This window comes from Bos mutus, chromosome 1 (genome assembly GCF_027580195.1).
Source record: "Bos mutus isolate GX-2022 chromosome 1, NWIPB_WYAK_1.1, whole genome shotgun sequence".
NCBI lineage: Eukaryota > Metazoa > Chordata > Mammalia > Artiodactyla > Bovidae > Bos > Bos mutus.
The window spans coordinates 5,763,307-5,907,485 of NC_091617.1; the positions used below are offsets into that span (position 1 = coordinate 5,763,307).

Sequence of the window (144,179 nt, forward strand, 5' to 3'; positions counted from 1 at the left end):
TTAAAAGTAAGAAACTAAAGAGCACTGAAGAATTGATGCTTTTGAACTGTGGTGTTGGAGAAGACTCTTGAGAGTCCCTTGGACTGCAAGGCAATCCAGCCAGTCCATCCTGAAGGAAATCAGTCTTGAATATTCATTGGAAGGACTGATGCTGAAGCTGAAACTCCAATACTTTGGCCACCTGATGGGAAGAACTGACTCATTTGAAAAGACCCTGATGCTGGGAAAGATTGAGGGCAGGAGGAGAAGGGGATGACAGAGGATGAGATAGTTGGATGGCATCACTGACTCAATGGACATGAATTTGAGTAAACTCTGGAGTTGGTGATTGACAGGGAGGCCTGGTGTGCTACAGTCCACGGGTTGCAAAGAGCTGGACACGACTGAGCGACTGAACTGAACTGAAGAACAACAACAAAAAAGTAAATAAGACTTAAAAGTAAGAAACTAAATCAACTTACCTTTAGAGAAAGATTACGATCATCACAGTAGTGTAAAGGAGCATAGAGTACTTAAAGAAACACAGAGAAACTACTAATAGAGAGTAACCAAAATAGGCCACTAACAAATGTACAATTGGTGTCCCAAAAGAGAAATAACAAGTGGAACGAGAAAAGAATTGCAAGGATGTATTTATTACAAGACAGTATCCCTGAAATGAAGAACTAAATCTGCACAGTGAATGAATGTGAAAATTAGGCATCAGTTCAGATCAGATCAGTCACTCAGTCGTGTCCGACTCTTTACGACCCCATGAATCACAGCATGCCAGGCCTCCCTGTCCATCACCAACTCCCAGAGTTCACCCAAACTCATGTCCATCGAGTCAGTGATGCCATCCAGCCATCTCATCCTCTGTCGTCCCCTTCTCCTCCTGCCTCCAATCCCTCCCAGCATCAGTCTTTTCCAATGAGTCAACTCTTCGCATGAGGTGGCTAAAGTACTGGAGTTTCAGCTTCAGCATCAGTCTTTCCAGTGAACACCCAGGACTAGAATTCTTTAAATTGATACATGTTGCTGTTAAGTTAATGACTTCAAGAATGAAGAAATAATTATTGTGGCATCAGAAAAAACTAATTGGGACTTTCCTGCTTGTTCATGTGTCAAAACTCCACACTACCAATACAGGGGCCTGGGTTCAATCCCTCGTCAGCGAACTAGATCCACATGCCTCAATTTAAGAGTGCTCATGCCGCAACTTAAGATCCTGCATGCTGCAAGATCGACAGTCTTTCATGCCGAAGACCCCATGTGCTGCAACTAAGACCCTGAAAGACCAAATAAATAAATTAAAAAGAAAAAGCTAATCACCCCCAAAGGGGATGGGGGGTAAGGGGAATCAGTCCTCAGACTTTGCATGTCAACATGTCATGAAAAGTGAAAGTGAAAGTCACTCAGTCGTGTCCGAATCTTTGTGACCTCATGGACAAATTCTCCAGGCCAGAATGCTGGAGTGCGTAGCTGTTCCCTTCTCCGAGGGATCTTCCCAACTCAGAGATCAAACCTGTGTCTCCTGCTTCCACCAGCAGATTCTTTACTGTGGAGCCACTAGAGAAGCCCATATAGTTCTTCAGGAAAGAATAAAATAGCCACCTAAGATATTTTAAAGTAATTTTTAACAAGCACACATTTTTTAATATAAAAAAGGAAATTCCAGATCTTATAAATCTTTAATGAAGAAACTCCTTGATGAAATTCAGAAAAGAATCAAAATAAAGGACTCAAAATTGAAAAAGTCATGGTAAAGAGGGCTATGGTGAGCTCTGTATCCATTTAAATGTAATGATACCAGAAAGCACGTGAATTATGGTTACAAAGCAGATTATAAATAGTATAAAAGTAACAATAACAGGAGTCAACAAATTTCCTGAAAGAAGGCCAAGTAGTAAATATTTTACTATTTATTGGGCTACATGGCCTCTGTCAAGACTATTTAATTTCACAGCTATAGCTCAAAAGCAAGACTACACAATACCCCAAAAAACTGAGCATAACAATTGGACAAGTTATAGTGAAATTTTATTAACAAAAGCAAGCAGAAGGCCAGATTTGGTTGCAGTTCCCTAACTCTATGACAGAAGGGAGGGAAAAGCAAAGTGGTACAATAAAATCCCCATCTTCAGAGTGGCTGTTTAAAAACTGCCATCCAGAGACTTCTCAGGTGTTCAGTGGTTAAGAAGCTGTCTTGCAATGCGGAGCACTCAGCTTCCATCCCGGCTCTGGGAACTAGGATCCCACATGCTGTGGAGCAGCTAAGCCCATGAGCCACAATTAAAGAGTCCACGCACCACAATTAGCTCCCCCATGATACAATGAAGATCCTGCATGCCAAATAAATAAATAAATATGAAAAAAATTACCATCTAAAATGGAAATATATCATGTTTTAAAATACACAAAATCCATCTTTAAATTTTATATATTTTTCTTTAAAGAGAACCTTTTATGAAAAATAACTTTTGGGGATTAAGAAATCCATCTAAAATTCATTTATTTCCTTGGTTTCACTTAAGTTTAATTTTATCTATTAGTTCAATTCAAATAATGTTGAAAAACTTTACTTTAAAAAATTACTCACGGGTTCTTTTCTGCCACAGGATTAACGCCTTTCTTCACTGTTGTTCTTTAACTTTTTTATGACCACACCCCCAAAAATGAGTATGATTCTATTTCTTTAAAATGGTCATTGAAAAATATTTGGTTTCAAAAAATATTTATCCATTGATTTCACTTGGAACTGAAAACCTTCAGAGTATAAAATAAGCAGTTGTGTTACAATTATGATGTGCCTTGCAGGCTTAACATTCTCCAGATTTGACCTGTCAGAACCCTCTCTGCCTCTTCTCTGAGCTCCCTGCTGTTTTTCTATAAAGCGTTAACTATACCTTAAAATAAGCCACTGTTTTGCTTTTTCAGCTTATTCTCATTGGTCATCCCAGGTCAACTATCCTGATACTGTGTGATCCCCTCTCATATCATCTGACCCTAAAAATACATCCTGCCAAAGTCAAAGAATGTGTTTTTCTTTTCAAGTCATTTTGACAGGTATCCAATTCCTAAAGCATTGTAACTGATGGAATTTGGGGCATGAAGACTACTTGTGTGAGAAAATCTTTCCATTAAGACCACTGTGTCTAGTCACCATTTTGCTCTAGTTTTACTCCTTTAGTTAGGAAAAAAAAAAAGAGAGTCTTTTCTCTGAAGGTAGAGTGCTGTTCATAGAACAGAGCTAAAATCAAAAGGGACTTCCCAGTTCTCTGAGAAAAGCAGCAACTGGAGCTTCATAAAAAAGTGCCAGTAACTCATAAACAACTCAGATATCTTTTACAAGGGAGATTGATTTTCAAAATGATAAATCTTTTGACTGATGCTTGTTTAAACATGAACTCAAACTGCCTGAAGCCTTTATCAGACACTGTCTTTCAGGATAATTTCTTTTTTTAAATACTTGAAAAATCTTCCTATAATTCCAGGCATAGCTAGAGCACTTTGAACCAGATTGATAGCCATTAATTACATGCCAACCATTTAAATGTTAATACTTTTAATAACTTCTACCATACATTTGAACATGAATCTAAATATAATGGTTCAGGCCTAAAAGGAAAAAAAGAAAAGTGTTTTTTCACCCAAATAATCCCCACATACCTCATGAGTAATCTCATCTCAATAATCATTCATTTCTCTGAAAATTGCTTTCACTCTAACAGAACCAGATTTTTGTAGAAAAGAAAAAATAAATTCCCCGTACCGTGCCAATTACATCTGTGGCCCTCTGATCTCATCTTGGAACCGTGAATTGTAGATTGTAAATTTTTGTGATAGGTATATTCTACTCAAGAATCATTCAAATACTTAAAAATAATTTTCTCTTGAAGAGAAAAGTCTATTCTGAACTTCAGATAGGATAATTCTCCCACACTCCTTAAATAGCAAGGTACATCATCAAACCCAAAGTGCCAAACACTCAGGGTCCCTACAGAAATAGTCATCGTGTTTGTTCAGCTGCACATAACCCCACCTATCTCAGCCCCATGCATGCCTGGTATATTTAGTAACCGTTCAAGTTGCTTATCTTTCTTTAGCATAGTCCTTAATAATCCTAAGTAAGAAACTTCTGCCACTCTAAAAACGTATGGCCGTTTTGCTTCGAGTCAGTGAATCTTGTGGTTGGAGATTCTTTCACCCACGCTCTGACTCAGAGTTTATCACTTCTCCACAAAATTCCATGAAAGGAGTTTAGATAGGATATGAGACTATATTAGCAATGTAAGAATCACTGGCTGTCTGCATGCACAAGGATAGCATTGTGGTAATTACCCAATGGCAATATGAGAGGAAGAACGCCTGGGCCCATGGAGCCCCTTGCTCTGCTGCAGGATGTCTTGATTTTTGTATTTTGACCAATGATGATATTGGTCAAGGAATGAGTAAGGCTTATGGTAAATTTGTATTAATATACCCAAAATACTGGTAGGTGCTTTCTGGATTCCAAAGTAAAAGAATGAACCACTAAATACTTTCTAATCAAGCCTCAACAAATTTTGGTTCCAGGAAGATAAGGAGAAGTTGCTGTAATTTTTTTTTTCAATTATGATTAAAGAAGGAAAATAAAAAGGAAAGTGGGTATTTAAACAGCAATATCCAAGATCTGAAAGTGAAAGTCACTCTCTCCTGTCCAACTTTTTGTGACCCCATGGACTGTATAGTCCATGGAATTCTCCAGGCAAGAATACTGGAGTGGGTAGTCTTTTCCCTTCTCCAGGGGATCTACCCAAGCTAGGGATTGAATCCAGGTCTCCTGCATAGCAGGCGGATTCTTCACCAGCTGAGCCACAAGGGAAGCCCAAGAATACTGGAGTGGGTAGCCTATTCAGCAGATCTTCCCCACCCAGGAATCAAACTGGGGTCAGCTGCATTGCAGGCAAATTCTTTACCAACTGAGCTATCAGGGAAGCCCCAGATCCAGCCAGTCCATCCTAAAGGAAATCAGTCCTGAATGTTCATTGGAAGGACTGATGTTGAAGCTGAAACTCCAATACTTCGGCCACCTGATGGGAAGAACTGACTCACTTGAAAAGACCCTGATGCTGGGAAAGATTGAAGGCAGAAGGAGAAAGGGACGACTGAGAATGAGATGGTTGGATGGCATCACCGACTCAATGGACATGAGTTTGAGTAAGCTCCTGGAATTGGTGATGGACAGGGAAGCCTGGTGTGCTACAGTCCATGGGGTTGCAAAGAGTTGGACACGACTGAGCGACTGAACTGAACTGAACTGACTGATCTGAGATCTAGATTTAATTCTGGAAGGAGTTTTAGACACATCATTAAATATAGAAATGATTTACTGGGTAAGGTTGTAAGCTTGTCACATAGCAAGGTTTTAAGAAGATCCTCAGCAGTCTTTAGAAAACAACCATTTACTCTGGACTTAAAAATAATCTTCTTCTAAAAAATAAATAAATAATAATTATAAGTCCAGAAACTTCAGCATGTCTCCTTCATTAGTATTGATAGTCTGTCTAATATTATGGTTATAAGCATGGCCTCTGAGCCAGACCACCTGAGCTCAAATCTTGGCTGTGCCATTTATGAGCTTGGTCAAGTTATTTATGAGCTTGATCAAGCTGATCTTCTGGTGACTCTACTGCCTTGTTTGTAAAAGTATCCACCTCAAAAGACTGTTGTAAAAGTTAAATGTCTCAATTTAATGTGCCTGGCACATGGCAAGAACTACCTGTGATACCCACAATTTATTGCACATCTCACATTTCACTTCTCACCAGGATCAGATATTTTGCTTAAATCCAGTTTGTTTTATGTCTTTATAGATGTAAAGGTCTATTTACCATGGAAACCTGACCTAAAGGCAAAGAGAGGTGAACGATTAAATTCTGTTATTCATTACGTGTTCATTCATTTATGCATTCATTTATTCATCTCATGTATATTGAACATCTGTTATGAACCTTGTAGTGTGCAGGACCCTGAGGACACAAAAATAAATAAAATATAATCTTCAGGGAGCTCCAATACTTTGGCCACCTGATACAAAGAGCCAACTCATTGGAAAAGACCCTGATGCTGGGAAAGTCGAGGGCAAGAGGAAAAGGGGGTGATAGAGACTGACATGGTTGGATGGCATCACTGACTCAATGGACATGAGTTTGAGCAAACTCCAGGAGATAGTAAAGGACAGGGGAGCCTGGAGCGCTGCAGTTCATGGGGTCGCAAAGAGCTGGATGTGACATAGCGACTGAACAACAATATTCAAATCCTCAGGGAACAAGAACAAGTTATGTATACTACTAAAGCACATCAGTGTCGCATGTCTTATGGTAGAAGAATGAACAGAACACAGTGGAGATATGAGTGAGGAAGGAAAAATGAATTCTACCCTGGAGAAGAGTTAGGAAAAGTGGCATTGAAGAAGGACCACTTCAGCTGAGTACTGAAAGACGAGCAAAGTTTCCCTGGGATCTGGGTCAGTTTGAGGACAGATTCTCCCATGTGCCCAGTTTGACAGAAGGAAAAAGGAACAAACCAGAGTTTCAAGACATGAGAGGGAAATCAAATGCAAAGAAGTAGGTCAAGCTGAATTGTCTGTCTCCCAAACGGTTGTCACAGGAGCCTGGTGGGCTACAGTCCATGGGTTTGCAAAACAGTTAGACACAACTTAGCAACTAAACAACAACAACAACAATGCAACATAATCCGTTTAGATAATTACTTGGAACTCAACATCTCTCGGAGAAGGCAATGGCACCCCACTCCGGTACTCTTGCCTGGAAAATCCCGTGGGCGGAGGAGCCTGGTGGGCTGCAGTCCATGGGATTGCTAGAGTCAGACACGACTGAGCGACTTAGCAGCAGCAGCAGCAACATCTCTAAAGTGGGTAGGTGGGTGGCGAGTGGAGAGGTATGCAGAGTGGAGAGATGTGGGGAGACTGTGTGTACCAGTGGGAATGTGCAGGTGGCCGTGTGTACTGGGGGGGAGGGGATGGGGAAAATGGAGGAGATGCATCAAGAGATAACCCATGAGAGGCAGACAGGATCGAGTTACACAGGGTCTTGGATGGCATCTGAAAGGTTTGATTTTATCCCTTAACCGAGAGAAGACTGAAAAGTTTTAATCAAGAAAGTAATGAATAGATTTCCTTTAGAATGTTCTCTTTGGCAGTAATTGGAGAACACTTGAAAAGAGATTAAGAGTAAAAAGATGGAAAAAACTCAGAGGCTTTTTAACACTAGATCATATGTCTTTAGTTCCAACCTACATTTACAGGCCCAAGGAACATTCATATACACTAACCAGAGCTGATGGCTCAGTTAGTAAAGAATTTGCTTGCAATCCAGGAGACCCGGGTTCAACCCCTGGATCAGGAAGATCCCCTGAAGAATGAAATGGCAACCCACTCCAGTCATGTTGACTGGGAAATTCCATGGACAGAGGAGCCTGGCAGGCTACGGTCCATTGGATCACAAGAGTTGGACACAACTTAGCAACTGGACAACCACCACAACCAGAGTTCCAGACTCAGATTGCCCTGCAAACATCAGCAGAGCTCCAGAAGCTGAAGGCTTGCTCCCAACTTTAATACACATGGAGCATTTACGCTGTCAGACTTTCCAGATATTGAGGATACAGAGAGCAATAAAACATGAGCTCTGTTATTATCCTCCAAGTGGTCACAAACTAAGAAGAGAATGAGACATGTACAAAAATAATGTAATGTATGTAAGAGAGATACAAACAAACCACTAGGAAGGCTGGGGCAGAGGGGTGTTCAGAAGGGGATTACAGAGAAGCGGGCGTTTGAATTGAACCCAAGGTTCAAGAAAAATAAGAACATTTAAGGCAGATTTGTAACTGCCAAGACTCATAAATGTGACATCACTGTGGTGTAGTTTCAGGAAGGACTTCCAGTGAACTTCATATTTTGGTGATACTTTGTCACATGAGTCATCATGTGGTATAAGTCAAGAATAAAACTTTATCCTCAGGCAGCATCTAATATAATAATACCTCTTTTTTTTTTTTTTGCTTCTTTTTAAAATTTTTTTTTTTTTTTAAATTGAAGTATAATTAATTTACAATAATACATTAGTTTCAGGTGTACAGCACAGGGATTCTGTTAATATATACACAATTTTTTTCAGATTCTTTTCCCTTATCAAAATATTTAATATGGTTCCCTGTACTATGTAGTAGGTCCTTGTTGGTCATCTATTTTATGTATAGTAATGTGTGTATATTAACTCCAACTTCCTAATGTCTTCTTCCCCACTTTCCCCTTTGGAAACCATAAGTTTGTTTTCTATGCCTATGAGTCTTTTTCTGTTCTGTAAATAAGTTCCTTTGTATCTTTTTTTTCTAGAACCTACATATAAGCAATGCCATATGATATTTGTTTTTCTCTGTCAGGCTTCCTTCTCTCAGTATGATAATTTCCATGTCCATCTATGTTGCTGCAAATGGCATTCTTTCTCTTTGTATATAGGTACTGTATCTTCTTTATGAATTCATCTGTTGATAGACATTTAGGTTGCTTCCATGTTCTCGTTATTGTAAATAGAGCTGCAGTGAACATTAGGGTGCATATATCTTTTCAAATTATAATTTTCTCCAGATATATATATGCCCAGGAGTAAGACTGCAGAAGCTTATGGTAATAATTGTTTATTTTCAGTTCAGTTCAATCGCTCAGTCATGTCTGACTCTGCAACCCCATGGACTGCAGCATGCCAGGCCTCCCTGTCCATTACCAACTGCTGGAGTTTACTCAAACTCATGTCCTTTGAGTCGGTGATGCCATCCAACCATCTCATCCTCTGTCATCCCCTTCTCCTGCCTTCAATCTTTCCCAGCATCAGGGTCTTTTCAAATGAGTCAGTTCTTCACATCAGGTGGCCAAAGTATTGGAGTTTCAGTTTCAGCATCAGTCCTTCCAATGAATATTCAGGACTGATTTCCTTCAGGATGGACTGGTTGGATCTTCTTGCAGTCCAAGGGACTCTCAAGAGTCTTCTCCAACACCACAGTTCAAAAGCATCAATTCTTCAGTGCTCAGCTTTCTTTATAGTCAAACTCTCACATCCATACATGACTGCTGGGAAAGCCATAACTTTGACTAGATGGACCTTCATTGGCAAAGTAATGTCTCTGCTTTTTTAATATGCTGTCTAAGTTGGTCATAGCTTTTCTTCAAGGAGCAAGCATCTTATAATTTCACGGCTGCAGTCACCATCTGCAGTGATTTTGGAGCCCAAGAAAATAACTTCTCTCACTGTTTCCATTATTTCCCCATCTATTTGCCATGAAGTGATGGGACCAGATGCCATGATCTTAGTTTTATGAATGTTGAGGTTTAAGCCAATTTTTTACTCTCCTCTTTCACTTTCATAAGAGGCTCTTTAGTTCTTCTTTGCTTTCTGCCATAAGTGTGGTGCCATCTGTATATCTGAGGTTATTGATATTTCTCCCAGCAATCTTGATTCCAGCTTGTGCTTCATCCAGCCTGGCATTTCACATGATTCACTCTGCATCTAAGTTAAATAAGCAGGGTGACAATATATAGCCTTGATGTACTCCTTTCCCTATTTGGAACCAGTCTGTTGCTCCATGTCCAGTTCTAATTGATGCTTCTTGACCTGCAAATAGACTTTTTAGGAGGCAGGTCAGGTGGTCTGGTATTCCCCATCTGTTTAAGAATTTTCCACAGTTTTTTGTGATCCATACTGTAAAAAGCTTTCACATAGTCCATAAATCAGAAGTAGGTGTTTTTCTGGAACTCTTTTGCTTTTTTGATGTTCCAGTGAATGTTGGCAATTTGATCTCTGGTTCCTCTACCAAAATTCTTTATTTTGGTATACTATAAACATTCTACAAGCATTGCACACATTCTGCTAGTTTATCCCTACACTAACTCTACAAGGTTGGTCTTATTCTATCCATTTTGAGGTGAAAAAATTTATTAACAGAAAAGTAATGGAAAACAAGCCAAATAATGATAGTGGGTCCACCATGGTTTCATCTCACAGAGAAATTCACAACTGTTGCAGGCGGTTCCATCTAAGCCAGGACAGCATATTTTTCTTTCACTCTTCCTGCTCTGACAAGGTGATGCTAGGGTGGCAGAAAATGCCACCCCAAAATATGCCTCTTTGGCATAAGGATTATTTTTGAGCTGCAAGTGACTGACAAGAAGCAGATCTAAGAAAAGGTCTCTACCATCCTCCTCTCTGCACAAAAGCAGGACATAAATTTACAAAGGCATCCCTTCTCCGCTCCCTACCAGGAAGGGAAAAAGTAAATTGCTGAGGCAAGTTAGGCTCCTATCAGCCTGGAGAAGGCACCAGAGAGATCCACATAACAAACTCTACTAATTAGCTTTTCTCTACCATTCGTTTCCCATGTATTTGCCTTCCCACAATTTATTGCCCAGAAGCTCAAAGTCTTTCTCCTTTGTCATGTCACTTTCCCAAAAATGTAGTTAATGTCTCTTTGCTAAGATACTTCCCTATGTGCATGTTCACTCACGTCCAACTCTTTATGACCCCATGGACTGTAGTATTCAGAGTTCCTCTGTCCATGGGATTTCCCAGGCAAGAATATTGGAGTGAGTTGCCATTTCCTCCTCCAGGGCAATCTTTCCTGATGTAGGGGTCAAACCCACATCTCTTGCATTGCAGGTAGATGCTTTACTGCTGAGTCACTGGGGAAACCCTGCTAAAATACTAAAATAAAGTGTTAGTCGGTCAGTTGTATCCAACTCTATGCAACCCCATGGATTGTAAGCCAGCCAGATTCCTCTGTCCATGGAATTCTCCAGGCAAGACTACTGCAGTGAGTTGCCATTCCCTTCTCTGGGGGATCTTCCCCACCCAGGAATTGAGCCTGGGTCTCCTACACTGTGGGTGGATTCTTACCGTCTAAGCCACAAGCCCAAATTCTACCAGCTCTCTGAGTTAAGCACCTCTGAATACTCTGAGTACTGTGTAATTGTGAAATGCATGCAAATAAACTTCTATTCCGTGTTAATTTGTGTTTTGTTTGTCCAATTTACAGAGCTCCAGCCAGAAAACCCAAGAGAATAGAACATGAAAAGAAATTTCCCCTCCCATGCAAGTACCCCAAGTCTGTTCAGAGGAGAGATCCAGAACTGTGGGATCATGAGTGGTCCATGGATAACAGGTTACTGAGGGCAAGTTGATCCTAAGAAGAGTGTAGCATTGATGCCCTCCTCATCCTAGTCCTTCCTTCCACTCTCTGGCGCCACTCTGATGATTCTACAGCCTTTATACCTTCCTCAGTTCAGTCAGTTCAGTCCAGTCCCTCTGTTGTGTCCGATTCTTTGTGACCCCATGGACTGTGGTGTGCCAGACCTCCCTGTCCATCACCAAGTCCCAGAGTTTACTCAAACTCATGTCCATTGAGTCAGTGATGCCATCCAACCATCTCATCCCCTGTTGTCCCCTTCTTCTCCTGCTTTCAATCTTTCCCAGCATCAGGATCTGTTCAAATAAGTCAGTTCTTCGAATCAGGTGGCCAAAGTACTGGAGTTTCAGCTCCAGGATCAGTCCTTCCGAAGAATATTCAGGACTGATTTACTTTAGGGTGGACTGCTTGGATCTCCTTGCAGTCCAAGGGACTCTCAAGAGTCTTCTCCAACACCACAGTTCAAAAGCATCAATTCTTCAGTGCTCAGCTTTCTTTACGGTCCAGCTCTCACACCCATACGTGGCCACTGGAAAAACCACACCAATTGCCCTTCTGCCATGTTCACCTAATGATCTCAGTCCCAGGCTTATATAGTCTTTATAAGTAAGCATAAGAAACTGCTTATGTGGGTGTTTGATTAGAGACTGGAAATGTCCCTGGGTTCAGGTAAAGGTAAGGCACAGATGGAAAGGGAAATACCCAGGTATCAGATTAATATTCAAAATAAACTTGCTACATGGGCTGTAGCCTAAAGAGGCAATTGTAGATCAGGGAAGGAAGAGCTAATTTAAACTTAGGAAATGTGTCGAAGCCAGACTGGGCTGAGATGGAAAAGAGGCATTTGGAGAGGAGCTAGAAGCTTGTGAATCTGAGGACTGGATGGGACTTTAGAGATCTTAGAGTCTGTCTTCCTGTCACCCTTGCATCTTGACCTGGTGTATAAGCAAAGATCCGGCTTGGACCACATGGAGCCCTGGAAGGAGGCCAACCTAACAAAAGATGTCCAGAAATGGTGGGAGAAGAGGAGGACTCAGAGAAATAGAAATCTGTGATTAACGAGTACTTCCTTTGATAAACAGAGCCAAAGTTAAAATTTTATTTAGTACATATTTCTTGTCCATTAAAGAGTCCATTCTCCCTCCTGTTGACCTGGGAGAGCCTAGGGAACAGATTGTTCTTAAGAATGTACTATTTTCTTGAACAGCTGATATTCCTTGCATTCCATCCACTCACAAGCACATTAGAGTTAGTGGGACTGCTCTGTCTTGCAGGGGAAGTTTCCTCTCAGTTGTAAATTACACATTTTTGGCTGACTATCATATCTGCTAGACCACTAGCAAACTATTGAGAAAATCACTGTCAACTACAAATTGGCTCTTACCAAGAGCACTGCCAATGACTGAACAACAAAGACATTTGCCATCTGCCTCCACGGAGATTGAACCCCATGCTGCTATAGCTGTTGACCTTCAACTACCCATGAGAGAGTTCAGGGTGGAGTGAGGCACCCTGTGCTCCAGGGAATCTGGTAGGATGGTTCTTTAGATAGTCGGATGTTTTTAGGAACAGATTTTATGATCTCAGTCTTTGCATCTCCTCATATCTAGAGAAGCACTAAATCCCTTCATGGTGGTATCAGATCCTCATGACCAACAAAAAACCTTTTGTAAAATGAGTGCTTCATGATATTGAACTCCCCCAACACCAAAACCTTATATATTGACTTTCCCCCACTGCCACTTTGGAGCAGTCTCTTAGAGCTATATGAGATGCTGCTTCCTGGGCTAGAGTCCTCATTTTGCCCCAAATAAAACTTAACTCACAACTCTCAAGTTGTACATGTTTTTTAGTTGACACCACTATTCCACCAGAATATACTATTAATATCGGTTAAATCTGTAAAATTACTTTTGAGTTCTGGGGAAGAATAGCCATATACAAATACACTCTTGGGGTGGAATTAAATCAGTAAACCACCCTTAGTTTATTGCTGCTGTTTTTGTTATTGTTCGGTTGCTAAGTTGTATCCAACTCTTTGTGACCCCATGGACTGTAGCCCACCAGGCTCCTCTCTCCCTGGGGCTTTCCAGGCAAAAATACTGCAGTGAGTTGCTGTTTCCTTCTCCAGTGGATCTTCCCAGACCAGGGATTGAACCCACATAACCCGAGTCTCCTGCATTAATAAGCAATTATTCACCACAGAGCTATGCAGGAGCTAGCAAACTTGAGATCCCCAAGGCCAAATCTGTGTGCCATCTGTTTTTGTAAATAAAATTGTTAGGGGAAGCACACTGACTGAAACCACCCATCCTGGCTGAAAGGTTGTTGCTGAACTGTGAAAGACACCGGGATTCTTGGCCTCCAGAGGAGAGGAGTTAAATCTGGGGCCAGATTTGATCACTCAGAGCTTTTGTGTAACAAAGGTTTATTAAAGTATAAGAGATAGAGAGAGCTCTGACATAGACATCAGAAGGGGTCAGAAAGAGTGCCCCCCTGCTAGTCTTTAGCTGGATGTTACACAGCTACTAGCAGTCTGCTAATTAGAGAAAGGAAACGTCTCAAAACTCAGAGACTGGCACCAACCCCTCACCCGCAGCATGCATTTTGGGATGACATTGGCACAAGGTGAGTTGTCCCAGGCCATAAAGTTGACACGAATCTTGAAGAAAGGCAGTTTTCCAAGTGAATACACAGTCTTATTAACATAGCTTAAGACAACATTTTCATGAGTAAAACATACTGGTTTTCAAGTCGGTTCTGAGTCTTAGGCAAACCGACTTGAAGACAGAGTCTAGAGTAAATACATAGTTTATTAGCACAGCTTAAGGAAAGCATTTCCATAAGAAAAACCGCGTTGGTTAGCTCAAGTCTTGAGTACAGTTAAGTTCAGGTGGAACCAAGTGTTGTTATGGAAACACAGAATTTTAAAAGAAACTCTTGTTAAATTTGTATAGAAAAGGGGAAAAAAAATCTAACACTTGTAGTTTGTTTCCTCCTGCTGCTTAAGAGAGAGATTAAAAATGTCTGACACTTGCAGCCTATTTCCTCCCTTTGGAGGACCCTGGCTTTCCTGCCTGTCACCCTCTCATTCCCCCCTTTTCTTTTAGGAGAATTATGTTGCTTAGGAAAAGGGGCATTGTTCTCATTCTGTAACTGCTTCTGAGCTGAGAAGGGGTGTCTTCCCTAAACTGGTGATGCAACATATTCTCCTAACCCCCGTATTGAGGGTCTCTGATCCAGGGGCCCCAAGTAGTAGTTGGAGGAAGCTGCCACAGTGGCAGGAGTTTGAGCAACCACTTGTAACTTAAAAGCCTTCATGTGACTAGAAACAAATCCAGCCACACAGCTACAGATGCAGGGAGCAAACAGCAAAAACAGAACAATCAGCAAAGTTAAAAGTCACATTATGTCCACAGTTAAGGTACAGAGTTAAGGTAAGGAAAGATTGAAGGCAGGAGGAGAAAGGGACAACAGAGGATGAGATGGTTGGATGGCATCACCGACTCAATGGACATGAGTTTGAGTAAACTCCAGGCATTGGTGATGGACAGGGAGGCCTGGTGTGCTGCAGTCCATGGGGTCACAAAGAGTCAGACATGATTGAGCTACTGAACTGAACTGAAGGTACAGGGTGTTGCACCAGTCCATCTTTGGAGTGTTAGATGTCATCAGATTAAGAAGAGGCATCACATATGATTGTGGTTGTCGAAGGTATTCACAAACCTGGAGGAAGTCCTTTCCTTGAAGTGGAGATCCCCACCATGGGAAGCCTTCCACTGATGAAGAGGGGAGCGCTCTGCAGACCCAGCAGTTAGACTGATTGTGGAATGCAGCGTAGGAATGAGCCCCAGACAGGAAGGCATTGTCTTGAGGATCAAATGGTAGACTCGGGATTTTTGGAGTCAGCAGAAGCAGGCTAACATAGATTATCAGGCCCATCTGAAAAGTACAAAGTCAGAGCATAGAAAGTAAAGACATAAAATGAAGTCACTTAGTTCTGGTCAGGGTGCCACCTCTTATCTCATGTGTGATGTACTCAAGAATCAATTCCTGGCACTTTGACAGCTGTGGGAGAACAAAGAATAACCTGATAAGGGCCTTCCCAGAGGGGCTCGAAGGATTGGCCCCCAGACCCCAGTGTTTTTAACAGGACCTTGGTTCCTGGCTCAAACAGAGGCTTGCTTGACTCAGAGGCGGGGTCAGGAGTCACATCCCGGGGTTCCTTTAGTGCCTGTTGAAAAGCTGAGAGCTGAGTTACATAATTAGTTAATTCCAAGCCTAGGGGCTATAACAACGTCCGTGCGTAAGAAGGGCCTTCCATAAATACATTCAAAGTCCCTCCTTTTGGGGGACAATTCAAGCCCTCATTAAGGCTATGGGTAGAACTTTAATCCAATTGTCCTGCGTCTCTTGAGTTAATTTGCTCAGAAGATGTCTCTTAATAATGTCATCGGCATTTTCAACCATTCCTGAGGATTGGGGTCTCCAGGAACAGTGTAAGCGACATTCTATTCCTAGAGATTTTGACACCCTCTGAGTTACAGCAGCTTTAAATGCAGAGCTATTGTCACCCTGAAGGCTACATGGCAGCCCAAAACTGAGAATAATTTCATGAACTAAAATTTTTATAACCTCCTTAGCCTTTTCACTACAACAGGGAAAAGCCTCAATCCATCCAGTAAAAGTATCCACCCAAACTTGTAAGCAAGAATATCCACTTGCCTTTGGATATGAGTAAAATCAATCTCCCAGTCCTCTCTAGGATATTTTCCATTTCATTGAAACCCAGATTTTGCTAGCTTTTCAGTCTTTGGGTTATTTTTCTGACAAACCTCACATCTTTTGATAATGTTCTTTAAAGTTTTCATTTCATTTTTACCTTCAAACAAATGAGAAGCTATCTGGTAAGTACTCTCAACACCTAAATGAAAACTCTGGTGTAAACCCTTAAGAATTTTCCATTGAGCATTTTCAGGAATTATTAATTGTCCATCCTTGGACTGTAACCACCTTTTATTAGTAATCTTTGCTCCTCTTTTCTCATATCTTTCTAATTCTTCCTCAGTATATTGTGGTCTTTCCTGTTCCACAGGACCTGTCCAGATCAAAGGCGTCTGCAGTGAAGGGGTTTCCTAAAGCTCTGCCTTTATCGCTTGACAGTTAGCCATCTGATTACCCTTGACTGCTTTACTCCAGACCCTGCTGTGCCCTTTGCAGTGCATAACAGCTATTTCTTTAGGACAATATATAGTAGTTAAAAGTCTCTCAATCACTCTGAAATGCTTAATAGGTCCTCCTGTTGCCACTTTAAACTGTCTTTCTTTCCATATTGCAGCATGAACATGTAAAGTCAAATAAGCATACTTAGAATCAGTGTAGATATTTACTAGCTGCCCTTTGCTTAACTCTAGAGCTTGGGTCAGAGCAACAAGCTCAGCTAGCTGAGCACTCATTCCCTGGGGGAGAAATTTTGCTTCTAAAACCTGTTCAGTCATCACCATGGCATAACCTACTTTGCGCTTCCCATCCTGAACAAAATAACTGCCATCTGTAAATATTTCCATGTCAGGATTGTCTAATGGGATATCCATTAGATCTTCCCGAGCTGCATAGTTTAAAGTTAGAAACTGGGAACAATCATGATCAGGTGTTTCATTTTCCTTCTCAGGAAGGAAAGCGGCAGGATTTAAATTTCCACAAACTTTAAGATTAGTTACTGGTCCTTCTAACAACAATGACTGATATTTAAGAAGCCTACTGTCTGTCATCCAAATATTAATCTTAGAGTTTAAGATTCCACTCACATCATGAGAAGTCAGTACAGTAAGATTTTGTCCATTAATAATTTTGAGGACCTCAGGTGTTAATAAAGCAGTTTCCGCAATTAACTCTTAGACAGTGTGGCCACCCACGTGACCCTACATCTAATTCTCTGCTCAGGTACGCTATAGCTTGCTGTGAGGCCCTCGGGGTTGTGTCAAAACTCCCAAGGCCATACCTGTTCTTTCAGTGACAAACAAATTAAATTCTGACACTTTGACAAGCTCAAAGTGGGAGCTTGCAGAAGAGCAGTCTGAAGAGCCTTAAAAGCCTTTTGAACATCTGGAGACCAAACCAGTTTGTTGGTTTGGGCTTGCTGGGTTTCAGTTATAAGTTTATACAAAGGCCGGTCAAGTTCCCCATAACCTGGAATCCAACGTGGCAGTAGCCTGTGATTCCCAAAAATCCTCTCAATTGTCTTAAAGTCATAGGTAGGGGGTGATTTAGTATAGGTTTAATTCTCTTGGGGCCTATGATATGATTAGGCCCAAATACTTAACAGATTGTTAACAAAGCTGAGCCTTTTTCTCTTGATGCCTTATAACTGTGGCCAGGCACAGTAGTAACCATTTGCGTGAGTTGTTTTACGACAGGAGGTCCTGGTAAGGAACAGGGAACTAATAAGCCACCACGAACCAGGAGAGTCCAGGAAACGTCAAAAACTGACACCACATGTCCAACCACCTCCCAGAATCCTTCTCTCCGGCGTCCATCTTGTCTGAACGAGGCTGCATCACCAGGAAGGACTCTGAATCAGAATGATTGGCTAAAAACAAGCTGGAAACGAATCCCGTCACCATAAAACCCGAGACTGCGAGCCATGTGGCAGAGCTGTTCTCCTGGGTTCCCTTACCCTACTGCTCTCCATCCAGGTGCCCTTTCCCAATAAAATCTCTTGCTTTGTCAGCATGTGTATCTCCTCGGAAAAGTTATTTCCAAGTGTTAGACAAAAGCCCCCTTTCAGGCCCTGGAAGGGGTCCCCCTTCCTGCAATAAAATTGCATTGGAATACAACCATGCCCAATCATATCATGTATAGCTACTTTCCTGTTACAATGGCAGAGAAACTGGATGGCCTGCAAGAGATAAAACATTTACTACCTGATCTTGTACTGAAAGACTTTTCTAGCTCCTAGTGTATTGTAGTTTTTATTGATTGCAAAATATGACTAAGAATACGTCCCAATCCTATTTTCCTCTTCCCAATAAATTTTTATTGAGCACCTATTATGTAATAGGCACTGAAATCAATAGACATTACAGAGGGAGGGGTACAAGGTTGACAGAAAGAAAGTTCCAGCAAGAACTTTCTAAAGGCTAAGAAACATGAGTAATTTTAATGACTTATCATAAACTGGAGAAGGAATTCAGGAAACCTCAGACCACAGCCAAATGACAAAGTCTGAGTAGAAGTTAGTAAATGAACGGGCTGAAAAGGAATCAGAGCTTGAGAGCCTATTGTGATCATAAAAAGTCAAAAATTGTCTTGCATTTTTGTTTAATAAGAGTATAATTGCATTATAATTTGTGTTAATTTCTGTTGTACAACAAAGTGAACTAGCTACATGCATACATATATCCCCTCCCTCTGGGGCCTCCCTCCCACCATCCCCCGCACCCCCATCCCACCCCGTGAGGTCTTCACAGAGCACCAAGTTGAGCTCCCTGTGCTACACAGGAGCTTCCCACTAGCTTTCTACTTTACACATGGTAGTGTTCATGTGTCAATGCTACTCTCTCAGCTCGTCACACCCTCTCTCTCTCCAGGTTCTCGTATCCACTCTCTACGTCTGCATCTCTATTCCCGCCCTGCAAATAGCTTCATCTGTGCCATGTTTCTAGAGTCCACATGTATGTGTTAATATATGATGTTTGTTGTCTCTTTTGGACTTACTCCTCTCTTTGCATTTCTGCTGTAACAATCTTTACTGAGAAAATGGATACCTCAAGCTGGAAGGCTGGAGGGAAGGGGGCAGTCTTGTACATTTCCGTTGCATTACAATGACTCACTTCTTAAAGACTAATGAAGAGGAACAAAAGAATGAAAAGCTGGAATATTAAACTGTATAAAAAGAAACTCTTGTCTCCACAAAACTCTAGCTTTATTTTTAAAGGACAGAACTTAATGATAAATAATTCTACTTGCAAAAATCATAAGCAGTTTACTCTTTAATGTACAGAAATCTGGACAATATCCACTATTGTACAAGGTAGGAAATAAAACTTTTTCTGCCTCATTTTTTGGCTGAGCACCCAAAACCAATTCAATAGGTGACACACAACCTGCAGAATAAATTCTTTATAAACCTGTCTACATGTTGTGAATTGAAGACAAGTTCAGTTCAGTTCAGTCACTCAGTCATGTCCAACTCTCTGCAACCCCATGAACTGCAGCACGCCATGCTTCCCTGTCCAACACCAACGCCTAGAGCTAGCTCAAACTCACATCCATTGAGTTGGTGATGCCATCCAACTATCTCATCCTCTGTTGTCCCCTTCTCCTCCTGCCCTCAATCTTTCCCAGCATCAGGGTCTTTTCAAATGAGTCAGTTCTTCTCAACAGGTGGCCAAAGTATTGGAGTTTGAGGTTCAGCATCAGTCCTTCCAATGAATATTCAGGACTGATTTCCTCTAGGATGGACTGGTTGGATCTCTTTGCAATCCAAGGGACTCTCAAGTGTCTTCTCCATCACCACAATTCAAGAGCATCAATTCTTCGGCTCTCAGCTTTCTTTATAGTCCATCTCTCACATCCATAAATGACTACTGAAAAAACCAGAGCTTTGACTAGACAGATCTTTGTTGGCAAAGTAATGTCTCTGCTTTTTAATATGCTGTCTAGGTTGGTCATAGCTTTTCTTCCAAGGAGCAAGCATCTTTTAATTCCATGGCTGCAGTTACCATCTGCAGTGATTTTGGAGTCCAAAAAAATAGTTTGTCACTGTTTCCATTGTTCCCTATCTATTTGCCCTGAAGGGATGGGACCAGATGCCATGATCTTAGTTTTCTGAATGTTGAGTTTTACACCAATTTTTTCACTCTCCTCTCTCACTTTCATCAAGAGGCTCTTTAGTTCTTCTTTGTTTTCTGCCATAAGAGTGGTGTCGTCTGCATATCTGAGGTTATTGATATTTCTCCCAGCAATCTTGATTCCAGCTTGTGCTTCATCCATTCCAGCATTTCTCATGATGTACTTTGCATGTGAATTAAATAAGCAGGGTAACAATATACAGCCTTGATGTACTCCTTTCCCGAAGACAACAAAGAAGGTCCTAAACTCCAAAACTGTCTCTTCTACCAGCTACCATAGTGCCTTAAATTCTGGGCATTAGAAGCACTCCTGTGGGTTAACATAGCAAAATTTCCAAAGACTGTTTCCAATTCAGTTGTGTATGCTTGGTACGCAAAAGTTATCACACACTAATGTCTTTTCTTTCACCAAAAACACAAGCAGGAATTATTTTTTCCTGAATAGCAAGTGGAAAGGGAAAGCCTAAGACAAAAGACACACAAATCCTGCCAGGGCTTAGAAGGCAAGAAAGATCTGTAGCTTGAGATATTGCATTGGAAGTTGTCAATGAATTACACGTTATAGAAAGAGGACCAGAGAACAAATAAGAAGTATGAAGATGGAGGACTTGTTTTTCCATGAGGAGTGTCTGTGAATATGTGTCTGTGTGTTTGTGCCTCTGTACATCTGTGTCTGGCAGGGGCCAGAGTCACCGAGGGGCCAAAAGGCAGGTAAATACATCCTAAGCCTAGCAAAGGTATTTCTGAAACAATATAGCCATTCAAGATTGAGACTTTGATCCACAATCTTCTATTAGGAATCAACCCAACTGGTGTCTGGACTTACTGAGGCTCAGGTTCTTTAGTTGAGCTTTTCATTCTGGAGGCTGCTGGATTATAGTTCTTGCTTCTTCTGTCTGCCTTCTGGTGGATGAGAATAAAAGGTTTGTGCAAGCTTCCTGATGGGAGGGACTGCATGTGGGGAAAATTGGATCTTGCTCTGGTGGGCAGGACAGTAAAACTTTAATCCAATTGTCTGCTGGTGGGTGGGGCTGTACTCCTTCCTTGTTAGTTGTTTGGCCTCAGGTGACCCAGGCTATATGGGAAGGTTAATGGCGACCTCTAAGTGGACTTACTCAAACATGCGCCTCCAAGGACTGCTGCTGCCAGTGCCCCTGCTCCTGAGGCAGGCCACTGCCAACCTACACCTCCAACATTCACAGGTAGATCTGGCCCAGTGCTCTGTGGGGTCACTGCTCCTTTCCCCTGGGTTCTGGTGCACACAAGGTTTTGTTTGTGGTCTCCAAGAGTGGAGTCTCTGTTTCCCCCAGTACTGGGGAAGTCCTGTAATCAAATCCCACTGCTGCTGCTGCTAAGTCACTTCAGTCGTGTCCGACTCTGTGTGACCCCATAGACAGCAGCCCACCAGACACTCCCGTCCCTGGCATTCTCCAGGCAAGAACACTGGAGTGGGTTTCCATTTCCTTCTCCAATGCATGAAAGTGAAAAGTGAAAGTGAAGTCGCTCAGTCATATCTGATTCCTAGACCCCACAGACTGCAGCCCACCAGGCTCCTCTGTCGATGGGATTTTCCAGGCAAGAATACCAGAGTGGGGTGCCATTGCCTTCTCCACAAATCCCACTGGCCTTCAAATTCAGATCACTGGGGATTCCCAGTCCCTTTGCCAGATCCCCAGGCTGGGAAGCCTGATGTAGGTCCAAGAACCTTCACAACAGTAGAAAAACTTCTTTGGTATTATGGTTCTCCAGATTGTGGATCACCAACCCAGCAGGTATGAGATTTGATTTTATTGTGATTGCCCCCCTCCTATCGCTCCTTGGGGCTTCTTCTTTGTCCTTGCACTTGGGGTATCATTTTTTGGTGGGTTCCAGTGGCCTCCTGACGATGGATGTTCAATAGCTAGTTATAATTTCAGTGTTCTCATGGGTGAAGATAAGCGCATATCCTTCTACTCTGCCATCTTGAACCTGTCTTTCAGTTCTTAGTCAGCTTCTCTACAGGAGGAATAAAGAGATTGCTAAGGATGCCTTTGCATGTTGGTCCTATTTCCCCATGGGATGGTGGGAAGAGTGCTTTGCTCTGTTTTTCAAGCTGTCTTAGTCAGTTTTGGCTTCTATAACAAAAACACTGTAGACTGGGTAACTTAAACAGCAGAGATTTATTTCTCACAGTTCTGGAGGCTGGAAAGTCCAAAATCAAGGTGCTGGGCAATTCAATGTCTGGCGAGAGCTCTCCTGCTAGTTATATGGTAAATGAAGAGAGAGAAACTGAACTTACTTGTGTCTCTTCTTATTCAGGCACTAATTCCATCATGAGGACCAACCTTCATGACCTAACTACTTCCCAGGGTCACACATCTTAAGCCATCATATTAAGGATTAGGGCTTCAACATAATAAATTTGTGGGGGACCTAGTGCGTAGCATACACCAAGTAAAGGTCTTTAAAAGAACCACTTATAGAGACTGGGGTGTCTTGCATGAAGATTATGACATCTCACCACCACTACACTCTCCCCACCATCCCCCACCCCCAGACAGCTGATGCCAACTAAGTTGGAGCAACTCCAGGCCTCACAGTGGCATTGGTCCTGAGTGGAGTTTCCAAAAATGAACTAGAGTTTCCTGGATTTGTGGGGAGGTGAACTCATGTAACTCAGATTGGGACTTGAACCTAAATGGCCAGGACTTGAATCTGGCCAAAACCCACAGTGTTCCACTTGAGATCACACACCTTGTCTCAGGAATTAATGAAGCTCAGGTTCTTAATCTTTCATTGCAGAAAGCATTCAGTGAGAGACAAAGTGATAGGTAAGAAGTGGATTTATTTAGAGAGAAACACACATCACAGACAGTGTATGGGCCATCTCAGAAGATGAGAGTGGCCTCAGAATATGGTGTGGTTAGATTTTAAGAGTTGGGTAATCTCATAGGCTAATGATTGGGAGAACTGTTCCAACTACTGTGGGCAAGGGGCAGAAATTTCCAGGAACTGACTTGACTCCATGTCGAGCACTTTTATCATTCATATAACAGCATCTAAAGGACCACTTACGTTATTAGTTCCAAGAAAATGTCTCTAAACAATGGTTCCCTGGTGGCTCAGATGGTAAAGAATCTGCCTGCAATGGGGGAGACCTCGGTTCATTCCCTGGGTCAGGAAGATCCCCTGGAGAAGGAAATGGCAACCTACTCCAGTATTCTCACCTGGAGAATCCCACGGACAGAGAAGCCTGGCAGGCTATACAGTCCATGGGGTCGTGAAGAGTTCATCCCAACTGAGAGTAACATACATACAAAATACTATTGAGTTTGTTCTCATTTGAGGTACAAAAGGGCTTTTTTCCTATATACATAAACTAGAAAATAACATTAAGAAATAAAAATATTGCTGTAAATTTTAAGTTAACAAAGGCAAGAACATATTCCTAAGATTTCACTGTTCAACATACTATGTATGCTATTGAAATTTATAATAAAATGTAATCTAAAGCTTAAAAAATGAAAATAAGGTAGAACGACTAAAATAAGTTAGAAAAACAAGACTGGAAGGTGACTGTGGCTCAGATCATGAACTCATTATTGCAAAATTCAGACTTAAATTGAAGAAAGTAGGAATAACCACTAGGCCATTCAGGTATGACCTAAATCAAATCCCTTACAATTATACAGTAGAAGTGACAACTAGATTCAAGGGATTAGGTCTGATAGACAGAGTGCCTGAAGAACTATGGACAGAGGTTCATGACATTTGTACAGGAGGCAGTGATCAAGACCCAAGAAAAAGAAATGCAAAAAGGCAAAATGGTTTTCTGAGAAGGCCTTACAAATCACTGAGAAAAGAAGAGAAGCAAAAGGCAAAGGAGAAAAGGAAAGATATATGCATCAGAATGCAGATTTCCAAAGACTAGAAAGGAGAGATAAGAAAGCCTTCCTCAATGATCAATGCAAAAAAATAGAGGAAAACAATAGAATGGAAAAGACTAGGGATCTCGTCAAGAAAATTAGAGATACCAAGGGAACATTTCATGCAAAGAGGAGCACAATAAAGGACAGAAATGGTGTGGACCTAACAGAAGCAGAAGATATTAAGAAGAGGTGGCAAGAATAAACAGAAGAACTATACAAAAAAAGATACTCATGACCCAGATAACCACAATGGTGTGATCACTCACCTGCAGCCAGACAACCTGGAATGTGAAGTCAAGTGGGCCTTAGGAAGCATCACTATGAACAGAGCTACTGGAGGTGATGGAATTCCAGTTGAACTATTTCAAATCCTGAAAGATGATGCTGTGAAAGCACTGCACTCAATATGCCAACAAATTTGGAAAACTCAGCAGTGGCCACAGGGCTGGAAAAGGTCAGTTTTGTTCCAGAAAGAAAGGCAATGCCAAAGAATGTTCAAATGATTGAATTGCACTCATCTCACGCCCTAGCAAAGTAACGCTTAAAATTCTCCAAGCCAGGCTTCAACAGTATGCGAACCATGGACTTCCAGATGTCCAAGCTGGATTTAGAAAAGGCAGAGGAACAAGAGATCAAATTGCCAACATCTGTTGGATCATAGAAAAAGCAAGCGAATTGGCAGAATGCAAACAACTAAAGAACCTCTTGACGAAAGTGAAAAAGTTAGCTTAAAACTCAGCATTCAGAAAAATAAGATCATGGCATTCGGTCCCATCACTTTATGGCAAATAGATGGGGAAACAATGGAAACAGTGAGAGAAGTTATTTTCTTGGGCTCCAAAATCACTGCAGATGGTGACTGCAGCCATGAAATTAAAAGACGCTTGCTCCTTGGAAGAAAAGCTACGACCAACCTAGACAGCATATTAAAAAGCTGAGACATTACTTTGCCAACAAAGGTCTGTCTACTCAAAGCTATGGTTTTTCTAGTAGTCATGTATAGATGTGAGAGCTGGACTATAAAGAAAGCTGAGGGCTGAAGAATTGATGCTTTTGAACTGTGGTGTTGGAGAAGACTCTTGAGAGTCCTCTGAACTGCAAGGAGATCCAACCAGTCCATCCTAGGGGAAATCAGTCCTGAATATTCACTGAAAGGATGGATGCTAAAGCTGAAGCTAGTTCCAATAATTTGGCCACCTGATGCAAAGAACTGACTCATTGGAAAAGACCCAGATGCTGGGAAAGATTGAAGGCAGGAGTAGAAGGGGTCGACAGAGGATGAGATGGATGGATGGCATCACCGATTCAATGGACATGAGTTTGAGCAAGCTCCGGGAGTTGATGATGGACAGGGAAGCCTGGTGTGCTGCAGTCCATGGAGTATCAGAGTTGGACATGATTGAGCTACTGAACTGACCATATGATCCAGCAATTCTAGTTCTGATCATTAATCTAAAGGAAATAAAATTACCATCTCTAAAAGATAATGCACCCTTTTGTTCATTGCAGCGTTGTTCATAGTAACCATGACATGGAAACAACCTACATACCCATCAATAAATGAATGTGTAAAGAAGGTGTGATATATATGTATATATAATGGAATATTATTCAGCAATATAAAAAAGAAAGAAATCTGCCAGTTGACACAATATGGATGGACCTTGAGGGTGTTATGCTAAGTGAAATAAGACAGAGAAAAACAAATACTATATGATATACCTTATATGTGGAATCTTAAACAAACAAACAAAAAAGGACAAACACAAAAAACCTCATAGATACAGAGAACAGATTTGTGGTTACCAAAGGCAGGGAGTGGAAGGTGTAGACAAAATGGGTGAAGGTGGTTAAAAGTTAGACTTTTGGTTTTAAGATACATAAGTCCTAGGGATGTAAGGTGCAGCATAATGGCTCTGGTGAATTATGCTGTACTGTACATCTGGCTGATACTAAGAGAGTGGATCTTGACGTTCTCATTGTATGAAAAAAATTGTAACTATGTGGTGATGGATGCTAAATCAATTTATTGTGGTAATCATTTCATAATACATACATATGTCAAGTCCTTATGCTGTACACCTAAAACAATGTTACATGTCCCTTGTATTTCAATTTAAAGAAATGCATTTTTAAAACATTAAATAGTGTCTTGGTCACATGTGGCTAGTGGCTACTACATTGGACTGTATAGTTATGGAATATTTTCATCACTTCAGAAGGTTCAGTAGGACAATGCTATTTTAGTTTCAGAGCCAACCATTTTTGACACTGAGAAAACATTCCCGTCTCCTCTGCATGATGAGATTCTTAATATTTTAATCTTCAGTGAATTTGAGCTTTTAAAAAGTATGAAGATACCTGATATCAGAAGCTTGTAAGAACAAAATATTATTTCTCATTTTAGAGGCAGGCCAAGTTCCCCTGATAACTCTATTTTTAAACAGCCTAACTAGGCCAAAAGACAGGCAGAAATCCAAAGTTGCAAAACTTTTTCCTAGAAGCCTGAATGCCTTTCAGATTGCTTACAGACCATAAAAATTCAGCACTGGGAGGTTCAAAATGTTGAGTTAGTGACCTCATGCATTCAACTTTTTCTCAGAAGTTTTCATGGCTTCTTTTCTAAGCATACAATGCACTTCTTTGTATCACATTCTTTTCCCATATTTGTAACTTTCACTTCCCTTTTACATGATACATAATGTAATGTAATGTAATAAGGTTGTATTATTTACTGATGTGGATACATATTTATGCAAATATTAAAGAAGAGAAAACTTTTAGGAACATTTTTGGAATTCCGTCATCTTAAAAGCTGATAAGGGACTTCCCTGATGATACAGTGGTTAAGAATCCACGTGCCATTGCAGGGGACATGGGTTTGATCCCTGGTCCAGGGAGATTTCACATGCCAGGGAGCAGCTAAGTCCAAGCACCACAACTCCTGAAGCTTGTGTGTCCCAGAGCCCACATACCACAGCTACTGAGTCCATGTGCTGCAACTCCTGAAGCTCACGCTCCCCAGCAAGAGAAGTCACTGCAGTGAGAAGCCCGCAGATCACAGCAAAGGGTAGCTCCCACTTACTGTGACTAGAGAAAGCCCGCATGAAGCAACTCAGTGCAACCAAAAACAAAACAAATAAATAAATCATATGTTTTTAAAAGCTGATAAAACTAGAGTTTTTTCTTTGCTTGAAACAAGAAAAATTATGAGTTTTTAAAACTTTAGAGTTCATTATACAGCTCTTCTTCTCACACCTAAGAACAAGCTGAAAAATCAGTTTAAATTTTCTCTAAATGCTTCCTCTGAAAGACTTAAGAGAACAGGATCATCAAAAAACACATTTGCTGTCTATTGAAGACATGTTCAAAACTCAGAAATTTTACCCAATATTTAGTCAGAATATGTTATCTATATCTGCCTAGAGTGGGAAAATCTGTTTAACCTAGAGAGTCTTATTATGGCTTTTTTTTTTATAAAACTGTCAGAGGATTATAGGGAGACTGAGAAGGCATAGCTTCTTTACAAGCAATATGGCCACCAATACAGAGCAACTCCTTATATCCTCTTGGAGCACTGAAGCCCACAGGGAAACAAACTCACTAGAGAATTCTATATATGTGATGTTTATTGTGGCTACCACTGTACGGCTCTGGCACCAAATTCCTGAAAATAAATTATTATGATGAAAAATGTTTTTCATATATGCAGAATTTTTTTTTAACTCTTAGGAACCTTTTTTAAATGGAAACTGATCATTCATACACGCCCCCTAACCCTTTCTTACAATTAAAGGAAGACAGAGAGACTGACTTTGGAAAACTAATGGATAATGCTCAACAATTTATGAAAAGTTTATTAACTTTCTAAAGTTTACTGCGGTCCTCTTAGAATTATCCCAGACATAGCATGGGTTTATATAAAATGAACCACCAATGATATTAGAAACCAGAGAAAGGAAAGAGTATCAAAGATTTGGATTGAAATGAACTGTCAAGATTTTGAATTTCCAGGAAGGGCAACATTGCAGTGAATTCTAGATGGAGTCGGCAGGGAGAGAAGGTGACAGAAATGAGCTAACTTCTCTCAGGGTTTTGTAAGGATGCAAAATGCTGTCTTTGGTGCTTTTTAGACTTTAGAGGGCATAAGAATCAAATCTGCCCAGAATGCAGCTTTTAATAGACTAAGTCTAGATTAGAGCCTGAGATTCTCCATTTCTAACAGACTCCCGACAAAGATCCATCTATTCAAAGATATGGTTTTTCCAATAGACATGTACAGATGTGAGACTTGGATCATAAAGAAGGTTGAGCACCGAAGAACTGATGCTTTCCAACTATGGTGCTGGAGAAGACACTTGAGAGTCCCTTGGACAGCAAGGAGATCAAACCACTCAACCCTAAAGGAAATCAACCCTAAATATTCATTGGAAAGACTGGTGTTGAAGTGGAAGCTCCAATACTTTGGCCACCTGATGCAAAGAGCCAACTCATTGGAAAAGACCCTGATGCTGAGAAAGATTGAAGGCATGAGGAGAAGGGGGTGACAGAGGAGAAGATGATTGGATGGCATCACAGACTCAATGGACATGAGTTTCAGCAAACTCCAGGAGATGGTGAAGGATAAGAAAGCCTGGTGTGCTGCAGTCCACAGGGTCTCAAAAAGAGTCCAACATGACAGAGCAACAGAACAACAGACTCCCAGGTAATCCAATGCCTCGTTTCCATGAACATCATTTTGAGTAACAAAGAAAGTTGTGATAGATTCAGCTATCACAATCAACAAAGAACTCATGTTTATATTGATGCTTTGTTGTCTAAGCCCAGTCCTCATATATTTTATGTCATTTGATTTTAAACACATAAAACAGGATTCTGTATCTGCTCTTATATATCACCTCGTATATTCTATATTGCCTTTTCCAAATTGAATCCAATTAGATATGCCAGCAATAAAAGTTTGCCACACTCAAAGAGGTTTAGAAAATGTTGAGTTAAGCAGTTAGATAAGCTCCTTAACTACTACAGGACTTTCAGAACCTTTAACCCAAATGTACATTATGCATCTTCAAGAAAGAATTGGTCACACATAATGCTTTCTTAGTAAACTTATTCGTACTTACTGGAGTACCTTCCAAATGCTGTGAATAGTGAGGTTTTGAATACAAGTTCTGAGGTTGCCTTGGTTCTTACTTTTATAGATACTACTTTGCTCAGCCCAAGAGATGACCTACACTTAACTGAAAGTTGCTGATAAGAGGGTTTTCAAAGATGACTAAGGTATCAGGTTAAAAATAATGATTATCTTTGGACCAATCAGGGCAATCTTTGCAGTCAATCAGATGAGGTTCTGCAAGGAGTGACTTTTGTATTAAACACCAGAAGACATGTTATAGAATTAGGACGTTCCCATTTCATGCATTACAACAGAGCTCCTATAACCTGTTAAGAAATGATAGGAAAACAGGACAGACCAGTCTTCTGTGTACCGCACGGAAATGGAACAACATGAGAACTACAGCGAGAAAGTGCTCAATTCAGGGGTATGGTTTACTCAGAAAGTTTTCCAATCGTGCTGCATAGCGCCTTGTAATCACTGCCTTTGCAAGTGAAGAGTAAAAGCAAATATTCTCCAGCACAAAATCTGGGAAGTCTGATCTCACTCCTGCTCACTATGATGACTGGGTAAGAAGCTTCTAGCTATATAAAGCATGTGAAATTCAAAGCTTCAAGAAATACTTCGACCTTTCCTTGGACTGGTCATGCTGAAATAAATGGTAGACTGAGAGTTTGCCTACAACAAATGGACCCAGGGAGCTGACGGGTTCCTCCCTTCTGTGAATTCTGAGTGTATAATGAACTTCCTTTTAACATAAAAAATGAAAAGAGCTTTAACCAAAATTGGCTTTATATTTTATACATATGTAGAATTTAATGCCTTCAAACTTTAGGAGGAAGTAGCAAATACACTTTCATGGCAGCTAGTGAGGCTCCTTGATAACAAAGTTTCATCTCATAGGGAACTAGAGTGTGATGATTCTCAACATTTGACTGCATTAGAATCACCCAGAAAGCTTGTCAAAACACAGATTACTGCAACTCATCCTGGACTTTCTGATTCAGCAGGACTGGGATAGTGCCTGAGGATTTACATTTATCACAAGATCTCAGATGATGCTGCTGCTTTGAAGAGGGCTACAGGAAAGGAAAAAGCCTTACTGATCAGCTGAAGCATCCCCTTTTCCTTACAGATGCAAAGTCTGAGGCACACATAAGAAGTCAACACCCAAGCTGGGGTCAGCAACAGTCCCTTCGACTAGAAGTCACGTGGGCATCCTTGCAGTACACACCCAGATCGCCACCACTGCTTCAGTCTTGTGCAGTTTCTTAGAATGTCACACACCTCCTCCCTACACACTCCTCCTCTCCATTCCTGAATCAGAAAAAATTGTGACAGACTTTGATGTGGGCAAAAAAAAAATCACTGGGTGTCCTGTCTCTCTACCCTTCTGGTCTATCTTTTCTTTGTAATGTCTTGCAGCTATTTTATGACTCTAAAAGTTGTGGGAAACTATAACAATGCAAATGATTCTTGTCTGTAGAAATGCACGTGAACTGGGACTTTTGAAATAAAACTGAGCATCGGGTTACAGGTATCAACCAGGCATGTATCTATTTGTAAAACTATTTCAGCATTCTCAATTGCCTGTGTGTATATGTATGTGTTTCTTTTAATTCTCTCTTGAATCTGTAACATCTTACTGAGTCCCACATTAAGTAATGAGTTAAATAAAATCCTTGGCATTGGTTCATTTACTATTTTGTATAATTTGTCTATCACAACTTTACATTTTTTAAAATTATCTTTTAACATCCTAAAAAAGAGTGCTTCTTGAATGACAGATTAAGGGTTTTCAAAAATCTGCTCCTTCATAAAAATCAATAAAAGAAGTGGCAAAAATTGTCCAGATTAACTTTTTCTTGGAGTTTGGAAATTAACTAAAGGATTGCAAAATTTCAAGGAGTGTTTATCAAGAAAAATTGCTGAATTTTGGTAAGAGAAGCTAGCTGCTTTGTGGCATTTTTAACTCGACCTAATCCCATCTTCCTCTTCACGTCTCCATGGTAGCTTTGAAAACAAAAGATCTTACAATTATGGTAGTTGTGCAAACGAGCAGTCTAACAACCACTGAAGGGGACAGAATGAATTTGGAACTTCCCCAAAGCCCCATAACTGCTCAGCTTTGACCACCGTGGAGGCTCATTGAAAATCCCCATTCTCAGGGTTTATCCTTATTTAACCTGACTCAGAACCTGCTCTGTGCCAACAGCCCCATCTCTAGGTAATTTGCTAGAAAAGACAAATCAGTGAGAATATTTCAACTACCTAAGATGATGTTTGGAGAAGGCAATGGCACCCCACTCCAGTACTCTTGCCTGGAAAATCCCATGGATGGAGGAGCCTGGTGGGCTGCAGTCCATGGGGTCGCTGAGGGTCAGACACGACTGAGCTTTCACTTTTCACTTTCATGCGTTGGAGAAGGAAATGGCAACCCACTCTAGTGTTTTTGCCTGGAGAATCCCAGGGACGGGGGAGCCTGGTGGGCTGCCGTCTATGGGGTTGCACAGAGTCAGACACGACTGAAGTGAGTTAGCTTAGCTAAGATGATGTTACTAGGTTGGGCTAACCAAAACACTTAAAAAGAACAACTGGAAAATGAGAGCTTCATAAAGGACCTTGAAAAACTCACACCTATTCTTTAGAATCTGTAAGACCGTGAATAGGGCTGTATGTTTGCACAGGAAAAACCTGATAAGGTTTTAACGTCTCATCACCAGATTGCCTTGACACTCTACACAAACAGAAAGTAAAGGCTAAGGCAAAGTTTTAAACTGCCTGCAAGATTGTAGAAGATAACCCCCAGCACACACACACAGCCAATCAGCAAAGGCTGAGAGAGTTATTGGTTCAAAGCATTTATGGAAATCTCTCTACTCATTCGCTGACATTAAGCTAACCAGGCAGACTTCAAAGGCCACACGTGACAAAGAATATACTTTATAAAATTGGTCCAGAAAAGTCACCAATGAATAAAAAAACAGCAACAATAATAACAAAAACAGCACAAAAACAAATCCTGGAGAGAAGAGAGTGATTTTCAGAGTCACCACAATATGTTATTTTAAACGTCTAGTTGTCAGCAACAACAACAAAAATTAAAAATAAGGGACTTCCCTGGTGGTCCATTGGCTAAGACCGCACTCCCAAAGCAGGGTACCTGGGTTTGATCCTTGGTTGGGGAACTAGACCCTACAGGCTGCAACTAAGAATTCCCATGTTCCTGAATGCCCTAAGACTTGGTACAGCCAAATAAATAAAATTAATTAATTAATTCAAAAAGCAGCGTGTACTTAAAAAAAAATGAAGCACATAAAGATATGTGAATGTATAGCTCATGGAAAAGAAAGTATCCCATCAATTCTCCCTGACGAACTCCAGATTTGGACTTACTAACCAAAGACTTTAAGAAGAACTTTTTAGTTTTTCTAATGAACTAAAGGAAACTGTGTCCAAACAATCAAAAGTATAATAATTCAAAAATGAACTCAAAAAAACAATCCCTTCAAAAGAGTATAAAGATGCAAAATATTTAGAAATAAGTCTTTGTAACCAGAAGACTTGTACTGAAACTCTGTAAAGCATTACTGAAAGAAATTAATAAATAAATAAATGCAAAGGTAGCCCACATGCAAGGATCAGAAGACACTATCAATAGGATGGCAACATTCCACAAACTGATCTATAGACTCAACTTAATTTCTATCAAAACCACATCTGACCTATTTTTGCAGAAATTGACAAATTGATTACAAATTTACAAGGAAATTCATGGAAACCAAAGCAATCTTGAAAAAGATAAAGTTGTAAGATTTAGAATTCCCAGTTTCAAAGCTTATTATGAAGTTATGGTAATTTAGACGATGTGGTACTGGCATAGGATAGACATATAGATCAATGGAGCAAAACTGAGTCCAGAAATACTCACATTGATGGTCAATTGATTTTCAGCAAAACAATTCATTGGATAAACAACAATGCTTTCAACAAATGATGCTGAAACAACTGGGTATAAAATAATAAAACCTAACTCCTACCTAACACCATACATAAAAATTAACTTAAAAATGACATTGGGCTCAGCAATGGTTTTTTAGATGACTTTAAAAGCACAAGCAACAAAAGTAAAAATAGATTAATTCAATTTCATAGAAAGTAAAAATGTTTTGTGATTCAAAACAATAAAGTAAAAAGATAGTCCATAAAGGGAAAATATATGTAAATGATATATCTGATAAAGGACTTGTACCTAGAATATATTGGGGGAAAAAAAAAAAAAAAAAAACTACAACTCAACAATAAAAAGAGCTCAAAGAAAAAGGAGGAAAATTTTTCTCCATTAAGTGATACTCATTGTTACTGTTCAGTCATTATGTGATTATGTCATGTCTGACTCTTTGAGACCCCATGGACTGCAGCATACCAGGCTTCCCAGTGCTTCAGCATCTCCCGGAGTTTGCTCAGATTTATGTCCATTGAGTTGGTGATGCTATCTAACCATCTCATCCTCCGCTGCCCACTTTCTTGCCTTCAATCTTTCCCAGCATCAGGGTCTTTTCCAATGAGTAGGCTCTTCGCATCAGGTGGCCAAGTATTGGAGCTTCAGCTTCAGCATGGTCCTTCCAATGAATATTCAGGGTTGATTTCCTTTAGGATTGACTGGTTTGATCTCCTTGCAGGCCAAGGGACTCTCAAGAGTCTTCTTCAGTCACAGTTTGAAAGCATCAATTCTTCAGTGCTCAGCCTTCTTTATGGTCCAACTCTCTCATCCACACATGACTACTGGAAAAGCCATAGCTTTCTCTATACAGACCTTTGTCAGCAAAGTGATGTCTATACTTTTTAATACACTGTCTAGGTTTGTCACATCTTTTCTTCCAAGGAGCCAGTGTCTTTTAATTTCATGACTGCAGTCACCATGCGCAGTAATTTGCGAGCACAAGAAAATAAAATCTGTCACTGCTTCTACTATTTCCCCTCCTATTTGCCATGAAGTGATGAGCCCAGATGCCATGATCGTAGTTTTTTTAATGTTAAGTTTCAAGCCAGCTATTTCACTCTCCTCTTTCACCTTCATCAAGAGGCTCTTTAGTTCCTCTTTACTTTTGCCATTAGAGTGGTATCATCTGCATATCTGAGGTTGTTAATATTTCTTCCAGTAGTCTTGTTTCCAGCTATGATTCGTTCAGCCTGGCATTGTGCATGACGTACTCTGCACAGAGTAGGGAGTAGGAAGTCAAGAAACACCTGGAGTAACAGGCAAATTTGGCCTTGGAATACGGAATGAAGCAGGGCAAAGACTAATAGAGTTTTGCCAAAAAAATGCACTGGTCATAGCAAACACCCTCTTCCAACAACACAAGAGAAGACTCTACACATGGACATCACCAGATGGTCAACACCAAAATCAGATTGATTATATTCTTTGCAGCCAAAGATGGAGAAGCTCTATACAGTCAACAAAAACAAGACCAAGAGCTGACTGTGGCTCAGATCATGAACTCCTTATTGCCAAATTCAGACTTAAATTGAAGAAAGGAGGGAAAACCACTAGACCATTCAGGTATGACCTAAATCAAATCCCTTATGATTATACAGTGGAAGTGAGAAATAGATTTAAGGAACTAGATCTGATAGATAGAGTGCCTGATGAACTGTAGACAGAGGTTCGTAACATTGTACAGGAGACAGGGATCAAGACCATCCCCATGGAAAAGAAATCCAAAAAAAGCAAAATGGCTGTCTGGGGAGGCCTTACAAATAGCTGTGAAAAGAAGAGAAGCGAAAAGCAAAGGAGAAAAGGAAAGATAGAAGCATCTGAATGCAGAGTTCCAAAGAAGAGCAAGAAGAGATAAGAAAGCCTTCCTCAGTGATCAATGCAAAGAAATAGACAAAAACAACAGAATGGGAAAGACTAGAGATCTCTTCAAGAAAATTAGAGATACCAAAGGAACATTTCATGCAAAGATGGGCTAGATAAAGGACAGAAATGGTATGGACCTAACAGAAGCAGAAGATATTAAGAAGAGGTGGCAAGAATACACAGAAGAACTGTATAGAAAAGATCTTTACGACCCAGATAATCACGATGGTGTGATCACTGACCTAGAGCCAGACATCCTGGAATGTGAAGTCAAGTGGGCCTTAGAAAGCATCACTACGAACAAAGCTAGTGGAGGTGATGGAATTCCAGTTGAGCTATTTCAAATCCTGAAAGATGATGCTGTGAAAGTGTTGCACTCAATATGCCAGCAAATTCGGAAAACTCAGCAGTGGCCACAGGACTGGAAAAGTCAGTTTTCATTCCAATCCCAAAGAAAGGCAATGCCAAAGAATGCTCAAACTACCGCACAATTGCACTCATCTCACACACTAGTAAAGTAATGCTCAAAATTCTCCAAGTCAGGCTTCAGCAGTACAGGAGCCGTGAACTTCCAGATGTTCAAGCTGGTTTTAGAAAAGGCAGAGGATCAAATTGCCAACATCCGCTGGATTATCGAAAAAGCAAGAGAGCTCCAGAAAAACATTTATTTCTGCTTTATTGACTATGCCAAAGCCTTTGACTGTGTGGATCACAATAAACTGTGGAAAATTCTGAAAGAGATGGGAATACCAGACCACCTGACCTGCCTCTTGAGAAACCTATATGCAGGTCAGGAGGCAACAGTTAGAACTGGACATGGAACAACAGACTGGTTCCAAATAGGAAAAGGAGTACGTCAAGGCTGTATATTGTCACCCTGCTTATTTAACTTCTATGCAGAGTATATCATGAGAAATGCTGGGCTGGAAGAAGCACAAGCTGGAATCAAGATTGCCGGGAGAAATATCAATAACCTCAGATATGCAGATAACACCACCCTTATGGCAGAAAGTGAAGAGGAACTAAAAAGCCTCTTGATGAAAGTGAAAGTGGAGAGTGGAAAAGTTGGCTTAAAGCTCAACATTCAGAAAACGAAGATCATGGCATCTGGTCCCATCACTTCATGGGAAATAGATGGGGAAACAGTGGAAACAGTGTTAGATTTTATTTTTCTGGGCTCCAAAATCACTGCAGATGGCGACTGCAGCCATGAAATTAAACGACGCTTACTCCTTGGAAGGAAAGTTATGACCCACCTAGATAGCATATTCAAGAGCAGAGACATTACTTTGCCAACAAAGGTCCGTCTAGTCAAGGCTATGGTTTTTCCAGTGGTCATGTATGGATGTGAGAGTTGGACTGTGAAGAATGCTGAGCGCTGAAGAATTGATGCTTTTGAACTGTGGTGTTGGAGAAGACTCTTGAGAGTCCCTTGGATTGCAAGGAGATCCAACCAGTCCATTCTGAAGGAGATCAGCCCTGGATGTTCTTTGGAAGAAATGATGCTAAAGCTGAAGCTCCAGTACTTTGGCCACCTCACGCAAAGAGTTGACTCATTGGAAAAGACTCTGATGCTGGGAGGGATTGGGGGCAGGAGGAGAAGGGGATGACAGAGGATGAGTTGGCTGGATGGCATCACTGACTCGATGGACTTGAGTCTGAGTGAACTCCGGGAGTTGGTGATGGACAGGGAGGCCTGGCGTGCTGCGATTCATAGGGTCACAAAGAGTCGGACACGACTGAGTGACTGAACTGAACTGACTCTGCAAAGAAGTTAACTGACAAAGTGACAAGATACAGCCTTGTCATACTCCTTTCCCAATTTGAACCAGTCCATTTCTCCATGTCCACATACAGGTTTCTCAGGAGACAGGTAAGCTGATCTGGTACTCATCTCTTTAAGAATTTTCCAGTAGCTGATGACCTTCATAATATCTGACAATAAATGAATCTCTGCTTTCCTTGAATTGGACAACCTTTTCAAACGGGTAGAGACCGTTCATGGAACAGCTGGCACTGAGGTATATGAAGACCTGAGGTATAAGCTGTCCCTGGAGTTCCCCAGTGGCTACCCTTACAAAACTCTCATGGTGAAGTTCCTCACACCCTGCTGCCACCCCAGCGGGGACACCAAGGGCAACATCTGCCTGGACATCCAGAAAGGCAAGTGATCCGCCCTGTGCGACATCAGAGCCACTCTGCTCTCCCGTCCAGAGTCTGCTCAGAACCCAACATCATAGCCCTTTGAACACATACGCTGCTGAGCTTGGGAAAAACACCCACAGCCCTTAAGAGCCTGCAAAAATACCACTCAAAGCACGTCTCCAGCCAAGAGTCCTGACCTGGGATGTCGAGTTGTCCTTGTGTTTTCTTTTTATTGTTTTTCCTTAGGTGGTCTGCCCTTTCCTCGATTTCTGTACAGGACTCTGTATTTTTCTCTGCAGTATCATTTTCATTTTATTTATGTTTTTAAAATTAAGTGTCAGGTTAAGCCCTTGTGATGACTATATTAAATACGTACAATTGGGTTTTTTTTTAAAGAACTATTGGGAAGGATGTGAAAAAAGTTGAAACCCCCAGACATTGCTGGAAGGAATGCAAACTGATACAGTCACATTGGAAAATAGTTCCTCAGAGTTAAGCATAAAATTGACCCAGAAATTCCTAGGTATACATCAATTTCTACTCCTACCCAAGAGAATTGAAAACATATGCTCCCCTCAGATTTATAAATTAATATCCACATTTTCATAATAGCTAAAAAGTGAAAACAACTCAAATGTCCATCAGCTACTGAATAGATAAAATTTGGTAAATCTATATAATGGATTATTATTTAGTATGAAGTACTGACACATGCAGCAACATGGACAAAACTTAAAACTTATTTTTTAAGTGAAAAACAAATTCAAAAGGCTACAGATTGTATGACTACATTTATATAAAAAATCCACAGTAGGCAAATCCATAGTAACAGAAAGCAGATTAATGGTTGCTAGGGGTTGAAAAAGGAGGAATGATTGTTAATGACTACAGTGTTTTCGGGGGGAGTAATAAAACATTCTGAAATTAAATAGTGGTGATAGTTGCACAGCTTTGTGTATTTACTGAAAATTACTGAATTGTATACTCATTTCTTTCAACTTTATTGATATATAATTAACATACAGGATTGTTAAAATTCAAGGTGTACAATGTCTTGATTTGACACCACTTCTGTATTGTAAAAAGATCACCACAGCAGGGTCAGTTAACAACTCCATTACCTCACATTATCACCATTTCTTTTTTATGATGAGAACATTTAAGATGTACTCTCTTAACAACTTACAAGCATATAATTTGTTGTTGTTGTTTAGTCGCTAAGTCGTGTCTGACTCTTTGCGACCCAGTGAACTGAAGCCCACCAGGCTCCTCTGTCCATGGGAGTTTTCAGTTAAGAGTATTGGAATGGGCTGCCATTTCCTCCTCTAAGAGATCTTCCTGACCCAAGGATTGAACCTGTGGCTCCTGTATAGAAGTTGGATTTCTTACTGCTGGGCCACAAGGAGAGCCCTTATATAATATGATACTGTTAACTGTAATCACCATGCCGTATGTTAGATTCCCCAGAACTTATTCTTCTCACAACTGAAAGTGTATACTCTTTGACCAATAACTTCTCATTTTCTCTACCCACTACCCCTGATAACCACCATTCCCTGTTTCCACGAGTTTGATTTTTTTTTTTTTTAGATTCCACATATAAATGAGATAATACAGTATTTCAAGGTCCATCCATGTTGTCACAAATGGCAAAATTTCCTGCCTACTCTGGCTAAAGAATACTATATACAAAGGAAATATATAGTATTTACGGCTTCTTTGTCCATTCACGTGTAGACAAACACTTGTTTCCTTACCTTGGCTGTTGTGAATAATGTTACAGTGACCATGGGAGTGTAGATATGTCTTCAAGATTCTGATTTCATTTCCTTTGACTATATTACGAGAAGTGGGATAGATGGGTCATATGATGGTTCTATTTTTAATTTTGAGGAACCGCCATACTGTTTTCCATAGTAACTGCACCATTTTACACTCCCCCAAACAGTGCACAGGGGTTCCCTTTTCTCCACATCCTTCCTAACACCTGTTAGGTCACGTCTTTTGATATCAGCCATTCTAACATGTGTGAAGTGATACCATGGTGGTTTTGAGTTGTAGTTCCTTGATGATTCATGATGTTGAGCATCTTTTCATGTACATGATGGCCATTTGTATATCTTCTTTGGAAAAATATCTCTTCGGTTCCTTTGCCCATTTTTTTAATCAGAATTTTTCTTTTTTTTGCTATTGAGTTGTATGAGTTTCTTACATATTTTGGATATTAACCCCTTATCAGATATACGGTTTCCACATATTCTATCCTATTTCATAGGTTTCCTTCTTATTTTGCTAAATATGTCCCTGTTAAACAAACTGGAGAGGTGAATGTGTCTTCCCCACTAAAACAATACTGCACATACTTCAGCCACTTGGCCATAGGATGTGCATGGGTGAGCTAATCCAGGAGTCCTCCTAACAACCTTAGAGGGAAACTACACGTCCGCTTGCAAATAATCCGTTTAATAAATGTTTAAATCAAATCCATTCTTCTGTTCTTCGACCAAAGTTGCTTTTTGTTTTTTGGTTTTTTTAATGTCTGTCCTTCTTTCTGTTTATAAGCAAACTGATGTTGCATTTTTACACAAAACTCCTGAATATGCGTCCTGAAAACTGTAATCCAGGACCTTGGTCAGAAAGAGCAACAGGGGGAAGGTTGAACAGGGGTTTTCCTGAGGGTGTGTCAATAGTAATGACTCATGCTACTTCCTCATTCTAACCCTTTCCATCGATGGGGTGGAGAAAGTCCAGTCAGGCCTGGGGGAAGTCGTCTTTATTTAGAGGGTGCTCTTCCTATGTGTGCTAGTTGCTCAGCTGTGTCCGACTTTTTGTGGGACTTCTCCAGGCAAGAATACTGGAATGGGTTGCCATGCCCTCCTCCAGGGGATCCTCCCAACCCAAGAAAATCGAACCCAGGTCTCCCACGTTGCAGGTAGATTCTACACCATCTGAGCCACCAGGGAAGCCCTTGCTATAATGACACCTTTTTGCTCTCCTTGTACCACAATGCAAAGCAGGGAAATTGAAATGAAGGGCTAGATAGAGTTTAAGGCAACACAAGTCACCTGTAAAATAAAGGTGGCATATACTAAAATTAATTCCTCAGTGTATGCAAAAGAGAAAGGCAAATTCAGCATATTTCTTTTTGTGTGTGTAGTCAGGTACTAAGTGACTCTTGAGTCATGCAAAGCCAGTAAAGAGAAAAGAGACAAAGAAGAAAAAAGAAGAGGAAGGAATGCGAAGAAGAGAAGTGTGAACACAAATTACCTTTCCAATGTGGGCAGTCTAGATAGTATCTCAGTTCCCCAAACAATGTTTGCTTTGTAATTTCATTGCATTACTCATTCAAATGTTTTCTCTCCAGATGATTCAAAGTCCGCAGTTCCAGACCTGAAATCTGTATGTTAAGGTAAAGCATTCAAGTCCTTTCTAGGACTCTCCACTCATAAAAAGAGGAATAATTAAGGTTTTTATACCTTGAGAGATTTCTCAAAGCACTGCACAGAGATTAAACATCAGCAATTATACAGTGCTATCCATCGCTTAAAACTGAGGAGAAAGAAGCCAAGTTGTTGAAGCCAGAGCCAGAAAAGAACTCTTGGTTGGTTTGCTGAGCCATACTGCCTTTGAAATAAAATAATGCAAATCATTCGACGAAACGTGTTTGCTGAAATTTTTTTCTTCTTTACTGAAAAGAAAGAGTAAGGAAGGCATGAATTGCTATTCCATAAAACAAGTATAATTATACCCACCTATAAAAATTAAAATTTTACAGTTATAGGTAAAACAGATTAAGAAAAATTAGAGATAAAGCACAGTACCTGGCACATGTTATCAGTAAGACTTGGCTGTCATAGTTTTTACTTTTATTGTTCTTATTCACTGGTTACTATTATAGAGGTGGATTTGTGCGTGGCAGAGAGCCTGCGGTAGCCAGATAACTGATCCAAATCATTCATCATGTTTATGTTGAAACTCATGAACCATGTACAGAAAATAGAATGACATTTCAGTTTGCATTTAAAAGTATAATTAGTTGATACCAGACCCTCAAAAGAATGCTTATTTTCACGTTATTATCCGAAATGAATTTCAGTGCCAAATTCTGTGTGTGAATCTTCGTTGCTGCTGCCTCAGTCCTGTGTGACTCTTTGTGATTGCATGGACTGTAGCCTGCCAGGCTCCACTGTCCATGGGGATTCTCCAGGCAAGGATACTGGAGCAGGTAGCCATGCCCTCTTCCAGGGGATCTTCCCAACCCAGGGATCGAACCCAGGTCTCCCACATTGCAGGCAGATTCTCTCCCCTCTGAGCCACCTGAGAAGTCCTATGTGAATCTTTAACCCCGATTAATTAACTTTATTCACTAGCTATTTCTGAATCTTGAATTATTTATAAATACAAAGATGTCAGATGCACCAAAAACACCTTTTAAATAAAAAAATACATGAGAAAAAAAAAAGTTAAAGATTTTTAAATTTACTAAGTGTCCTGTCCAGCTCTTCCATCTGGGTTATCTACGCCTTTGCTTTCCACTAACTGGGCTATTTCAGATCTTTTTAGATATAGAAGTTAACTTAGAGAAAAGTGACTGTAATGCAAGTAATTCCTGTCCATAAAAATGCAAACTGCACTCCTGTGAATATTAACCAGTTTTACCAGTTTTGCATCTATTTATAAATTCATTTCACATTTTTTATCCAACTATAAATGTGTACTTCGCTTTTGAACTGGTTGAAGAATCTATTGGTCTCTTGTTAATTCCTGAGTTAAAATATTTGATACATGTTCATTTTATATTTTATGAAAGTCATAATTTTATCATCATTGAAAATTTATCCTTTAATAAGTATAAACTTCAAATTTATATGACTCCCTGAGGACACATCCAAACAAGTTACCTTCCTTGCAAATTTTCTAGCCAAGGCCAGAATTATCTTCTTCTTATGGTTTCTGAACAGTTATTATTAGAAAATCTGTCTGTCAAATATGGCTGTGTAAGCTCACTAAGTAAAGAGCAGTGCTCTGGGCATTTTTGAATAGCTTCTTCTACACCCAGAAAAAAAATTTGCAAAGCTTCTAAGGCAACAGACAAAAAGTTTAACCAAAATGAGTTAAGCTTTGTTGAAAGGACTTCCTGAAGAGAGGATGTGGAAGCCAGATTTAAATTGAAACAGCAATATTAGCCCATCTCACAAGAGTATATTCAAGACTAACACTCTGATATTTTAAATGAAAGTTTAATTAATGTCTTGAGATAAAAAAATTGAAAAGCATTTTGTTTTCAAGTTTTATTACTACAGTTGTATTTTTTTTTTAATATAAGAATAGGACTATTCAGACGTTCTCTAGGGAATAGGTTGCTAAAATACCAGATCTTTTTTTTTTACTTATTTCAATCCTACATAACTACAGAATTGAATATTTTACAACTATAATATCATTCCAGTTATGTAAGTAAAATTTTATATAATTGAAATAATTATGTGGGAGGAATTTAATCAACTCAACTATATAACTATTCATGTAGGTTAATTGTAAAGACACTTAAAACATTTCCATGTGAAAGTATAGTGTTTCTAACAAAATTGGTACCAAACTATAATCATAAAAGTAGCTGAAGATTATAAATAATGACCATTTAATGACTATGACTAATGACATTAGTGGGTGTTTCATAGAAAAAGGGAACAAGTATGAGAATTTAACTGTGTGTCATCAATGTGACACACTTAATAGAAGATTACAGAAGCATGAGAGGTGTTTAGAATGAACTTCTATATCTGTTTTTAAAATTATTAATGCTTCTTTTACTTGTGAGTATTCTTCATACATTTCCTGTCATTAATCTCATTAGAAGGTGAAATAATTTTGTCCATTACTGCTCAAACATCACTCCCCCTGCAAAATGATCCTTGATGTCTACAAGACAGAATTAGATGCTCTCTCCTTTCTGTTCCCACACTGACTGTGCCATAAGGGTTCAGTAGTTGTTTATATATGAATCTATAAGTGTGATAGAGCACTTCCCTGGTGACTCAGACAGTAAAGAATCTGCCTGAAATGTGGGAGGCCTGGGTTTGATTCCTGGATGGGGAACATTTCCTGGAGAAGAGAATGGCTACCCACTCCGGTAGTCATGCATGGAGAAAATTCCATGGACAGAGGAGCCTGGTGGGCTACAACTCCATGCAAAGAGCTGGACATGACAGTGATTAACACTCTAAGTGTGATATAATGGAAACAATTTAGATGCTGGATTCAAATCAGATTGAATTCCAAAATAATTAATTGCTAGTTGAATGATCATGGATAAGCAAATAAACCTTATGAACCTTACCAAGATTTGCATGACAACTTGTTACAGTATTCTATGTACTTATACAGGCACGTGTGCATGCTCAGTCATTCAACCATGTCCAACTCTTGACCACAGAGACCCTGTGGACTATGGCCCACTGGGCTACTCTATCCATGGGATTTTCCTCCTCCAGGGGATCTTCCTGACCCAGGGATTGAACCCATGCCTCTTAGATCTCCTGCATTAGCAGGTGGATTCTTTACCACTGAGCCAGCTGAGAAGCCCATGAACTTATATATACAATAGTATTATAGTATTATTGTCAAGATTAAGGGAAATTACATATGTTGTTACCTGGAGCATAATAAGTACTCAATAAGATTATAAAAATAAGACTTCCTTGGTGGTCCAGTGGTTAAGACTCTATACTTCCAATGCAGGGGGCATGAGTTCAATCCCTGGTCAGGGAAATTCTGCATACCTCAGGGTACGGCCAAAAGCAAAATTCCCAAAGATTATAGAAGTATTGTATTTCCACCTCTTTCCAACATCATAAATAAGCTATTTTGGCCTGTTTCATTATATATTTGCCATATAGCATATTACTATATTTACTATATAATGCTATTATAAATAAATGTTTAATAAAAAACATTTGTTAGGTTGGAAAAACCTAACATTACAAATGCCATTGAAGTTGTTAGTATTGTTAGTATTTCCCACGTCATTCTTCTTGTTTTGATAAGTCATTATTAGTGTTCACTTCTTCCTCGCTAGAAATGCTGTTTTGACACCAGTGTTTGAAAAAAATGCAAATGGTTGAGCAATTCATGACCCTTGCAAAATGCTCCTGGTGTTTCTTCTTCATTCTTTAGAAAGAGAGACTAATGCCCAACCCTGCTCATCTGGGTAAGGCTGGAACTTTCGCCTGGGCTCCATTGTGTCTCCTCACAATCTTTGGCCGAGATGAAAGGGGTGGGAGTGCTCAGAAGAGTGGGACGTTGACTCATGTGGAGTCACCCAACCCTACTCAACCATCTAGCTGGGTTTCTCACACTGGCAAAACCAGATTCCAGCCTGTCCTGAACCTCCCCTGTCTTTTCCCCTGAGATGTTTCTGTGAGAACTGCATTCCCTCACATTTTGGCTTGCATCTTTGGCAATTCAACTCAGTTGGTATCTTTTCTAGACAATCTTTCCTGAATTATCTCTTTTTCTCGAATATACTCCCTTGCATTCCCCCCATGAAAATACAAAACTAATCCCTTATAGACCACATTCCTTTCTCATAAAGTGGATAAAATACATGAGGTCCAGTCAAATCTTAGTGTTAATCAGCAACAACTTTTAGTGGTGTTGTTGTTCAGTTGCTAAGTCCTGTCTGACTCTTTGCAACCCCTGTAGTCCTCCAGGTTCCTCTGCCCATGGGATTTTTCAGGCAAGAATACTGGAGTGGGTTGCCACTTCTCCCCCTCCTCCAGGGGATCTTCCCAACCCAGGAATGGAACCCATGTCTCCTGCATTATTGGCAGGTGGATTCTTTACCACTGAGCCACCAGGGAAGCCCAACTTTTAGTGTTAGTATGTCCCAAATGTTTCATGAGACTTATACCTATTACTTGTTGTTTATCTTGAATTCAAATTTAATTGGGCACTCTGTATATTTATTTAGTAAATTGAGCACCTCTAATCTCCTATCTTGCTTTGTCGTAGTGTATTATGTTACTTGTATTACACCATGAGTCACAGGTGTTATCCAGGCTGCAGGCTCTCAAAGGCCAGGAACAGTGTCCAATTCCTCACCACTTCTACCTCATCTTTCCTAATGCTTCACACCAAACAGTGTCTCATGCCAGTGAGAGAGCAGGAGTAGGGTCTTCATTCAACCTTTCATTCCTTCCTTCAGCTATCAAATATCCATTAAATTCCCACCAGGTGCCAAGCCCTAAAAAACATTCTGGAGATACAACTTTAAATGAGACACAGCTACTGTCCTCAAGGAGCTCCCAGCTCATTCAGAAAAACAGGCAGGTCAGGACGCTATTTCCATCGGTATGATAAGTTCTAAAAGAGGGTAAGATGAGAAGCCAAGGGAATGGCACCAAACCCAGTCTCCAGGGGTCCAAGGAGACATTTGAGCAGAAATATTATATCAGTGAGGTGGAGACCTAATCATTAATAAGAGTTCAGCAAAGAATGGCAGAGAGAGAAGGCACCCCAGGCAGAGAAAGCAGCATGAACAAACGCGTAAAGTAACAATGAATATGGCAGTAATGTCTAAGTAATTAATCAAATCTTCCTCTTAGTTCAAGCTTGCTCTGGCTCATGGATGCCACTGTATCTTGAGGCCTCAAACCTTTTGACAGTTTTTCTCAAAGAATTCAATAATGACAACTCTTCCTTCTCTCTCGCCTCATCACCTCTGTTCTCCTTTCTTTTCTCCTTGTGGTGTAAGCATCTGAGGCTGTTGTAGAGCACAGGTTGTTCAGCTCTGTGCTCTGTGATGACCGAGACAGGTGGAATGGGGTGGTGGTAGGGAGGCTCACAAGAGAGCAGATATATGTATACACATGGCTGATTCATGATGTTGTACAGCAGAAATCAACACAAAGTAAAGCAACTATATCCCAATAAAAAATAGATAAAAAAAAAAAAGAAGGTAGAACCTATCTGTGATGACCTAGAGGGGTGGGATAAGAAGGGGTGGGAGGGAGGCTCAAGAGGGAGGGGATATATGTATACATATAGCTGATTCATGTTGTTGTAAAGTAGAAACCAACACCGCATCATAAAGCAATTATCCTCCAATTAATATTAAATTTTAAAAATGTTAATACATTTAAAAAAAAAAAGAAAGAACATAGAACCAAAAATGACCATCTGTCTTGGCTTCCTGACCTTCCTCTGTCTGTCTGGCTCTCTCTGCTCCATCAAAGATTTTCTTATTTTTCCCTCTGCTTACTCCTTCCAATTCTTGTTACCCCACGGAGACTGATGCCTCTGGCCATCACTACTTTCTAGTCCTCTTTGGGTGATTCCACTCACTCCTCATTCTCTCCTTCCTACATAACCTAACCATACTCCACACAGTGGTGGCAAGACAATTGTAGGGTTCCAACATTTAAAAGTGCAATCACAGGGGAAAGGAAAAGCACACCCCTGGTAAGAGGGATAAAAAGTAAAGGAGGAAGTTCTCAAGTGAAACCCTTTTAAATAAAACTGCTTCTCCACAGTGCCTATTTGGCCTAACCAACCATTCTTAGTCATTTCCACAGCCCAAGCTTGCAGCACAAAGCAAGCATTCAGCAAACTGTTGATGCAAGAATTTACTTTTTTCTAATTTTCTCATTGACCTTGTTCTAATTAAATCTTCAGTTGTGGCAAGTGGTAGAATTGAACAAATATGACAAAGAGTAGCCAGCTCTCTGTACTAAGTGTGAAGCTAGGAATTTGAATATAGAGCTTGTGATGACAGGGTATTTGTGATGGTTAGCTTTCTGTGCCAACTTGACTGAGTCACAGGAAGCCCTGATAGTTGGTGAATCATTATGCATCTGTGAGTCTGTGGGGGGTGTTTGGGGGTAAGGGTAATAACATTTAAACTGACAGGGCTTCCCTGGCAGTCCAGTGGTAAAGAATCCACGTGCCAATGCAGGAGACATGGATTCAATCTCTGGTCCAGGAAGATCTCACGTGCTATAGAGTAACTAAGCCCGTGTGCCACAGCTACTGAGCCTGTGCTCTGGAGACCAGGACCTGCAACTGCAGAGCTCATGCGCTACAACTGTTGAAGCGCATGAACCCTAGAGCCCGTGCTCCACAACAAGAGGAGCCATGGCAGCGAGAAGCCCAGGCAATGAGAAGCCCGTGCACTGCAACCAGAGAGTATTTCCTGCCCACCCCAACTAGAGAAAAGCCCACACAGCAACGAAGACCCAGCACAGTCAGAAATAATAAATAAACAAATAAAATTATTTTTTAAAAGCTAATAAGTAAACCCATAGACTTAGTAAAGCAGATTGCTCTCCCTAAGTTGGTGGGCCTTACTCAATCAGTTGAAAGCATGAATAGAACAAAAAGGCTGACCCTCCACCCAAGTAAGAGATTCTTTCTGCCTAAAAGTTATCCAATTGGGACATCAGCTCCTCCTAGGTCTCAAATATGCTGGCCTTGGACAATAACAACACCACTGGCTCTCCTGTTTCTCAGACCTTCAGACTCAGACTGGAATATACGCAATCAACTCTCCGAGTCTACAGTTTACAGACATACCACAAAGATGTTGTAATTTGCCTGCCTTCATAATTGCATGAGTACATACACTGTTTCTCTGGAAAGTCCTAACACAGTAGCATAGGAAATAAGACAATCAGAAGCTACTTTGATTATAATATCTGCCTCTAATTTGCCTCATAAATTTTTCATGACCCAGGTATGTTTCATCTCCCCAGGTAATTAACTCACTCTTCATTACATGTGAATGATTTGATTCTTATAGGCCATTTTTCCATATTAAATGTCAAGGGCCTTTGAAGAATATTCTTAGTTTATTTGGTAGGATTCAATTCCCTACAAACAGCACCATGTATGTTCACTACTTGTGTGTCCATGACGATGAAGCTACCTAAGGTACTGCATCATGTTAGGATCAGAAGATAGGGAAGTGTCTGTGAGCTCTGATATTCAGGAATAAAAGGGGGAGAAAAGCTAGGTTAAATTCAATTAATGCTTTCTTATCAGGCAGGTCCCACAATGTTATACAAAAGTAAAGATTTCGGAAGTAAGAAAAGAGGCAAGGACATGGGATGGGGGTATGAAGTGAGTTTGGTGGGGACTTCAAGGACTAAAGGACGCTAAAGTGCTGAACATACAATGCTAATCAGGCCCAGGATCATAGATGTGCCGCCTGTTCAGATGCTCAGAAGGGTCCCACACGCTGGCGCTCTACTGTCACCATCTTGAGACTCTGAATAATTTTTGAAACAAGGGCCCCTAAATTTTCATTTTGCCCTTGGTCCTGCAAATTATACAACTGGTCCTGATGCTAAACAAGTTTTTCTTTCAGTTTGGTAACTAGTTAATTAAAACTACTTTCCACCTACTGATTGTTCTAATGGTCTTATGATAGGATCCAAGAATAACAGCAAACCAAACAGATTCCCATCATCCAGTATTCTTCCCACAGATGGAAAGAACCGGAGGCAAGAGATGACCTTGAGCAACAACCATCAGGAACTATATACAATTGGTCCTTGTGCAGAGCTTGAGAAGAGTTGCAAGCTAAGTAGCAGTGTTCCTAAGAACTTGAAAACCACTTCTAAAATCAAGGACTAGACTGCTAATAATTTGATGACACTATGGTGTAACGGTGGTCCCTCACCAGTGAAATGGCTTGAAAATCCCCAATCCAGGAACTGAGTAAAATAATTTGGCATCATTGTCAAAACCTTTCTTTGACATCCTTCACTCATAACAAACTGTACTTGGTGTAAGGAAGAAAAAACCTGCCTACGATCTGTGAGTGTATTACTTGCTGTAACGAACACTGATTTTCATTTCAAGCATGAAGACAGACAAATAACCTATAAATATGTCCAGGTTTTACAGACACACACATTCATATAAACACAAATGTGCATCAGAGTTTTCCATCTGTAGAAGTATTTGTATCTAACATATTCTGGATAGATGATAAAAGTGAAGGAATCTGTGGAAAAGGAAATGGCAACCCACATCAGTATTCTTGCCTGGAAAAGTTCAGGGACAGAGGAGCTGGCAGGCTGCAGTCCATGGGGTTACAAGACTGAGCATGCATGCATGAGGGTGGAGGGAGATGGGTTGGTAGCAGTAAACCAGTAGAACTTAAAAAAAATCAAAGCAAAGCCATCTGGATATGATTAATATCTTCCTAAAATTCCCATCTGGTGGGACAGAGGAAGACACGACCTTCCAATTTGATAAATGGAGAACTTGACCCGCTGATTTGGCAACACCCTTGATCATTTCCCCAAATAAAAAAGACCGTGCCAACATCACTGCTTACTCACAATTGCCCTGAACAGTCTGAGTTTCCCTCCTGTAGCAGAGTATCCTACTTTTACCCCACGTGTTTCACCCCATATACTTCTCTCCTTCGGTCCTAAGTTCCAGGCAATAACATTGTATTAGTCAGAGTTTGCAGAAAACAGAGCAATAGAGGCATATAGACAGATAGCTTTATTATAAAAAAAAAATTGCCTCATGTGATTATAGAGGCCGATAAGTCCCAAGATCTGTCATGTGCAAGCTGAAGACTCAGAAAAGCTAGGGGTGTAGTTCCTATCTGAAAGTCAGCAGGCTGGACACTCAGAAAGAGCCAACATTTCTCTTCTACTCTAAAAGCAGGAAAAACTGATGTCCCAGCTCAGTGCAGCCAGGCAGGAAGAGTTTTCATAGAAAAGTCAGACTTTTTGCTCCATTCAGGCCTTCAACTGATTGAGAGGGGCCCACTCACATTAGGGAGGGCAATCTGCTTTATTCAGTCTTCCTATTTACATGCAAATCTCATGGAAAAGCACTCTCACAGACTTGTCCAGAATAATGTTTGACAAAATATCTGGGCACTCTGTGGCCCAGTCAAGTTGACACATAAAATTAACCATCTCAGGAATGTCACTGGAAGCATCAGCTCCCAGGATAATCAGCTCTCTCCTAGACTGCACCCCTTCTTGTCCCTTCCTCCTCTAGCGGCCACGATCTTAGACTCTGAACACAATGGACATCCCTATATAATGACAGAAAAATTTCAGGCCCTAAAGAGTTTATTTGGCTTCCCCGATGGCACAGCAGGTAAACAATCCATCTGCAATGCAGGAGACACAGAAGACCCGGGTTTATCCCTGTTTCAGGAAGATCCTCTGGAGGAGGAAATGGCAACCCAGTCCAGCATTCTTGCCTGGAAAATCCCATGGACAGAGGAGCCTGGCAGGCTATAGTCCATGGGACCACAAAGAGTCAGACACAACTTAGAGACTCAACTACAACAACCAAATCTAAACTGCATTTCAATAGAAACTCATGGTCACTGTGGAACCAAAGGATATCGAGCTGTTATCTGTTCACTGTGATTTCTTATAAATATTTATTTATTAGGTTGCACCAGGTTAGTTGGGGCATGCAAATTCTTATTTGTAGCATGTGGGATCTACTTCCATGACCAAGGACTGAACCCAGGCCCTCTGCATTGGGAGTGTCGTCTTAGCCACTGGGCCAACAGGGAAGTCCCTGCTGTGATGGTTTTTAAATAAAGTGAGAAAATACTATTATTGGTGCCACAATGTATGTTAGTATTAAATGCTAGGAGAAATCCTAAAGCTGCAAAAACTCTTTAATTTAGCCCAGTGTTTCTCAAACTTGTATGACTATGAATCAAAGTTTTGATTTGTTTTTTTTTCTGGTTCTGTTTTTTATAAATACTTGACATTTCAAACATTAGTGTTGCAAGAGCATGCTTTCAGAAGTTCTATACCACTTTCTACTTGGAGAGTACTTTCTTTGCACTAAACACGCTGCAGTGAAGGACAAGGTTGGGGGCCAGGGGCAGGGGACAACAGATTACATGGCTACGTTTGCACGGTCTTCACCACCTTTCCCCCTAATTAGGATTGCTGCTGCTGCTAAGTTGCTTCAGTTGTGTCCGACTCTGTGTGACCCCATAGACGGCAGCCCACCAGGCTTCCCTATCCCTGGGATTCTCCAGGCAAGAACACTGGAGTGAGTTGCCATTTCCTTCTCCAATGCATGAAAGTGAAAAGTGAAAGTGAAGTCGCTCAGTCGTGTCCAACTCTTCGCGACCCCATGGACTGCAGCCTACGAGGCTCCTCCGTCCATGGGATTTTCCAGGCAAGAGTACTAGTATTATCCAATAAAAATACAGGATTCCCAGTTAAAAATTGAGCTTGAGATGAACTGCAAAAAAGAATTTTCTGTGTAAGTATGTCCCAGGTAATGCTTCCCTGGAGAAGGGAATACTAGAACCACTCTAGTATTCTTGCCTGGAGAATCCCAGTCTGTGGACTGAGGAGCCTGGTGGGCTCAGTGATGCTTGGGACACACTTATATTAAAAATCTATTTATTGTTTATCTGATTTCTGAAATCCAGCTTACCTGGACATCTTGTATTTCGTCTGGCAACCCTACTCCTGCTCCATCTCTAGGGAGGAGGAGCTTCTGGTCCTCCTGGTTTGATTTTGCAGACATTTAATGGGGCTTTATGATATGGGCTTCCCTGGTGGCTCAGACAGTAAAGAATCTGCCTACCATGTAGGAGACCCGGAGTCAGTCCCTGGGTCGGGAAGATCCCCTGGAGAAGGGAATGGCAACCCACTACAGTATGCTTGCCTGGAGAATCTAGTATGCTCCCCATGGAATTGTAGCCCACCTGGACAGAGGAGACTGGAGGGCTACAGTCCATGGGGTCACAGTGTCAAACACGACTGAGCAACTAACAATGTCACTTTCATGATATGACAAGGAAAGAACACAGGAGTCAAATCAGAAACCTCTGCCCCCAAGTTTGTAAAATAGTCCACCCATGAAGTTCTCTTCTAGCGGCCTCTTTTGGGTGTTCCTTACAAAACCCAGGGAGACTGAGATTTAAGGCAGATGGAGATGCCCTCCCTGAATTTCAATCTCAAACTCAAACCTAGATTTTCAGATAGTCTTGCTTTGGGGGGTTTTGCACCAACAATAAAGAGATTCCTTTTTAATTTCTGGGCCAGCAAGCTACACATCAATGAATGCTACTCAGCAGGCTTAATATAAGCTATTGCTAGCCCTACCACTGTCATTCTTTCAGCACCTTACATATCTGTATTGATAATATTGCAATGATTGTGTAACAGTTGGGGGTGGGGGGCTGTGTATACAAACTATCAACACTCATCTCCACTTTATAGAGAAAAGGAGAATTTGCACACAGACTACAATGACCCTGTGGTAAGTATTGGGTTTTTTTTCTTGCCTGGGGTCTGAGACCTGCTTGCTGTGTTCACTGCGTTCATTTCCAGAAATCATAAAACCCCCAAATTTGGCTGACAGACCAGATGTTCTAAGAATACCTAGTGCTGGGCACAATAACAAGTTCAATTTTCAAATTTTTTAAATTAAAAGAAAAAAATGAAAACGCCCCAACTTACCCATGGTCAATTTCTTGCTCTTTTTCTCAGCTATTTTTAAATAACCAAATCACCATAGTCTCTATGGCACTCTGGAGATTGCAGGGTTTGTGAGTCATATCCTTATTTACAGGAATGATGGGGAAAGTCAGCCACTTCAGCATTTACTCCATTTTTGAGAAGTGAGCAGGCAATTAAGAAGCTGGGGGTGGCAGGGCGGGAAGCTGTTTTCATACATGATTTTACCTCTTCCAACTATTTCTCGATCTTTTGCTTTTCAAGGTTCAAACCCTGAGAGAACAGCCACTGCCCAGACATGTCCAAAGACAGATAAAATAGATCAGTGTAGCAGATGGTAGATGCAAAGTCTTCCTCATTTGGCTGTTGAAAAATTTGATTCCTTCTAGAAAAATGAACCTATTTGCAGGGCAGGGGTAGAGACAGAGACATAGAAGATGGACTTATAGAAACAGCAGGGGATGGAGAAAATGAACAAATTGGGAGATTGTGATTGACGTGCATGCACAACCTTGTGTAAAATAGACAGTAGTGGGGAGCTGCTGTATAGTGCCGGGAGCTCAGCTCAGAGCGCTGTGATGACCTAGAGGGGTGGGGTGCGAAGTGGTGGGGGGGCAGGAGGAGGGAATATATGTATACACGTAGCGTGACAGACATACCTCTATACGTATAGCTATATGTTTATACATATATACTGCTGCTAAGTCGCTTCAGTCGTGTCCGACTCTGTGCGACCCCATAGTATAGCTATACATATATTCCTCTCAAAGAGGAGGGAATATATGCATACATATAACTGATTCACGGTGTTGAACAGCAGAAACCAACACAACATTGTGGACGAATTGTTCTCCAATTAAAAACAAATTTTAAACAATTAATGAAACGAAACATGATTCCTCCTTTGTTCACACTGGCTCAGTCCTTGTGTTCAGAATTTCTTCTCTTAAACTTCTTAGTCCAAAGGAATGAGAAGGTTTCAAAAGACAAACTCTTTGGGGAAAACTTTGTTTTCCAGCTTGTGTGACTCAGGCCATCACCTCAAGGGCGTTATCTAAGCTTGTAAAAGCTGCTGCTTTTATCAACCTGCCCCAGAGCACTCTGAGAAACATGCAAATATGAGGACTCGTCAGGAATATGCTCAGAGTTTCAGGGAGCAAATGGAAATGGATGTGATTTTGACACTAGAACTTCAAACTCTCTTAAATATAAAACACTTTTCTTTCAGGGAGTATTTGCTTCTAACCATGAGAAATACTTGGAGAAGGAAATGGCAACCCAGTCCAGTATTCTTGCCTGGAGAATACCACGTACAGAGGAGCCTGGTGGGCTACAGTACATGGGATCACAAGAGTCAGACACAACTTAGCAACTAAACCACCACCATGGGAAATAATAGATTCCCGGTAAATTGAAACATAGAATGTAAGAACTGGAAGGATGTTCAAAGAAGCTGAAGGTTAAGGCTGTCAGCTTTGTGGGTGATTTCATCTCTGCCCTGCGGACATTTCACACATGTGTGACTCGATCTACACATCCACTTTTTATCATTATCATCCTTTAAAAATAACATGGCGGGAAGGTGGGATAAACTGGGAGGGTAGCGTTGACATATATACACTGCCATGTGTAAAACACACAGCTAGTGGGAAGCTGCTATATAGCACAAGGAGCTCAGCCCAGTGCTCTGTGATGACCTAGAGGGGTGGGATTGGGGGAAGAGGTGGAAAACGCAAGACGGAGGGGATATCTGTGTATATATGGCTGATTCACTTTGCTGTACAGCAGAAACTAACATAATATCGTAAAGAAATTATACTTCAGTTAAAAAAATAATAAAAATAACACAGACAGGTGAAAAAAATTGTCTCCAAAGTTGTTATTGCTTAAGATTTCCTGGCAGCTAAGACAGTGAAAGGCAATGCCAAAGAATGCTCAAACTACCGCACAATTGCACTCATCTCACACACTAGTAAAGTAATGCTCAAAATTCTCCAAGCCAGGCTTCAGCAATACGTGAACCGTGAACTTCCAGATGTTCAAGCTGGTTTTAGAAAAGGCAGAGGAACTAGAGACCAAATTGCCAACATCCGCTGGATCATGAAAAAAGCAAGAGAGTTCCAGAAAAACATCTATTTCTGCTTTATTGACTATGCCAAAGCCTTTGACTGTGTGGATCACAATAAACTGTGGAAAATTCTGAAAGAGATGGGAATACCAGACCACCTGACCTGCCTCTTGAGAAATTTGTATGTAGGTCAGGAAGTAACAGTTAGAACTGGACATGGAACAACAGACTGGGTCAAAATAGGAAAAGGAGTACGTCAAGGCTGTATATTGTCACCCTGCTTATTTAACTTATATGCAGAGTACATCATGAGAAACGCTCGGCTGGAAGAAGCACAAGCTGGAATCAAGATTGCCGGGAGAAATATCAATAACCTCAGATATGCAGATGACACCACCCTTATGGCAGAAAGTGAAGAGGAACTAAAAAGCCTCTTGATGAAAGTGAAAGTGGAGAGTGGAAAAGTTGGCTTAAAACTCAACATTCAGAAAACGAAGATCATGGCATCTGGTCTCATCACTTCATGGGAAATAGATGGGGAAACAGTGGAAACAATGTCAGACTTTATTTTTGGGGGGCTCCAAAATCACTGCAGATGGTGACTGCAGCCATGAAATTAAAAGACACTTACTCCTTGGAAGGAAAGTTATGACCAACCTAGATAGCATATTCAAAAGCAGAGACATTACTTTGCCAACAAAGGTTTGTCTAGTCAAGGCTATGGTTTTTCCAGTGGTCATGTATAGATGTGAGAGTTGGACTGTGAAGAAAGCTGAGTGCCAAAGAATTGATGCTTCTGAACTGTGGTGTTGGAGAAGACTCTTGAGAGTCCCTTGGACTGCAACGAGATCCAACCAGTCCATTCTGAAGATCAGCCCTGGGATTACTTTGGAAGGAATGATGCTAAAGCTGAAACTCCAGTACTTTGGCCACCTCATGCGAAGAGTTGACTCATTGGAAAAGACTCTGATTCTGGGAGGGATTGAGGGCAGGAGGAGAAGGGGACGACAGAGGATGAGATGGCTGGATGGCATCACTGACTTGATGGACATGAATCTGAATGAACTCCGGGAGTTGGTGATGGACAGGTATGCCTGGCGTGCTGCAATTCATGGGGTCGCAAAGAGTCGGACACAACTGAGCAACTGAACTGAACTGAACTGAACTGAGGGCTTCCCTGGTGGCTCAGATAGTAAAGAATCTGCCTGCAGTACAGAAGGCCTGGGTTAGATCGCTGGGTTGGGAAGATTTCCTGAAGAAGGGAATTGCTACCCACTCTAGTATTCTTGCCTGGAGAATTCCATGGACAGAGGATCCTGGTGGGCTACTGTCCATGGGGTCACAAAGAGTCGGACATGACTGAGCAACTAACATATTCCAAACTTATATTTGTTTATTAGCTCTGAGTTTGGCAACTTTGAATTATGAGTGAAAGTGTTGAAATATGAAGTAAGAGCCCTCCCCCGCCAAAAAAACAGGTAGATCACAGAAATCTTCGTGAAAAGCAGGATTTTGAGTGTCATTCAATTATATTTGTTAGTGATGACAGTGGAGGTAGCCTTATTCCTGTTCTAAGCCAGGCCACGTGATACCATTAAGGGTTAACTTACTCAAGAAGGAGAAAAATGTTCTCTGAAATGACTGCTCAAGTTAGAGGTAACCCTATACGAATAATCCTATCATCTGTTTAGCAAGCTAAATCTGTATAGCAAAAATGACTCTTTAAAGTATAGCACTCTAAGCAACTTAAAATGAAGTAACTTAACAAAGAAAACTTGTAAAACATGTTTCTCTAGAAGATAATGTGTTAACATGTTACCCCTGTGCTTTAAAGTCTTCATCGTTCCCTACTGTTTTTAGGATTTCAGCCAAAATTCTTAATGTGAACGTCAAGGTCCCGCCTTATTCTGCAACATCATCTCATCCCAGACTCTGTATACTTCCCCATGCTCAGCTACACGGGCCTCCATGCAAGTCTTTGAACATGCCAGAGGGCCTTTGCTCGTGTTTCACTCCATCTGGACTCCTTCCCCATCCTGCTTTCTTTGCCTCTCCAGCTCTTACTCATCCACCAGATCTTAGCTCAGTAGTCCCAGCTTAAGGAAAGCATCCCAGACTCCTATCTCGATTAGATTCTTTTTCTTACATGAACTCATGTGTATGTGCCTTCTAAGTTGCTTCAGTTCAGTTCAGTTCAGTCTTTCAGTCATGTCCGACTCTTTGTGACCCCATGAATCGCAGCATGCCAGGCCTCCCTGTCCATCGCCAATTCCTGGAGTTCACTCAGACTCACGTCCATCGAGTCAGTGATGCCATCCAGCCATCTCATCCTCTGTCGTCCCCTTCTCCTCCTGCCCCCAATCCCTCCCAGCATCAGAGTCTTTTCCAATGAGTCAACTCTTCGCATGAGGTGGCCAAAGTACTGGAGTTTCAGTCACGGCCAACTCTTCTGTGACCCCATGGACTGTAGCCTGCCAATTTCCTCTGTCCATGGGATTCTCCAGGCAACAATACTGGAGTGGGTTGCCATGTCTTCCTCCAGGGGATCTTCCCAACCCTGGGATCGAACCCAAGTCTCATGTCTCCTGCTTTGGCAGGCAGGTTCTTTACCACCATCTGTGAAGCCCATATGAACTCATAGACTATATATTTTTTTTCTGGTTGGCACTTACCTCATTTATTTGCTGTAGTTTTTTATCCATTGCTGCATAATATATCACCCTAAGATCCCATGGCTTAAAACAACATTATCATCTCCAAGATCCTGAGATTCAAGAAACAGGAGCAACTTGGCGGCTGATTCTGGCTCAGAGTCTCTCATGAGGCTGCAGGCAAGAGGTCAGCCAGGCTGCCCCCATTTGCAGTCTCGCCGGGAACTGGAGGACCTACTTCCGTGTGGCCTGCTTTTTATCATGTGTGCCTCACCACGAGCTTCCCAAGTCTCTTCAGAACCAGGCAGCCAGCTTGCCTAGTGCTCCCGATCAAGACAGAGCAGATGAGAAGGAAGCCGTGTGTCTTCATGACCTCGAGTAGAGGACACATACTGCCACTTCTGCTTTATTCTCTTTGTTAGCAACAAGTCATTAAGTCCATCCCACACTCAGTTCAGTCGCTCAGTCATGTCCGACTCTTTGTGACCCCATGGACTGCAGCATGCCAGGCTCCCCTGTCCATCACCAACTCCCGGGGCTTACTCAAACTCATGTCCATTGCATCGGTGATGCCATCCAACCATCTCATTCTCTGTTGTCCCCTTCTCCTCCTGCCTTCAATCTTTCCCAGCATCAGGGTCTTTTCAAATGAGTCGGTTCTTTGCATCAGGTGCCCGAAGTACTGGAGTTTCAGCTTCATCATCAGTCCTTCCAATGAACACCCAGGACTGATATCCTTTAGGATGGACTGGTTGGATCTCCTTGCGGTCCACATTCAAGGGGAGGACAATTAGGTTCTACCTAATGAGGGAATTTGGGGATAGATTTAAGACTACCCAGGCTAAGTATTTTGGGGGCTTCCTAGGTGGCAGTAGAGGTAAAGAACCCACCTGCCAATGCAGGAGACTCAGATTCAATCCCTGGGTTGGCAGCCCACTCCAGCATTCTTTCCTGGAGAATCCCATGGAATGGATAGAGGAGCCTTGTGGGTGCTACAGTCCATGGAGTTACAAAGAGTCGGATGCAACAGAAGTGACTTAGGGCACACGCACGCATGAGTAGGTATTTAAGTAAATGGTTACCTCTTTTACTAGACTAAGGGTTCCTTGAGTACTGGACCCACATTTCTGTAGTTCACTGAGTATCTCTGGCACTTTTCAGAATGCCTGGCAAAGTACAAGGATTCAATGAAAGAGAGAAGGAAAGGAGGAAAGAAAGGGAGAGAAAAAGAAACAAAGAAGGAAGGAAAAGGGAAGGGAAGGAGTGAAGGAACGAGTGGCGAGAGGGAGGGAAGAAGTCAGTTTTCATTTGAATCCCAGCCCTGGTGAACACTGAACACTGTACAAATTCTGGGTCCTTATTTCTGGCTTTGGAGAATGGGGATAATTATGGCTACCTCTCAGGCTGTTCTGAGAAATAATATAGCCAATGTGATGAACCTGGATTGTCTGGCATGGAAGGGGCTCATCAAATGTCACTTCTCTTCACCTTCAGCGACACAGGCCTTCCATCCCAAGGCACCTGGATTCCCCTTCTCACCATGTCTGTCCCAATGCTCCTAGTCCGTGCTCCATCCCTGCTGTTGCCGCCACACACCCTTCCTACTGACCTCCTAACAATTCCTTGTGTCTCTAGTTCCACGCAGTCTGTGCCCTGCAACCATATTCATTATCTTCAAATCCAGCCCTGATCATTCACTCCCTTTTGAAAGTGTTTGTTTTGTCGAAACCCTCCCACAAACAGGGCCCAGTGGAACTTCCCAATTTCATTTCTCACTAACGCCCTCGATATACCCTCTGGGAAGACAGCCGCTCCTCAAGGGGTGGAAGGCTGGCATTGAGTCATTCACTTTGGGGTTCCTATTGTGGCTACTCTGCCTTGCACTTGGTAAATAAATAGTAAACTTCTGTGGAACTGAATTTCAGATCCCTCTTAGTTCCTTGTTTGTACCGAGTTAATAACACATCCCAACTCAGGCACCAGAGTGACAGAGATACCAGTACCGGTGACTAGAGATTGGACCTTCAGTCACCCGTAACCACATTCTTCTCATGTCCACACAAACTGGATGGCTCACAAACAGCAAAGTCTTTAGCAGAGCAATTACAGAGTATAATGTGGGTTACATTTTTCTTGCATTCAAGTACCTTCATTTTAATACTAACAGAACCTCTGTGCTCATTTTTAATGCTCTATAAACTTTTCATTACTGCTAATCACAAGAACATTGCAAATATATTTGAAGAGAGAAAACTCTTAAATGATTCTGTGTTATATAGATGATAAGCAATGTAAATAAGATTGGGGGGGGCGGGAATTGTCAAATGAATGAAAAAACGAAAATGACAAAGAGAAATTTTGCCTTTAGATTTCCCTGGCAACGCTACAGAAGTAGATGATGCTTGCATATTTTTTTCCTTAATTTTATCTATTTCCATTTATGGTTGTGCTGGGTCTTCGTTGCTGCATGTGGGCTTTCTCTAGTTGCGGTGAGCAGGGCCACTCTCTGGTTGTGGTACGTGGGCTTCTCACTGAGGCGGCTTCTCTTACTGCCGAGCACAGGGTCCAGAGCGTGTGGCTCAGTAGTGGTGGCTCACAGGCTCTAGGACTCACGCAGGCTCGGGAGTTACGACGCACTGGCCTAGTCGCCCTGTGGCATGTGGAATCTTCCCGGACCAGGGATCAGAGCTGTGTCCCCTGCACTGGCAGGCGGATTCTTAACCACTGGACCACCAGAGAAATCGTGTTTCCATATTCTTAAATAATAAAATCTGCTTAAAACTCACACTCCTATAACGACTCACTGTGTTGTATACCTGAAACTAACATGACACTGTTAAAAATCAACTATACTTCAATTTAAAAAATATTAAAACACATACACACAAACCTAGAGAGATGCTGGCTTTTGAGTCATGAATAGATACCTTTTGGGAATATAGTAAAATTTCAGGCTGAGACTGATATGAAAACTATTTAGATATGCAGAGATATGAAAATTATTTACTTAGTATCTCCTTAACATAATAACAAGCGTGTTCAAGTACTTTGACCCTGTAAGATTATTTTCATTCTAGTAGAGTGGAGAGATTTTGGAACTTCATTTCCCTGCTCCCCGCCTGCCGTTTTCTATAAGGTGCCATGACTGCTTGAATTCTGTAAATACGTGTAACCTTCTTCAGGTGGGCAGTGAACAAAAACTAATCCTTGTATATAAAGATCAGTAACTTACCATTGATCCATTCCATTAACCTTAGAAACATATAAATTTAGTGAACAAATCCTCCTCTATATTAGTATTTATGTCTTGAGGTTACTGAAAAAAGAAGATTCTAACAGGATAATAGGGACTTTCACCTTTGGTTAAATGTTTGTTTTGTTGCGGTTGTTTTGTTTTGCTTTTGCTATCTTTGGCATTTTATTTTTGCTGTTGTTTTAATTGGGGTATAGCTCCCTTACAACGTGGGTTTCTGCTGTACAACGAAGCAGATCAGCCATATGTATACATACATCCCCTCCTTCTTGGACCTCTCTCCCACTCTGTCCCCATCCCACCCACCTAGGTCATCACAGAGCTCCAAGCTGAGTACTCTGCACTCTACAAAGCAGCCTAAGGGTGAATAGGCTCGCATAACATTTCAAATTTGAGATCCGTCAAAAAGCTTCATCTTACAAATGAGAAGGCTGGGGCTGAGGATGCTAAGGACCTTATGAAAACACAGCACAGGACAAGAAACCCACGGCCCTGCATCATGTTTCCCCTTAGCATTTGCCCGACCGTCCAGTGATTAGTCTAAGGTACATGGACCTCAGCACCATTGGCACATTGAAAGTGAAAGTCGCTCAGTCGTGTCTGACTCTTTGCAACCCCATGGACTATACAGTCCATGGAATTCTCCAGGCCAGAATACTGGAGTGGGTAGCCTTTCCCTTCTCCAAGGGATCTTCCCAACCCAGGGATTGAACCCAGGACTCCCACATTGCAGGTGGCTTCTTTACCAGCTGAGCCACAAGGGAAGCCCAAGAATACTGGAGTGGGTAGCCTATCCCTTCTCCAGGAGATCTTCCCAACCCAGGAATCGAACCAGAGTTTCCTGCATTGCAGGCAGATTCTTTACCAACTGAGCTATGAGGGAAGCACAAGTGCAAGTGAAAGTCGCTCAGTCATGTCTGACTCTTTGTGACTCCATGGAATACAGTCCATGGAATTCTCCAGGCCAGAATACTGGAGTGGGTAGCCTTTCCCTTCTCCAGGGGATCTTCCCAACCCAGGGATCAAACCCAGGTCTCCCACATTGCAGGTGGATTCTTTACCAGTTGAGCCATAAAGGAAGCCTGGGCCAAACAATTCTTCATTGTTGTGATGTCCTGTGCATGGCGGGATGTCCAGCAGCATCCCTGGCCTCTCCTCTCTAAATGCAAGTAGCACTCCCCATTCTAGTCATGACAATAACCAGAATTTGCCAAATGTCCCTTGAGGGCATCAACCCCAGTTAATAACAACTGGTCTACCCCAGGCCATTGTAGTGCTTTAATCAGTTATTCTGTTTTATGTTTTCTGAGCAAATACTTTAAGACATTAATGCATCATTCCAGGATAGAGCTCTAAATTATTTATATAAGAAACCACAATCTTCTCAAGAAAAGAGACTTCACTGCTTTTTTGGCACTTGCAAATACAACTAAGAGCAAATTCTGACTAGGGTTAGCTTATGCCAACTTTTAGCATACATTAAGGTTAAAAAAAGGAACAAAATACAGACTGGAGAATTTTGATCCATGTTTAATGAAAAAGAAGTTACAAGAATAGAAATGGACATAAAAGAAAGAGATCAATTTGGGGAAACATTGTGATGGAACAAGGGAAGACCATATTAATCCTGAATTTACTCATGTATTCTCATTAGTCATCACTGACCCAAAACATCTCCTTAAACCCAAAACAGAGGGGTAGTTAGAATTTTACTGATGTTTACATGGGAACTCACCAAAGTAATGTCTGTTTCCCCCAGAACACACACAAGCAAAGGCAGAAATGTTTACCAGGAGGTAACGTGGCATGAAGAAAATGCACCTTTATCAGTTTTTCCTTACAACAGCAAGTTAGCACTGTGAATGTGCACTCACACAAACATGCTTGCTGCTAATATTTTCATGAGAAAGCTTTTATAATATGCAACAGTATATTCTTAGTGCAATCAATCATTGAGGGATTAAACCTAATGGTGAACATAAATATATGCAGTGAAGTTTCTGACAGTTCACACTGGAGCACAGTTGAAATATTAAAGACATGAAATTTAAAAATACTCCGATGTGAAACTACAGTGAACATCTTACTAGTCTGTTTCATGGCTGAATTCTGCTCGTGATTCTTAGTAGAAACAGTCAATGTTCTTTATCATTTTCTACCCAGATATATACAGTATGATCATACCTTGCTAAATAAGGAAAAAAAATGTTTTGAAACGAATTATGATCTCTAAAAACATCTGGTAAAGGTTTGCTTTCATTATCTTATTTAAAATAAAATAGCCCTTCTGTCCAACTAGACTGGCAAGCATGCAATTCATTAGTGTAGACCTTGGCCGTGTGTGTAATAAGGAGAAGCAACAGATTTTACTCGCTATCCCTTTAAAATAAAAAATCTTTTGGCCAGTGCACAGCAGTCACCAACCTCTTATGCTCACACTGAATCATGTCGAGTTAGGACGAGCCCTGTCTCTTCTGATACTGTATTCTCAGTTTCTCCAGTTGTTCTACACACTGGGACTGGGCCAGCTTCAGTGTCCGATTCTCCTCCGTCAGTGCCTCGAATTCCCGAGCCAGCTGAGCGGCATCCAGCTTCTCCTTTTCTGCCTGATCCAGCTTGGCAATGAGCTCCTTTCTGAAGATGCACGGGGCAGGTGAGGCAGAAGCACAAAACGTAATGAAACAAATTAAATTACACAGCAACAGCATACTGGAAGCCGAATATGTCATTCCGCTCTGCTAAATCGGACCCATCTCTGCTTCTCCAGTGACTTAGGGTCATTTTTCTAGGTTCACAAATGTTTGCTGCCTTTATTTTATCCCAGCACCTCTATTAGGTATATCCCAAATACTTAAAATACACTTTCGAAAAGCTCAATAAGTCCATCAACAGTCAGAAAGGTGATCCTTTAAAGAGTTCAATTAACTGTAAATGTTACCACTATTTTGGAGAAAAAAGCAGAAAAATTTGTTTACAACTTAAGATGCTACTGTCTTAAGGGTAGACTTAAGATGCTACTGTCTTAAGGGCAGGGGGACTATAGTTTGTCCCTTATCTATTAACAAGTTTTGTCCTCCAAGTTCAGATATTACTTCTTTTGTTTTCTGAGTTTAACAAACCTTGACTAAGTTTTTTCGAACTAAGAAATCTCAGTTGCTTCCTGCAGGTTTTATTTTCCATGTCTTTCTCTAGTCCTTACGTATATCTTGTCACTTTAACTACAAAACGATGTATCCACATTTGGTGGGAGTCTGACTTGAGAATTCAGGAAGTAGGCTAAGGTTATTGGAGGGAGCCTGTGGTGATAACGCCTTAAACAAAATCAGTTTTCAATAAATATTTGTAAGTAATTCATTGATATAAATACACATAATAAGGAGGAGAAGGCAATGGCACCCCACTCCAGTACTGTTGCCTGGAAAATCCCATGGGCAGTGGAGCCTGGTAGGCTGCAGTCCATGGGGTTGCTAAGAGTTGGACATGGCTGAGCGACTTCACTTTCACTTTTTACTTTGATGCATTGGAGAAGGAAATGGCAACCCACTCCAGTGATCTTGCCTGGAGAATCCCAAGGATGGGGGAGCCTGGTAGGCTTCCATCTATGGGATCGCACAGAGTCAGACACGACTGAAGTGACTTAGCAGCAGCAGCAGCAGCAGCAGTCCATGTTTAGATTTAATAAATTGGGGTGGGGGGCACACGATCCCATGGACTGTAGCCTGCCAGGCTCCTCCCTCCATGGGATTTCCTAGGTAAGAATCCTGGAGTGGGTTGCCATTTTCTATTGCAGGGGATCTTCCCAATCCAGAGACTGAGCCCGAATCTCTTGCATCTCCAGCATTGGCAGGCGGATTCTTTACCACTAGCGCCACCTAGGAATCCATTAATAAACATGACAACCCAAAACAGGTCCACTCCCCTTATATGTGTCGGTTAATCCTAAACTAGATTTAACTGAATTCTCCTTTACCTCCATATAAGGGTATGTCACATTTCTTCCTCCTCTGTAGGAAAAAGTGCAGAGACCTGGAACATCACTTGAACCAAGTGATCAAACTTGACATTTCTAGTAACGAGATCAGTAGATGTTGCATACATCACAAAAGACCCTACATCTTTTCTGTGGTGTGTGCATGCTGTGCTGAGTCGCTTCAGCTGTGGCTGACTCTTTGTGACACTATGGACTGCGGCCGTGCATGCTCCTCTGTCCATGGGATTCTCCAAGCAAGAATACTGGAGTGGGTTATCATGCTCCTCCAGGGGATCTTCCCCACCCAGGGACTGAACCCACATCTCATCTCCTGCATTAGCAAGCAGATTCTTTACCACTAGCACCACCTGGGTATTCCTTCCAAAAAATGCAAATACCAGACAACCTCAAATTGAGGGAAATGCTAAAAAAAATAGCTAGCCTGTACCCTTCAAAATGTTAGAAACAACTCTTTCACATGTTAAAAAACTAAAGAGAAATCAATATGCAATTCTGGACTGGGAAAAAAAAGCTCTGAAGGACATTATAGGGAAAGCGATGCAATTTGTTGTTGCTGTTGTTTAGTCGCTAAGTCATGTACAACTTTTTGTGACCCAAGGACTGTAGCCCGCCAGTCTTCTCTGTCCATGGGATTTCCCAGGCAAAAATACCAAAATGGGTAGCCATTTCCTTCTCCAGAAGATCTTCCAGACTCAAGAATCAAACCCATGTCTCCTGCATTTGCAGATGGGTTCTTTACAGTTGAGCCACTAGGGGATGCAATTTAAATACAGGCTATGAATTAGATAACAGTACTGTGTCAATGCTAAATTTCTTAATTTTAATTATGGTACTGAGGTCAAGTGACAGGATGTCCTTGTCCTTAGAAAACATCACTGAAGTATTTAGGACAAAGGAGCATAATAGAGATACAAATACTGATTGACATACACATATATATCTGTATATATATGGGATTCCTTGGTGGTTCAGACGGTAAAGCGTCTGCTCGCACTGCGGGAGGCCCAGGTTTGATCCCCAGGTCAGGAAGATCCCCTGGAGAAGGAAATGGCAACCCACTCCAATACTCTTGCCTAGAAAATTCCATGGATGGAGGAGCCTGGTGGGCTACAGTCCATGGGGTCGCAAAGAGTCGGACACGACTGATCGACTTCACTTTCACTTTTCACTATTTATCTGTATATATACATGTGATATAGATAGATGCATATCCTACCTCTCTAAGAGAGAAAGAACCCCAGCAGTGTGCAGCTTTTGGGAGAGGGAGAATAAAGCACAACTGGGGAAATTTTTAATAACTGCTGCTAAGTCACCTCAGTCGTGTCCGACTCTGTGCGACCCCATAGACGGCAGTTCACCAGGCTCCCATCCCTGGGATTCTCCAGGCAAGAACACTGGAGTGGGTTGCCATTTCCTTCTCCAATGCATACAAGTGAAAAGTAAAAGTGAAGTCGCTCAGTCATGTCTGACTCCTAGCGACCCCAGGGACTGCAACCCACCAGGCTCCTCCGCCCATGGGATTTTCCAGGCAAGAGTACTGGAGTGGGGTGCCATTGCCTTCTCCTTTAATAACTAGTGAATGCAATAAAGGAAATATGGGGGTTCTTTATATCATTTTTGCAACTTTTCTATAAATTTGAAACTGTCAAAATAAAGTTGCCTTAGAAAAAGGGCAAAAAAGCAAATAAGAATAGAAGTTCTAGTATTTTCTTCCTGCATTCAATGGACTACCTTGTGTACCCAATTTGGTGACCACTGAGCAAAATCAGGCATTGGAAAGAAACACCCCAACAGGGACAAAAGGAAGATAACCTGAACACTGATACGCATACACACAAAGTTCCTTTGGGCTCTAATTGATCTTTGAATCTTCCATGGTGTTTAGAACACAAAGGCTCCCAAAGACAAATTAGAAGTTTGGGATTAACATATACACACTACAATATATAAAATAGATAAATACCAAGGACCTACTGTAGAGCACAGGGAACCATACTCAAATCTTATAATAACCTATAATGGAAAAGAACTTGAAAAAGAATTTATATGTGTATATATACATAACTGAATAATTTTGCTGTACACCTGAAACTAACCTAGCATTGTAAATCAACTATACTTAAATGGTTTAAAATGGTTTTTAAAAATGGTTTGAAAAAAGAGTATAGGGAATTTCCCAGCAATCCAGTGATTAGGACTTCACATTTCCACTGCAGGAGGCATGGGTTTGATCCCTGATCAGATTCAGTGAGGCCAAAGAGGGGAAAAAAAATATAAAGTCTGCAAGAAAATACTTGTTGATTAAATATAATTGGAGAATAAGGTACCTCAGGGTCAACACATGTTTTAAAGATAAATAGAAACTCAAAGTACTTAATCTAATTGGGAAAAGTCACACACCTATTAAGAAACAGATGTGAATCGAACCTATTCTTCTGATTAAATGTTTGAGGTTCTTGCCTCTAAACTTAACTTAAGCAATAAACGTTAATAATTAAATGTTAGTTAAGTTTCTTATGGGCTTCCTGTTGGCTCAGCAGTAAAGAATCCACCTGCAAGGCAGGAGATGTGGGTTTGATCCCTGGGTTGGGAAGATATCCTGAAGGAGGGCATGGCAACCCACTCCAGTATTTTTGCCTGGAGAATCTCATGAACAGAGGAGTCTGGAGGGCTACAGTCCATAGCGTCACAGAGTCAGATACAACTGAAGCAACTGAGCATGCACACATAGTTTCTAATGTAACTATCTTAAAGAAAGTGAAGTGAAGTCGCTCAGTCGTGTCCAACTCTTTGCAACCCCATGGACTGTAGCTTACCAGGCTCCCCCGTCCATGGGATTTTCCAGGCAAGAATACTGGAGTGGGTTGCCATTTCCTTCTCCAGGAGATCTTCCCAACCCAGGGATTGAACCCAGGTCTCCTGCATTGTAGGTAGACGCTTTACCATCTGAGCCACCAGGGAAGTCCTGAAGAAATTTCTTAAAGAAATTGATCGGTAAAACTTATGTAAGTAAAAAGAGACATGCCTTCAAATCCCTCACCCATCAGATCTATTCCTGTTCTTTTCATCTCTTCAAATTAACTGTGTCACACAAACAGTGGCTACTGTCCAGGTTCCATATCTGATCTTGTTTAAAACTCCTGAGGACATTCATTACCAGTTTTAACTGGTAGGGAAAATAAATCACAAAATCACAGATTTTACAACTAAAAGGAATGGTCGTGATTGTCTAATCCAATCTTCTTGAGTCGGAGAAAGTCAATAATAATTTATTCCTTACTGGAATCAAGAAGACTCGATTGATAGATTTCTAAATTAGTTTCATGTATTTGATAAGCAGTTATACATCTATTTAATGAATACTGTCAAAACATCTGTTACCTCCTGTCCAAGACCTAGTTATATAGACAAGTTGATGCTCATCCATTGTGCTGTGCTGTGCTTAGTCGCTCAGTCATGTCTGACTCTTTGTGACCCCATAGACTGTAGCCCGCCAGGTTCCTCTGTCCATGGGGATTCTGCCGGTAAGAATACTGAAGTGGGTTGCCATGCCTTCTGCCAGGGGATCTTCCCAACCCAGGGATCGAACCCAGGTCTCCCATTTATATAGACAAATTGATGTTCATCCATTAGCAATTCATAATTAAATCCTGGCACATCAAGCTACAAAGATAATCATAAATAGATGATCTGAAGAACAAGTCAATATGTATAACTGACTAGATAGGGTCTTGCTTTGATTTCTTATTTATCATTTCTATCATTCCCTTCAAAAGAGTTTGATAAAGGTGCAGAAGACCATCATCACAGGAATCTTATTTCTGATGTCAAGAACCTGTAACACAGTTTTCCACATGAGGTACCTCAACAGTGAAAAGGTCATAACCTTGGCTGCACCAGAGATCACCTATTGTCTCCATCCTAAGCTGCATGCTTGGCAAAGGTTTTATTTGCTAAAACAAATAGGAAAAGGGGAAATCCTAGTGAGTTGGTAGAAAAAACTTGAAGACTTTCTGTAAAGTAATTCCAAAATGAAGGATATTCTTTATCTTATAGGAGGTTGGAAATAGATTCATCATTAGGACAAATATTTCTCTGCTTCTGTGAAGACCACTACTATGGCTCTTCGAACTTTCAAAGCTGACTAAACATTTTTATTTGGAAAAGAAAATCCTGGCAGGTTAGCCCCTAGGAGCTAAAGTATTAATTTTAGATAATAAAGTAATACAATACTATCTCTATCATGGGGAGACTTTTAGTTTAAATAAAGATTTAGACTGCACTGTTAGTGATTCTCGAAAGATATGTGCACTTTGCTGTTGAGTATCTAAGTCCAGTTGGATTCTTTTCAATCCCATGGACTGTAGCCTGCCAGGTGCCTCTGTCCATGGGATTTCCCAGGCAAGAGTACTGGAGTGGGTTGCCATTTCCTTCTCCAAGGGTGTCTTCCTGACCCAGGGATTGATCCCACATCTCCTGCATCTCCTGCGTTTGTAGGAGGATTCTTTAAAGGCCCAAATCTTTATGACTGGGGCACCAGTGGAAAGTGTAACCTTGTAGTCTGATGAAATCTGGGATACTGGGATTTCACATAAAGCTCAGTCCTAAAATGAAAGAATCCCCTTGACCACATCTCTGCCTCTCGGAGCAAAGTGAAGAGTCAAGACACTTCTTTGGCCCTTCTACTCATTCACGCAACACATATTTGTTGAAATCCTATTGCAAACCAAGCCCTGTCCTCCATTCTCGATTGCTTAGTTAGTCTCAGAAGTGTATCTCCCCTGTTGGAAAACGAACACAAATCCTACAACTTACCAAAAACCATCTTATCTGTATTAGACATCTTAGGAAAGAGGGTCAGATTTCGTTCCCTCATTACTACATACCCTGCAAACACTTGTGGAGAAATATCCTCATTCACTGTTTCTTTATAACCCTGAAAACCTACTTTCTGAGGGCTGTGTAAATACTTCAGGAAAATATGCTGGGAATGAAAAAAAGCGAGGTTTGGTTTTCAACGTTTGCTAACTGTGGTACTGTGGGAAGAAAACTTCCCTGAAGTCAAGCAAGTGAAACACATAAAACTGAACTTCCACCATCTGGCCCTTCCCTGCCCCTCACCCTCTTTGTCCCGTCTTTGAGAGTTTCCCCAGAACACAGGTTAAAAACCTCTGAGTTCCAAAATGTAACACAGGAATATCACAAAGAAATGAATGTTTCTGGTGAGATAGAAAAACCTCTTGCTGCTGGAAATTTCAAAACAAATTAAATACCATAACTAAAAACAAATCAAAATAGGGCTGTTTCTAAACTGACTTTACAAATTGCTTACACTCCATTTTCCTCCATCCCAATATATTCTCCTCAAGTGAGATATTGCTCCCTCAAGCATCATTTTAAACACTTTAAAAAGATGTGAAGGGACTTCCTTGGTGATCCAGCAGTTAAGACACTGCACTTCCAGTGCAAGGGGTGTGGGTTTGATCTTTGGTTGGGGAACTAAGATCCCACATGCCATGCAGAGCAGCAAAAAAAAAAAGACAAGAACTGCTGATCAGATGTTAATTGTGGTATTCCCCCTATGAAAACCCTTTTCTAAAGTTTTGCCATTAAAATTATATATCCTTTTTTTTTAACTCAATAATAAAAAGACAACTCAATTTAAAAGTGGGCAAAGGATCCAAATAGACATTTCTCCAAGACGTCATAGAAATGTCACAAAGCACATGAAAAGATGTTCAACATTTTTAGCTATCAGGGAAGTGTAAATCAAAACCACAAAGAAACATCATTTTATAGCCACTAGTATGACTATACGGAGAAGGCAATGGCACCCCACTCCAGTACTCTTGCCTGGAAAATCCCATGGATGGAGGAGCCTGGTAGGCTGCAGTCCATGGGATCGCTAGGAGTCGGACACGGCTGAGCAACTTCACTTTCACTTTTCACTCTCATGCATTGGAGAAAGAAATGGCAACCCACTCCAGTGTTCTTGCCTTGAGAATCCCCGGGACAGGGGAGCCTGGTGGGCTGCCGTCTATGGGGTCGCACAGAGTCGGACACGACTGAAGCGACTTAGCAGCAGCAGTAGCATGACTATAACCAAAAAGACATAATAAGCGTTGGCAAAGATGTGGAGAAATTGGATCGTTCATACGTTTCTAATGGGAATATAAAATGGTGTAGCCATTTCAGAAACAGTCTGGCAGCCCCTCAGAAGGTTATGGGGCTTCCCTTGTGGCTCAGCTGGTAAAGAATCCTCCTGCAATGCCGAAGACCTGGATTCAACCTCTGAGTTGGGAAGATCCCCTGGGGAAGGGAAAGGCTACCCACTCCAGTATTCTGGCCTGGAGAATTCCACAGACTGTATAGTCCATGGGGCCACAAAGAGTCGGACACGACTAAGTGACTTTCACTTCAGAAGGTTACACGTGGGACTATCACAGGACCCAGCAATTCTCCTCCTAGTAAAAGTGAACGGAAAAGATACATACCCACAAACACTTTTACATGAATGTTTGTAGCAGCATTATTCATAATAGCCAAAACTTCAAAGAATCCAAAGGTCCATCAACTGACCAATGGATAAATAAACGTGGTATAACCGTACAGTGGAACATTATTTGACAATAAAAAGAAATAAAACACAGTTGTATCTCATTTTATTGCACTTTGCTTTATTGTGCTTCACAGATACTGTATTTTGCTTTTCTTTTTTTTTTTAACATTTGCTCATTTTGTGTCTCTCTATTACATTTTGGAAATTCTCAAAATATTTCAAGCTTTTTCATTATTACTGTATTTGTAATGGTAACCTGTGATCCATGATCTTTGATGTTATTATGTAAAAAGACCACTATTTTATGAAGGTTAGCATTTATTAGCAATAAAGTGTTTTTATATTAAGATATGTACTTTTTTGGGTTTCCCTGGGGGCTCAGCAGTAAAGAATTCACCTGTGGTGCATAAGCTGCAAGAGATGCGAGTTCAGTGTCTGGGTCAGGAAGATCCCCTGGAGAAGGGAAAGGCAACCCACTCCAGTATTCTTGCCTGGAGAATCCCACAGACAGACTGGCAGGCTACAGTCCATAGGGTCACGAAGAGTCAGACACGACTGAAGCAACTTAGCATGCACGCATGTACTTTTTTAGACATAATGCTGCTACACATTTAATAGATTACATAGTATACTTAATAGATTAATAGTATAAACATGAAAGTGAGGTGAAAGTGAAAGTTGCTCAGCCGAGTCCGACTCTTTGAGACCCCATGTACTCTACAGTCCATGGAATTCTCCAGGCAAGATCACTGGAGTAGGTAGCCTTTCCCTCTTCCAGGGGATCTTCCCAACCCAGGGATCTAACCCAGGTCTCCCTCATTGCAGGCGGGTTCTTTCATACTCACTGGGAAACCAAAGAATTTGTGTGACTCTCTGGTGCGATGTTCACTTTACTGCCCATGGTCTAGAACCAAACCTGCAATACCTCCAAGGTCTGCCTGCACTGACACATGCCTCAACACAGATGAACTTCGAAAATATTACACTAAGTGAGAGAAGCCCGTCACAAAAGACCACATACCACGTCTCTGAATGAGAAATGCATGATTCCATTTCTCTGAAATATCCAGAATAGGCAAACACACAGAGTCAGAAAGTAGATGAGTGGTTGCCAGTGGCTGGCAGGAGGAAGAGGAATGGGGACTGACTACTCAGTGCAACAGATTTGTTTTTGGGGGTGATGAAAATATTCTAAAATTGTGATGATGGTCGCACAGCTCTGAGTCTACCAAAAACCCCTGAATTGTTTCTTTTGTTACATAACATTTTTCAACCCAAATTTTCTAAGAGTTTACCTCTTTTCCTGATATTCTAAGTCAATCTTCCCACCACCACCACCCTAGCCACACCCCACAACATGTGGGATATTAGTTCCCCAACCAGGGATCTAACCCTCACCATACCCTCCCCGCATTGAGTGGAAACTCAGAGTCTTAACCACTGCACCACCAGGGAAGCCCCTCTAAGCCAAACTTTTAAACACTACAGCACCTAACACAATTTTTCTTACATAGAGCAACAAGTGATTTCTCCTCTGAATGAGATAAAACACAAAGCAAACTTTACTATTATAAATTTAAGTTTATTATTTTTAACATATTTTAAAAATACGTATTTAATAATAGTATTATTAGTATTTAATCGGAGAAGGCAATGGCACCCCACTCCAGTGCTCTTGCCTGGAAAATCCCATGGATGGAGGAGCCTGGAAGGCTGCAGTCTATGGGGTCCCTGAGGGTTGGACATGACTGAGCAACTTCACTTTCACTTTTCACTTTCATGCATTGGAGAAAGAAATGGCATCCCACTCCAGTGTTCTTGCCTGGAGAATCCCAGGGACGGGGGAGCCTGGTGGGCTGCCGTCTATGGGGTCACACAGAGTCGGACATGAATGAAGTGACTTAGCATAGCATAGCATTAGTATTTAATAATACTAAGTTTACTACAAACTTTACTGTTATAAGTTTAAATTTTAGAACTAATTAGAGTTTAACTCTACCTTTTCTTTTTTTTTTTTTTTTTTTTTGCTGTGTTGAATGACTTGCAGAATCTTAATTTCTTGACAGGGATTGAACCCAGGCCCCCTGAAGTGGAAGTGCAGAGTCCTAACCACTGGACTGACAAGGAATTCTCAAAAACACATTTAAGACATGCAAACAATTCAGTGATAAATTTCAAATGTCATAAAATATCTATGGGAGATTTGGGTTGACATACACACATTACTATATGTAAAAATAGATAGCTAATAAGGATCTACTGTATAGCACTGCTGCTGCTAAGTCACTTCAGTCGTGTCCGACTCTGTGCAACCCCATAGATAGCAGCCCACCAGGCTCCCCCGTCCCTGGGATTCTCCAGGCAAGAACACTGGAGTGGGTTGCCATTTCCTTCTCCAATACTGTATAGCACAGTATACTACTATACAGACTTCTCAATAAGTCTGTAGTGACCTATACAGGAAAGAATCTAAAAAAGAGTGAATATATGTATGTGTGTGTATATATATATATATATGAATATATATATATGTATATGTATAACTGACTTACTTTGCTATTGTAAATCAACTATACCACAATAATAAAAAATTTTTTTAATACTAAAATAGATAAAAATGGAATCCTAAAATATGTTCAATTAACCCACAGGATGTCAAGGAAAAAAAAAGGAAATGGCAAGGAAAAAAAAAAAACAGAGGAAACAAAAAGAAAACAATAACAAAATAACCAACTCAAGTTTATAGCCCAACAAAAAAAAAAACTCATTTCTATGAGTTTCCATTAGTACACAAAATTTATATGTGTTCTATAAAAATGCTCATAATATTTATTGAAAAAAGTATATATATATTTTATGTTACTATACTTGTACTTATATAAATATATTTATTCACATACAAAAGGGTTAGAAAAAAACAGGCAAAAATGATAGTAGAGTTTTGCAAAGCTGTCAGAATTATTGGTAAATTTTTAAAGCTTTCAGTAAAATTGTCTTTTTTTTTTCAGCTGAGAAGAGAAAACTTCCCAATGAAAGTAAGAAGCAGCTGTTTGTATATCACCGGTCAATAAACCAGAAACTATTCTTTAAATTAAATTCACCCTATTGTGAGTTTGTAATCTTAGAAAATGTTTGATTCTCTTTATCCACCCAACAGACAAGATTTAAAATAATATATAATCAACTCTTCTCTCCCCTCTGTGAAGTCTCTCAAACTAGATCCAGGGAGACCCCCTCTGGAGACGAGAGTGAAGTTCAGTTTAACCTGTGCCCACATGGCTCCAACATGTAAAAACTCTCTCTTAAACACCTGGGTTAATATGGACAGTGCCCCTCTCAGTGTGGTATGGAACATTCACTGCACAGCTGAACGCAGTGGCTGTTCTTTTTTTTAACGCTTTATTTTGTACTGGTGTTATAGCCAATTAACAATGTCGTAGAGTTTCAGTGGACAGCAAAGGAACTCAGTCATATATATCCATTCTCTGGATGTATATATATCCAGTCATAGATATAGATATATCCAGAAGCAACGTAATCAGTCACATTTTATTAAATATAGGGAAGAAATGCTCATCCAAATGATTGAAAAATGAAGAGCTGATTTATTTCAGTCAAATCCATTTGGTCCACTCTATTTTGACTAAGTATCAACAACCTCAGATATGCAGATGATACTACCTCTAATGGCAGAGAGTAAAGAGGAACTAAAGAGACTTTTTTTTTTCCCCCTTTAAAGAGCCTCTTGATGAGGGTGAAATAGGAGAATGAAAAAGCTGGCTTAAAATTCAACAATCCAAAAACTAAGATCATGGCATCCGGCTCCATCACTTCATGGCAAAGAGCAGAGGGAAAAGTGGAAATAATGACAGATTTTATTTTCTCAGGCTCCAAAATCACTGCAGCCACAAAATTAAAAGACAATTGCTCCTTGGAAGAAAAGTTATGACAAACCTAGACAGTGTATTAAAAAGCAGAGATATCACTTTGCTAACAAAGGTCCATCTAGTCAAAACTATGGTTTTTCCAGTAGTCATGTATGAATGTGAGAGTTGAACTATAAAGAAGGCTGAGTGCCAAAGAATTGATGTTTTCAAATTGTGGTGTTGGAGAAGACTCTTGAGAGTCTCTTGGACTGCAAGGAGATCAAGCCAGTCAATCCTAAAGGAAATTAGAGTATTCATTGGAAGAACTGATGCTGAAGCTGAAGCTCCAATTCTCTGGCCACCTGATTCGAAGAGCCAACTCACTGGAAAAGACCCTGAAGCTGGGGAAGATTGAGGTCAGGAGGAGAAGGGGACGACAGAGAATGGGATGGTTGAATAGCATCACCAAATCAATGGACATGAGTTTGACCAAACTCCAGGAGACAGTGAAGGACAAGGAAGCCTGGCATGCTGCCGTCCATGGGGTCACAAAGAGTCGGACACAACTTGGCAACTGAACAACAATCTTGCCTAAACACAAAGACCATTTAGGAGAATATCTGTTGCAAAATGAATTTCTACTTCAGTAAAATGAAAGTGAAGTCACTCAGTCGTGTCCGCCTACCAGGCTCCTCAGTCCATGGAATTTTCGAGGCAAGAGTACTGGAGTGGTTTGCCATTTCCTTGTGGCAGATGCTTTACCATCTGAGCCACCAGGGAAGCCCACTTCAGTAAAGTGTTAAAAAAAAAACAACATGAACCGCACAAAGCCTTTGTAGGATCAAGCTCATTTTTTTACAAATATAAAACATAACCATACTTCCAGTTTTAACAATTTATCTTAGCAATTCTTTACTTCTGATACTGACTCCATATTTTAAATACAGACCATACAAATTACAAATAAAAAATGCTACATGGTGGATATAACGATCTCCTATAATCGGCCACTGTAAATCACCCCAACTCATATTTTATCCTATGCTCAACTCCCTATTCAGTGACTGGGATACAAAGAGAAGTTAAAGGGTATCGAGCTCTGCAGGGAGCTAGACAGAATCAGAAAGACAGGACATACAGTTCAGTAATAGTGATAGTCGCTCAGTCATGTCTGACTCTGTGACCCATGAACTGTAGCCGACTGTAGGCTCCTCTGTCCATGGGATTTCTCAAGCAAGAATACTGGAGTGAGTTGCCATTTCCTTCTCCAGGGGATCTTCATGATACAGGGATCAAACTCACGTCTCCTGCATTGCAGGCAGATTCTCTACCATCTGAGCCCAGTCAGTGAGTAACTACTGATAACACTAGCCTACAAAAAGTGCCCAAAGAATCATTCCAGTAAGTTTTTCTTCACCCAGGAAAAGCGGTGGGGTGGTTGGGGAGGGATACAGGCTAAGTTCTTTTCAAGGGTAGCGTTTGGACAGATGAAGAGGAATGAAGGAGACTCTAGACTGAGCCTGATGTGAGCAAGGGCACTGAGGCAGGAAAAGTGAATAGGCGAGAATGAGCTAAAACATTCTGCAGAGGTACTAAGACCATACTGAGGCAGATCTCACAATCTAGGCGGAGAACTTCATGTCCTTTTCTCTAGCAACGTGAAACCACAGGCAGGGAAACCAGTTAGAATATTACACTGACCAAGATTTGAAGTAACAAGTCCCAATCCCAAATGGCAGAAACTGGAATGAATAAAAAGGACTTTGAGAGACTTTACCAAAAAGAAAGGAAAAAAATAATCAAAGAATCTGGTCTTTGTCTAAAATCTAGTGAATTACTTAGAGAGAAAAAAAAAGATAACATCATGATTTCAAGAAAACTCCAAACCCTTCCAAATAGGCTTGAGAGAGGAAATAAGATGAGTTTTGCAGAAACAGCAAGAATATGCTTCAATAAGAGAGCAATGAATCACTCTCATATTGTATTATGAGATCTCATATTGTTGTCCTATTGTATTTTTTGATGCAGCATATAAAAATATACACTTACAAAACATATAATTTAGTGGAAAAGTCTTGTATTGCCACCCCCCCAAAAAAGCTACACATGTGGCTAATTTAAATAACACTATAACTTCAGTCTAAAATATTTATTATTTACAAATAAATACATAATTTACCTGGGGCTTTTTTTCCTATCACAACACCATAGTTAACACACACATACACACCAACTGGAAGATCGTTTATAAGCCACTGATAATACAAGTCCTCCCTTAACTTCATCACTGGTTACATTATTGATAGGCATCCTCAGTTCCTTTATGACACTTTTTGAAGGACTCAGATTGTATGCAAATGTACAATCAAAGCATTCCAACCAATTTGTGAAAACTCTTTAGACCAAAAAGTAAGTCTCAGACATACAAAGGAAAAGTTGTGTTTCTCATCTCCTCATGAGCATCTTTCAATGCCCTATAGCCAAAAGTCCAGGTATGACTTTATATTTGAAGGAAAGTAAGGAAGTAAGAGGGCTTCCCTGGTGGCTCAGAGGTTAAAGCATCTGCCTGAAATGTGGGAGACCTGGGTTCGATCCCTGGGTTGGGAAGATCCCCTGGAGAAGGAAATGGCAACCCACTCCAGTATTCTTGCCTGGAGAATCCCATGGACAGAGGAGCCTGGTGGGATACAGTCCACGGGGTTGCAAAGAGTCGGACACAACTGAGCGACTTCACTTCACTTCAAGGAAGTAAGAAGATATTTGCAACATGCCAACTGGTCTTAGCATAAATGATGTCCGACCCTAAAACCAGTGCTGCTCCCCACCATATTATCCTGTCCAACTACCATTCTGGGGAGTCTTCAAAGGGTCCCGAGAGCTTCATAAATCTCTCAAAACAAAATATGTTTCCCTTAGAGTCATTTAAAAATTATGCTTTATATAAGTATAAATAGAAATATGTTGTGATACCATGTATCACTCCAGTAGGAAGAAGAAGAGCAGAAACTTAAAGACTCACAATATGTTTGGATTATGTGTCACTCATTCACCGAAACTTGATTCAGTATCTACACGCTATGTATTGTGCTTCAGGAAAATGATGGTGGGAAACACCTGACTATCCTCCCTTTTTAGGACACTTGCCATTTAGCAGGAGATGCAAATATCCATCAAAAGATCTCCCTAATAAATGTGTAAGTACACACTGACCAAAGCTATGAAAAAAAAGTGTCTGATGCTTTGAAAGGATGAAAGAACGGGGATCACTGAGTTGATATCGGCAGAATTTAGTGCAATCAAGAAAATGGATACATGTATGGCTGAGTCCCTTTGCTGTCCACCTGAAACTCTCACAACATTGTTAATCAGCTATACTCCAATACGAAGCAAAAAGTTTAATATAAAAACAGGAGGAGAATTCAGAAGCATAAAGTTATGAGTAGGTAAAGTGAGAATGCTTTAATTAATAAACTGCCTAACTCCCTTCAGCAGAACTTTAATGATAATAGAAGCTGTGAAGATAAAAAAAAAAAAGAAAACTTACTGGACTATTGAGCTATAAAATACAGTTAATCAACTAACACATTTACCTTATCCCAAGGAGCCATCCCAGTGGCTTCTCTACCTGAGGTAGGCATGCCAGCATTCAAGCATTAATTAAAATCCACCCTAAGACAAAGTGCCCTGGGCCTTTGAGCACATTCTCAGGGAACACCACGTGGCTCCAGGCGGTATTTTAGCATCTTTGATTTCCTGAATTAAAGAATGCTCGTTAAAAGTTAAGTTTTGAGTAGGACACACTGCCCTGGTTCCTCTGGCCGGTCTCTTTCATCCAGCACAGTTCCTCTTTATCACTCCTAGAATCACAGATGAAGGCACAGAACCCTGAACCACAGAAAGTTCTCCTGCCCACCTGTCTCCTTCCCTCTCGCCCCCACGCTCAGCCTGTCCTCCCCTACCGTCCACCATCCATGAGCAGCAGTCAGCGGTCAAGGATGAGGGTAGCCGGGGGCGGCACACTACTTACTTTCTTTCCTCCAGCAGGGCGATCTCCTTTTTCACCTCGCGGTATTCTTCTGCTATCTGGCAGTGCTGCTTGTACACCTGCATGGATTCCATGGAGTCATGACAAGGCGGCAGAGGCTTCACCAAAAAAAAAAAGAAAAGAAATCAGTCCATTTCCTTGTAGCAGAATAAATTGCCAACCACTGTGCTATCCTGGTGATCTTTAGAGGAAGAGGTTTTTCAGGAGAATGGCATTGTTGATCCACACTGGACAGGGACTGGCTGATTCTATTTGACTACAAATGGAGAAGTGGCCCAATAACCACCCCCCCCAACCCCCCCACCCCCTGCCACATGCATCGTCCAGTGTTATTCCAGGGCACCCTCAGGCCCAGGCCAGAGCCCTGAGACCCATGACAGGTCAGCTACCTGCCATGCACTGAAAAATAAGTCCCCTATAATTCTAAGAATCTTAAACTCTGCTTTAGAGAATATTTCGGTTGTGTGTTTCAACCACCCCTTGATTTTATTCCTGATGCCCAGAGGCATAAATGAAACTTGTAGAGAGGAGGAGCCCTCCAAGAAAGGAGTCCAATAAACTTACTTACAAAAAAAAATAAATATATAGAGTCACAGAAATAGAAAAGAAACCTGTGGTTACCAGGGGAGAATAGGGGGAGGAATAAATTGTGAGACTGGGATGAACATACATACATCACTATACATAAAATAGATAACTAATAAGTGCTTACTGTATAGCACAGGAAACACTATTCAGTAGTCTGTAAGGACTTTTGTGAGAAAAGAATCTTAAAAAAGATGCGTGTGTATAACTGATTCACTTTGTTGTACACTTGAAACTAACACAACATTGTACATCAACTATACTCCAAGAGAAAAAAATAAAAAGAAAGAAAGGAAGCCAAACTGAAGAAATGATGCTGGCCTGGAAATAATGCTTGCAACAATTAACCAACCATATGAAAGACCAAATCCCAAATAAAACGATGCTTACAACATGTGCAGGCAAAGAGAACAAGGATTCCTGTCTGTGCTTTTCTCCCATCCTTGAGGGGGACAACAGCCAGCACACAAGTTTTTCTAACCACAACATGCTGACTTCTTTCTAGAATTTATTTTTAAAGAATTGGCTTTCCCTCAGTTTGCAATTCTAAGTTCTAATTAGCAGCATGTTATTAAACACATTACTTTGAGAAAAACTAGTTAATATTCTTTTAAAGAGGTTTGTAATCACCCTTTTCAATTATTTAATAGAAAAATGTTGCATAGTATCTGAGAAAGTGTTAGTCACTCAGTTGTGTCTGACTCTTTTGCGACCCCAAGGACTCTAGCCTGCCAGGCTCCTCTGTCCTTGAGATTCTCCAGGCAAGAATACTGGAGGGAGTTGCCATTCCCTTCTCCAGAGATCTTCCCAACCCAGGGATTGAACCCAGGTCTCCTGCATTCTTTACCATCTGAGCCACCAGGGAAGCCCAGTACCTGAGAAAGACCACTTAATCGTTATACAGGCTCTTCTGTCTAATCTTCTCTTCACAGTATTCTTAAATATGTATGCTATGTGTCTGACTAGGTTACAATCTCACTAATTTTATATTAGTAAATGAGAAATAATGAATTCCTTACTACTTGTGCCTCTCATTATATTCTTCAAGGAAACTGATTTCTTTGGGTGTCATATTTAGCAGTCTCACCCAAGATGCCAAAAAAATTCTAGAAAGTTCTACAAAATTCTATAAAATCTGACTGATAAATAAGATAACCCTTCCTATTTGTCATGAAGCCTTCTGAGTAGAGATCTTCTAAACGAAATAAAATTCAGAGTAAATGTGGATGAAATTAACCTTTATGTGGAACATCTATTGTGTTCTAATCTATGGAAATTCATCCAATAATTCTATTATGTAGTATTTTTCCTCACCGCCCTATGGACACATTCACAGCATAAACTCAGCCTGTTGGAACAATTATGCTTTTTTATAGTGAAATAAATTGCAAAGTAGTGCCCAGGAGTATTACAGTACAACTCACCCCAGGAGATAAAGCCATCGCCAAAGGCATTCAGAACTCCTGGCTCCTCTAGTCCTAGAAATCACCACCCCTCCTCAATTTTCACCTGTTATACTGGCAAATGACCAGGTGTAAGAGTAAGAGTAATGAAAGCAATTTACTCTGGGTACCCTTGCCAAGCTGCTATTAAATCACCTGTGCCCTGTTAAAGGATTTGCCTACTGAAAAGCCCTAAGACTCAACACATCCTATTTCCTGCCCTTTTGAACACTCATAAACTATATTCAGCTCAGTCCATAAGCTGCCACATGGAGGTACCCGCACGATGAATTCAGCATAGCCACCTATGTGACAGCCAGAAAATTCTAGGACTCCATGCTTGCATGCCAAAGAGGATACAGATGAGAGAAGTCATGAAAGGGAGAAATGCCCTTTGCTGCTATGGTTTAAAAGGAACACTGAAAATTACAAATAATAATTTTCTTAAGAGGTGAGAGGCCTGTTTTCCCCCTTGGCTTGCCAACATGAAATGCTTTTTATTAAAGGGGCAAGGTTTTCATGACTTCTTTTTTTATTGGCATTGTTTTTCTAAAAGCTTTTTTTAAACTAATTTATTTAACTTTGTGGCTGCAATGCCTGGCATGTAGAATCTTAGTTCCCTGACCAGGGATCGAAATTGTGCCCCCTGCATTGAAAGCGAGGAGTCTTAACTATTGGGCCACCAGAAAAGTCCCAAGATTCATTTTTAAATTGTTCAAATATATGTGTCTTCTTGGTTTATCATGACTTTAAGAAAAAAACCCAGCTAAGTCAGAACCAGGTAATCCATTGTATATTCTAAATGATTTTCTTTTATGTGAACCATTTAAAAAGCCTTTATTGAGTTTGTTGCAAGATTGCTTCTGTTTTATGTTTTGGTTTTTTGGCCACGAGGCATATGGGATCTAGTTCCCTGACCAGGGACTGAATTTGCACCCCCTCGCACTGAAAGGCGAAGTATTAACCACTGGACCACCAGGGAAGTCCCTGTTGGCAGTTTTTAACTGTGGGAAATTTGAAGATGTTTTTATGTCCTGGTAGCATGATCAATCATGCTAAAGGGACATGAGGAAAGGGAGCATTTCAAGATATATTCGATATCCTCACATGCTCTCAGCAGGCTGACCGTGCTATATATCACAATATTTTCAAGTCTGCCCACAATTAAGACGTTTTTCTTAACTTTTTAAAAAGCCAAAAATACTTAGTGTTCAGGGTTTTTAGGGAGTAAAATGATGCCAGGGTTCATGTCAATCTCCTGCGCCTAAGAGCTCTGTCTTCACCCAGCCTGACTTGTAACTCAGCACCAATACACATTCTTCCAATTTGCATAAAAGCACTGAAGAGTAAAATAGATTTTTTTTAAGCAAGGCAAGAAGTGATATTGCACAACCACCACAATATTATAAAATTATCTTTTTAAGTTGCCAGGGGCTGGTGCGTGTAAATGAGGAATTATTGGTTAATGAGAATAGAGTTTCAGTTTTGCAAGATGCAAATGTTCTGATGATTGGTTACACAACAATACAAATATACTTAACACTACTGAACTGTACCCTTAAAACTGATTAAGATGATAATATTTATGTTATGTGTTTTTACCACAATTTTTTTAACAGTTAATGGAAAAAAAAAAAGTGTCATTAGATCCTTCTGCTGCCCCCAACCCATCTTCCAAGCATTGCTTGCAGGATTCCCCATCTGAGACTCACTTTGTTCACACCCTATCTTTCTCTCCTTCCCAAATTTCTCCCCAGGGAATTAAAATTTCCTACCCCTTTATAACTTGAAACTGTGTACCACTAACCCAAATGTTGCTGGACAAACCGAAGTGCCCTCTGGTCAGCAGGACCCACTGTCTCTGGAATGGCATTTAACATCATTGGTCATTTACCCCATTTCAGGAAACTAATCCAAGAGTTTTCTAAGCACATATTGTTCTCATCCCAACAGGAATTTACCTGATATTAAACAGAACTACAGAGTAATGGGATGTGTGGCCCAGCATGACACAGCCCACTCTCACTGTTTCATGGCATAATGTGGGTGTGTGTGTGCGCATCATACCATACGGCCTTCACCAAACGTGAGTCTCTCTTCCCTTCGAATAAGCCCTCAAAATAGGAGACAATATTTACCCAACAGAGTTCACTGAATAAAGTGTTCGCCTGAGGAAATAGGTTCCTAAAATTCAAGCACAGGAATCAGGTTTCCAATTTTAAAATGGAGCTACTAGTAGGCTTACATCAGGTGACAGTTTACTGGCACTCATGAATCAATCAGTCACACGTTGGTTTAAGATACTATTTAGCATGTGCTCACACTAAAAGAAATAAAAACCTAAAAAATAATGTAAAAGAATGCCTGTAGTAACCAGATGAAAAACAGCTATTAACTTCTTGGAATAATAATTAACACTTTTTTTAAAATTTTAAGTATAGTTGATTTATAATTTTGTGTTAGTTTCAGATGTATACAGCAAAGTGATTTGGTTATATAAGTGTACATATACATATATATACATTCTTTTTCAGATTCTTTTCCATTATAGGTTATTACAATATATTGAATACGTTTCTCTGTGCTATACAGTAAATTCTCATGTATCTATAACACTTTTATTTTTTATTTCAATTCTCTTTGATTTTGACTATTCTCCGTCAAGAGATTTTCATACTTATATTCCCATGCTAGGAATGGACAAGCAATAAGTAAACTCCATGTTGACACTGAATTTCTTTTCGCTTCATGAAGAGCAATTTTCCTTGTTACTTTCTCCACAGTTACCCTAAATTCTCCCTTCGTTTGGATGCATGTATTGCACATTCTTATTTAAAGAACGAAATATTGAATTTCAAAGAAATGGAAGCCAAAGATACCCTATTTGAGTTAGGGACTTTGGGAAGGTCACGTACACACTGCTATATTCAAAATGGATAACCAACAAGGACTTACTGTATAGCACAGGGAACTCTGCTCAATGTTATGTGCTGGCCTGGATGAGAGGGGAGTTTGGGGGAGAACGGATACATGTATATGTACGGCTGAGTCCCTTCACTGTTCACCTGAAACAATCACAACACTATCAACCAGTTATACCCCAATATAAAATCAAAGATTTAAGTTTGAAAAAAATCCCAAGTATACCATCATTTGCAAAAAAGAAAAGAAAATGAAAACATAAAAATATTCTTTGGGCACTAGAGCACAAACTCTGCAAAACTGCAGAAACAACTTTTCCGATACACTGAATATGTGGTCTCTGGTCTCCTCACAACACAGCCAGTTCTAAGAAGGCTAAATTAAGACCTTCCCTTGACAGTGTCTCAAGCGAACGTTGAAACACACTTTCCCAAGACACAGATTGGGGTTTGGATGAAGTCAGAGCCCAGGAGAAGGCAGTTCCTCCTCACCCCCATCCCCTCCCTCATCCTGCCGCTGCCTAAGGATAGAGTTTGCAAGGGCTTTAAATTACACGGCAGCGTGAGTGAACCACTACGATCTCTGGTATCCACCCCAATCATCAGGACCAATTTAACAAGATGAAGTAAGAGAGAAACCACAGGCTCCTGTTCCAAGAATGCTGGCTTGAGCCACACCATCCTATCCATCGTTTTATAGCTAGCTCCTCCCGAAATGGACTCTGTCCTCTGGAAAGAGCCCCGTGGGAACGGACCAAGCCAAGCATCTCTCCGCAAGGGGCAAAGCCAGCTTAAGCATTTCCGTTTTCTACTTGGCTTCTTCAAATACTACTGGCCCCATCCACTTAAAAAACGTAAGAATTTAATTTTCCTCTCCCAGCTTCCCATACAGAAGATATATTTAGAGAAATAAATATTCTACAGTTGCTGAGCAGACTTCTTATTTATTCCTTGATTCTTGGTGTTATCTTTATTTTGGGGGTAGCACAGAAGGTGTCTGGTTTAAATTTTGTCTCATTTCAATGTCCCCAAATGAGCAAGTGTAATCTGTTATAACTAAGTGGAAAACCACAGTCAGGACTAACTGCCATATTTGAAAACTCTTTTATCTCGGAATTGTAAATATCTTTTTTACCATTTTAAGAATTGACATTTCCATAGTATCTACATCATGGTCAAAGTCATCACTAAGTAATAATTATAGCATATCTTATACATTACATAACACATTATATCATTATATATTACATATATACAATATATTAAACACATAAAATTTTATATATTGTTATACATATAAAATTTTACATTACACATAAAATTTTATATAATATAACATTATATTATATAATATTGAAATGAAGGCTATTTAGGTCAATTCTATCAACATAAGCAGTATTAAAGGGACAGATAAGTCGAGTATCCCAAATGTTTCTGAGAATGCATAGCCTAAAAACTGGGCTGCTCAAAAAATAATAATAATAAAGGTATCATTGTAAAGCTCCAAGTAATCTATATATGTTTTCTGTGTAGTCACAGCAGCCAAAAAAAAAAAAGCGGTAATATACTTTTTAATACATGTGTGAGAGAGAAAATGGCAGGACTTTTTTTAGTGCTTTATCTGGATGTTCAAGAGCACTGTAGTAGAATCCTGGAATGCTCATCCTCCATTTTATACCATCTTTGTTTCCCAGACAGCAAGTGATACACTGATGCAAGACCTAAAAGAAGTTTCAGGAGAGACTGCTAGGATAACAAGATACTATAGTACACAACCAAAGCTAAGAAATTGGTTATTTGTGGAGGTGACATCAGTTTCTGGACTTACCAAACTCTGTCTGAGAAAAAAGCAAGTTCAATGTGTACTGCAGAGACACCTGTTACTGTCTTCTCATATTAGATGGGAGGACCTTAGAAGGGACTGAAGCTATTGCTCAATTTGATTTAAAAAAAAAAAAAAAAAGTCTTTGTTTTCCAAATATCTTAAAGAAGAGGGCATCTCTATTCCTAACTCAAAAATCCAAAGAGATGCTTCTCTCATTTAATTTTACACATATGAAGATACTGGTACTTCAATAGTTCATTCAATAAACAATTTCACTAAAGCAGGAAATTAACATTAATTGAGCAATTATTTTGCCAAGTACTGTGCTATATCTATTCATCATCTCATTTAATTTGCACAATGATATGAGATATTTTCTCTACTTTGCAGGTCAAAAAAGTGAGGTTTGGGACTTCCCTGGAAGTCGAGTGTTTAACACCTCAGGGCTTCCAACGCAAGGGACGTGGGTTCGATCCCTGGTTAGGGAACTAAGATCCCACATGTCCCACGGCATGGCCAAAAAAAAAAAGAGAAAGAAATTGAAAAAAAAAAAAGTGAGGTTTACAAAAAGGAAATAACATGTTCCAAATTACAAAACTAGTAGATGGGGAGCGATGGTCCAAATTCAGGTCAGCCTGATGCCAGTGTGCATACCCCGGTGGTTGTCACTCCCCTTAACAAGTCTATTACAATCTAGGTGTTGGCATGCCCTCCACCTGATTATAAAAGCATAATCTTCCCAGGGTAAAAAAGATCACAAAGCTTAGCTTTGGATCTTCCATAGGTCAAACTACAATCTCCAAAACATAGCAACATGGTTAAATTTTACTAATAAGACAAATTTGGTTCTGAGCAGACCCTGGGACTGTTAAAGGATTGTGCCATCCTTCAGAAAAGAGAGGGAGGTCAGTCACAGCCTCTTCTTCAAATAAAAGGAAACAGAGGCCAAAAGAAAAGTCATGTTTTTCATTCATTCTTACAAGTGGACCTAGAGTTGAACCTCCTTTCTTTTGACAGTACGGTCTAAACTAGCTCTGCCCAAACACTGCCCCTAATGGACATGAAGAATTTAGAAACCAAGTTCCAGGAAAGGAATCCACACAAAATAGAATCAACCTACCATCTGCCACTGGGCTGAGGCCTATATAGAGTTGCTCATTTTAACACCTACCTTACCCCCAAGGTCTCTTGCCCAACATTTCGCATTAATAGAGACATCAAGAGAAATGTTTGTCACTGCTATTCTTGCCCAAGGCTTTTTTGGCTTCTGTGAAAATAGAAGCACCATGAATTACATGCTCAAACATGTCCAGATTCTTGGCAAAGCAACTGAAAAATCTTGGGGGTCAAATTGGTGGTAGAGTAACTACCAAATAGTTGATAGCTGCATTTTATAAACTATGAAAGAGTGTGTAATGGACATCCAAAAGTCAGAACAGATTTTACAAGTCTGTTCTACAACCACAGTATAGCAACCTCACAAATCAGACATTCTCCACCTATCCATGTAATTTAAGCAGCCCATAGGTTCTGCCACAGTTGAAAAGAAAAAAATGTTACCTAGATTCAGAATCAGAGATCTAGTCAGAAATAGCAAATTTATGTAGACCAAAATTTGACTCACATGTTTCATCCTTAAAGCAGAGACATAATAGTTTACACAAGTGTTGCAAGGATCAAATGAGATCATTTGTGGCAAAACATCCCTTGTCCAAGTAACACTCAATGTGCATGGGTGGGATTTAAATGTGAGGGTATGCAGAGAGCAGGGCTTAGCAATCATCACCTAGCATCAATTACTTTTCATATTTATAAGGCTCTAGAGAGTCCCTTGGACTGCAAGGAGATCCAACCAGTCCATTCTGAAGGAGATCAGCCCTGGGATTTCTTTGGAGGGAATGATGCTGAAGCTGAAACTCCAGTACTTTGGCCACCTCATGCAAAGAGCTGACTCATTGGAAAAGACTCTGATGCTGCGAGGGATAGGGGGCAAGAGGAGAAGGGGACGACGGAGGATGAGATGGCTGGATGGCATCACTGACTCGATGGACGTGAGTCTGAGTGAACTCTGGGAGTTGGTGATGGACAGGGAGGCCTGGTGTGCTGCGATTCATGGGGTTTCAAAGAGTCGGACACCACTGAGCAACTGAACTGAACTGAACTGAGGGCTTCCCTGGTGGCTCAGATAGTAAAGAATCTGCCTGCAGTACAGAAGGCCTGGGTTAGATCGCTGGGTTGGGAAGACTTCCTGAAGAAGGGAATTGCTACCCACTCCAGTATTCTTGCCTGGAGAATTCCACAGATGGAGGAGCCCAGCAGTTTACAGTCCACAGGGTCACAAAGAGTCAGAAACTTTCACTTACACTTTTTCAGAGACAAGTAAGAATCAGTTCATCCTCAAGCAAACAGTTACAACCACAAAGCACTCATATACCTCTGTAACCTAACTTTTATTCTTCTGTAGAGGATTATGATGGTCGGTAAAATTCCAAGAGCCATTATTATGTGATGAAAGCACAAGGAACTGACTATAAAGACAGCCTGCTCCACAGAATCGATGGTTCCTTTCATACATAAAGCATTTTCATTGCTTTCAATATAGAGACTTTCTGCTGCAGAGTGGCTTAAATTTATATGCTTATGCTAAGCATGGAAATAAGAATCTGCTTTTAGATATAGCTTTGTGTTATCTTTCCCCTCTCAATCCTTATCTTCATATGTTTTAGTCACTCATACCCTAGAATGTATAATAAAGGTAACAGACAACAGTCTTAGACAGAGGCAACGCTAACCAAATGGCTTGACTAATGGTAAATGTTTATAACAAACTCAATCAGATCCTTCACCCAAAAAACAAGCCCTCACTTAAGTGCTTTTAGTTGTACTGCTGGGAACGTTCTCTCTAGTCATGAAGTGGTAAAACAATACTATAGGGACTTCCCTGATGGTGTAGTGGTTAATTAAGACTTTGCCTTCCAATTCAGGGCATGTGGTCAGGGAGCTAAGATCTTGTGTGCCTCGTGGCCAAAGAAACAAAATATAAAACAGAAGCAATATTGTAATAAATCCAGTAAAGACTTTAAAAATGTTCCACATCAAAAACTCTTTAAAAAAGACGAAAAAGCAATGCCATATTTTAGGGTGGGAAAGTTGAGGGTGTGAAAGCTGAGGGTTTGGAAAGTTGGGGGTATCATAACCCCTGAAGCAGAAGACAGCCTCTCAACTGACTAATTCATTAAAGCTCAATAAAGATGAAATAGTCTCATTGGATTAAATAATTAAATAGACTTAATTTCTAGTATATGTCAAATGGGATTAAAGCTGTAAAATTCAAATGGATCTTGCAATACTTTAACAGAAGAATTATCTGGATAACTTCCAAGGGAGCTATGAATCCTGTGAAGAATGATCCACGAGTCAGAGAAGACCATTAATGTTCCAAAGGAAAAAAAATTGTCAATACAAAAGAGTAGAATTCATGATCCACACTATTGATGGGGGAATAAGAATCTGAACACACATTCACTCTTTTATTTTCAAAACATGTTAACTCCTTAATTTCAGCTGACTCCTATGATAATAAAATAGCTTTGAGGTAACAGTAAAATAAAGGAGAAAAGCTGTGACTGGGGAAAAAAATAGAGTTATTATTTTGCAATCCCAACTACACCACGAGTAGCACATACACAGGCCTCCGGAAGGACAGAAGCTAAGCAAGGGAGGCTGTATGTCATGTGAACGTGCCAGACTGGAAAGCAGAGGAACGGCTGAGTTGTCCTCCATGATGAGAAGAGAGGCTGGGGGGTGGGGTTATACCTCAGGAATCAGGAGAGTTGGGTGGAAGACCCCACATGGGGACGGGAGAAGAAGGAGGTACTGTAGATAATAGCTGCAGAAGACATTTTAGAGGAGAATGGAGCTGTCTTTTGACAGCTGTGTGGTCATAACCTCCCACCTCCTGGACCACCTTCAGTAATCTCTACATTATTGATATGGCTCTGTTGGCAGGCTTTCTATTGGAGGGCTGGGACGACACCCAGGACTGTGCAGAGATGAGGTAAGGGCTTCTCCAGGAGGTCTGATCACGCCTGATGTTGACCCATGTTGGGTCAGCACCACGTCTAGTCAACATATACCCATGTTGGGTACGTTTTCAGGGGACCACCCCAGCAGTGGAGCACCACTCTTCAGACCCAACCTGGGTGCTTCCAGATTACAAAAAAAGGACCCTATCTCGGGTTGCACAGGGCTCATTCTTGGTTCTTTCCACCTCTGTCAAGGGCCATTCCAGTCTGGGGGTCCCAAATTCAAATGGCATTAGGATACCAGGCACATCCACAAATGTGAAAACTGCCAAGTATAAGTCAAGGAGAAACATCAGCTGGGAACTAACTGGAGGTGGTAGACCCCCTGCCCCTGTCAAAGATTTTCAGAATTGGTATTCAGAGGGAAAAAAGTGGTGACTAAACAAATATCTGTAATGGGATTCCAGACCGCTACTAGACTGGTCTAAATGTGACTGCAAAGTGAAGTACTCAAGAGAACATCTGACCCAAGGCCAGTATCCAGTGTTTTCAGCAGAACCTCTTCCTAAAGTCATCTTTCTGAAATCATATATCATCTGAAGAAAATTAATGTGTCATAAATTAGCTCCTTCCAAATAATTCTGGTGTATTAAAAGAGGATATCTTTGATAGATCATCCATAAATTATGCATACAAAATATCAGGTTGGCCAAAAAGTTCATTAGGGTTTTCCATAAGTACATAAAGTATTCAGAAGATTTAGCTTAAAATAATTACATTCTATTTTTAAGAATTCTCAGAGAACTTGGGAGGAGATAAGGGTGGAGTTGAGAAATGAAAATTATTCTGAATCTTGCCACACATGCCAAGTCTCCCTTGTAGTTTATCACTAGATCACCAACCCACCATGGGCCAAAACTGCAATGGCCCAGAAACACCCACAGGTAAGGAGAGCAGGCACCAGACCACCCCCACGTCCAAAATGCCTTCAAAGGAGGAGCTTGCTATAACAACTTAGAGGGCTGGGAAAGGGTGGGAGGTGGGAGGGGGGTTCACGAGGGAGGGGACATATGTACATCTATAGCTAACTCATGCTGATATATGGCAGAAATGAAACCAACGTTGTAAAGCAATTATCCTTCAGTTAAAATAATTTTTATATGATATTATACATATTTCAATGCCATTCTTGCCATTCAATGCCATTCAATGCCTTGAAATATGTATAATATCATGTATGAAACGAGTCACCAGTCCAGATTCGATGCACGATACTGGATGCTTGGGGCTGGTGCACTGGGAGGACCCAGAGGGATGGTACGGGGAGGGAAGAGGGAGGAGGGTTCAGGATGGGGAACGCATGTATGCCTGTGGCGGATTCATTTCGATATATGGCAGAACCAATACAATATTGTAAAGTTTAAAAATAAAATAAAATTTAAAAAATAGATTTACAGTATTTTGAGCAGATAGTGAAACATATGCAATATATCTGATAAAGTATGTATTTTAATGTGAACAATGAGTAATAAATATGATAATCTTATATTAAAAAAATAATTTTTTTTTAAATATAGGAACTTGTTTATACCCTGAGTTCTTAATATGCTTGTGCTATAGCCAGATAAACAGACAGAGACATTACCTGAGAGTTCATGACCTGGAGTCCTAGAAATACAGACCTCGATGATGTGAAATCTCCACTCTGTCTACAAATCAGTCTTTCCCAATTAGATGACTTTTCCATTCACTGTATTTTATGAAACTAAGGAGGAAAAGTGAAAGACTCTATAGAAAAATGCTTACCTGTAGTTGCTGCTCTAATTCTGGGAAGACCAGAGGAATGGCATCTTCAGGTGGTGTATCATCTAAAACATGAAAATAAAAATTCCTCACTACGAGAGCCCTTTCTCCAGGGAGAGTGGTCCTGCCGTTACCATCTTTGGACCTGTAAACATCAGTTAGGGACAGAAAGAACGCAGAAGGCAGTTTTGCTCATTTTTGATACACTGTGCTCTCTCTGTCCCAAAATTTTGCAAGCAGAATCCTCAAATGCTCAGTCTGGTAGTTCCCCAATGAAGCACTGCTTGTCTTTCAATACTCTGACGTTAGCCAAAACCAAAACATATGATATGCAGGAAAGTACTTTATTTAATAAGGTGATAATGAGGTGGCCAGGACAACCGCAATAGAACAGAAGAACGTGTGAGTGAAAAAGAGAAGTGTTACTTCTGCCCTGAAAGACTCCAAGGGCGGCCAGCTTTGATGGGTTTGCCCTCTGCCCTTACCACAACCCACTCCGCTGATGCAGGAGAGTCCACAACTCTCTACTGACTACCCTCCACTGGCTGGCGGCAATAGGCAGGTGTTGGGACTTCCCCAGTGGCCCCATGCTGAGAATCCACCTTCCAATGCAGGGGACGTGGGTTCAATCCCTGGTCAAGACATTAAGACCCCACATGCCAAAGGGGCCAACTAAGCCCATGACATAACGAGAAAGCCCACGCAGTGCAACTAGAGAAAGCCCAAGCGCCACGAGGAAGACTCAGTACAGCCAAAAACATTAAAAAGAGGCAGGTGCTGCTGGATCAAAAGGCGGTTCTCAGAAGCATCAGAGGAAACCTGATAAGCTTACCCAAATCTCTTCAAGAATCTGCTGCTGCTGTCCTTGTAATAAGGCTAATCTCCTTAGACGAAAAGACTATGGGAATTGTAGCAGGCACTCACTGGGCAGGAGGAAAGGTTTTCTACAGCAGAATTTCTGAACGAATTCATGCCAGTTGGATTCACATGGTAAGAAAAGCTGTGCATAGAACCAGAAGAAAGTGCTTCTCAAGAATAATATGACCTTGAAGCAAAGCGTTTTGACCCTTACTAGAAAGTTTAAAAGAGTTATGGGATCTAGAGTAGTGAGTAGCTATTGGTGTCCATTCTATTATTCTGTACAGATAAAGACAGAACTATAGGGGACTTCCCGGGCAGTCCAGTGGTTAAGACTCCAAGCTTCCAACGCAGGGGGTACAGGTTCAATCCCTGGTCGGAGAACTAAGATCCCACGAGTCTTGAGGTGTGGACAAAAATAATTAATACATAAAATATAAACGAACAAAAGATGAGAAAATTCTGAACAGAAAAAATATTAAAAAAATATATATGTAAGTGTAGTGGTTCTGGTTGAGGCTTAACTAAGCATTTTAGCATTAATAAAGACTGTCTTAAAGGTTTTCTAAAACAAAGAACATACTTCTGACCTTTAGCCATGGTTCAAAAGGACAGCTCTCTTGTCAGCAGAACCTCTGTATCTCTGGCCCTGTGGGTCCACTCACCATTCATTCCCAGTCCTCTCCTTGCTGACAACACCTAACCCAGGTATGACTATGAGAATAAGATGAAATACAGGCTAAACGAATAATTGAGAAGCCAAGTCTATTTTAAATTATAAGAAAGAAAGATCCTGGGGTTTTTTTATGTTTTCACTTCCATAACTAATTCATTTATAAAAACCATTGAAGTTCTGTTTGAAACTCAAGAAGGGATATGGGCCATACACAATGCAAAAGGCCAGCATCCTCTAACCACTCCTTGACAACATAATCCAAATAAAATGCAGTAGACAAAGAGTAGACAAAGGCTTCCCATGTAGCTCAGCTGGTAAAGAATCTGCCTGCAATGCGGGAGACCTGGGTTTGATCCCTGGGTTGGGAGGATCCCCTGGAGAAGGGAAAGGCTAGTATTCTGGCCTGGAGTATTCCATGGACTGTATAGTCCACGGCGTCGCAAGAGTCAGACAAAACTAAGTGACTTTCACTTTCATCCAGAAGAAGAGTCCAGGTTTCTGAGGGATTACATTTCCTCCAAGGCACCAAAGACAATCACCAGAAAGATGATTCAAACAAAGATAGGATTCATCCCTGCCAAATGCCTCAAGAGCATCTGGTACATTTTATCCAAGAGTAGTATAAACAACAACGAAGTGTAACATACCCCCACTTAAGAGTGGCTTCAGACAATAACAATGCGGTAACAACTGTGAATTCATCTGCGCCTGTACCTACCAGGCAATGCCCCCATGTCCACTGACACTATGCAGCTTCAGAGAGCAAGTAGAAATGGGGGGACCTTCTTCCCAAGACCCTCGCTGCAGGCTGGAGGGCCATCTCACCTTGAAATGAGGACGTCAATCCCCTGATCCTTCAAATGGACTCTTCCTATTCAGAAGTGACAACTTCTGCTCAATATTTTGTGACTTTTTCAATCCATCTCATCATTCGCAAAGAATTGGACAATAAACAGGGTTTTTAAAAAAAGAAATAGTCCTTGTTTCTATTGACTCTTTGGAGGTAGCCTTTATTATAAAACCTATCATTTGTAAAACAGATTTTGGTTTAAGGTGCATTTAAATTGACTTCAGTAAAACATCAATAACTCAAAGAGGAAAGTGTTAGTCGCTCAGTCATGTCCTACTGTGATCACATGAACTGTAGCCTACCAGACTCTTCTGTCCATGGAATTCTCCAGGCAAGAATACTGAAGTGGGTAACCATTCCCTTCTCCAGGGGATCTTCCCAACCCAGGGTGCAAACCCAGGCCTCCTGACTGCAGGCAGATTCTTTACTGTCTGAGCCACCAGGGAAGCCCCGCACAGAGATAAAACATCAACAATAACCCAAATAATGATTATTTCAGCTCATTGAGCTCAAGGCCAGCAACACTGTTTGGCATGGGTAAATGGGAACCTATTCTACTTTGGCACCCCAACCCTAATAGTCATAGATGAGCAGGCACTTGTTAGGAGGAGAAACCACTCTTATGAAGTACCAGAGTAGACAGTGCATTCTAGAATTCTAGAAGACAAGCCAGGAATGGAACTCAAGGCTTCCTGGGACTTAATCCCCCTTGTTCCCTGTGAAATCACGCTCCTTCCTGCTTAACTATAAAAAGGGGAGAAGGGAATTATTCATCTTTATTACTATAGTAAACGGCAAATATCTGGTGTGACTCAGAATTAATAAAGCCCATTATAAAAATCTGTCATTATTGATACTCACACCATATATAATAGAAGCACATACATGGAACCAAGTTGACAATTTTGCAGATAAGTAAAGGCTTAAGACTGAATTCCTAGAGTTGAAAAAAAAAAAGTCTGATTGATTGACATAGAAATAAACACATAAAAAATATTTTAGAAAATAAAGGCAAGATTTTTGTTAAGGAATGGATCAGGTTGGATTAATCCAAGCAGGAAATGGCAGCGGAAACAAGAAAACCAAAGACAGATGTAAGGAATTGGCTGTGTTTGAAAGCCAGTCCTGTATTTCACTGCCTGATGCCATCTGGTTTAGCTGGCATCCCTGCCAGCCAGGAATTTCAGGGCTTGCAAAGCTGCTTACAAAGCTGCTCCAAGTTGATGTGTGGTGTGTTTACTTTTAAACAGTGGCTGCCTTCTCTGACTGGTTTTAAAAATAGGCAAATATTCTAAAAGCAGAATAATGAATCACTGGATCGGGCCAAAATGAAAGAAGAAAAATGACTCAGGCAGACTAGAAGCACAGCTGTTCCACAAACATTTGGCCAAATCATTGTAAAACATTTTGACAGTGATATCAGATCGGAGTTCGTAAGTTCAGTTAGGTTTGTTTTGACAATTCCAGAAGCACAAAGTAGAGTGTACAGTAGCTATGTAAGACACCACCTTGGCAAATTTGGCTTTTGTTTAAAAAAAAAAAAGGAGAGTAGCTGCTAGATATGTGTATAATGTGATAAAAATCAGAATGCAAGTACATCTTTTAAAATGTATTTGTTTACCAAATATTTATTGAATACCTGTTATATTCAAGGCAGGGACTGAGGTTCTGTGCTCAACTGGCACACCACTTTATCACATTTTTAATGCACTAAGAAAATAATTCATAGGCTTCCTTTTCAAAATGGCACTGTGGGCTTGATGGATCAAGCAAAATGTAGCCCCAGGAATTTATAAAAGGATGAAAGATAAAGGAAAGAATGAAAGAGACTTTTTTTTAATAAACAGATGTTCACTGCCTGTTTTGCCAGCACAATGTGACTAAGTCAATGGTACTTAAGATAGAACTTTCTGATTGGTATCCCAACCATTATGACATACCATAGTACATTTTATGATGGGCTTGTCTAAGCATCTATTTAGCAGCTGTTGGATTGCTTTGGTGGTTATTCTGTTTCAGATTTCCTTAAATTGTCTGCTCTGTGATTCTCCATGAATGGGATAAGCAAGACCCATTGGGTCTGTAACCCAAATCCTCGATGATATTTAGTAATTAGAGCTATGCGGCCAGAGCTCTCAGAGAATGCTGCAGCTGGAAGGCACTGGGCAATCATCTGGTCCCAGATTCTCAGAGCAGAGCTGAAGACAAAGGGCCCCAAGAAGGGCAAGGAGTCTCATAAGCGGTGTCACCCCACCCAGGGCTCTTCTCATGCTGCCCTGCGCTGCTTCACCTTCTGCTCCACAGTTTCCCAAACTTTTGTACTTCATGAGCCAGGAACACATTCCCCCAAACACTGGGAGTCATGCCCTTGTGTGTGGTATGTGTGTGTGTCTGTCATTCAGTTGTATCTGACTCTGCGACCCCATGGACTGTAGCCCACCAGGCTCCTCTGGGGACCTTCCCAATGCAGGGATGGAACCCAGGCCTCCTCACTGTAAGCAGATTCTTTGCCATCTGAGCCACCATGGAAGCCCCACGACAACAATAACATTGGATAAATTTAGCTTTATAGACACACATAATCACACACACACACTACCATGTTCTTACTTCTCTTAACATCAGAGAGGAAAACTTCATCAAAACCAAAGCATGTCTATGAACCAGTGTTTGAGAACAACTGCTCTAGACAACATCTTGACTGGACTCTGGAGTCAACCATCTCCCCCTACCCCTCAACCCCTGTGCCCCCAATCCTACATACAACTAAGTCTATCTAGCCTTCCAAACTCTAAATCCTTGGTAAAACAAGTGTAGCTCTCCACCCAGAGAAGATGACCTCAGGAGAGGAAGAAGTCACGATCAGAGAAAATTCCCAAGCCTCACTCCACTCCCCAACCAAGAAGCTGAGAGACAGCTGGCATAGAATCCATTCAATGCGTCTACACGTCCGGCAGCCAGAGCCGGCTTCCTGGGAATGCACCCACACAATTGCAATCGCCCTTCACAGGCGGTCCACACTTGGCTTAATGATCTGAGTACGCTGTCTTGAAATTCTTAGTAATTTTTGAACCAAGAGCCCCAGAATTTTTGCACCATGCCTCCACAAATTGTTGTCCTACCTACAGGACAACCCCTGGTGCTGGTGCCCAGGAGACTGTCTTTCAAGATACATCAGGGGCAAGCTGACACTAGAGAGGCAAGAGTTTGGGCGGTGCCCACAGTGCAGAGGCTCGTCCAAAACCTTTCCTGTTTACTGTTTGCTTGTGTAGACTCCTAACCACTAATTACATGGGCCAGTGCCACTCGGTAGGATAGACAGACCTGCATTTGAATCTCAAGTTGGCCACTCTTTAAGTGGTGAGAGTGGAAGATCAACGTCTCTTGGAGACTCAGTTTTCTCCTCTGCAAAATGGGTGTGACATTCTCTGTCTCAGATTTATTATTAGTAAAGGAATTCATATGTCAATCATTTAGCCTAAAGCCTAGCACCTAGGAAATAATCAGTAGTAATAATGAATGCTTAAGATAATCGCGTTTACTTTCCATCTTTTCACCATAAACTCAGCCAAAGTTGTAACGGCGAGAGAAGGGGTATGTGTGTGTGTGTGTGTGTGCGCATGCAGGCATGCGTGAGTATATGTATAATGGTGTGGATTAAGGGTATTATCTTCATCATCTGAATAATCCAAAGAGAACAGGTAAGATCAAGATCACCGACTCTAATTACTGAATTAGAGTAATTCAGTACTCTATGTAATTTAACTCACCTGGAATCAAGATTGCCGGGAGAAATATCAATAACCTCAGATATGCAGATGACACCACCCTTATGGCAGAAAGTGAAGAGGAACTAAAAAGCCTCTTGATGAAAGTGAAAGTGGAGAGTGGAAAAGTTGGCTTAAAGCTCAACATTCAGAAAACAAAGATCATGGCATCCGGTCCCATCACTTCATGGGAAATAGATGGGGAAACAGTGGAAACAGTGTCAGACTTCATTTTTCTGGGCTCCAAAATCACTACAGATGGTGACTGCAGCCATGAAATTGAAAGATGCTTACTCCTTGGAAGGAAAGTTATGACCAACCTACATAGCATATTCAAAAGCAGAAACATTACTTTGCCAACAAAGGTTCGTCTAGTCAAGGCTATGGTTTTTCCTGTGGTCATGTATGGATGTGAGAGTTGGACTGTGAAGAAAGTTGAGCACTGAAGAATTGATGCTTTTGAACTGTGGTGTTGGAGAAGACTCCTGAGAGTCCCTTGGACTGCAAGGAGATCCAACCAGTCCATTCTGAAGGAGATCAGCCCTGGGATTTCTTTGGAGGGGATGATGCTGAAGCTGAAACTCCAGTACTTTGGCCACCTCATGCGAAGAGTTGACTCATTGGAAAAGATTCTGATGCTGGGAGGGATTGGGGGCAAGAGGAGAAGGGGACGACAGAGGATGAGATGGCTGGATGGCATCACTGACTTGATGGACGTGAGTCTGAGTGAACTCCGGGAGTTGGTGATGGACAGGGAGGCCTGGCATGCTGCGATTCATGGGGTCGCAAAGAGTCCGACACGACTGAGCGACTGATCTGATCTGATGCCAAGTTAAAGATTTCCCTGGTGTGGCCATAACTTCAGGTCTTTAAGGTTTAATCTCTTCATTCAAATCTGAATTTTAAAAGGGTTTGTCTTTACTTCCCTATCAAAGCAAACATTATATAAAATAATGTTTAAAAAAAATTTTAAGTTACACATGAAAAGTCTTTTGAGTACTTTCGTTTGAAATCTAAAGATTCACATTATTTTTAGAAATAAATAAATGACATAGGGCGGCCAACTCACATTACTAATACATCAAAAAGCTATTTTAAGATTTATAGATAGCTTGGTTCTTGTTAGAGCATCATATCGTTTTGAAACACTTCATCCTTTTTTTAAACTTTGTTTTCTGCTTGTTAAACATTCGAGATGAGACTGCTTTAATACACATTGAATTTTCAGGGCCCATATAATTAGGACTAGAGATACAGATATGGATAAAGGTACAGCTTTGGTATGATACCTAGTAGGTTGTCAATTAGTAAAAATCACCATATTACTGTAACCAGTACCTAAAACTATCAGGCAAACAGATCATATATCAAATAGACTGAGTGATATTTCTCTGCATGGAGAGACCTTTTTAAGTTTAAACATAGATTTTATATTTCTATGAAACACTCTTCTAGTCACTATCATTGTAGCTATCATTTTGTGAATCTTATTGATTTATTCTTTTGTAAGAATTTTTGGACTTATTTAGCTTAGAAACGGGCTTCCCTGGTGGCTCAGACAGTAAAGCTTCTGTCTGCAATGCTGGAGACCCAGGTTCGATCCCTGGGTTGGGAAAATCCCTTGGAGAAGGAAATGGCAACCCACTCCAGTACTCTTGCCTGAAAAATCCCATGGACAGAGGAGCTGGCAGGCTACAGTCCATGGTGTCACAAAGAGTCAGACACGACTGAGCGATTTGACTTTCACTTTCAGCTTAGAAACATAGTCACTCACTCAGAAACCTGTGTTCCAAGAACCCTTTGGAAATACATTTATTTCTCAGCACACCACTAAATAGAATTTACCTCTCCCTTTCTTCTTTCCTACTCTGTGAAAACGTATCCGAACGAACTTTCCCTCGTCGTCTCCCAGGACCACCAGGGAAGCCATTTGCTGACAGGAACACTCATTTGTTTATTACTTGGATTCCTTCTTGCCTTGCTTGCACTCAGGCATGTCTGATTCTTTGTGACCCCGTGGACTATAGCCTGCCAGGCTCCTCTGTCCATGGAATTTCCTAGGCAAGTATACAGGAGCGGCTTGCCATTTCCTCCTCCAGGGGATCTTCCCGACCCAGGGATCAAACCCTCGTCTCTTGTGTCTCCTGCATTGGCAGGCAAATTCTTTACCACTGTGCTACCTGGACCCTACCTCTAAATGGGTAATAAAGTAAAATTAACCCCAAGGGCCTGGCTTTGAATCTTTTCCCATTATTTATCAGAGGCTTGATTAGAGTGCCTGCGTGCTAAGTCGCTTCAGTCGTGTCCAACTCTTTGCAACCCCATGAACTGTAGCCCACCAGGCTCCCCTGTTCATGGGATTCTCCAGGCAAGAATACTGGAGTGGGTTGCCATGTTCTCCTCCATGGGATCTTCCCAACCCAGGGATCAAACACGTGCCTCTTCTGTCTGCTGTCTGCATTAGCAGGTGAGTTCTTTACCACTAGTGCCTCCACAAGTTATTTAACCTTCCTTAGCCAACATTTCCACTTCTGTAAAATGGGTATAATAACATCTTTTCAGCAGAGTTGTCACTTGGACTAAATTGATGAGATAGTACAAGCAAAAGCACCCAGGAACTCCATAAGCATTCATTTCCACTCTGATCTTTTCTTTACAGCCTTAAGCAACAGATTCCAACCAATAAATCCAGCTGTATCTCAAAAAATCTTCACCTGGTATCAGAAGCACGAACTCAGAGGGGTTATCGATATTGTATTATAGATTTTATAGTATTTATTAAGTTCTAACTAGGGTTCTCTATTCTGTGCTCTACATATCAGGGATCCCCAACACCTGGGATCCAAAGCCTCATGATCTGAGATGGAACTAATATAATAATAATAGAAATAAAGTGCACAATAAGTGTGATGTGCTTGATTCATCCTAAAACCTACCCCTCCTTCTGTGGAAATATCGTCTTCCACGAAACTGGTCCCTGGTGCCAAAAAGCTTGGGGACTGCTGCTGAAAAGAATACAAATATAGGAGATCACACCCCCACTTCTAAGAGCTTGAGTGGTTTTCAGCTGATTGTTGTCAGCTCATGAGAGATGAACTCAAAGTAGGGTCAGAATTGGGACAGAATGTGACTCAGGAAAATGCAAAGAGACTCACCCAGCCCATGTCCTCAAATGCCACCCTTACCAAGTTGGCTGGTAGAATTCCCGCAGGAACTTGATCCCTAGGCTTCCTACTGATTCCCCCATGGATACGCACAAACACACCGAGAGAGAGAAAAGGGTCAGTCTTGACATTTACTTATTGCTTAGCATGAATCAGGTTTTCCAGACTCTTTCCTGAAAACAAGGATTGAAATGTGAAGAGAAGGGAGTATGGAAACTTTGGGACCCTGAGAAGGAAAAGAGAAATAACACCAAAAGATACCAAAGGTAGAAGAAGTCAAAGGAAGGAAACAATGACAAGAGACACTTCACCTGTATCACAGTTTTGCTGAGAGCTAGTTTTGCAAGTGTAAATCTTGCTTCCAAAGAGACATTCATATAATATCCAGTTAAATTAGATTCAAGGATAGCTGTTTCAGCTACTCCACATAATTCCCACTGCTACACAAAACACCTGGTTTGTGGGGACAAAACAGTTTACATAAACAGAGTGAGTCTTGATTTTTTTAACTAAATGTCTTCTAATGAAATCAGACCTGGATTTAAAAAAAAAAAAAATGTTGAAAGCTATGAGCTTGGGCTTATATTTCTGACTCTAAATAATAAGTATCTCTGACTACAATAATAAGAAAATTTTTTTAACACCAAGGCCTAGATTTTCTTCAAAAGTGTGCCAGATTTTGGCTCCACTGAAGATAAGGAAAATTCTCAAGTAATTAACATCAAATCCGCATGTCCATCAGACTCTAAATTCTAATTGGAGAAGGGCCAGGTTATTCTCCCTAATAACCCAAGAGATGTGATCCATATTTCTCTTCTGCACATTTTCTGTTGAGGAAAACTGACTCCATGAAAGTCCCTATTTAGAAAGTCAACTCTTGGAATTTGAAGTTTGGAGGCAATACAAGTTATATCATTGGTTTATTAAAGACAAGCATTGCTGGGAATTTCCTTGCAGTCCAGTGGTTAGGACTCCAAGCTTTCACTGTACAAGGCCAAGGTTTGATCCCTGGTCTGGGAACTGAGATTCCCAGATCCTACAAAGCCACAGGGTACAGCCAAATAAATTTAAAATTAAATTTTTTAAAGACTCTTTTTTTTTTTTTGTGGACCATTTTTAAAGTCTTTATTGAATTTGTTGCAGTATTGCTTCTGTTTTATGACTTAGGTTTTTTGGCCCAGACCCATGTTAGATCTTAGCTCCCTGACCAGGGATCAAACCCACACCTCCTGCACCGGAAGACAAAGTCTTAATCACTGTACTGTCAGGGACATTCCAATAAAATTTATTCTTAAAAAAAAAAAGAAAGACAAGCATTGCTGCCTCTGGCAGTTACGGTTAGCTAAATGTTACTTAATAAAGCATTCTAGTCTTAGGCTAGAAATGGTGATTGTATTTTAAAAGGTACTTTTTTCCCCCCTAAAAACGGACTACCTTTATTTAACCCCTTGGAGTCCATAGTCTTTTTGGAGACTTGTGGCTCATTTTGCTATCAATGATCAATTCCCCATCTCCCAGGCCAGTCTGTCACCAAGTCTTTCCAACTCTTCCTTCAAAATGTAGTCTGAATTCAGTCATCCCATCCCATTCTCTAATCCAGGCTTTTACCACTTTATCTGTGTGCCATGATAAGAAGCCTCTTCCATTCTCTCATATCCTCACATTCCAGGCTATATCAATTGAACACTTACCATTTTCATCATATTACTCCCTTGCTCAAGAATTCTTGACACTCTGCTGCTTCTGATCAAAACAAACTCTTTCATTGCACTCTCTTGATTGACTTGGTAATGCTGCTGCTGCTGCTGCGTCGCTTCAGTCGTGTCCGACTCTGTGCGACCCCACAGACGGCAGCCCACCAGGCTTCCCCGTCCCTGGGATTCTCCAGGCAAGAACACTGGAGTGGGTTGCCATTTCCTTCTCCAATGCATGAAAGTGAAAAGTGAAAGTGAGCAACCCCATGGACTTCAGCCTACCAGGCTCCTCTGTCCATGGGATTTTCCAGGCAAGAGTACCGGAGTGGGGTGCCATTGCCTTCTCCGTGGTAATGCTAGTTTGCTACTGCTAAGTTGCTTCAGTCGTGTCCAACTCTGTGTGACCCCATAGATGGCAGCCCCCCAGGCTCCCTCATCCCTGGGACTCTCCAGGCAAGAACACTGGAGTGGGTTGCCATTTCCTTCTCCAATGCATAAAAGTGAAAAGTGAAAGTGAAGTTGCTCAGTCGTGTCCAACTCTAGCAACCGCATGGACTGCAGCCTTCCAGGCTCCTCCGTCCATGGGATTTTCCAGGCAAGTTTACTGCTATCTAAAACAAAGCGAGCAACTGAACTGAATTGCAAACAAACTTTGAGCAAAGTGCCCAGCTCAGAGAGGGGCTTAGTAAATGTCCGGTTACTCTTCAACAGTTCAGGCCTCTGCTCCAGTTGTAGAGAGTTTAAGCATTTCCTGAACAAATTGTGCTCTTCCTGACTTAGGTTTTGCTAATGATTTCTGTCTGAAGGAGAAAAGAATTGTTAAAAGATGTGTTGTTGTTGTTGTTGTTGTTTAGTCACTAAGTCATGTCCGACTCTTTTCGACCCCCTGGACTATAGCCTACTAGACTCCTCTGCCCCTGGGATTTCCTAGGGAAGAATACTGGAGTGGGTTGCCATTTCCTTCTCCAGGGGATCTTCCCAGCTCAGGGATCAAATCCGCATCGTCTGCATTGCAGGCGCATTCTTTACTGCTGAGCCACCAGGGAAACCCCAGAAGATGTGTAGCTTCCTTTTTTTACACCTGATTTCCAGAAATGGTATCTTTCCTACACTCTCTTTCTATACCTTACCTGCCTTCAAGCCCAGGATGACTATCACATCTTCCAAGAAGCTGTACCCATCTGCTCTGGGTGACAGATTTTTCCCCAAATCTCTCTGCCTTTTAAAACCCATAGGAGATCTCATTGTACTTCTCTGTTGCACAGCCCACCCGACTTTGACAGAGCACTAGAAATACAGAAACTAAGTAAAGCTCAGCTAATTAATAAGAGCAGAAGCAGAGACACCCACAATCTTGCGTGAAAGTAAAAAGTGAAAGTGAAGTCGTTCAGTCATGACCGACTCGTGGCGACCCCATGGACTGTAGCCCACCAGGCTCCTCCATCCATGGGATTTTCTAGGCAAGAGTACTGGAGTGGCTTGCCATTGCCTTCTCCAACCAAGTGAATAAGGAGTCGCTAAATAGTTGCAGCTCATTTATCCTGTAAACCCTACCTTGACATGAGGTAGAAGCGTGAGATGTAGGTGAAACATACAGCTGCTTCGTGGTTTATACTTTGCTTAATTCTCCAGAATCAGTCATCATTAACACAGGGGCTAGTTTAGTCCTTAATTTGTATCAAACATGATGCTAAATGCTTTATCGACATTGCTATTATTGTTTTAGTCACTAAATCATATCTGACTCTTTGCAACCCCATGGACTGTAGCCCACCAGGCTCCTCTGTCCAGGGGGACTCCCAGGCTAGAATACAGGAGTAGGTTGTCATTTCCTTCACCAGGGGGTCTTCCCCACCCAGGATCGAACCCACATCTCCTGCATTGCAGGTGGATTCTTTACCACTGAGCCACCTGGGAAGCCCCCTTTATCTATATAGTGTTATTAATTCTTCCAACAACTCTATGAGTTATTACTAAACACATATGGGAAACTGAAGTTCAGAAAAGTTGAGTGATTTATGCAAGATCATACAAACAGTGATGGAAATGAATCTGGAAACCACCCCTCACTAGTTCCAAAGTCCTAGGCCCTTAACTTTTACACTAAATTGTCTCAGAAAAATATGAAGAAAAATAAAAGATGACTAGAGGAATAAGCACAGCATTAGGCTTATGAGAAATGAACAAGTCAACATTCACAGACAAAGATGTCTCCTTTTCTCGTGGACTCTCCTTACTCCCTATAATAAATTCAATAACATGGAATTACTTTTTAAAAGTTTACTTGGTTTTCTCACTTATTATAAATGAGATGTTTTCCTTTGTTTCCCCCCTACATGAGTGGTCTATAGACCACATGCACTGGAATGCAAAAGGCATGCACAGTGCGTGTGATGGCAAGTGCTGCGTGGTGTGACACACTCCTTACTCAAGAATTCAGAGGGAGTGTCCCCAAGTGTCTGCAAAGCATCTTTCTGTACACTTGCAACTTCAGGTGCATTAGGAAATACAGATTGTTGGACTTTGGTCAGAACTCACTGCAGTAGGAGTAGGGCCATGGGACATACATTTTTGATGAGTGCTCTCCGATGATTATTTTAAGAAAGATTGAGAAACAGGGAACTCTAACTCCTGTCTTGGGTTCTCTAGTTAGGTGCTTTATCTAGATCTATGGGAATGCACTGATCCTTTTTAAAATTTAATTTTAGAAGGTTGTTCATAAAACTTCATAAGTGTCCTTTTGTAGGGGTAAAAGGCAGGAATTACTTGAAATAAATGACAACCCTTATTGGAAGCTACCATATCAAAAAAACCCATGAATTTCAGAAGTGGACATTCTTGGGACATTTGAAAGAGACTGGAACAAACCAATCAAAATTGACTGATGAAAAATACGCAGGAATTCTCAGTGCTCAAAAGATGATGGTAAATTAATTACAAGTTGTACATCTTGTATTTCAAGGAAGAATCTATTCATGCAACCCAGAGAGCAAGAGCCTCCTCTCTCCATGGCTCTTTTCTGTGCATTAATTTTGTTAAAATGAAAATGAGGGCACATTTATTTGTGTCATCCCAAATTATGACATAATCATACTATTTAGAACAAACAAGCTTTATATACTACATTTTCTCTGGAACTCTGTTGATTATAACAGGACTTGTCTTGCTCATGTGGAACACAAGCACAAGGAAGAAAATTGTACATTTGCTTTCTCCCTGGAGTTTGGGTTTACATGTGTCTGTCTTGAGAGCCAGCCAATCAAGCACTTGTTACTCCTCAAAATCTTGCATTTATAAAGTGCATAAAAACAGAAGGAGCTTTTCTTTTTTTGTTGTTTGGTTTTTCTTTTTGTTTTAACAAGAGACTTCATTCTTCAGAGCAGTTTTAGGTTTATAGATAAATTGAGTAGAAAGTATAGAGAGTTCTTACAGACTCTTTCTCCCTACACATGTAGTTTTCTTTTTCTTCTTAGAGACACAGCTTGGAATAATGGAGAGGGTTTAAACAGTCCAGTCCAGGGATGAGAGTTTAAATCATAACTCTGTTATTTACTAACAGCGTGGTCTCTGGACTTCAGTCTTTGTCTCTGCAAATTAAGAATACTAATAGGTACATAGCATGGTTATTCCAAAGATCAGAAATAGTATAAATGAAAGTCTAGTGAAAAGACAAATGCAACTGATAGTCATTGTCATTTCTAAGTTGGGATGTGTTGATTCGCCAGTTGGGAGGATTTCCCTTCACCATTGTCTTTCAGGGCAACATTGAGTGGGAATATAGCATAACAGCAGCCATGGAAAAAGTGTGAGAAAAGTAGGTGATAAAGAATCAAGGCTTCACCTCTTTCACCTCTAGAACGAATCCACCACTGGGGGCTGCACAGTCTAGGAACCCCAGGGTAATTGTCACCATCATAACCATGCAGTCTAATAAAGTCTGATGGAGGAGGAAATGGCAACCCACTCCAGTATCCTTGCCTAGAAAACTCCATGGACAAGGGAGCCTGGTGGGCTGCAGTCGGCGTTGCAAAGACTGAGCGACTGCGCACATGTGGTCAAGTCTGAATGGGCTGTGTAATGTCAGACATCACAGAGCCCAGATCCTTACCCGGTATTACTTCGTCCCCTTTCAATCATTACTTTTTAAACTGTTCCTTCCTCCAGGAGCACCGTAAGAAAGAAGGAAGGAAGGAAGAAAGAGGGAAGGAAAGAATCAATTCTCAGAAGATCTAAGGTTTCAATGATGATGTGGTTTAAAGTGTATGATTATGTGACTTTAACGGATGACATTAGACTGCAGGCAAAAGCTGATGCCAGTGGAAGAAACCCAAGCCTTCCCTTCCTCGAGGCTGTGACCTCACACCACCTGGGGTCCCCTGTCAAAGGGGGTGCAACTGAATATGCATGTTAAGAGGTCACTGAAGGAAGCCATGACACAGGGCTCTAAGTATGGCAGCCTCACCTCAGACCGGACTATTTCAAGAGGGTTCGCCTCACCTGTCCCATTCATCACTCCCATTGGAGTCTATTTAGCCGGAAGTGTGGGAGCACCAGCAAGAAACCAGCATTTAGGACTGGGCTTCAGGAAATGCTGCTGGAACCAGGACAGTGATATTTTTATCTTACCTAGCCAACTGCCAGCTCTTAGTACACGTTTCCTCATGCAGTTTGAACAATGACATAATTTGCTCTCCTTTGAAATTGTTATAGCTCCATGAATTTTATAATAAAAGAAAGCGAAAATGGAGAAAGTGAAAAAGAAATGTGCTCCAACCACCCAAAGTTTGGAGATGGAAATATCACCAGAGGGATTTCTGGAAGCCACATTTCAACAATGCGTGATTAAAAAAAAAAAAACCATACTCCCCATCACTGGGTCATACCAGGCATGCTCTTTTTTAGGTCATGCAGCATGCAAGATCTTAGTTCCCTGACCAAGGATCGAACCTGTAGCCCCTGCAGAGGAAGTGCAGAGTCCTAACCACCGGACTGCCAGGGAAGTCCCCAGGCATGCATTTTTAAATACCCTTCATGAAAAAGATGATGGTAAGAAGGCAGGAGGCAGGGTGGTGGTAGGGGGGCTCTTTTCCTCAGAGCAGAGCATACCTGCAGCATTATCGAGGCTGAAGGCAATGCGTACTGGCTTATCTGCAGGTACCCTGGCTGTGCTGATCATGTGGGCACCTGAGCCTTGGCCTTCCTCTGGGTCTTCCAGCTGCAAGGACAAGACAGAGCCATGGTCACTTTATCCAACATCGTCCCAAGAGCCCTTTGGAAATTAGAAAAGAAAATTAGTAAGCAATGTTTTCTTATTTTAAAGCTGTTTCTAGCTCCTAGCTTCCTTTCCCTACACCTGCTCCATTTAAAATTCTTTTTCTGGCTTATAAAAAAAATTTGCTTTGGAAATACATCTGGAGTGAGATTTACAGGATGGAGCAAAATCTCCACCCACCTCACTTTTTAAAATATCTCCTATACTGACCCATCCAGCCCTGGCCCTTTGAGGTCTTACATAGTGCTTTATTTTTAATTGAGGGGGATAAAGAACCTTAATAAGGCATCAGACAGTTCTTCACACTCAGAAGCCTAAACTGGATCTGAATTATTGATCTGGGAGTGGTAACAAACGAGTATCATATCATGGAATTATTTCAATGACTACTTAATTATTTCAATACCAAAGACTACTTAAAGACATTCCCCCATTATATTATGAATAGTATGTGCTTTAAATATCTGATTACCTATAAGTCTATCAAACATTTCTAAAGTATATATGATAAAAGCAAAAGACAACATATAATATAAGCAAAAGACAAATCCTAAAACATCCTACGCATACTCCACCCCACAAACTAAATTATCATTGAATTAATAAACTAAGATAGAAATGAATGGAAAAACATACTACAGATAAAATGGATTGGGGTAGATGAAAATATATGAATATTTCTTTGTTAAAATAAGAGAATTTAGCCCAAATACATTTTAACAAAGGTATTTGTTTTTATTCAATGGAACTAGGAAAAGATATTATAAATACACGATATCTCTGTCATTTAAACTCATGTATTTAACGTCTCTATTTTTAATCAAGCATCCCCCTAAGCCTTCTATTTTCCTTCTCATGGAGACAGTAAACCAAAAACTCTGAATGATATTTTAAGGAAAATGTTTCTAAAAATGGCAATATATAAATCATCTATTTACCCATCCTTAGTGAGATTCTGGGAACTGCTGTAGCAGGGCATTTTCTCACAGCAAGGTTTCTGATTCTTTCCCATAACTTTTCTCTATCTAAAAATAGTGTTCTAGAAAACTGAATTTTGTTTTTACAATTATTTATAGAGTCAAAGCAAATGCATATATATATACATACGTATATTTAGACATACATACATATGGAATCATCTTACCCAGTACATGAAAAGAGAACAGGCTTATATTAAACACCTAGCATAGCTTTGGAGAAAAACCAGCGACTGTTTATCACCCAGTTAGAATCATAGTTGGCCCATTCATTTAACACTACAAGTAGCAATGAACCATAAAGCACTCCAAGTCATGTCATTCTAAGTTAGAAAAAAGGATTAACATGAAACATTCGACTCAAGAAAAGGGTAATATAAAATCACTGTTACTTGACTCAAAATTTGCTTTATCTTAGCTCTGACATACATTTGTGTGTAGTCTCGTCTGGTTAGAATCAACCATCTCGTTAGCCACCTGTTCCTAGGGAATAGAACAGACTGTCTCAAATTAAACAAAACAAACAATAAAAATCCCCTTAAAGTTGCAGCCAAAAGAAAAAGTCTTATCATCACACCCTGTACCATCACCAAACCATATTATCGGAACATCTGAGGGTGAAAAGCTTCACTCCTCCTTTGGCTAAGTCTCCCAGTGCTTTCTTGCACCAAGACAGAAACCACAAGGGGTGGAAATTTGCCTCCAGGGGTTTTGTAGATAGATCCCTGGCAGGGTTTCCAGCCAAGGGGTGGGGGAGAATGAAATTGATCAACACAGCCAATTAGAGCCCCTCCCCTCCACACAACGGAGAACATCTGTCTGCCTCCCAAAGGATGGCGGGCGGCAAAGTTGGGTGGATCTGGAGTTCCACACGGTGTCAGCCCCTGCACCCACTTGCCTTTTCATCACACCGCCTGGGGGAAATGGGCTGATTCCTCCTCGGGGCGGTAGCAGAGCTTTGGTGAAGTTGCTGGTGCTCTGAGCGTTTCGTTGGCCTTTCACACCTGTCGCCTTACCTCACTTAGTCGAGTGTCTGGACTCGTGTAATCCAGGGCCAGCCACTGCCTTGGCCGGTTGCTGCCTTTGTGGAGTAGAGACCTAGTGGCAGACCAGGCTGCACCTGCCACATAGCAGCGTGACAATCTGAGCAGCAGTGACAGCTGGGAGGGCGGCTCGCTGCTACCTGCTGTCCCCCAGACCCCAGCGTCCCACGGGGCCTCTCCCTGTTCCGCTTCCCTCCACGACCCCTCTCTCCTTTCCTTGCCTCTCCCGCAGCCAGGATGTTGTCATGCTTCTAGAAAAAGCAAGCGCAAAAGAAAAACCCTCCTCCTGTCAAGAGGCATTGATAAACAGCAAGTTGCGGAGCGTCCAAATGTTTTAATTCATTAGTCCTGGCAAACCTAAAATACAAACAGACTTGCTTCACAAGACAGGAATGTCTTCAGCGTGACCCAATCGGTGTCTGTGTCTATTCCAGCAAACGGGCCGGGAGAGCATGACTGCAGTCAGCAAAAATGTTTCGGCCGCTCCAATCGGCTCCCCGGGACCCGGCCAACTTGGATGGGCCACCGGCCGACTCGGAGGAGATGATAGAGTGATGATTCCGCGGAAGAACGTGAGGGCTGCGGTTGAGCTGCTGTTGGGCTTGATGACTTGATCCCATCTACGATGCAACTGACCGCGCAACGGAGAGTCGATGGTAAACAGGCCGGGAGAGTTCAAACTGTCCAAGCTTTTTAACAGCCATCAACCTGGAGGTCAGAAGTACTTCAGAAGAGGCGGATGTTGGAGTTTAAATGATGAAAGATAAACAAGTATTAGGATGCACCAAAACAAATATCGTATAGTAACACGTATATATGGACTCTAGAAAGATGTTACTGATGAACCTATTTGCAGGGCAGCAGTAGAGATGAAGACATGCAGAACACACTTGTGGACACAGTGGAGGAAGGAGAGGATGGGACAAATTGAGAGAGGAGCACGGAAACAGCCATTACCATATGTAAAACAGATAGCCAGTGGGAATTTATTAACACAAAAAGCTCAGCCTGGTCTCTGTGACAACCCAGAGGGGTGGAATGGGTGGGAGGTGGCAGGAAGGTTCAAGAGGGAGGGGACATATGTATACCTGTGGCTGATTCTTGTTGCTGTATGGCAGAAACCAACATAACATTGTAAAGCAATTATCCTCCAATTAAAAATAAATAAAAAAGAGAGAATGTACAGACTGGGAGAAAAATCTTTGCAAAATACATACTAGGTAAAGGACAGATATCCAAAACATAAAAAGAACTCTAACAACTCAGCAACAGGAAAACAATCCAGTGGGTAAAATCTCCGAATAGACATCTCACAAACAAAAATATACAGACAGCAAATAATCATGAAAAGATGCTGAATACCATATGTCGTTGCTGCTGCTGCAGCTGCTGCTAAGTCGCTTCAGTCATGTCCGACTCTGTGCGACCCCATAGACAGCAGCCCACCAGGCTCCCCTGTCCCTGGGATTCTCCAGGCAAAAACACTGGAGTGGGTTGCCATTTCCTCCAATGCATGAAAGTGAAAAGTGAAAGTGAAGTTGCTCAGTCGTGTCCGGCTCCTAGCGACCCCTAGGAAATTGCAAATTAAAGCAAAATGAGATACCCTAATAGATACGCTATTAGAATGGCCAGAACCAAAACAAACAAACAAACAAACAAACAAAACACTGACAATGCCAAATACTGATAAGGGTGAAAAATGGTGTGGCCACTTGGGAGACAGTTTGGTAGTTTTCTACAAAACTGAACATAGTCTTAGCATATGATCCAGCAGTCACACTGCCTGGTATTTACCCAAAGGAACTGAAAACTCGTGTCCACACAAACACTTACACACAGGTGTTCACAGCAGCTTCATTCACGATTGCCAAAACTTGGAGGCAAACAACACATCCTTTCATAGGTGAATGGCTAAACAAACTGTTGTATATCCACACAATGAAATATTAGTCAGTGGTAAACAGAAATAAGTGTATCAAGCTACAAAAAGACATGGAGGAAGCTTAAGTGTGTATAATTAAGTGAGAGAGGCCAGTCTGAAAAGACTACATACTGTATGATTCCAACCACAAGGCATTCTGGAAAAGGCACAGTTATGGAGACAGTACAAAGACCAGCAGTTGACTGTGTTTGGGGAGAGGGGAGAGGGGTGGAGAGGAAGAGGGGGATAAATAGATGGCGCGTGGGGTTTTAGGGTAGTGAGACTATTCTGCATGACACTCGAATGATGGATTTATGTCATTATACATTTGTCACAACCCATAAAATGTACAACACCAACAGTTACAAACTACAGACTTTGGTTAATAATAATGTGTCTATATGGACTCATCAATTGTAACAAATGTACCATACTAATGCAAGATGTTAAGAATTGGGGAAATTAGGGGAGGAGAAGTAGAGGGAGGAGATAGATGGGAGCTGCATGATTTCCACTCATTTTTCCCTGTAAACTTTAAATTGCTCAAAAAATGTTAAATAAATAAGTAAAAGGATATAGCAAGTTTCCTTGCTCTAATGAATAAAAGGCTAATTTGTTATGCTATACACAGTGTGTGTATGTGTGTGTGTGTGTGTGTATGCTCAGTTGTGTCTGACTTTTTGCAACCCCCATGGATTTTTGCTCACCGGGCTCCTCTGTCCATAGGAGTTCCCAGGTAAGAATACTGGAGTGGGTTGTCATTTCCTTCTCCAGGGGATCTTCCTGACCCACAGATCGAACCCACGTCTCCTGCAATGGCAGGCAGCTTCTTTACCACTGCACCACCTGGGAAGCCCATAAACAGTAATAAGGGGTATAGATGCAAATGATTAAAAGCATTCACATATAAGCCTATTTGCATTTCTAACGGCAAATCTTTCCAGAAATTTTTATTACTGTTTGATGTTATTTTATGGAAACATCATTTATCTATTGCATTAAAATTTATCAAAGAGTCTTATCCAAAAGAGGTTCATCTTCATCTTCCCAATAATCCTGTGAAATAAACATGGTCAATACTGTCATCTCTATTTAATGGATGAGAAAACTGAGACTCAGACGATTTAAGTAACAAGTTCAAGGAGAAATGATCATTATGGAATAACGACCCAGGAAAGATTCAGGTTCTCTCATTTCGGGGCTTCCCTGGTAAAGAATCTGCCTGCAATGCAGGAGACCTGGATTCGATCCCTGGGTTCACACTATTTCCACCGTACCAGGAGGCACTCTACATGAAAGATCAGATTGGGTTGTTTTGTTAACAGTGTCTGACTCTCCAACTTCCTTGGTGGTCCAGTGGTTAAGATACCACTTGCCAATGCAGGGGACACATATTCGATCCCTGGTCCTGGAAGATTCCACAGGTTGCAAGGCAGCTAAGCTTGTGCATCACAACTGCTGAGCCAGCGGTCAAGGCCTATGGGCCACAACTACTGAGCCCATGCACCTCGAGGCTGTGCTCTGGAATAAAAGAAGCCACCTCAACGAGAAGCCCACACACCCAAACAAAGATAGCCCCCCTCACCTCAACTAGAGGAAGCCCATGAGCAGCAACGGAGGCCCAGGATGGCCAAAAATAAGCAAGCAAATAACAGTGCCTGACTCTCAACTTTGGGTCTGAAGGAGACTAAGGTATACTTTTCTTTATGGTCTAGCATCTAGGTTCCCCCAACACCATCTTTACCATGACACTTAAGTTCAACCTCAAGGAAACGAAAGTTTGTGGATCCTGTGTGCACTGATTAGGAAGTGGATACCAATTCTGCCACCGCCGCCGCCGCTAAGTCGCTTCAGTCGTGTCCGACTCTGTGCGACCCCGTAGAGTGCGACAGCCCACCAGGCTCCCCCATCCCTGGGATTCTCCAGGCAAGAATACTGGAGTGGGTTGCCATTTCCTTCTCCAGTGCATGAAAGTGGAAAGTGAAAGTGAAGTTGCTCAGTCGTGTTTGACTCTTAGCGACCCCATGGACTGCAGCCCACCAGGCCCCTCTGTCCATGGGATTTTCCAGGCAAGAGTACTGGAGTGGGGTGCCATTGCCTTCTCCGATTCTGCACTGGCTCCCAAATCCGGGTGTGCCTTCAGGGAAAACTAGTGGTGACAAGGACGTTGCCAAGGGAATCAGTAACTGAAGGCATCTGGAGTCCAGTGAAACTGACCCTTCATAATGGAAGGACTCAGAAGGAGGTAGCATCTTTTTCCTCTGCCCTGATCATCAAAGCCCTTGGCAAGCCAACCAGAGAAAGAAAAAGGCAGTTATACACTAGACACAACAGAAATATCAACTCTTATGATGTTGTCAAAAGCACCTGACAGATGTAACATAGGTTTTTATGCAGAGAAATCTCCAGCATCTTTATAGCAGTCCTGGGGACCACCTATTGTGTGGTCTGCTATGTCCAGCTACATTCTCATGACATTAGCAGTGGTGTGATGATGCCCAGTTGGTAAAGAAATACAAAGGAAAAGACGTCATTAAAGGACAATGACAATCACAACAAAGGAACAAAAAGACTACATCTAAATACTCTAAATGTGCTCTGTCCAAGCCCAATCACACAAATTCAAGGCTTTAAATAATAATAGTCACCAGTTCTTCTGTTCCCATGGGAGCAGTGATGTATTTCTTGGCTCTTTATCTAAACACTTCCAAGAGGGTAACAAATCTGAAACCCAAGTGAAATCCCTTCCCACAATTGTAACCCAAAATAACTACATGGTATTTTAAGAATTCAATAGAATTATACTAATTCAATCCAGAAAGAATAGGGTTTGTACCTCAAAATATTAACAGATTAGCAGTATGTCTCTGGCTAGGAGCAACATGTAAAATTTTTGTTTTCTCCTTTTCAGCAGTAAATGGGTTTTTATTGTTACATGGAAAGTTATTTTTTTTTTTGTAAGGTTTTTTGTTTATTTACTTTTTGGTTGTGCTGGGTCTTTGTTGCTGCTTGAGGGCTTTCTCTAGTTGCAGCGAGTGGGTGTTACTCTGTGTGTGGTGCACAGGCTTCTCATCGCAGTGACTTCTCTTGTTACAGAGCACAGGCTCTAGGCACATGGGCTCAGTAGTTGTGGCACAAGAACTTAGTTGCTCCAAGGCTTGTGGGATCCTCCCAGACCAGGGATAGAGGACCAGGGATCAAAACTGTATCCCCTGCATTGGCAGGCGGATTCTTATCCACTGTACCACCAAGAAAGTCCTAGAAAGTTATTTTTAACAGAAATCAAGGAGATTTTCAAATAATGAACCCTTGACTTGCTTCTAAATTGTGGTCTATAATACACACGGCAGCTCAGCGTACAGACTGTTGTCACAATTAATGCGATCTCAATTTCTTGATACAATTCAACAGGCGTCTTGGGAAGACTTGGTATGTACCAGGCTAGTATTTCCCAAACTTCCTCATTCTGGATTCATGCCTTTTAAAAATACCCATTCCCATGGCTCTGCAATGGCTAGGATTGGGTCCAGGGTTTTATAAATTTAAACATTAAACATTTTTAAAAATTTAAAATTTAAACAGAAATTTTAAAAATTTCTGTGCAGCATTTAGAGAATGGCTTAAAAGACATTTTCATCAATAATTTAAAGTTAGCTTCCCCCTGCTATCTGACATATGCAACCTATAATCTCCAAAAAAGAAATGGTTCATGATAGTGAAGTAATTAGTCTTCCCTTAAAACCATCAGTCAGTAATTTTTTCTGTAAAGGATCAAATAAGAAATGTCTCACACTGAATGAACTACTGTGATCACACCTGCCACAACAACTCAGCTCTGCTGCTGTAGCACAAAAGCAGCCACAGACAAGATGTACTTGGGACTTCCCTGTGGTGCAGTGGATGGGAGTCCAGCTGCCAACGCAGGGAACACGGGTTCAATCCTTTGTCCAGGAAGAATCCATATGCCAAGTAGCCGTTAGGCCAGCACCCCACAACTACGGAACCTGTGCTCTGACATGGGAGAAGCCACTACAGTGAGAAGCCTGCACATCACAACTAGAGAAAGCGTGCATGCAGCATCGAAGCCCCAGCACAGCCAAAAATAAATAATTCTATTTTTTTAAAAGAAGATCTATTTGAATGGAGGACCTCCAACTTGATTTACAAGAGCAGGAAACAAATGGACGTATCTGGGTTCCAATAAAACTTTATTTACAAAAACAGATAGCAGCCTAGATTTGCCCCACAGCCACAGTTTACTTCCTGGTTGGCACTACTGGAGAAGAACCCGCCTACCAATGCAGGAGACATAAAGACGCAGGCTCAAGTCTTGGGTCCAGAAGATCCCTAGGAGGAAAGCATGGCACCCCATTCCAGTATTCTCGTCTGGAGAATCCCCATGGACAGAGGAGCCTGGCAGGCTACAGTTCCTGGGGTCGCAAAGAATCGGACACATTGAGCACGCAGGGTATAGTTTACCAGCTCCTGCCTCACCACACGGCAATCTGAAGCTCCAGGCATAGCTCCCCCAGAGTGGCAGGAGCAGTCTCCTTGGAGAAAATTACCTTTTCTTTTTCTGCCACTCTCAGTTGCCTCTCTTCATCCCTCCCAACTCCATCCCCACAAAAAATTCTTGTATGTCAGACTATTCTTCCATCAATCACACAAAAGCCCCCAAGCTCCTTCTGAACCCTACTGTTCTATAATATAAAGGACTGGTACATCTGCTTGAAACGAACACGAGGGAATAAATACTTAAGTAAGCAAGAAAGTACAAGGATTTTAGCAGGCTGCTTTGAGCTAGTGAATGCAAATCTGTTACGAGATGCACCACAATAAAGCTGTAAAGGGACTTCCTGATGGTCCTGTGGCTAAGACTCCACACTCCCAACGCAGGGGGCCCAGAGTTTGATCACTAGCCAGGGAACTAGATTCTGCATTCCACAACTAAGCCCCAGCAGAAGCAAATAAAGAAATAAATATTTAAATTAAAAAAAAAAAAAAACCTGTGTAAGACTCCCCTAGTGGTAAATGGATAAGAATCTGCCTACCAATGCAGGTTCAATCCCTGGTCCAGGAAGATTCCGAATGCCACAGGGCCACTAAGCCCGAGCTCTAGAGCCCACATGCCACAACTGCTGGGCCCACCTCCTGCAACTACTGAAACCCATATGCTCCTAGAGCCTGTGCCCCTCCACGAGAGAAGGTGCCACGGTGAGAAGCCCTTGCATCTCAACAAAGAGCAGTCCCCATTTGCCACAGCTAGAGAAAGCCTGCCAAGCAACAAAGACCCAGCACAACCATTAATTAATTTTTTTTTTTAAGCTGTATAGATTTGTTACCAAGTCCAAGCTCTTCACCCCATGACAGGCCAATGAATTGGAGATGAGGCGTTGGGGCAAGGAATAGAAGAGGGTAGATAAATGTCTCAAACTAACCCTCTTACTGGAGTCTGGAGGCCAGTTTCTTTTACAGATCAGAGATGGGGGGAGGTGAAGAAACACAGTAAAAAGGCCATTCATCTTGCAAATATCTCCTACAATGGCAAGACTCAGGCAAAGGATGTGTTCATTTCCTTCTTCCTGCCATCCACAGGCATACAGGATTATGAACAAAAACATTTTAGTTTAACAGTTGGGTAGTGGGAGAGGACTCTCTGAGGCAGGCCATTATTTATGATTATAATGACAAAGGTTCTGGAAGTTCAGTTCAGTTCAGTTGCTCAGTCATGTCCAACTCTTTGCGACCCCATGGACTGCAGCATGCCAGGCTTCCCTGTCCTTCACCAATTCCTGGAGCTTGCTCAAACTCATGTCTATCCAGTTGGTGATACCATCCAACCATCTCATCCACTATCATCCCCTTCTCCTCCTGCCTTCAATCTTTCCCAGCATCAGGGTCTTTGCCAATGAGTCAGTTCTTGACATCAGGTGGCCAAAGTATTGGAGCTTCAGCTTCAGTCCTTCCAATAAATATTCAGGACTGATCTCCTTGAGGATGGACCAGTTGGATCTCCTTGCAGTCCAAGGGACTCTCAAGATCTTCTCCAATACCACAGTTCAAAAGCATCAATTCTTTGGTGCTCAGCTTTCTTTATAGTCCAACTCTCACATCCTACATGACTACTGGAAAAACCATAGCTTTGACTAGACGGACCTTTGTTGGCAAAAGCTACGGAAAGCAAGCCAAACAAAAAAAAAAAAACAGTTCTGACAAAGAGTCAGAATTGGCTTTTCCCTGCAACAGATTCAGGAGGTTAGATTCTTCCCTTGGTTCACAGGACTGAGAGTGGACGGGTGAGCAAGCATCCTGAGGTCCTGTGTGTGCGGTGAGAGGGTCTCACACAGTTGCTCTTTTTCGTGGTCTTTTCCTCTGCTCCTGACCCTGGTCAAACCTCAGCTAGAATTTCCCTCGGTCCCAAAGAAGCCTGTTTGTGATCCTTACTTGCAGTGATGTTGCCATTCCTTCCCAAACCTGCTTGTCTGGGTAATATAGCAAAAGATCATAGAGTGAAGATGGGTGCCCCAAAGCAAGAACGAGGTGGCCCTCCTCCAAGAACTTCTGATCTTACACTGTCACAGTCTTTTATTTTAAAGGTGACTGGGAGCCACTTGCCTAGTCCAAGTTCACTGCATGGTTGAGATAGCAGAATGACCAGCTCTCTATCATTTTTATATCATAAAACTCAAGAGAGGCATTAGAATTAGAAGCACTAAACCACTCAAAAGTGTTCCGTTTCCTGGGCTTGGTGTTTTTCTCATGGAAAAGGACAGGATACTATGCAGTGTTTTTTTCTTTTTATTTTTTTGATTGGAGGATAACTGTTTTACAATGTTGTATTGGTTTCTGCTGTACAGCAAAGTGAATCATCTATAAGTATACATATATCCCTTCCCTCTTGAGCCTCCTTCCCACTACTCAGTGTTTAAGAGCCAGGCTTCCTGGGTCCCCAACCTGGCTCTGTCTCTTGCTGATGTGGGACTTTCATAAAACTAGTTAACAAATCAAGTATGGGGAATAACTATAGTGCCTATCTTATCAGCGATTTTGATGATTAAAAGACAATATAAGGAAAGTAATTATAACAATGCTGGAAAAATAATAAGCACTATATGAGTAGAAATTATTATTTCAAGGGGGCAAAATATAGGGAAAACCAACAGCACTGGAAGACTTAGAAGATCTAAGTTTGAATTATTATTCTGCCTTCAGAAAGCTGTGCAAGTTGGGACCAAACACTTCTGAGACCTCAGTCTTTTCACCTATGCCAGTGGTCTGCAAAGTTTTGCTGTAAAGGACCAGAGAGTAAATATTTTAGGCTTAGAAAGCCCTACGGTCTCTGTGGCATTTACTGTGGACCCTCTGTATCCATGCATGGATTCAATCCCTGTGGCTCCTTGAATCCATGGATGTATAATCTGGAGATACAGAACGCTGTACTACACTATTTCATAGAAGGGACTAAAGCATCCATGGATTTGGCCATGGGGCTTGCTGGAACCAATCCACCACTGAGTAATGACTATGCTCATCTCTGTCATTTCTATCATGGAAAGCAGCAATAGACAAGGTATAAATGGATATATGGATGCCAATAAAACTTTATTTACAAAAAGAGTAAAAACAGATTCATCTATGTTCCCATAAAGCTGTATTTATAGACACTTAAATTAGAATTTCATACAATTTCCAAATGTCACCAAATATTATTCTCTTATTAATGTTTGTCAATTATTTAAACATTTAAAAAATATTCTTAGTTCATTGTGCTGCTAAGTCGCTTCAGTCATGTCCGATTCTGTGTGACTGCATAGACGGCAGCCCACCAAGCTCCGCCGTCCCTGGGATTCTCCAGGCAAGAACACTGGAGTGGCTTGCCATTTCCTTCTCCAATGCATAAAAGTGAAAAGTGAAAGTGAAGTTGCTCAGTCGTGTCTGACTCTTTAGCGACCCCATGGACTGCAGCCCACCAGGCTCCTCTGCCCATGGGATTCTCCAGGCAAGAGTACTGGAGTGGGGTGCCAATGCCTTCTATTTGGACCACACCAAAACAGGTAGTGGGACAGATTTGGACCAAGGTCCATAGTTTTCACACTATTAACCTATAGAACTAGCCAACAAGCAAGCAAAGGAAAAGTTAAGTTTTCCCAAACTGGGATAATATAGTGTATGTGTTGGGGCAGGGGGGCATTGTTTTGCCTTCCAACCTCATATAGAATTTGAATGGTTTTATATAAGCTTATAATATAAAACCATTCAAATTACAATATATAAGCTTATATATTATAAGTTTACAACAAAAACTATTCAAATTCTATATGAGCTGGCTCAGACAGTAAAGAATCTGCCTGCAACTCAGGAGACCCAGGTTCAATCCCTGGGTCAGGAAGATCCCCTGGAGAAGGGAATGCCTACCCACTGCAGTATTCTTGCAGGCATTGAGGAGCCTGACAGGCTACAGTCGTGAAGAGTCAGACACAACTGAATGACTAACACTTCACAGTTCACACATATTATTTATAGTTGGCTAGGTTTGATTTGGGCTTCCCTGATGGCTCAGTGGTAAAGAATCCACCTGCCAATGCAGAATACACGGGTTCTATCCCTGGGTTGGGAAGATCCTCTGGAGAAGGAAACGGCAATCCACTCTAGTATTCTTGACTGGGAAATCCCATGGACGGAGGAGCTTGGTGGGCTACCATCCATGGAGTTGCAAGAGAGTCGGCATGACTTAGCAATTAAACAACAACAGATTTGATTTACATGTTCCCATTTCTGAAATAACTAAAATAACATCAAGCTCTTGGAGAGAGAATGAAATTTCCTTTAATATTCTTGACTATGAGAAGTCATATTGATCTTGCATTTCAACATTTGCATCTTTTCTAAGAACACAATCTGGAAGGATTGCTGAGACAAAATTTTAAAACTTGTTACTATAGTGCAGATAAATTTAGTTTATCATTTTCATGTTATCTTAAAGAAAACAAAAAGTTATTGTCTGTAAAATTCCCCAACAGGCGAGACCACGCCTCTCAAACAACAACCAAAGAGTACTCTCATGTCAAACAACACAATGGCAATAACAACACCATCAAACATCCAGACAACATTCAAAACTTCTGGCTTTCTCACAAATGTCGTATATTATTTTTTAGCTTATTGTTTATTTTTAATCAAGACCCAAACAAGTGTCAAATATAGAACTGATTGCTACTTTTATTGCATTTTAAAAAATCTGTAATTACAACAGCCAACTAATTTGGGGCAGTTTATTTGTTTTCAAAACCATAGTTTCCCACAACTGTACCCCCATCATGTCATTTATCACACTTCTCTGTCTTCTAGATTACTTGTAAATCAACAATGAGCTCAAGAAACTTGATCAGGTTCAAACCTGATTTTGTTTTTTGCAGAACTACTTCCATAGGCAGTGAATATATGTGTGTTTTCTATTCCTAAAAGAAAACATTCTCCAATATTAACTTAGATGATTTTGATAACAATGTTACTTAAAGACAGCCTAAAACTGTGTGTAAGCTTCTTAAGGAACTCTTTATATAAAGAGTTTTAGAGTTATAAAAGTTTATGACGCTCTTATAAAACTAGGTTTACAAATTGAATACAAGTAAAGTACCAAAGTTAAACTACTGTTCGACCACATTAATTTAACATGGCAGATTGCTTTCCTGAGAATAAACAAGTCCACACAGCTTGAACGTAGGACTCCTCATTCTCTGGTACCGGTCCATTAGGGTTCTTCCTGTCCACATTGCCACATGCAGGACACTTGATGCATTGTGGGACTTTCCCCTCTGTGACCTGCTTTGAAACTCATGCTTGAGTGGTGTCCATGACATCCTTGGCCTTCGTGCAGGATTTGAGAAAAATGCTGAACATCTGGCGTCTGTAAATGTTGACCTCCTTTTTTTGTTCTAACCACAACTGCTTCTTTTGTACTCTATTAACCCATGAACACAAGCCTGTTAAAATTTAAAGGCCTAAAGAAATGTATCCTGAGTGGCTTTCACACATTTCTCAAATGAACTTCAATTTTAAGGTCACAATTTAACTAAAATTATTAAGGAACCTCATTGAACTGTTTCTAAAAATCCCAAACACTGAGCTTCATGATGCATTAAGTACAGCGCCTTTCTGCCCTTTGAGTATATGTCTTCCCTTTGAGAGCCTTCTAGGCAGGAGAAGAACAAAGGCCAGGCAAACTGCCCATGTGAATGAGAGGAAGGGGAAAAGAAGTTTTAGATCTAAATTAGTCTTCTTTTCATTGCAAGAGTCAAAAACTAATGCAATGTTGGCTTGGATAACAAAGAGTATTTATGGGCTCATATCACTAGGAAATCCAGAAGGCTTTTTGCTTCAAAATGGATTTATCCAAAAGCACAAAGACATCAGGTTATTTTCAATGTATTTGTTAAGACTTCTGTCCTTTACCATCCAACTTCCCCTCTGTCACATTTCCACACTTGAGTGGAAATGGAGCAGTTGTGAGAATTTGGCTAAATGGAAGTTGCATTGGGACTACCTTTACCATCCATATATTTATGTGGTTCTCTGTCTCAGTATAAAGTGTGTTGCTGGTCAAACTACTGTAGAAATCACTTCCAAGATAACCCCACTGCCCACTCTGCCGACTCATATAGTTCACAGATGTAGGGCCATCAATCAGCTTATGGTATGAATGTGTTCTAGAGGGCATTTGTAATTTTGTAGCCTTTATTTCCAACAGTACTTTATGAACTTCAAAAGCTACTAATTAAGATCCATTCATCTATATGCATGGAGAAGGCAACGGCACCCCACTCCAGTACTTTTGCCTAGAAAATCCCATGGACGGAGGAGCCTGGTGGGCTGCAATCTACGGGGTCACACAGAGTCGGACACGACTGAAGCGACTTAGCAGCAGCAGCAGCAGCAGCAGCAGCATGTATACGCATGGCTGAATCCCTTCAGTGTTCATCCGAAACCATCACAACATTGTTAATCGGCTACATGCTGCGTTATGCTTAGTCACTCAGTCGCGTCTGACTCTCTGTGACCCCATAGACTGTAGCCCACCAGGCTCCTCTGTCCATGGGGATTCTCCAGGCAAGGATACCAGAGTGGGTTGCCATTCCCTTATCCAGGGGATCTTCCCATCCAGGGAAGATCCCAACCAGGGATCAAACCCAGGTCTCCCACATTATAGGCGGATTATTTACTGTCTGAGCCACCATTGGCCATACCTCAATACAAGTTTTTTTTTTAATTGTTAAAAAGATCCATAGCTCTGTTTCTAAAGAAACTTCCAGGTAAATATGGTAGCTTCAACATTTTTCTGTTTTCAAAATCCTTCTACTAAAATAAAAAACTTTGGCTGTTGTATTTTTTGTTTGGGGTTTTGTTGTGCTTTTAGGTATAAATTCACAAGGAAGTGGAGAATGGGAAAGAAGACAATAGAAACAAAATTATCTGAGCTGGAAAGCAGGTAGGAGAGTGGTAGGAGAGGATTATTAGTAGTAGCCCTGAGATGGCTGAATCAAACTACAAGCAGGGAAGGCTGAGTATCAAAGCAGATTACACTTCTCAGAAAATGAGAAAAAAAATGAATCAGTAGTCAGAAATGTTTTTGTAGTTCTCACAAATATCACTGGAGACTGCAAGGAAATGGAGCTAGTCTTCAATATGGCAAGGAGGAAGCTTGAGCCCTGCAGGGTTGTTTTGTTTGTTTGGGTTTTGATTCTTTAATGTAAGTCAAAGTCCATGTAAAAGTGAGATAGCAATTAGAATGTTGAAAGATTCCCATGTTGACTCACTTTCGCCTAGAGGATAACTTTCAGTGTTCAGTCTCGGTGTCAATTTTGTACTTCTACAGATCAAGGCTATCTCTGCTGTCACCTCCTCTGCATAATCATTCTACCCTTGGTATTCCCAAAGCTCTTTGATCATTTGCATGTAAAGCTCTTAGCTGTGTGTAGTGCTGCTCTCAACTCTTTCCCGGTTGATCCACTTCCCCTCTTTGAGTAACTCCCTTTGGTTACAGGGAAACAATAGAGTTTACCCAAAGGGCACAGTCACTTTGGGTTTACACTATTCCTGAATAATGTCACAAAGACGGATAGCTTAAGAAGTTACAGCAATCACCTAAATGAGAAGCTGATGGTAGGCAAACATTGTATTGTTGAGGTGGTGGTGTTTAATTCATCAAATCACCAACTCAGACTTTGCCATTGGATTATCAGTTTAGACATACTCCATGTTTTCCTAGGCAGGGTCAAAAGTAAAGTGACTCCAAAATGTAGGAGAGGGGAGCATGATGTGGTTTAGCAATTCACCTCTTTGTGGAAAAAGTCACTAACACAAAGATAGAAGAAAGAGGAATCTAGTTGCATAAATTTTATCAAACTGTTTTAGTAACCTTTTCATCTCCATTTTGTCTTTATTTCATTTAGCCACATTGAGATTGCCACTTCACATTTCTGAACAACAGGTTTCTCATCTGTAAGGGAGAGATTTAAAATTGATGCTCAAAAGTTCCTTACAATTCTAAATTTTTTTTCATTTTAGGAAATGGAACAACCCCTAATTGAAAAAAGAATTATCCTCAGAATTCATTCCCTAGTTTTGATTCAGTAAAGAGTCAACTGGGGTGTAATGAACCAAAAATATATTTACAGCAATTGTCAAGAAAAGAACAGAAGGGAGATAATCCCTCTTCTTTTCCTGTTGAAGCCAGTTACCAACACCACCCCCAATTTTACTGCCAAACTCCCTGAGTCATCAGATATTTCATACCCGAACAAAATCCATTCAGTCCTTGATTATACTGTGAACCCTGAGGACGTCCAGAAAAGTGACAAGGAAGAGATCATGTTTGGTTCACCAAAACATTTTACAAATTAAGCCATGACATCCTAAAATAGTGTATTAGAATCACCCAGCAGGACTTCTTCCTGAAAGCATGCAAATGCACCCTCCTTGTTTAGAAGTGGAGTGTCAATTACTTGTACAGATACAAAAATGACTAATAGCTAAGGCCTAATAAGACACCTGTCAATTTCCCTTTTTTTAGCTTAGCTACTTTCAATTCATGAGAGTTGCTCAACACAGACAGCATTTTGCTGACAGTTCTGAATGTGCCTGAGCAGTGATAGCATTCAGACTAAAATGGAGCTTTCAGCTATTTCCATCCCCTTCTTAAAAATACATTTTAAGAATTACAGTATTAACCACAAATGAATGGCTGCTCAGCCTCTCAAATGAGGTACAGAAATAGCTTTGTCAAGCCCATCAGAGAAGGAGCAGCTTCCCATCACTGCTCCAGCTATAGGAGAATGAAGATTTCCTAGAAGAGTCTACAAATAGAAATTGACATTTCCCTGGAACAGACAAATCCCAGTGAAGGACAGGAGATTATCTCCTTTTGAGATTGTAGAATATGTTAAATATAAGAAATCTATCAATAATTAGGACAGAGTTCACAAGTGCTTTTGTTTATGAAAGGAGAGCTTGCTTTATTAACCAACGAAAAACCTGTTCCAAGGTTACCATGACCGAGATAAGAATCAAAGGGCTACTTCAAGGGTTGTCAAATTAATCCAAACAATTCAAATTAGACAAGTCTGTACTACAGGGCCCTTTCTGGTCTGAGTTCCGGGAAAATGGCAGAAAAACACTGCTGAACAGGAAAAAAAGTGAATTGCTTTAAAAAGTCCTCTGGACTAACTATAGCTAATTCATACTTTGAGTGGTAAAATTATTTATATATTCAAAATCTTAAAGAATTATCTTCAGAGCCTAATTAGCATGCTTTTAGAATTCCCTTTCCACATTTAGATTCTGAAACTCACAATGAAGAATGACATTCCCTTTTTACCAAGAAAAAGTAAATGAAGATGAATCAGAATATCAACTGAATAGTATTTTGTACTCCATTTAGGTTTTTTTTAACTAAGATTTTAAGAAAATTTTATCTGCCACTGATCTGAGATGTTTTAATAATTTTCTTTAAGGGCACATTAAGAATGAAAAATAGAATAATTTTAACTAGGACTTTCAAGTTGTGTCCACATGGGCAGTGAGAAAGAAGAATTGGGATACACGTAATTATATTACTAATGTTAGAACTAGAAGATTTCTTTTGGCTCACCTAAATTATCCCCTGGTTTACCCCATGAGAAAACTCATGTGTAATTTATGTTTATATCTACATTTATCTTTTTCTTAATTGGGGTATAGTTGCTTTACAATGTTGCCTGAGTTTCTGTTGTGCAGCAGAGGGAACCAGCTATACATACACATGATTCTCCTCTTTTTTAGATTTCCTTCCCATTTAAGGTACCACAAAGCATTGAACAGAGTGCCCTTCTGTGCACAGTGGGTTCTCATTAATTATCCATTTTATACATAGTAGTGTGTATATGTCAATCCCAATCTCCCAATATCTTCTTAAAATAATTTATACTCACAAGTTTCATTCATATTTTTATAGCAAGATTGCAACATCATTTTCTTGACTCTTCTAAATTCTTATGGCTTAATAAGGTAAGAATGACAAATACCAATGACAAAGTTGGTATATCTTGAGGTCTATTCTAGAGTTTTACAGCGCTTTAAATAAAGAGAACAAGTAAATGAAATAAAACTCATGAGCTATGTATTATCACTGCCTATCACTGTGCAGGGAACATAAAAATCGTTAAAAAAAAAATACTGATTGAATGAACCTCACTGGAGAAAGCATAGAGTATATTATTAATAAATAAACTAGTCAGAGAACCATAGGACCTGGTGGTGAGGAAAATGGCAACCCACTCCAGGATTCTTGCCTGGGAAATCCCATGGACAGAGGAGCTTGTCAGGCTACAGTCCGTGGGATTGTAAAGAATCAGACACCAATGAGCACAACTGCCCTACATAGAACACACCCAGACTAAGCCTCACTTTACCTCCAACTCACTGTTTCCTGAGCTGTTAAGAAGCTCTTCAGTTCCCATTTCATCCACTGCTTTATTTTTAGATTTAAATAACATTTACAGAGGTTGCATATGTGCCTGACACTGCTTTAAGGACTTTAAATGCAATAATTCATTTAGTCCTCACAACTGTGCTAGGAGCAGGGCCAGTTTCCGGGGCAGCGTCAGTCTTCATGATCAGAAGGACCCCACACTTGGTTTAATGCTCTGCTCCCACCATCTAGAAACTTGGCCCACCATTCTTATAACATCAGAATTTAAATAAGGAGCTCCACAGATTATGAAAGCAGTTCCGGGTAGGTGATTAACTCTATTCTCACTCCCATTTTACAGGTACAGAAACTGAGGCAAAGAGAGATTAAGCAGCTTGCCCAGAGTCAAAAAGCTCGTCATTCCTGATGTGAAGAGCCGACTCATTGGAAAAGACCCTGATGCTGGGAAAGATTTCGGGCAGGATGAGAAAGGGGTGACAGAGGAAGAGATGATTGGATGGCATCACCGACTCAGTGGACATGAGTTAGAGCAAACTCCGGGAGACAGTGAAGGACAGAGGAGCCTGGCATGCTGCAGTCCACTGGGTCACAAAGAGTCAGACATGATTTAGCTACAGATGAGCAACACTCCCATTTTACAGGTGCAGAAACTGAGGCAAAGAGTAACTTGCCCAAAGTCAAAAAGCTTGTCATTCCTGGAGCCAGGAGTCACACCCTACATGCCTCTGCAGCCACAGGGGAGATGCTGGAAGCCATTATGATCAGTTCCCAGCTAGTTCTACAATTCCAGCTAAGGTCGTTTACTAAAAGGAGTGTTGATTTCATTCTCTCCTCCCTCAATCAATGCTTTTTATAGATGCAGAATTGCAGTGGATCAAGAAAAAGAGATGTTGTATTCACAAACAAGCCTAATTTGAAAAAAGAACTGCTTAGCTAAATGAAAGGTGAGAGGGTTTTAAATGGCCATGGCAGGGGCTTAGCTATTTAAATGACAAGCTAAACAGGATACCTTTGGGGCTATTTCAAGCTCTGATCCCCAAATTAGAGCTTTTAGGAGTAGGATCCAGAGCCCTTACATGGGGAAGACCAAGTTAGCTGGGAATGGCGAAGCCACAGCAGGGGCGGGTCAGATCAAAGGAAACACTCTGCACTGCCTTTTATAGACGTGAAAACAGCCCAACGGCCCTGATGGCCAATGGGTGAACATAAATAAAAGGCTTGCATCAGCTAAGGATCAAATACTAAAGAAAAGAGTCAAGATTTCCTGAAGGCCCAGAGTCAAAGGTCAAGTCCCCCGTTGAGAGAAGCATCTTGCCTCCTTTGGCTTTCAGAGTTCCTGCCTGACCCTTCCCATCTCTGTCTTCTATCTAAGGGAACCGTGGGTGTTTTGCTTTGACAAAAATCTATGAGCTCAAGGGGATGGACTGCAGACATTCCTTGTGAGTCCAGGGCCAGAGCCGTAACATGCAGACTCTGAGAGTTATCATCATTATCATCATATTTGCTATTTAGTTTTCTCTCTGCATTCTGCTTTTGACTTTTTAAATATCAGAATAAAAATCTTTTGTTTTTATTAATTGTAAAACTATTTCCCAAATATAGGTCAGTTAAGTTTAAAAAAAATTTTTAAAAACCTACTCCGAGAATTCCCTGGTGATTCCATGGTTAAAGGGCTTCTCTGATGGCTCAGCAGGTAAAGAATCAGCCTGCAATGCAGGAGACACAGAGGACACAGGTTTGATCCCTGGATCAGGAAGATCCCCTGGAGGAGGAAATGGCAGCCTGTGCCAGTGTATTCTTGGCTGGAGAATCCAGGGACAGAAGAGCCTACAGTTAAAAGGGTCGCAAAGAGTCAGACACGACTGAGCAACTAAGCACAGCACAGCCAGTAGTTAAGACTCCACGCTGTCACTGCAGGGAGTGTGGGTCTGATCCCTGGTCGGGAACTAAGTGAAAGAAGACAGTGAAAAAGCTGGCTTTAAACTCACCATTCAGAAAACTAAGAGCATGGCATCCAGTCCCATCACTTCATGGCAAATAGATGGGGAAACAATGGAAACAGTGACAGACGTTATTTTTGGGGGGGGGGCTCCAAAATCACTTCAGATGGTGACTGCAGCCATGAAATTAAAAGACGCTTACTCCTTGGAAGAAAAGCTATGACCAACCTAGACAGCATATTAAAAAGCAGACGTTACTTTGCCAACAAATCTCCATGTATTCAAAGCTATGGTTTTTCCAGTAGTCATGTATGAATGTGAGAGTTGGACTATAAAGAAAGCTGAGCGTCGAAAAATTGATGCTTTTGAACTGTGGTGTTGGAGAAGACTCTTGAGAGTGCCTTGGACTGCAAGGAGATCAAACCAGTCCATCCTAAAGGAAATCAGCCCCTAGATATTCATTGGAAGGACTGATGCTGAAGCTGAAACTCCAATACTTTGGCCACCTGATGCAAAGAACTGACTCATTGGAAGACCCCGATGCTTGGAAAGATTGAGGGCAGGAGGAAAAGGGGATGACAGAGGATGAGATGGTTGGATGGCATCACTGACGTGATGGACATGAGTTTGACCAAGCTCCGGGAGTTGGTGATGGACAAGGAAGCCTGGCATGGCACAAAGAGTTGGACACAACTGAGCGACTGAAATGAACTGAACTGATTCTCTGATAAACCTGCATTTGTTGTTGTCGTCATTGTTCAGTTGCTCAGTTGTGTCCAACTCTTTGCAACTCCATGGCTTTCTTGTCTTTCACTATAAACCCGCATATTATTTTCTAATTGGATTTGGTAAAGCCAACAGGATCCCAGAGTTCTTAGATTATTATGGTTTTCTGCTTAATCGTATGAGTCTCTATGACTTTAAAGATTTAGTCAGTTAACCAACAACAGTCTCCTTTAGAAGGTCTCCCAACCTATCTCCCTACTTAGAACTGTAAGGGACCAAGTAAGGATTCCAAAGAGTCTTCCCCATCCTCAAATCCATTCTGCCTTTGTCTTTTGTGAGACAAATTGTCCCTCCAATCTGGCCCTGAAATCCTTTTAGTGGCATCACTGCTCTGTGTGCAACCAAAAGTCAGGAACTCTGAACCTCAAACAGCAGAGTTGAAGATGCACCTGTTGAAGACTAAGGCTCATAGCAGACAAGCATGAGAGAATGGTGTCTGACCTTGACCCCCAAACCCAGGAACCATCTATCACCACACAGCTCACTGTCTACATTAACATCGCTCTACTATTCCAGGAAACTTGGAAGATGAAGTTGCAAGTAACTTAGGCATTTCTGGAAACTTCTCAAAAAAAAGTCACTTACCCAAACACTAGACCACTCACCAGACCTCATCAGAGCAAACACCACCTTCTCTGAACAACATTTCCATTAACCAATTTATCAGATAAGTGTGTATGCTTCCTGACTGGCCTTACAACTCTCTTTATGTCTCCCAATCACTATATTACAAACTTTCCCCAAGCCCAGTCAACCTCTGCCATATTGAAAGACCCACCTTACTCCAGACCCTCTAAATATCCCACCCACCTTTACCATCTCACTCCCAGGAAGTGTATATATGTATGTATGTGTAATATCTAATAATGTGTATAAAAGCATTAATAAGTTAACACTTACTCAACTGTAAAAGAAATGCTGTTTTAAGTTCTGGTCATTCAGTAACTAAACATTAACGAAATCCCTTATGAGAACAATACTAATATTAACCCCACTTCACCAAGGAGGAAACTGAAGCGCAGACTGATTAGATTTATTTAACGTGTGACTTTCGCCACGGTCACAAGACAGGGAAGGGGCAGAGCCCATATTCAAACCCACATGGTCTGGCTCCAGATCTCATGCTCTTTAAACACAACCCTGAATTGTTCTCACAATGGCACTCTTAAAGAAAAAATATACGAAGAAATTCTAACAGGAGTGCAGAATCAAAAATTCTCCACTATCTCACTGCAAAGTAGTGGAGTTGAGAATGAAAGCTGGGAGGGAGGGAGGTAAAAGCTCCAAAGGTCTCATTTGCTGGGAGGGAAGGTGGAAGGAAGAGAAAAGGTATTCTGGGGGAGTCAGCTACTCAAGATGGGAGGGGTGATGGCAAAGTATAAAGGATAAGGGAAATAAATGGTATCTTGTTTCCAACAATGGTAGAGAAATATGTTATATAGTCATGAGGATCAAAATGAGAAGACACAGTGGAGAAGTATAGAAATTATGAAAAAGAAAGAATGAACACCAGACCTACCAAATAAAGGAAAAAGAAAAAAAAGAAGTCAAAAGTAAATTTAAAAATATAAAATCAAATGTGGAATAAATTGAAATGCATTGATCATTAAGGGCTCCCAGGTGGCATTAGTGGTAAAGAACCTACCTGCCAATGCAGGAGATGTAAGAGACCTGGGTTTGATCCCTGGGTGAGGAAGATCCCCTGGAGGAGGGCATGGCAACCGACTCCAGTGTTCTTGCCTGGAGAATCCCATGGAAAGAGGAGCCTGGTGGGCTACAGTCAATAGCGTCGCACAGAGCCAGACACAACTGAAGCGACTATACAGGCACACACGATCATTAAACTACAAAGCAGAGATGGTCAGATAGGGTTAAAAAAAGAAATCGTAACTGCATACTAATTACAAGAAAGTCACTTAACACTAAGTGATAATAAAGGTCTGTCTCTGTAAGGATAGAGGATTGAATTTCATTTCAGTTCTTCCAAAACTACAGCAAAAGATTTTTTAATGAATGAGCACAGAACCCTAAGGAGACGGAGACCTGGAGGAGAGACGACGAAGAGTTTGGGTTTGGCAGTATCCAGATGTGAGAATGACAGATGGCTTAGTTCACGGACGTTGTAAGCCACCAGCAAGGAAGATCAAGGACCGACTTGATACAATGCAGAATCCCCCAGAGACTCAGGAGTTGGTGGCAGCAGATAGCTCTGGAAGTGCGAACAAAGTAAGAAACTAGATTAATGCGTCCAGGGACTTCCCTGGTGGTCCAGAGCCTGAGAACCCCCACTCCCAGTGCAGGGGGCCTGAGTTCAATGCCTGGTCAGGGGACTAGATCCCACATGCCATAACTAAGAGTTGCAACTAAGATCTGCAACTAAAGATCCCTGCTGCAACTAAGCCCTGCCACAGCCAGTTAGATAGATAGATAACTTTTTAAAGAATAATTAAAAATGAAATAAGGAGAATATGCTGAAATCTGCTTACGTGCATACTCGGTCACATCTGATTGTTTGTGACCCCATGAACTACATGTAGCCCACCAGGCTCTGCTGTCCACGGAATTTTCCAGGCAAGAATACTGGAGCAGGTTGCCATTTCATCCTGCAGGGGATTTACCCAACCCAGGGTAATACTGAATCTGCATCTCCTGCATTGGCAGGCAGATTCTTTACCACTGACCACCGGGGGAGCCCATTGAAATCAGCTTGAGACACAAGCAAGACTTTAAGTCCCTTTTCCACTCTGAACTCCTACCCTCACCTAGGGGAAGAGCCGGGCTTTGTTCTCTGGAGAAGAGGGAAGAGAAACTGTGTGGGTGCACCAGCTGGAAACAGGGGGGATTAAATGAAAGTGCAGCGTTCCTGGCCTTCCCAACCTCCACAAGGCTGATGAGTCTTGCTCTTCATACTGGTGGGATACTGGGAGATTCTTCTCGGGGGAACCTCACAGGCCCAGGAAGACAGAGCTAAAGATACTAAAGATATCAGGAGGAGGAGGAGCTCCCAACAAATTCCACAACCTCATCACCTCCAGTCCACCACCCCATCTGTGCACTCTAACATCCCTCCAGGATTTCAGCTCCTCACTAGGAAGGATTAACAGGCACCCAAGGAACATCTCTAATGTGGAAATAAAGACCAAAGAAAGCATCGTGGAAGAAACAGAGACTGCTGAGAGAGGAAAAATTACTTAAAATACATATACACACATATGTGTATTTTGCACTTAGTATTGTACGCACGTCAATGCTGCTCTTTCCTTCCCCTACTATGTCCACAAGTGCATTCTCTACGTCTGCGTCTCTATTCCTGCCCTGCAGACAGGTTCATCAGCACCATTTTTCTACGTTCTATATACACGCATTGATACATGATATCTGTTTTTCTGTTTCTAACTTACTTCACTCTGTATGACAGATCTAGGTTCATCCACATCACTACAGCTGACTCCATTTCATTCTTTTTTATGGTCAAGTAGTATTCCATCTCCTGAGAAACCCTGTATGCAGGTCAAGAAGCAACAGTTAGAACCAGACATGGAACAACGGACTGGTTCCAAATTGGAAGAGGTGTATGTCAAGGCTGCATATTGTCACCCTGCTTATTTAACTTACATGCAGAGTACATCATGAGAAATGCCAGGCTGGATGAAGCACAAGCTGGAATCAAGATTTCTGGGAGAAATATTAATAACTTCAGATATGCAGATGACACCACCCTTATGGCTAAAAGCAAAGAGGAACTGAAGAGCCTCTTGAAGGTGAAAGAGGAGAGTGAAAAAACTGGCTGAAAACTCAACATTCAAAAAACGAAGATTATGGCATCTGGTCCCATCATTTCATGGCAAATAGATAGGGAAACAATGGAAACAGTGAGAGATCTTATTTTCTTGGGCTCCAAAATCACTGCAGATTGTGACTGCAACCGTGAAATTAAAAGACCCTTGCTCCTTGGAAGAAAAGCTATGACAAACCAAGACAGCATATTAAAAAGCAGAGACATTGCTTTGCCAACAAAGGTCCATCTAGTCAAAGCATTGGTTTTTCCAGTAGTCATGTATGGATGTGAGAGCTGGACCATAAAGAAAGCTGAGTGTTGAAGAATTGATGCTTTTGAACTGCGGTGTTGGAGAAGAATATTGAGAGTCCCTTGGACTGCAAGGAGATCAAACCAGTCAGTCTTAAAGGAAATCAGTTCTGAATATTCACTGGACTTATGCTGAAGCTCTAAAACTTTGGTCACCTGATGAGAACTGACTCGTTGGAAAAGACCCTGATGCTGGCAAAGATTGAAGGTGGGAGTAGAAGGGGACGACAGAGGATGAGATGATTGGATGGTGTCACCCACTCAATGGACATGCTTTTGAGCAAGCTCCAGAAGATGGTGAAGGACAGGGAAGCCTGGTGTGCTACGGTCCATGAGATGGCAGAGTCAGACATGACTCAGCGACTGAACAGCAACAACAACAAATATTCCATTGCATATATGTACCATATCTTTATCCATTCATCTATAAAATAGATAGCTAGTGGGAAGCTGCTGTATAACACAGGGAGCTCAGTTCAGTGCGCTGTGGACCCTAGAGGGGTGGGATGAGGCTGGTGGGAGGGAGGCTCGTGAGGAAGGGGAGATATGTATGCATATAGCTGATTCATCTTGTGCAGCAGAGACTAACACAACATTGTATAGCAGTTGTCCTCCAATTACAAACTTAGAAATTAAAAATATGTATACACATTCAGATTATACGTAGAGAGAGAATATTCTGTATATTCACATTTGGATTTAAAAGAAGATATTGCACCCATGAAACAAAATGGATAGCATAAAGAAAAGAAACATTCAGAGAAGGAAGATTTCTTTCAAAATGAAGAACGTGAAAGTAGAAACGGAAGAGCTCAGTTGTAGGGTGGAATAGAAAATTGATTATTTACCAGCAGATAGAGCACAGAGATGGAAATGGAAAGTGGGCCTGGGGAGAGGAAAAATCCAAGAACTAGTCCCACTGATTTTGAATAAGAGAGTGAAAGTAAAGATGAAAAAGTAGAAAATGTAACTCAAAGTTAATGATATTAGTTAAAATTTGTGATTAATACATGTGATTGACGTATATAATTGGTGTGATATATGAACATATGTTCATATAATGGACGTGCTTTTTAGTGAAGGGATAGATTCCTTTTTGTTTAAAGTAAAGCGTCTTGTTCTAGGATGTAATGGAAAACAGTAACAGGAAACATGTGAATGGGTACAAGTAGGAGAAGGTTTGAAGAAAAGTAAAAATATGCTCAAATCTACTGAGTGTCAAAGAAATGCAAATTAAATACACAGTACAATATCACTTTATACATCACTGGACAGATAACCTTTTAAAACAGATAACGTCTCTTGTTAGCAGGGTTTTGAGGAAAACACACAGCTATGTGTTGCTAGATTAATGTCTTCCTGGAGACAATATGACAATATCAATTAAAATTTAAATTCTACCACATTTTGCCCAGAAATTTCACTCCTGGGAGTCTACACTTTAAAGCTGAATGCTGCAGTGCAGAGGATTTATGTGCAGGATAGTTTATTGACGCACAGAACATAATGGCAAAAACAGAAACAAAGTGACTGTCCATCAGTGGTGGAACAGTTGATCAATGATATTGTTTTCATATGAGAGAATGGCCCACAGACATTCAAAAGAATGAATCTAAGCCATAGAAACTCTCTTGGAGGGATTAGTATGTAGAGCTGTTGAGTGAAAAGAAGCATGATGCAAAAAAGCATGATTTCTTTGTACAAAATATTTACCTAGAAATATGTGGGCTTCTGCATGTATATATTTGAGAGGATGGTGTGAGGTTGGAAGAAAATGTTAAAGGACATTTTTGTTAACATGGATTGGGAGGAGAAGTGTGTAATGTGGGGACATTAGAGAGGAGGAGGGGGGAAAGCAAAGAAAAAAAGGAAAGAAATTCTCTTAAAAGAGACAAGATTTGAGCTCATTACCCTGATGGCTCAGATGTTAGAGAATCTGCCTGTAATGTGGGAGACCCAGGTTCGATCCCTGGGTGGAGAAGATCCCCTGGAGAAAGGAATGGCAACCCTCTCCAGTATTCTTGACTGGAGATTCCCAGGGACGGGGGAGCCTGGTGGGCTATAATCCGTAGGATGGCAAAGACTCTGACACAACTGAAGCGACTTAGGATGCATGCATTGTTATTTTGATATTGAGCTTCATGAGCTGTTGGCATATTTTGGAGATTAATCCTTTGTCAGTTGCTTCACTTGCAGATATTCTTCATTCTGAGAGTTGTCTTTTCATCTTGTTTATGGGAGGGAGGTCCCGGAGGGAGGGGTTTTATATGTATACATATAGCTGACTCATTTCATTATACAGCTGAAACTAACACAACATTGTAAAGCAATTATACTCCAACTGAAAAAAAAAGAATGTCAGCCTCGTTTGTTACTGTTTGTTGTTTTTGTCACTAAGTTGTATCCAACTCTTTTGCTTCCCATGGACTGCAGCCCACCAGTCTCCTCTATCCATGGGATTTCCCAGGCATGAATAATGGAGCGGGTTGCCATTTCCTTCTCCAGGGGATCTTTCCAATCCAGGGATCTAACCGGAAATTCCTGCACTGGCAGGAAGATTCTTTACCACGGAGCCACTCGGGGAAGCCCATCAACCTCAAAGGAAGATACAAACAAGCGGCACAGGAATACATCTTTGCAATGAAGAATAGGAAATTCATGGACTCTTGAGCAACTCTTCTAGAATTAGAAAATGGTTTGGGCCCAGTCTACAATGAATTTAGATTCAACTTGAACTTTGGGACTCTATGTATTTTTGCATATATCATTTTAACTAATTTACATGCCATTTGAGTCCATTTAACACTGCAATATTATTTCAGACTGTTTCATTCAACCTCCAAAACATTCTATAGTTCATTCTACTGGGGCAGTAAGATGAATAAACATAACCACTATCGCTGGTGTTTTACAGTTTACAAAACGTATTCTTATTCTTCCTCTCACTGATACTGTCAATGGGCCTGTGAGATGGCACCAATAAAGCTGGGATAATCACTGTTATGTTAATTTGATGAGAGGGAACACTGAGACTCAGAGGGGAGAGTGCTTACCCAGGTGCTGAAAGGTAGACTGCATTCATACTCCGGTCTTCTAAGACTACATGCAGTATTGGTGTAAGGATTGGCTTCCCAGGTGACTCAGTGATAAAGAATCCACCTACCAATGCAGGAGACATGGTTCAATCCCCGGGTTGGGAAGATCCCCTGGAGGAGGAAATGGCAACCCACTCCGGTATACTTGCCTGGAGAATCCCAGGGATGGGGGAGCCTGATGGGCTACAGTCCGTAGACTCAAAAAGAATTGAACACATCTAAGCATGCACATGGAGAAGGAAATGCAACCCACTCCAGTGTTCTTGCCTGGAGAATCCCAGGGACGGGGGAGCCTGGTGGGCTGCCTTCTCTGGACACATCTGAAGCGACTTAGCAGCAGCAGCAGCAAACATGCACGTATGGCTATGTCTATTGGTATAAGAACAAGGAATGTATATTTTTATATGCTACTGATGGGGGTGCCTACTACTACAATGTTTCTGGAGGATAATTTGGCAGTTGGTATCAAAGGCCTTAAAATAGGTGTCTTGGGGAATTCCCTGGTGGTCCAGTGGTTAGAACTGGGAGCTTTCTCTGATGAAGCCCGGTTCTATCCCTGGTCCAGGAACCAAGATCCTGCAAGCCACTCATCATGGCCGAAAGGAGTAAATAAATAAATGTCTTAGCTGAAGCTGCCATAACAAAATACCATCGACTAAGGGGCAACAGAAATCCAATGTTGTTGGGCAAACACATTATGTTCTGGAATTCAAATTCAAAAAGAACGAAAAGAGCAGTCCATACCGCTTAACTTGTTATGAATATTATGAAGGCCTAGTACAGTACTTGGCAAGTCATAGTTTCCTTATCAGACATTTTCATTAGCCGTTAATAGAACACTCAACAAAAATGGCTTAACCAATGGACATTTATTCTCTCAAATAACAAGAAGTCCAGAAGCAGAATTACTTTAGCTTCTCAGTAAAGTCAGGGCTTTCTATTAGCTTTCCTATTGTTTTTATTTTTTGGCAGTGTCTTTCAGTATACAGTCTTAGCTCCTCAACCAGGGATCAAACCCATGCCTGTTGCAGTGGAAATGCAAAGTCTTAACCACTGGACTGCCAGGGATGTCCCCTTATTGTTTTTATAACTTTATTTCCTCATAGTCTCAAGATGGCTGCTACAACTCTATAGATCACATCCCCACATGACAACTACCAAAGTTAGGTGAGAGTGGTGAGGGCAGGAAATTCTCCCTAGAAGTCCTCAGACTTCCTCAGAACTGGGTCACCCAGTTACCCTCAACCATAGAGCAAAATCCTGCTCAGAGCTGAGTCTGAAGGCGAACTAGTGGCAGGCGAGATCCGACTCCAAGTTTCGCGATTCCAGACTCCCCACCAGAGGTTGCGCTTCAGGACTGCCTCCTGTGCTGTGTAGATTGTGATCAGTGCAAGGGCCTTAGACTAAAAGGAGTGCGTGGGTGTTCCTTGCACTCAGTTGCTCAGTAGTATCTGACTGTTTGCCACCCCATGCACTGTAGCCCACCAGGCTCCTCTGTCCATGAGATTTTCCAGACAAGAATACTGGAGCAGGTTGCCATTTCCTCTTCCAGGGGATCTTCCCCACCCAGGGATTGAAACTGCGTCTCCTGTGTCTCCTGCATCAGCAGATGGATTCTTTACCACCGTGCCACCAGGGAAATGGGAAGGGGCCGAAACCCAGCTCACCTCTGCTTTCCAAGCCGTGACCCTATTTCTGAGCCCCCATCTACCTGAAGAAGTGAGCATCTTCTTCTTCAGAAGGGCCATTTTCTGACACTCACAAAGCTGCACTGGGCTTGCCACGCCCTGGCCCACCCACGGGAAGGTGCCTTTTTAGAATACAAGTGGAGATTCCACCTGGGCTACCTGTGCCCTTGTCTGGCTTGATCCTAGAGCCTGGGGACTGGGATGAGGCTACAGATGGGAAAGCAGGGAGATGCAGGGACCCCAATTATAGGGAGAAAAGGCCAGGAGCCAGGTAAGGACTGCCTAGAATCTACTTTCACGAGCTACCTTCAACAATACTTTAAGGAAAAAATTTCTTTCTGGGATGTCCTAAAATGGAATCTCCCTTCATGTAGCCTTCTTCCAGCAAAGCTAGAGTGCATGGTCATATGCTTCCCAGCCAAGGGGACAGGACTCACCCTCACTCGTATGTACCAGGGATAGATGATTTAAAGCACTCTTGAATACCACCTCTCCTGTTCTCCCACTGGCCTATCTGCACAGAACTTCCAGAATAAGAGCTACGATAAGACTATCCCTGTAAGGGGTTTCCCTGGTGGCCCAGTGGTTAGGAATCCTTGCAGGGCAGGGGATATGTGTTCAATCCCTGGTTGGGGGACTAAGATCCCACACATCACAACTAAGCCCATGCACAGCGACTAGAGAATCCATGCACCACAATGGAGATCCTGTGTGCCACAACTAAGATCCGATGCGCCAAATAAACAAACAAATATTTTTAAAAGAAAAAAAAACGAATGTCCCTGAAGTGAACTTCTTTTAGCTCTTCCATTTCAGGCAGCTCAGTGATAAAAGAATCCACCTGTCATTACAGGAGATGCAAGAGATGTGGGTTCAATCCCTGGGTCAGGAAGATCCCCTGGAGGAGAAAATGGCAATGCACTCCAGGATTCTTGCCTGGGAAAGGTCATGGACAGAGGAGCTTGGCAGGCTAGAACACCGTGTTCCACTTGTTTTTCTATCTATGTATGTGATGTTTATCCCCACAGCTTGGGCTCTCTCCCCGAACCCTACTCCTCCTCCAGGTAAACAATTCCAAGCTCCTTCCTCAAGGATGCAACTTGAATGTCCTTCAGATCATTAACCAGATTTCACTGGTATATTACAGGTTTACAGGTATGACTCAACAGAGGAGCAGGAAACTCCTCCCAGAGCCAAAGACCTCATCCTTATCTTTTCAGCTCAGCTCAGAGCACAAGGACCTCTCTGGATTGCGCCAGGATCAACAAGAAGGGCAACACCTCATCTTGGGAAGGTTAATAATAAGCATGGGAGGGGTGGAAGAGAAAGGATAAACTACCCACAGAAGGACTGAGAAGAATCAGAAAGAAAAACCTCCCTTAGGCCTGAAACCCCCCAGGGCAAGCCCTGCTTCCAGAGGTGGGATCCTAGAGACAGAAAGCAACAGATCAGGATTGGCCCAGAGGCTAATCAGCAGCTGCTGTTCTGTTGTTCAATCGCTAAGTCGTGTCCAACTCTTTGCAACTCCATGGACTGCAGCACACCAGGCTTCCCTGTCCTTCACTATCTCCTGGAGTTTGCTCAAACTCCTGTGCACTGAGTCGGTGATGCCATCCAACCATCTCGTCCTCTGTCACCCACTTCTCCTCCTGCCTTCTATCTTTCCCAGCGTTAGGGTCTTTTCCAATGAGCTTGGCTCTTGGCATCCGGTGGCCAAAGTATTGGAACTTCATCTTCAGCATCGGTCCTTCCAATGAATATTCAGGGTTGATTTCTTTTAGGAATGGCTGGTTTGATATCCTGACAGTCCAAGGGACTCTGAAGAGTCTTCTCCAGCACCACAGTGCATGTGTGCTAAGTAGCTTCAGTCATGTCGGACTCTGTCCATGGCATTCTCCAAGTAAGAATACTGGAGTGGGTTGCCATCCTCCAGGGGATCTTCCTGACCCAGGGTTTGAACCTGCATCTCCTGTGTCTCCTGTGTTGGCAGGTGGGTTCTTTGCCACTAGCGCCACCTGGGAAACCCAATCAGCAGTGGGATCCCACCGACTGGAGTGTGAGTTTGCTAAGTCGCTTCAGTCGTGTCCAACTCTTTGCGACCCTGTAGACTGTAGCACGCCAGGCTCCAGAATACTGGAGTGGGTTGCCATGCCCTCCGCCAGGGGATCTGAGACCTGGGTAGAAATCAAATGGCTACAGCTGAGCTGCTTCCCTTCTTGGAAATGGTGCTTCTCACATGAGAAATCCTACCTGGGGCTCTCCAGGCCCCCATGTGTGTGGGACCCAGGGTCTAAGGAGAGCTGTTTATTCACAAAAATGATTGAGTAACTGTTGAGTATATCTGATCAGGGGCAAACCTAGGCCCACGTGCCCCCAGAGGATGGCCCAGTGAGCTGCCAAGGCATGAAAGACTGCAGGAAGGGACTTTCCTGCTGGTCCAGTGGTTAATAACCCACCTTGCAATGCAAGGGACATGAGTTCCATCCCTAGTCAGGAAACTAAGATCCCACATACCTGCTCAGCAACTAAACCCATGTGCCACAGCTAGAGAATCTGGGGGCCGCAATGAAGAACCTGTGTGCTGCAGCTGAGACCTGTCCCACTCAAAATAAATAAATATTGAAAAAAAAAAAAAAAGACTGCAGGAAGGATACCATTTAGAAGACGGTAGAGACAGAAAGAGAACCTCCATCTCGGTTAATGAAGAGTACAAGCACTCGCTCTCTGGGGGTGATGCTTCCTGGACGGCTGTAATTAGAGATGGCCACACACGGATTCTGTCCTGTAGGCAGGTCAACAAATACGCAACCCTTTCCTGTGTGTGAGTGCAAATACTACCAGCCCAGGACAGTGTCAAGTTTCTAATCCAGACAAGCTCTCTCTTTGGGCAAAGGAGGTTCTCAAATTAGCCGTATGTGGGTAAGCCTGCCCGGCACAGCGTGGAGAACAGCAAAGCTCGCCTCCACGTGGAGGATTCGCTTACGGTTCAATCAGCCCACCGCTGGAAATGCAGTGACTGCTGTGCACTTCCCAGCTTACACGGGGTCGGGCAATGTGAATACATTTAAAGATGTGGAAGGGGTCTTTCTACTAGTTTAAATGTAAACCACAACTCTGCTGGGAGGAGCCCTGGAGAATGTTTCTGAATGTTTCCTCTCAGAAGGAAATTTGAGGGGAAAAAAGGTTTTGTTTTGTTTTGTTTTAAAAGAAATTGAGATGTAATTGACATATGACATGTTAGTTTCAAGCATACAACATAATTTGCTATTTATATATGTTTTGAAATGGTTACCACAGCAAGTCTAGTTAACATCTATCACCATGCATAGTTACCATTGTTTGTGTGTGACGAGAACGTTTAAGATCCACTCTTTTAGGAACTTTCCAATTCAAATACACGACTCAGTATATGTTGTCTAGTTGCTATGCTGAACATCACATCCCAGCATCGCATCCCAACATCGCATCCCCGGGGCGTATTTCTTTTGTCACTGAAAGTTTGTACCTTGGACTACCTTCACCCATTTCAGCCACCTTTCTCCTTCTGCCTCTGGCAACCACCAGTCTGTTCCCTGTATCTATGAACTCAGTTATTTTTTGGCTTGTTTTTCAGATTCCGCAGAAAAGTGAGATCAAACAGCATTTGTCTTTCTCAGACATTTCATTTAGCATAATGCACTCAGGGTCCATTCATGTTGTCAAAAATGGAAAAATTTCTTTTATTGTTGTTGTCACACTGCCAGGCATGTGGGATTTTACTTCGCTGACCAGGATCAAACCTGCACCCCTTGCAGTGGGAGCATGGAGTCTTAACCACTGGACCACCAGAGATGTCTCCAATCTTCCTTCATTTTGTGGCTGAATAATATTCCATTGTATATATCAGTTTCTTTGTCCATTTACCTATCAGTGGGCACTTAGGTTATTTCCATGTCTTGACTATTGTAAATAATGCTGCAAAGAATGTGGGGGCATAGATATCTTTTTGAATTAGTGTTCTCTTTTCCTTCTAATAAATACTCAGAAGTGGAATTATCTGTTGTTTTTAAAGAATCATTCAACTTGATGCTGACACTCACCCTCTGAATAGCATGGCCTTGAAACATACAGAAACATTGGAAAAGACTCTGATGCTGGGAGGGATTGAGGGCAGGATGAGAAGGGGACGACAGAGGATGAGATGGCTGGATGGCATCACCAACTCGATGGCCGTAAGTTTGAGTGAACTCCGGGAGATGGTGATGGACAGGGAGGCCTGGTGTGCTGCGATTCATGGGGTTGCAACGAGTTGGACACGACTGAGCGACTAAACTGAACTGAAACATACAGAACCTGAGACTGGCTGGCAGGAAAATGTGCATCAAGAAGATTAAAAAAAAATGTATAAACGGCATTATGGCATGAGTTTGTGCTGATGGAAACTCTCAACATAAATTGGAGCCGCTGCATGGCCAGAGGGTTAGAAACCTGGGAAGGACGAGAACCTACGAATACAGAGGAATTTAGCAAAGGGGCCTACGAGAAACGTGCAGAAATATCCTCTTTACCTTGATTTTATCTTGTGACCCCTCGATCTCAGGGTCACTTACTAGGAAAACAAGCAAGAGATGCCTTATGCAAGAGAAAAGAATCACGGAGCTGTTTTGAGTTAAAATCCAACCCAAGATATGACGTTCAAAACCACTGAAGCTCAGGAATCTCCATTGTTAAAGTTGTTGATGCGGACAACTTCCTGTCCATCCCAGTCTGCCATTCAGAGGATAAAAGGGAGGTGAGGTCTATTTCGTAGGAGAAAACAAAGAACCTTCTACTCTGACCAACTGCTATGTGGCAGTCTCTTCACAGAGATTCCCCCAGCAACAGCAAAGATAATAAAAGTTTTAAGACTTATCTTTTGCTGCAGTCTACATACTCTGAACACAGTGATATGACAGAACATGCCTTCCAGTGCAGACACAGGGGGTGGCATGGTTTCAGAGAGAAATTCCATGATTGACAGTGTGATAATTGTGGATCTATACTGAGATGTTGTTTTACTTTATTATGCTTCCCTATCATTTTTACTGGCTTTCTATGTGTGTGCTATTTTTACTCTCTCAAGCTCGTTTTGTATGCCTTCAAAAACTCTTGTATTTTAAACTATGACTCAAGCTCCAAAAGGGCGTCTCTGGGTGGCTCAGTGATAGTCTATCAGCAATGCAGGAGACACAGAAGACACGGTTCAATCCCTGAGTCGGGAAGATACCCTGGAGGAGGGCATGACAACCCACTCCAGTATTCTTGCTTGGAGAATCCCCTGGACAGAGGAGCCTGGCAGGGGAACCATAGGGTTGCAGAGTCAGACACGACTGAAGCGACGAAACACAACAAGCCCAAGAAAGTGGGGAGCCACTGCTTTAAAGTCTAAGATAATGTCAGAGAGGGAACACTTTCAGTATAAGCCACGTCAGAACTCACTCAGCTCTAATCTGATCAGGAGAGTGCTGTCCTCAACTAAGGATGCAAAGTCCAGATAAATAAACAGAGCAGATAAAGATACAGAGTCCCTCTTTTCCTCAAAAGCAAGAAGCCCAATAACAAATTTCCTTTAGGGTTTAACAATGTTTGGCAAGTCAGTCTCGTTGGAAGCGTGTGGACTTTGCTGTCTGATCATTCACTCATTTCTTCGACAGCTTTGCCACTTGCTAGGTAAACACAGTAGTTGCGGTGCTGGGGCTTAGTTACTCCAAAGCTTATGGGATCCTAGTTCCCTCACCTGGGATTGAACCTGCATTCCCTGCAT

The 144,179-nt window shown here is 41.4% G+C and overlaps 1 protein-coding gene, 1 long non-coding RNA gene and 1 pseudogene across 4 annotated transcripts; 1 reads left to right on the forward strand and 2 right to left on the reverse strand.

Annotated features, from left to right (window-relative positions):
• Nucleotides 1-1,745: 1,745 nt before the first annotated feature.
• On the reverse strand, nucleotides 1,746-57,506 carry LOC138987265 (uncharacterized). Its single transcript, XR_011463764.1, has 3 exons — nucleotides 57,321-57,506; nucleotides 14,947-15,162; nucleotides 1,746-2,321 (listed from the first exon to the last, which is right to left on the reverse strand). It is a non-coding gene; the product is annotated as an uncharacterized lncRNA (long non-coding RNA).
• Nucleotides 36,882-37,303, forward strand: LOC102274914 (ubiquitin-conjugating enzyme E2 C pseudogene; annotated as a pseudogene).
• Nucleotides 57,507-62,072: 4,566 nt separating the features above from the next.
• On the reverse strand, nucleotides 62,073-110,145 carry MAP3K7CL (MAP3K7 C-terminal like). Of its 3 annotated transcripts, none has more exons than XM_070368719.1 (6): nucleotides 109,889-110,145; nucleotides 109,302-109,355; nucleotides 107,730-107,838; nucleotides 91,618-91,679; nucleotides 78,996-79,111; nucleotides 62,073-63,186 (listed from the first exon to the last, which is right to left on the reverse strand). In XM_070368719.1, the coding sequence occupies exons 2-6, from the start codon at nucleotides 109,335-109,337 to the stop codon at nucleotides 63,006-63,008; spliced, it is 504 nt and encodes a 167-aa protein (XP_070224820.1). In that variant the 5' UTR covers nucleotides 109,338-109,355; nucleotides 109,889-110,145; the 3' UTR covers nucleotides 62,073-63,005. The 3 variants fall into 3 exon arrangements, with proteins under 3 accessions (XP_070224820.1, XP_070224718.1, XP_070224796.1); XM_070368617.1 differs by lacking the exon at nucleotides 109,889-110,145 and adding an exon at nucleotides 109,450-109,489; XM_070368695.1 differs by lacking the exon at nucleotides 109,302-109,355 and having other exon boundaries at nucleotides 109,889-110,020.
• Between the last annotated feature and the right edge of the window lie 34,034 nt (nucleotides 110,146-144,179).

What these genes read in the sequence shown, in the direction of transcription:
- MAP3K7CL (XM_070368719.1), bottom strand. Translation starts at nt 109,337, where the DNA reads ATGGTTGATTCTAACCAGACGAGACTACACACAAAT. An exon ending in AGACGAGACTACACACAAAT is followed by an intron (nt 107,839 to 109,301) that starts GTATGTCAGAGC and finishes TTGTCCTTGCAG; the next exon opens with CTGGAAGACCCAGAGGAAGG. An exon ending in GCCCTGCTGGAGGAAAGAAA is followed by an intron (nt 63,187 to 78,995) that starts GTAAGTAGTGTG and finishes GTGCATCTTCAG; the next exon opens with AAAGGAGCTCATTGCCAAGC.